Raw genomic sequence first — 137,617 nt, forward strand, 5'->3', positions numbered from 1 at the left:
GGCATTCTATTACCTTCTTGTATTTGAATGTTGATTTCTTTCAATAGGTTTGGGAAATTCTGTTATTTCTTTGAATAAACTTTCTACCTCTATCTCTTCTCTACCTCCTCTTTAAAGCCAATAACTCTTAGATTTGCCCTTTTGAGGCTGTTTTCTAGATCTTATAGGCATGCTTCATTGTTTTTTATTATTTTTTCTTTTGTCTCCTCTGACTCTGTATTTTCAAGTAGCCTGTCTTCAGGCTCACTAATTCTTCTGTTTCATTAATTCTACTATTCAGAGATTCCATCATTTCTGAAAGATTAAAATAAATAAAATTTTTAAAAGGCTGGGCACAGTGGCTCACACCTGAAATCCTAGCACTTTGAAAGGCCAAGGCAGGCGGATCAACTGAGATCAGAAGTTTGAAAGCAGCCTGGCCAACACGGCGAAACCCCATCTCTACTAAAAATACAAAACTTAGCCAGGCCTGGTGGCAGGCACTTGTAATCCCAGCTACTCGGTAGGCTGAGGGAGGAGAACTTCTTGAATCCAGGAGACGGAGGTTGCAGTGAACTGAAATTGTGCCACTGTACTCCAGCCTGGGTGACAGAGTAAGACTCTGTGCCCCCCCTCAAAAAAAAAAGAAAGAAAGAAAAGGAAAAAGAAAAAAGAAAACAAATTCCAAAAATTTCAAAACAGTTGTACATTCTTCAGCATGTCAATTGTATTTTTCAACTATAGAATTTCTGCCTGATTCTTTTTAATTTTTTCAATCTCCTCGTTAAATTTATCTGATAGAATTCTGAATTCTTTCTCTGTGCTATCTTGAATTTTTTTTTTTTTTTTTTTTGAGATGGAGTCACACTCTGTCACCCAGGCTGGAGTGCAGTGGTGCGATCTTGGCTCACTGCAACCTCTGCCTCCTGGGTTCAAGCAATTCTCCTGCCTCAGCCTCCTGAGTAGCTGGGACTACAGGCGCATGCCACCACGTCCAGCTAATTTTTTGTATTTTTAGTAGAAATGGGGTTTCACTGTGTTAGCCAGGATGGTCTTGATCCCCTGATCTCGTGATCCGCCCTTCTCGGCCTCCCAAAGTACTGGGATTTCAGGCGTGAGCCACTGCACCCCACCCTTGAATTTCTTTTAGTTCCCTCAAAACACCTCTTTTGAATTCTCTGTCGGAAAGATCATATATCTATTTTTCTCCGGAATTGGTCCCTGATAGTCTATCTTGTTCATTTGATGAGGTCATGATAGTATTGATGCTTATAGACATTTGTCGGTATCTGGGCATTGAAGGGTTAGGTATTTATTGTAGTCTTCACAGACCTGGGCTTGTTTGTGCCTGTCCTTCCTGGGAAACCCAATAATACTGTGGTTTTGCAGACTCTTAGAAGTACTGCCTTGGTGGTCTTGGATAAGAGCTGGAAGAATTTTCTGGATTATCAGGCATAGACTCTTGTTCTTTTTGCTTACTTTCTCCCAAACATACAGTCTCTCTCTCTCTGTGCTGAGCCACCTGGAGCTGGGGGTGTGGTGACACAAGCACCCCTGTGGCCAGCACCACTGGGACTGCACTGGGTCAGACTTGAAGTCAGCACAGCACTGGGTCTTGGCCAAGGGTCTTCTCTTCAGGGCAACAAGTTCCTCTAGGCCAAGAGCTTGTCCAGAGAGGCTGTCTGGGAGCCACGGATTGGAGTCAAAAACTTTGGTAATTTACCTGATGTTCTGTTCTACTCTACTGTGGCTAAGCGGGCACTCACACCACAATACAAAATCCCGGCCACTCATCCCTCCCCTTTCCTCAGGCAGAGGAGCCTTTCCCTATGGCGACCACCACCACCAGTCCACAGCAATTCTGCCAGGTCACCACCAATGTTCACTTAAAGCCCAAAGGCGGCCGGCCGTGGTGGCTCGCGCCCGTAATCCCAGCACTTTGGGAGACCGAGGCAGGTGGATCGCTTGAGGTCAGGAGGTCGAGACCAGCCTGACCAACATGGTGAAACCCCGTCTCTACTAAAAATACAAAAATTAGTCGGGTGTGGTGGTGGGTGCCTGTAATCCCAGCTACTTGGGAGGCTGAAGCAGGAGAACCTCTTGAACCCAGGAGACGGAGGTTGCAGTGAGCCTAGATGGCACCACTGCACTCCAGTGTGGGTGACAGCAAGACTCTGTCTCAAAAAAAATCAAAATTAAAATTAAAGCCCAAAGGCTCTTCCATGAGCTTGTGGTGAATGTTGCCAAGCCTGAGACTTACCTTTCAGGGCAGCAGGCTCCCCTCTGGACCTGCCCTGAGCCAGAGGGGCAGGTCCAGGACAAAGTCTACACCTAGACTTGGGGACTCCAAGAGACTGCTTGTTTCTTTACCCTACCATGGCTGAGCTGGTGCCTAAGGTACAAGACAAAGTCCCCTTTACTTTTCCCTCTGCTTTTCTGGAACCGCAGGAGCCTTTCACCATAGCCACCGTAGCTGGGAATGTGCTGGGTCACTCCTGAAGCCAGCACATCTCAGAGTCTCACCCAAGGCCCACAGTGTACTACCTGGTTATTGCTGCTAGTTATTCAGGGCCCAAGGGCTCTTTAGTCAGCAGGTGATGGATCCTGCAAGTAGTGGGCCCTTCTCTTCAAGGCAGCAGCTTCCCTTTTGGCCCAGGTGTGTCTAAAAATGTCATCTGAGAGCTAGGACCTAGAATGGGGGCCTCATGACTCTGCCCAGTGCCCTGTCCTACTGTGGCTAAGCTGGTATCCAAGATGCAAGACCAAGTCCTCTTTACCCGTTGCTCGCCTCTCCTTAAGCAGAGGGAAGGAGTCACTTTCGTTGCTAGGAGCTGCACTGCCTGGGATTGGAGAAGGGGTGGCACAAGCCCTCCCTTAGCCATACCGGCTGGTGTCTCCCTAGGTCAAGTGCAACCCTAGTCCATTCGCTGTAAGTCCAGCCCAGCACTGGGAATTGTCTAGGAATTCCAGTCCTTGTGTCCTAGACTGTCTTTCCTTTTTTGCCTTTTGTAGATATATGGCCTCCTTATGTTGCCCAGGCTGGTCTCAGACTCCTGGGCTCGTGTCCCTCCTGCCTCAGCTTCCCCAAGTGCTGGGATTACAGGTGTGAGCCACCGTGTCCAGCCTAGACTGCCTTTCAAGTTTACCTAGGACACTAGAGCACTTTGGCCCATGGTGGTGAGGCTTGCTGAGAAACTCAAATTCCAACCACTGGATAGGCGTTTCCCTCTGGCTAGGGCTGGTCCAGATGCTCCCTCCATGTGCAGGTGCTGGCCGAGCCCAGCATGGTTTGCTCTCTCCTATGACAGGGCAGCAGTGATTTCAATGTAAAGTACCACCACTCCCGTGCCCTCCTTCCCCAAAGTGCAAAGATTCTCTTTCCATGCTGCAGGGACACTGCCAGGGAGGACGGAAGGGGGCATCACAATTCAAGACTGTCTCTCCTGCCCTCCTCCATGTCTCTTAGTGATGTGAAGTTAAATCCAGTTACTGTGATTGCTCACCTGATTTTTGGTTCTTGTGATGATGCTTTTCTGTGTGCAGATAGTTGTTAAAAGTTAGTGTTCCAAGGCCGGGCACAGTGGCTCACGCCTGTAATCCTAGCACTTTGGGAGGCCGAGGCAGGCAGATCATGAGGTCAGGAGATCCAGACCATACTGGCCAACATGGTGAAACTCCATCTCTACTAAAAATACAAAAATTAGCTTGACATGGTGGTGCACACCTGCAATCCCATCTACTCAGGAGGCTGAGGCAGGGGAATCGCTTGAACCAGGCAGTCGGAGTTTGCGGTTAGCTGAGATCACGTCACTGCACTCCAGCCTGGCAACAGAGCGAGACTCCATCTCAAAAAAAAACAAAAACAAAAAAAACACCTGCTCCATCAGTCACAACTGCCATCCTGAGGCCAAGAAGAACTAAATGGTCTCAAAATTATTTCACAACTGGTTGCTACCACCTTTCCACAGTGGGGCTTGTCTAGCTGGAGATTATCTAGAATCAAACATTGATTCACTTTAGGCTGGTCATGGTGGCTCACGCCTGTAATCCCAGCACTTTGGAAGACCGAGGCAGGAGGATCACCTGAGGCCAGGAGTTCAAGACAACCTGGGCAACAAGCGAGACCCCCATCGAAAAAAAAAAAAAAAAAAAAGAGTAAGCACATCATAGAATTCTAAGAATTAAAGCAACCCTGTAACATTTAATTCATGGTAAATACATAAAGGAAGTTATTGTTATTATCATCACCCAACAGTGTGTGTGTACATGAAAAATGTATTTTTTTACTGACACATGGCTGAGTGAATGCAGTTTGTTTGCGGGATGAAATATTTAAATGAGAAGCCACTCAACTCTTCCTCTTGAACTTGGAGTCATTCTCTGGAGTGTAATTCCCAGTGCAAAGCATCACATCAACCTTATCAATCGACTGTGATATCAACTACAGCCACTGCACCAGACCAGCTCTCCTCTGCGGGATTAAGAACTATCGTGTGGACCGCCTCACTGGGACAATGCACTGCATTAGGATCTATCCCTTACGATGGCTCAGGGTTTTCAGTCTCTAAGGCACCTTATCATTATCTTACCTAAACTTCCTAACAACCCTGTGAGGAAGGCTGGACGTCTGCTTTCATCCCATGTTACAGATGAGAAAACAAAGGTCCACAGAGGTCAATGACTTGCCTAAGGTGACCTGGCACAGAAAGTTGTGTGGCAGAAGGGGAACCTCGGTTTCCTAACTTCTGGTTAAGTACCCTTCTAGGATAGGAGAAATGAACGACTCCTGCTACTCCAGCCACCACTTCCAAGAATTAACCACTAATAAAAATGTAAAAATCATTATGCCAGCAGTAGTCTCTGTTGCAAACATTAGGACCTTTCTTGTATCGCAGATTACTGAAAACATTCCCTCTCTTTTTGTTGTAGTTGTTGTTGTTTGGTTTTTGGGTTTTTGTTGTTGTTGTTGTTCTGAGATGGAGTTTCCCTCTTGTCACCCAGGCTGGAGTGCAATGGCGCGATCTCAGCTCACTGCAACCTCTGCCTTCCGGGTTCAAGCAATTCTCCTACCTTAGTCTCCTGAGTAGCTGGGATTACAGGCGCCCACCACCACACCTGGCTAATTTTTTATTTTTAGTAGAGACGGGGTTGCAACATGTTGGCCAGGCTGGTCTTGAACTCCTAACCTCAGGTGGTCCACCCTCCTCAGCCTCCCAAAGTGCTGTGATTACAGGTGTGAGCCGCCTTTCTTTCTTTTTTTTTTTTAGAGTCTTGCCCTGTCACCCAGGCTGGAGTGCGGTGGAATGATCATGGCTCACTGCAGCCTCGACCTCCCAGGCTCAAGGTGATCCTCCCACCTCAGCTTCCCAAGAGTAGCTGGGACCACAGGCACAACACCGTGCCAAGCTAATATTTTTTTTTTGCTCTTATGATGATGATTTTTTTTTTTTTTTTTTTTTGAGACAGAGTCTCACCCTGTTGCCCAGGCTGGAGTGCAGTGGCACAATCTTGGCTCACGGCAACCTCCATCTCCCAGGTTCAAGCAATTCTCATGCCTCAACCTCTCTAGCTGGAATTACAGGCATGCAGCACCGTGCCTGGCTAATTTTTGTATTTTTAGTAGAGATGGGGTTTCACCGCATTGACCAGGCTGGTCTCCGCCTGTCTTGGCCTCCCAAAGTACTGGGATTACAGGTGTGAGCCACCATACCTGGCCTACTCTTAATTTGTTTTTTTTAAGTACACAAGCTAATTTTTAAATTACTATTTGTAGAGATGAGGTCTCCCTATGTTGCCCAGGCTGCTCTAGAACTCCTGGGCTCAAGGAATCCTCCTGCCTCAGCCTCCCAAAGTGCTGAAATTACAGACGTGAGCCACCATGCCCAGTTCCACCACATTTTAAGCAACAACTAACCTTAAGCCAAAGACCACCCTGAGGGGACTGGCCACATCCCCCTGGGACCCTCCACTGTTGCAGCCCATCTTCCCTGAGCCACCAGCACCAAGCGTCAGATGGACTTCACTGCCCTGGTTCAGTGCTGCCTGTGTGTGAGCCTCGGCTCCCCATCCTCTCTGCGCCTCAGTGTCTTCCCTGCGCAGTGGGCCTAGCAGTGCCCACCCAATGGGGTGGTTGTGAGGATTTGCTGGAAGGGTGTGTGTGGAAGCGCCTTGTCCGGGACCTGGCCTATACGTAAATATAATAAAAGTTTGTTGTTATTTCCGTTAATTGCATATTGTACTTGAATACTCCCTGGACAGATAATGAGAAAAAATGAGGTTTGAATCACCGCCTCTGTCACTTGTAACCCTGTGTGAGTTGCTTAATCCCTCTAAATCTCAGTTCCTCCATCTGCAAAAATCTTTTTTTTTTTTTTTTTTTGAGACAGCCTCACTCTGTCACCCAGGCTGGAGTGCAGTGGCACGATCTCGGCTCACTACAACCTCCAACTCCTGGGTTCAAGCGATTCTCCTGCCTCAGCCTCCCAAATAGCTGGGACTACAGGCACCTGGCACCATGTCTGGCTAATTTTTGTATTTTTAGTAGAGATGAGGTTTTACCATGTTCCCTGTGTTGGACTAGGCTGGTCTCAAACTCCTCAGGTGATCTGCGTGCCTCGACCTCCCAAAGTGCTGGGATTACAGGCGTGAGCCACCATGCCCCGCCGCAAAAATCTTATAATACCTTCCTCACGGAGAGTAACGAAGGTTAAACGATGAAACACACAGAGCATTTTAATGCTGCGAAGGACTTCATGAGGTTGGTGAAAAATGTCAGTGAGGCTCTGGGAGGGCCACAGCAGGAGTGTAGATTAGACTCCGGGTGTAGCCGTGTGGCTCAGGAATTGAGTGGAAGTGGAGAGAGGGTAAGAGAGGGGCAGGGACAGAGAGAGAGGATCAAGCATTCCTTCAGTGCCTGCTGAGTGCCTGCCCTGGTCCAGACCCTGTTCTTGGTGCTGGGGGGTGCAGCAGTGAGTTAAAGAGACAAAGCCCCTGTCCTCGTGGTGCTTATGCTCTAGTGAGTCTGGGGAACAGACCAGGGGACTGTTGACACCAAATTTAAATGTGTGAATAGGAATGACTATGGAGAAGAGGCAACCAGGAGGAGGGACAGAGAGAAGTGAGACTCCAGGCTTGAGAGAATGACCTTGGGCTGGTGGAAGAGACAGGTGCCGAAAACAGGCATGGAATCCCTCACCCTAGGGCAGGGAGAAACCAAGAAAGTCCGAGATGGGAAAAGAATCAGGTGAAGAGGTTGAGGTGATGAAGAAGGGCGTGTGCTTGGTGATGCGGAAGGTGGGCTCTGCGGAAGGTGGGCTCTGCGGAAGGTGTTCCAGGGAGGACTTCTCAGTGTAGGATGGAGCCTTATGGCAGACGCTGGGACTGGGCATCTTCTCTGGAAACGCCCCTCTCCCACTCAGGCAGGCAGGCAGCTCCCTATCCCTTGAGTTCTGGTGTTTTTCCTACTCCTTTCTCCCCTCCCACAAGCTGCTCAATTCCCAGGGACCTGGCTGAATGGAGAGTACATACACCTGGACCACTGCAGGCGCGGCACAGGGGAGAGCGAATCCAGAACCAAATCACCTCCAACCGCACCTGCTAATTCTTCTGTGCTTTTGTAGCCTGACCCCTGGCTGCCCTCACTCCAACTCCTGTGTGAGGATGCTGAGCTCCTGGGAAAACCAAAGGGAGGGCAGGAGAGACAATACAGTGACCAAAGGCTGAGACTGCGTCATCGCTTGGGCATGAAAGCATCAAATGCCACCCCAGGTGGGGCTGTTGGCTCCAAGGTTTTTTCTCCCTTTCCTTTCTCCCTTTTCTCTTTTCCTTTATCGAGGTCTGCTATTTACTCAGCAAATGTTCAAAGTCTGTGGTTCTCTAGGACACAATGTGCCAAGTGATGCATGTAAGGGAGGAGATCAGTGTATCCTCCACTTCCAAGAAGCTTGACTTTCCGGGGAAGAAAAGACAAGTGAAGCATAGACTTTGTGACGTTTGGCTTCCTGTTTCTGTGAATTGTGAGGAATCCTGTCCACCTGGCCCTGGAGCCGCCTTCCCCCTGCTGCAGGTGCCGTCTCAATTAGTCCTGCTGTCCCTCCTCCCCCTTTCAGATTCCAGCACAATTCTGGAACAGCTCTCCCACCTGGCTGGGATGAGACTCTCCCACCTGGCCAGGGTGAGGCTCCACCCTCAAGCACTTGGGCGTTGATCCTTTGCAAAGGATGGGTATAGCAAGAGAGTGTCTGCAGGGGCCCCTAGAGGGCCGTGGAGATGGCTAGAAAACAGGAGTGAACAGACTCACTTCAGCTTATGCCCAGAAACAAAGACACCAAGAAGAAGCAAATTCCATAAGTGCTTTTATTTTATTGGAGATGAGCAAGGGAGGCATTGAAAAGTGGGGATAGGGCTGGAAACATGCTGACAGGGCCTGGATTGAGCCCATACAGCAAGGGGCGGGAGCAGGACTCTAACTCCCAATGTTGGGTTTCCCTCTATGTGCTCTAGCCCCACTGCAACCCAGGGCTTGGAGGATTAGGGAAGCCAGCTGGGATGTTCCAAGAAGAGCCAGGAGGGCGGAGAACTCCGGGAGGAAATGGGTTATTGATACCTGGGTATAGATGAATATTCCCCCAGCTGCCTCCTGGATACCGATTAATATTCCCCCAGCTGCCTCCTGGATACCGATTAATATTTCCCCAGCTGGTACCTGGGGGTTGATTATTGATACCCCAGATTCCCCCAGGGTGTGGCATGGGCCTCGTTCCCCAACCAGTCCCAGGGCCTCCACCTCCCCAGGACACACTGGGATTCAGGGTCCCCCAGGGGTGATCGGGCAGAACCCTGTGGATGAGAGACCACGGAGGGCGCTGGGAAAGGATTTTTCCCCCGGGCCCCAGTGGATTAGAACGGGGCAGTCGTCTGGACTCCGAGTCCTGGTGGAGGTGTGAAGCCTCGGGTGAGAGGTCTGTGGCGTCAGGAGAAGACTCCCCAGGCAAAGGGCCACTGCCTGGAGCGAGGGCCGCAGCACTGGAGAGGTAAGAGAGTTCTTCGGGCAGCGCTTCCCCCAGGCGGTCCGCAGCCGCAGCAGCCATCATCAGCCAAGGATCCTCAGGGGGCCAGGAGTACACGGCAGGCAGCCTCCCGGACGGAGGCCACCTCTGCACTGCAGAGCCTCCTGTGGGTGGGAAGCCGTCTGATGGGGGCACGCTGAGCTTCAGAGGAGCCCTTGCCAAATCGTTAGACCTCGGGTCCAGAGCGGGCTGAGGATGTTCAGAGTTAGGGGGGCCAGTCAGGGAAGGTTGTCCAAGCTGAGGCAAGTTGGTCCCCAGGTTTTGGGAAACTTTCTCCTCCACAGCACCAATGCTCCGGGCAAAGAGGCCTGAGGGAAAGGGAAGATAAAGCAGCCAATGGTTTCCCTTCCCCGATTCTGGTTCCCTTTGCTTCCCCTGTGCCTATTCTTCCTTTTCCCTCAGGGACCTAAATGTGTACCCTCCTGCCTTTACCCCTTTCCTTAATTCCTGTTTCCTGGGGGACCTCCAGTCTCTCCTGCCCAAGGGCATCACGGCCTCCGTACCTGGGAGATGAAGACAGACCAGAAGCAGGCCCAGGGGAGCGCAGCTCCCTGCCACGCGGCCCCGCATCCTGCTCAGCACCCGAACCTCCCTCAGCCCCAAGACAGCCAGCCCTTTATCCTGGTAGTGGGGTGGGGGACAGCAGAAACAGGCTGGGCTAGTGGTTGTGGAGACAATAAACCTCCACATTCCACCCTCATTCCTAATGCGGTCTGTGGCAACAGGTGCCACTTGAATGAGTGTCCCAGAGGAAGCTGGGTGTCCCCCGCCCTGGCTCCTTTCCTTGACCTCCCTGCCCCTCCTTGGCCTAGGTGTCCTGGCTCACAGCTCATCCCTGGTTGCCAACCTCCCCAGCCCTGCTTCCCTACACACAAGGACCTCCACCCTGGGGTCCCACTCTGTTAATTGCCTCTCAGCAACAGAAACACTGGTTTCTCTTTGGGATCTGGATTGTTCCCTCCCAGCACCCCTTTCTCATGCATCCTCATATCTCCTTCACCTTGGCCCCAACCTGCAGGAGGTTCTGGGGTGCGGAAGTGGCCCCATCTGAGGAGCTGCTCCTAGATGGGACCCTGTATCTAGCTAGGGAAATGGGCCTGGATGCCATCCTTATGAGAAGCTGGCTAATTCCTGCTGCTGCAGCGACAAATTACCATGAACCGAATGGCTTACAACAATATGGATGTATGACTTTACAGTTTTGGAGATCAGAAGTCCAAAACAGGTCTCAGTGGATTAAAATAAAGGTCTCAGCAGGGCTGTAATTCTTTCTGGGGGCTTTAGGGGAGAATCCCTTTCCCCCCTTTTTCACCTTCTAGAGGTCACTTGTGTTCTTTGGCTCATGGTCCCCTTCCTCCATCTCTAAAGCCAAAATCAGCCAGTTCTTACACTGTATCACTGAGACCTCCTCTTCTGCCTCCCATGTCCACAGTAAGGGACCTGGTGACTACACTGGACCCACCTGGATAATCCATGATAATCTCTTTAAGGTCAGCGGACTAGCAACCTTAATCCATCTGGAATCTTAATTTCCCTTTGCCATGTAACCTAATTCCCACATTCCAGGTATTAGGATGTGGACATCTTTGATGGTGTTGGGGTTTGAGACATCATTCTGCCTGCCACAGGTGGTCAGATGTGCCACATAGTGTAAGAAACACTGGGAGAAAGTGGCTATTTCCCAGTAACAGTAGAGCAGGGCCTTTAAATGCTGCTGTCGAATGGCCAGGACTTGATCCTTGTTGAAGCTGGGTGGGGAATGTAGAGACTCATTAACTGTTTGTTGACTTTTAAATATGTTTTATTTTTATTATAAAAATACAATGCCTTTGTTCTCTCCATGGCTTCCCAGAGGCCCCAGGAGTAGGCTTCCCTGGCTGTTCGAGGTCTAAACATGAGCTGTTGGCTGATTCTACTGCTGTGTCCTCCTCCCCAGCCCCTGCTGGCTTAACCACTGGAGGAGCGAAGAGCTCCTCTCCAGAACTGGCAGTGGGAGGAGCCCAGAGGCCTTTTTGGATGACATGCATGAGTTTTACACAAGCTTTTAATTTGGAGCACAGCAGAAGACTCGAGGAATCACCACATCCGAGGGCCTCCCTCCCTGCAATTCCCATCCATGAAGCATCTGGGACCTCCATTCCTGCCACTGGCTGCAGATCAGGGGCCAGATGCTGGACCAAGGGTGATTCCGCCCCTTTCTGGTCAATGTAATACATTTCTGCTGATTCCAGACTTGGACTTTCAACAGTTCTAAATTCAGGACCAGACAGCACCATCCTGATAGGAGGGAACGGGTTAAGTGCTAGGGTAGGGGTGAATTCCTTTGCAGCCAGCAGAGGCTCCAAGAGGTGGCCTGGGGTGGGGGTGGGGCTCCTACAGGGACAAGCACAACCCCCTCTGCCCTCCTTGGGATGCGGGAACTCCGTCTGCCTCAGCCGTTCCCTGCCTGTCTCAGGACTTAAGTCACATGGACCCCACCGCCACTCCACTTTCTCTCTCTTCTCCAGTGGAGGTGACTCCTCTTCCCCACTGGGGCACGCTGCCCTCTCAGCCCTCAACTGAGATCCATGTCGCTCACACTGTCACTCTGGACCCCAGCAGAGCAGCGAGTGTGAAGACGGAGAGACCACTGGCAGCTCTGTTCTGCCGCGGGCCGGGCCTCTTGATCTAGGCCAGTGAGTCACCCTGCTTGGCTGCACTCCCTGCCCCGCTCCCATCCTCTCAGTCCTTTACTCTCTCCACCCCCAGCTCCAGGAACAACGCCCACCTGGGCTCCTACTCAGCTGACAGGAATCTGGTCGGAGTTGTTGTGTCCCAGCCTTCCCAAGCTTCCAGGTGTCCCAGAAACCCAGGAAATGGAGACTCATGACTCCCAGAGAGGATGGCGTCTAGAAGGTGAGGCATGCTAATGGTGGAAGAAAAGGAGTTTGGGTGGGGAGGGGAGGGAGAGGAAACACTGAGGGCCCTAAATAAGGAGAAGGAGGACCCCACGGTGAATGAGGAATGGGAAGAGAATGGATTTCCTGGAGCAATGAGAGAGGACGGAGATGGAGGAAGGATCTGGGAGGCCAGGCAATCTCTGCTTTCAGTTCAACAAATATTTATTGTCTTCCTCCTCTGTGGGAGGAGCTGGAAGGTAGAAGAGAAATACAGGCCAGGTTTTGAAGGAAAATGAGAGACACAGAGACCTCTAGAGGCGTAGGAAGAGCACCAGCCAGGCTCTCAGAGGAGACCCAGGACTCCAAGAAGGCAAAAAGTCTGCACCTAGTCCCCACAGTTTACTGAGCATCTGTCCAGGATCCAGAGACAACAGGGAGCCTGCTCCAACCTCTGAGGGTGCCCCAGTGTCTCCCTCACCCAGGGAAGCATCTGAGCACTGAGGGAAGTGGCCGCAGGAAGGGGCTGAGATAAGGGCCTTGAGAGGCAATGGGTGTGTTGGGGACGGTGATCTAGGAGGGCGTGGTGAGCTCTGTAATGGAGGGTGGGCTGGAATTGGGAGCCAGAGCCCAGTGGCATATTGGGTGGGTTGACCAGAGGTCACTGAAAAGTGGCCACTGTTTCCAGATGATGGTTTGACTTTGCTTTATTTGGTAAAGGGGAAGAGGAAGGTATAACTTTTCCAGGCGTCAGAGGTGCTCTGGGAGCATTTCAGGGGTTTCCCAGTTGAGAAGCTGATGGGGGTGTTACTCAATGGACCATTTCAAAGACACAGCAGAGGGAATTGTAAGGGGTGGTGATCTGGCTGAGGAGCACTGCGGTGGAATGGGAATTTAAGCAGTAGGAGAGAATCAAGAGAGGAGCTTTGAATCGACCAGTTTGGGAACAGGAAGGAGTAAGGGGTGATAAGAGAGAGTCTGCAACCTTGGGGTAGTGAAGAAAGCAGAGCCACTCTTTTGGGAAGGAGGAGGGAAACTGAGCTGACCCTGTGCCTGGGCACTGGACTTCTCCCATATGGGATATAGTGTATGTGCTTGTTTGTGCCCAAGGCATGCACACACACGAAAGTTGACTTATGGACTGTCGAGTAACTCTCCCTGGGGTAGGAAAACCTCAGGGTCAGCTAGCTGGGGCCCCAGAGGCTTCACTTGGGCTAGGATATCCCGGATGGAGCGGCAGGGGATCTTTCCAGCACTGCCGGAGCCACAGGGCTTGGCACCAGCGGAGGGATCAGGATGGGGCGAGCCATCGGGGTCCCCAGTCAGTGTCAAGGAGGAGACAGACATGCAAGGGTGACCAGAAGAGCTGGACTTGCTGCCACAAGGCTGAAGGATGATTTTGCCACTGGATTGGGAACTGGAGCTGCTGCTGAAGGAGCCGGTGCCTGGCGGGGAGCAGGGGCTCTGGGAAGCACTGCCGCAGGGATGGTAGGGTGAACCGGAGCTGCTGGAAATGCTAGAACTGCTGTGGACTCGAGAACTGAAGGGAGAGCAGGGTCCCTTGGAGCCTGTGGAGCCGCCTCCACAGAGCTGGACCCCACCAGTCCCCACTGGCTGGAACGCAATGACTGAGGAAGCTCCCGACTGGCTGGGGATGATGGGGTTGCTGGAGAAGTATTTGCCCTCAGAGATGGGGGGCCCAGCTGCAAAGGAAGGGACCCCTGGAGAGCCTTTCACAGGGTTATCTTTGGTGAAGTAGCCCACAGGGTAGATTTTCCCTTTACTGTAGGTCATGCCTGGAACCAGATAACTGTCAGAGGAGCCACCCACCACCTCGTAGCCACCATAGGATTTGTCTACAGAGGTGATTGGGGGACAGGGCTTGCCTGGAAGGCCACCGTTGCTACAGGGGAGACCTTGAACCACTCCAGGGCCACCAGAACCGTGCTGCTCCACCACCACCACCACAGGCCTCTGACCCCCTGACACAGAGTGGGAGCTGGGGATGTAGGGGCCGGAGTGTGAGATGATGGGCCCTCCACTGCAGGGAGAGTCAGGGATGTCCGAACTACAGGGACGCTGGTTGGAGCTGACCCTTTGGCCACTGGTCTGGGAAAAGGAAGAGCTTTGTCCAAGCTGGGAAGGGTTTAGTATTCCGCGGTAAGCGTTGTCACTGGTTGGCAGAGCAGAGCCACTCCCTACTTGGGAGCTGCTGCTGCTGAACTGAAAGCTGCTGCTGCTTCCCGAGTGAGAGCTACTGCTTCCTGTATTAGAGCCGCTGCTTCCTGCGTGAGAGCCGCTGCTGCCGGGCTGGGAGCCGCTGCTGCCCAGCTGGGAGGAACTGGATGAACCTTGTAGACTAGAGCCAGATCCGGAGGAGTAGCTGACCTGAGAATACCCTGTTCCTGGCTTAAAAGATCCTGCAGAACCACCCTGGGCAACGCTGGATCCACTGGAGCCACCGCCAGAGCCACTGGCACTGGAAATGGAGCTGCCAGAAGCGCTGGAGCCACTGTAGCTACTGAAGCCACTGGAGCCACCCTTCCCAGTGAGGCAGGGGTCATTAGGAGAGGTGATCCGCGTGGGGTCCTTACAGGGGTCTGAGAAGGTGCCAATGCTCTTAGCCAAGGTCCCTGTGGAGGAAAGCAGTGGTTAGTAAGGGCCAGGGAGGCTTGGCTTCCTCCCTCACCTTTCAGCCCTATCTCAGTCATCGGCCTCTCGGGTTTCTCCCAAGCGGAGCCCAGGGAGAGTTTAGGGATGGAGAAAGGAGGAAGAACTGGCGGTTGTCTCTAAAGGATATCGAGGTGGCAGAATAAAAGCAGTTTCATTGTTTGGGAAGGGTGGGCAAACACCAACCAGAAAAATAGAAAATTAGGTGCCAAAGTGAGGGGCCTCAAAGGAATACATTGAAGATAAGGGGGGGCTGGGCACAGTGGCTCACGCTGGTAATCCCAGCACTTTGGGAGGCCGAGGTGGGAGGATTGCATGAGGCCCAGAGTTTAAGAGCAGCCTGAGCAACATAGTGAGACCCCATCTGTATTTTGTTTTTTAATTTAAAAAAATTTTTAAAAGAAAAGGGAATGGAAAAATGGCAGGAACAAGTAGGTCTAAAAGAAAGGACCCTAAAGAGACAGAGAACTGGGGAAACTGAGGCTCTCAGAAGTCCAGGCATAAATTCTTAAGGAGAAAAATCTTGGGCCAGACAGTGGGACCAAAGGGAAGGAGAAGACAAAAGGCAAAACAATGGAGGGCTGAGAAGCGGAGAAAAACATAGAAGGAGACACCGGAAAAAGATAAAGCTGGGGGCAGAGGGGCTGAAATAAAGGAAGGGGCACTCGAGGACTAAGATTTGGTCACCAGCTTCTTCGTGAGAGCCCAGGCTGTGGTCAGGAATGGAAACCCTATTTCCCATCCCAGCACTGGCCATGCCAGTAAGGCTGGGTGGGGGCCAGGATGTGGGGTCACTATCTGTTGCTTCAGAACCTGCTGGTACCAGTGTGGCAGGACACCGCACCCTGAGCCAGCCCTGCTCTCGCCGGCCCAGCCCAGGACGAAACCCCGAGAGCCTCAAAGACTCCTGGCCATGATTAGCTTCCCTCTCTGAGCACACCTGCCTCCATCCAGCCCTTCATCTGACTTCTGCTGCCTTGACTTCCCTTTGGGATGTGGGAACACATCTTTCCTTATCTTTCCTTTCCTTTGCTCAAAACCCCAGGCCCAACTTACCCCGTGGTTCCTCCATGAGTCTTTCACCTGCATTTCTTCTGCATTCCCTGGTCCCTCCAGGTCCCACGTGACACAAACAGAGCCACATAGCAAGTTACTGAACCTCTCTGAGCTTTAGTTTATACATTCAGTGGGGCCAAATTTGTCTTGCCTTCTCACAGCATTACTATGAAGAAGACTAAATGAGAGCATCCATCTGGAAGATTTTTTTTCTTTTTTTTTTTTTTTTTTTAGATGGAGTTTGGCTCTTGTTGCCTGGGCTGGAGTGCAATAACATGGTCTCAGCTCACTGTAACCTCTGCCTCCTGGGTGCAAGCAATTCTCCTGCCTCAGCCTCCCAAGTAGCTGGGACCACAGGCACCCGCCACCACACCCAGCTAATTTTTTGTATTTTTTGTAGAGATGGAGTTTCACCATATAGGCCAGGCTGGTCTCGAACTCCTGACCTCAGGTGATTCACCTGCCTTGGCCTCCTGAAGTGTTGGGATTACAGGTGCAAGCCATCGTGCCCGGCCAGAAGATGTTTTAGAAAGTGTAAAGCATTATATATTATGATTTATTACTGCCACTCATCCTGACCCCTCCACTAACAACCAGACTTCCATCCTCTGTGATGTCCCTGTTCTCTCCTCAGAAAGAAATTCTCTGCATGCACCTCCACACCAAACCCCTTCTGTGCCAATTCCCTTCAGTACTCTGCAAAATTCACCAAGCATTGCCTTTCTCTTTCTCTATTCCCTCAGACACCAACCACCTACCAGACCATGGGAAGGTCGCAGAAATTCCTTAAGCGCTGTAAGTACCCGGTGGTCAACAACACAGGTCCAGGGGTCACCTGGCCTGGGGTTGAAATCTTGGCTTTGCTGCTTTCTAATGCATGATCCTGAGCTAGTTTCCTAACCTCTTCATGCCTCAGTGTCCTCATCTGTAGAGTGGAAATGGCAAATCTCCTTTCATACCATTCTTGTAATGATCAAAAGTGCTAATGTAGGCTGGGTGTGGTGGTTCATGCCTGTAATCCCAGCACCTCGGGAGACCGAGGCGAGTGGATCACTTGAGTCAGGAGTTCTAGACCAGCTTGACCAACATGGTGAAACCCTGTTTCTACTAAAAATACAAAAAAAATTATCCAGGTGTGGTGATGGGCGCCTGTAGTCCCAGCTACTCGGGAGGCTGAGGCATGAGAGTTGCTTGAACGTGGGAGGTGGAAGTTGCAGTGAGCCGAGATTACGCTACTGCACTCCAGCCTGGGAGACACAGTGGGACTCCATCTCACCAAAAAAAAAAAAAAGGTTCTAATATATAATCCAAATGTGCTTAAAACAGAGTCTAGCATATTAAAAGGCTCTAAAATTGATATCACTATTAAATGTCCAATCATTATCGTGTAGTTCTCCCATAATAAAAATCACCACCACCACCATTTATATAAACCTCTAGAATTTCCAAAGCATGTGTCACATACATTATTTAATTTGAGACACACAGACTAGAGATAGGTGTCATTAACCCCACTTCAGAATTTCAGAAACGGAGGCTCAGGAAGTTTAAGAAACTTACCTGAGGTGACAAGGCAGTGAGGAGCAACCCCCAGACTCAAAAGGCAGATTCCAGAGCCCCTGCCCGTCCCCTTCACTGGGTCCTCTCCTGGACTCTCCCTCCCACCTTCCTCCAGTTCCCAGAGCCCCCAGCCTCCTACCTGGCAGAAGCAGACCAGCCAGCAGCAGTGCCATCATCCCGCGCCCGCCCACACGCCCCATCCAGGGTGCCCGAGACAAGCCCATCTCGGACTGCACAGCCTCCTGACTGACGGCAGCTCGAGGACACCCGGGTCCTTTATGCCAGAGCTGGACATTCCCTGGGCAGGAGTCACTGTGGGGAGGGGAGGAGAGGTGGAGGGGGTGGGTGCCCTGGGGGAAGTTGGTGTGGCCGGGAGGAGCGTGGTAATCAGCCCGGTGCATCTGCCTACTCAGCAGCAGCAGTGGCTGCAGTGTGGGGTACCCATGGCCACGGGGCCCTAACGATCCTGCCACCTGACAGGCCTGGCCCCGGCTCCTCATTGCCTAACCCGGAACCAGGCGCTCTGCCCCACGGCCACCCACTCTGGGGCGGCCACTCTTGCCACGGGACCCAGCTGCCTGGCTCCTTAACTCTCCTGCCTACCCTGGCTTGGCCTGTCTCCCCATCTGCCCTCCACTCGCAGACATGGGCGTTTCAGCTTTTTTTTCCACACTTGGGTGCCTGTTCCAGCCCCACCTGCCCAACCCCAGTGAGGTCCCATTCACAGCCCCCAATCTGCTCCTTCCTTGGGACCCCATCACTCCACCTCCACTTTCCTCCTTCAAATATGAGTTCTGCCCACATCCCCCAGGCTCTCCCTCCCACCACTCCCCAAGTGCTAGGCCAGCCATACACCTATTACATGTTCCATCACCTGGGGAACCTTCTCCTTCCCAGAAATGGGGCACCACATTCCCAAAACCAATCCCTGACCTGTTCCTTCTGGGGGCCTCTGGGGACGGCATGGTGATGGGGGCAGGGGGGGTGCTGGGAGCCAGGGCTCAGCCAGGGGAGGGGCCTGGGCTGATGACCTCTGTCATAGCTGGGCCTTGGTTACTCACAGGCCACTCACAGCCCCTCCCCATGGCTGGAAACTCAGACCTCAAGGGTGAGCAAGAAGCTAAGAAGGCTAATTGGGAAGGTGGTGGCCCCATAGCCCATCTGCTGGCCCTGGGCTGGATGAGCGAGCAGGAAGCAGCAGCCAACTCTGGGCAGGTCAAGGAGGGCCAGGCAGGCTCCCGGGTCCTCAAAGGATGAAAGGAGGCCAGGAGAACCAGAGCCCTGCCATCTGCTGAGAGGGTGGTGGCTTCTCCTCCATTGCACTGGCCTCCCTCCTGCTCTGGCCCCGGCCCTGCCCCAGCCAATTAATTGCTCCCTAGTATTGCCGGAGTATCAGTATCGGAGGGAGGTGCCTAGGAGTTCAGCAAGCTGCCCTCTCCCCCGCCAGGCCTCGGACACCCCTGCTCCCCTCACCCAAACTCACTTCCAAAACCTCATCTCCTCACAAAGGCAGGTCCATCCCTGGAGCCCTTGGGCTGGTCTCTCCCATTCCCTCTACCTCCTGACCGGCCTTTAAGTCCAGACCAGCAGGATGGAAATGTTCCTGTCTGTGCTGTCTGACACAGTAGCCACTAGCCACATGGGGCTAGTCTAACCACCAAAGATTTGGAGCTTTAATTTTAATTAATTGTAATGATGTGGTTGGCCACGTGCAGCTAGTGGCTACCATCTAGTCTTGCTCTTGACTTGTTGGTGACACTCAGAATGGGAGTGGGAGGAAAGAGGGGCTGAGGGAGCCGAGGAGAGAGGAAGGGATAGGACAGGGTCCCCTGAAGGGGGCTAATGCCTTGGGAAAAACAAAAAACACTGGCTTCAGAATGAAGATGACGTGGGTTCAGGTCCCAGCTAACCTCTTGGCTTTGGGCGACTCTTCAAACCTTTCTGAACTTCCATTTCCTCATCTGTAAAATGGGGATATTTTAAACAACACTTAGCTTGCAAGGGTTTTGTGAACGGCAAATGGGAAATTATCAGAAAGGTTAAATGGGACAAGGGGTGCAGTCCCCCTGTAGGAAGCCCAGCAAATGGAGCCCTGCAGGTGCTCCTGTCTTCATCCTTCCACTGGGGGAAACAAATAGGCCAGGTTCACCCCTACAGCCCCAGGCTCCCTTTCCTGAGTCTCCAGCCCAGCCAATGCTAGCAGAGTCTCTTCTGCTCCCTTCCTGCCTTGTGTAGAGCTGCAGGCACAAATGTGAGACAGAGATACCATTTAAAGTGATGCTGCTCGGCGGGCGCGGTGGCGCTTGTAATCCCAGCACTATGGGAGGCTGAGGCAGGCGGATCACTTGAGGCCAGGAGCTGGAGATCAGCCTGGCCGACATGACGAAACCCTGTCTCTATCAAAAATACAAAAAAAAATTAGCCAGGCTTGGTGGTAGGCACCTGTAATCCCGGCTACTCAGGAGGCTGAGGCAGGAGAATCACTTGAACCCAGGAGGCGGAGGTTGCAGTGAGCCAAGATCGCACCATTGCACTCCAGCCTGGGTGACAAAATGGAAACTCCGTCTCAAAAAATAAAAAGTAAATAAATTAAGTGATGCTGCTCTTTCCAAACATCATTTCCTCCTGTGGGCCTCCCTAGACTCTCAGGCTTGGCTCCCTGGAGGACCTGGGCAAGCAGGCAGGGGGCTCTGGGGCAGCAAGGGGAGTGACAGAGGTCAGGGAGGAATGGACTAGAAGGTGCTGGGCCATTCCCCAGGTTGGGAGGGGAGAAGGCAGTGGAACAGCAGAACCTGTGGCTTCTTTTCCAACACAAACTTCCCCTGACCAGCCAGAGGTAGCAAAGTTTTTCTTGTTTTCTTTCTCACATTCCTCCCAGCTGCCGTCAGAACTTGGCCAAGACAGCCAGGCTGGAGGAGGCACAGTCTCTCCCGGCCTCCTGCCAGGTTCCAGCCGCCCACGTGGGTTGGTGGTGCAGCCACATCCCTCCTCCTAGCTACTCTCTCCTGTCCACTCCATCCTGCCACCCTGGGCTGCCCAGTTCCTCTACTGTCCTGCCCACCTCTGGGCCCTCAAACTCCAATCTGCTGCGCTTTTGATTTTTTACTGAAACCCCGTCTTCAGTGCTGGATTTTACTCTGCTGCTCACCATTAATCTTCCTCTCAGCGCAGGCGGTGAAGACCTAAAGCTAATGGGGCTTAGGAGGGTAGAGAAGGGCATCAGCTGAGTGCCCGCACAGGCCAGGGTCACCTTCAGTGAAGCTGCCAGTTTGGTGATGTCCACAGTAGTGCAGGCAGTTCTGCTGTGTTCTACAGCGACAGAGTCTGCCCCTGCCCATGCCCGTGCATTGGACCAGGTGAGAAAGTGTGGGTGGCGTAGACACCCCGCACCTGAGAAAATCAAACTCAAAGCACGTGCCTTCCATAGGCAAAAGGTGGGGCTCCCAGTCATGTATTATGAAGCAGGCAGGTCACTCTCCCCTCCATCCCTCCAGCAGCCCTGTGCTACTGTGTTTTCTGTGCCAGGCTTGGCCCCCAGTGCACGCTCCTCTGCTGTGCTTTGGAAGTTGCACTGAGAAGGAAGAGGAATTGTTCCTTGCCCTGAGGAGCTGCCATCCTACTGGGGACACACAGCCTAGAGTGGAGAAGCGGATAGGCACTTGGCTTCAGGTAGGTGGCAGGACTTTCCCTAGGCCTTGAGGAATGATGAGAGAAGCACGGAGCAGGCAGCCAGACACCGGGCCTTGCGGTGCTTCAGGTGTGTTTAGAACCAGTGGATGGCGTGGGTTGGTGTGGGATATGCATGTGGAGGAACAGTGGTGTAGAAGGGACGGGCTGCTTGGATCGGGATTGTAGATGACCTACAACACCAGGTTAAAAGAATTTGGATTCTACAGGAATTGTAGTAAATGTTAGAGGGTGCAGGGAACCAAAGGGCTTTGAATGATCACAAAGGGGGCTGAAGCATGGCGTGGTGTAGTCCCAGCTACCCAGGAGGTGGAGGTGGGAGGAATCCGAGGCCAGCTGGGGCAACATGAGGGACTCCATAAAGAGGAGGCTTGGGGCACGAGATCCACCGTGTACTGACTGCCTGCTGCAGGCGGACACGGTGCCTGGGGATTTAACATGTGTTGTCTTGTTCAATCTTCACAACAGCCCTACAGGGTAAGTGCTTTTTCCCCCTGTTTCACAGATGAGAAAACTAAGTTCAAATTATTTGTCCAAACCAGCTGCTAACAAGCAAAAATGTTTGAAAAAGATTCAAACCCAGGCCTGTTGGACTTCCAGGCCCACATAGATCCTGTTACTCTGCAGCTGACACCATGCTATAAACGGGTGGCAGAGGTTCATGGACAGGCTTCAGAGGTTCCCTAAACCCTGTAAGGATGTGTGCAAAATTCCTTATGTATATGAATCTTTCTAGAGAGATTTCCACTCTCAAAGCTGGCCAGCTATGGTGACTCGCGCCTGTAATCCCAGCGCTCTGGGAGGCCGAGGCAGGTGGATCACTTGAGCTCAGGAGTTTGAGACCAGCCTGGCCAACATGGCAAAACCATCTCTACTAAAAATACAAGAATTAGTCAGGTGTGGTGGCGAGCACCTGTAATCCCAGCTACTCGGGAGGCTGAGGCACGAGAATCGCTTGAACCGGGGAGGCAGAGGCTGCAGTGAGCTGATTTCATGCCACCGCGCTCCAGCCTGGGTGACAGAGTGAGACTCTGTCTCAAAAAAAAAAAAAAAAAAAAAGAATTCCTAAGTAAGGGTTACTGGCTCAAGAGGTCCCTCCTTCACAGCTTTCCTCCTCTGGGGGCCTGAGAGTCAGGACAGAAGTTCTAGAACAAGTGTTTCCCATAGGGGTCCTTGGTAGACCAGGGCTTAGGCTTGGAAGAAGGAAAACGGAGTGAGAACAAGGAAGAGAAAAAGCCCTGAAGAGCAGCTTATTTTGTGCTGGGGATACAAGGAAGGGGGCCACCCGGAGCTGCTCTGGGGCTCCAGGGCCTGTGGGCTCCTCCCCTCCTTTGTTCCTCTCTGCTTGGCTCCAGCGAGAGGCCATTTCCTCTCCTCCTCTCTCTTTCTCCATGACACCCACGCTTCCCTGTGGACTCACCTCTGCAGCCACAACACCACCCTCCTCTCCCTGGGCGGAAGCCGACGCTCCTGGCCCACTCCCAGTAGGGGATGTCCTCTGAGTTGTTTTTCCTGTGCGGGGAGGGGTGGACTGAGTCATCCACACTCTTCACCTGGATCCTCTGGTAACCGAGAACATAGAAGGAGAGGGCACATCCCCAGTCGGGCGTTCCGAACATCTCTGTGGGGACAGACCCTCCTTAGTCCAGGTGCTCCCATGGGACTGGCTACACTTCTTGACTCAGTTTTAATCTCTACTTTTCTGCCTTCCTCTTGGGAATGCCCCCTCACTTCTGTGGCTTCTTTCCTGTAGTAGACGATCAAGGGTGGAATCCACGGTCCATGGCCCTGACTTCTTGCCTTCCTCTCAAATAGACTCTGCAGCCAGCCATCTATGCAGCGCCCCAGTGGCTTTGAAACGCAACAGAAACCATCACCCCCGGACCGTGGGCTCCATGCCAGTGGGCAAAGCACAGGCATGTTCACTGAGTTCCCAGCACATAGCTGTGGCAGGCACTTGTTATATTTTGAAATTAAGGAATAGATGAATGTGTCCAGGCTGTGATTCCCCTTTCTACCTTACTCAGGGACATGGTGCCCCCCTGTCTGGCTTCCTGCCCTGTGCCCCCGACTCCAGCACAGCTCCTGTGTACAAAGCCCCGGTAGGTGCTGGAGGGATTCACTGATGGCCTTGGCGGAGGTGGCAGTGGGCACGTGCACTTGGCTCTGACACAGCCACTCATGCGACACCCTGTGCAATCTCGGCCTGGACCCGTGTGTCCTGCCCTCATTCCTCACAGGTGACTGTCTCCCCTGAGCCACTCTTCTCTCTATTGGGTTAGCTCCTTTTTTTCCCCCAGGGATGTAACACATTTTTATGAACAAACAGCAGAGTTCACATGGCTGTGATGAGGACACACTGGGGTTTCCCCTGGACAGGACCGTGCTGTATACTTTAAAAAAAACCCTAGGGGGTTCTGTTAGGTGCCCCCATTGCAGCATAACGAGTTGCCCCTAGCTGAGAAGCCCTTTCCTGGGGCTTGTCCACAGCATCCTCTCCCTGAGATTATTCCAGGTATGGGCGGTGCTCGGCTCTACCCTTCCTTCCTTCTTCCCTGCTAGGCTCCTGGTCCATGGCTCTCTCCTCTACGGAATGGCCTCCTGGAGCTTGGCTGGGTCAGGCCCCACTTTCCACTCTTCCCATGCCTGTCCTCACCCTCCCAGCAGCCCTGCCAGCCTCCAAGGGGCCCAGGGCACTGCAGCCGGCACATGGGAGTAAGGACTGGGGCCAGAGCCAGGTGCACCTTCGGGCAATGAATCCTGAAAAAGGAAGAATTTGGCAAGTGGAGTTCTGCCCACCGAGCTATCTTCCCCCGAGTCTTTTCCCTTCACCCCCACTTCCCAAAAGCAGCAGGGAGTCAGCTGCAGGGCAGTCGGTCCCTGGGCCAGAAGCCTTCATGGCTGTTTCAGTCACAGCCTGAGGCCACCCCTCTTGTCTTGCGAGGAGGGAGACCACAGAGGCTGTGTCTAGCTCTCACAGTAACAAGACTGTTCCCCTGTCTGTTCTGCAGAGCGAGTGCGAGGGAAGAGAGCGCTCCTTGTCTGCTCATTATGTGCACCTATTAAATAGTCATTCTTTCCACTAGGGCTATTAGTGGTTTTTATTGTTACTGGTCACCCAGAATTAGAGTCCCAACTCCCTCAAGAGGGTGAAAGAGAGGGCCAAGGTGCAGTCTGAACGTGCTCTCAGGAGAGGAGAGGCCGGAAAGACTTGTACCAGCAGGGACTTCTAGGGTGAGCTGGCCCTTGGAGCGCCTGGGAATGGGACTGTCGCGGCCCATCTTCCCTCCTGTGTTCTGGGCTGTCTGAGTGCCTCTGGGTGAGAGCTCCTCACAGGAGGGAGCTTCTCCTACTGCCCAGTGTCTCCCTGGCACCTGGGCATCACCCAGCACACAGAGGTGACCAGCAAACACAGACTCCTGTTGGAGAGGCATCTCGTGTCCCACTCTGTTCTCTTGGGCCCTGAGACTAGAACATCTTCACCAGAGACCAGCACCGACTCCTTGGCAGTCTGTAACATTCAGCTCGGTGCCGACGTCTGCCCGTGCAGGACTGATCTCCATTCTCTCAATGACCCTAGGAGACAGGAATTATTAGTAGTAGCAGTATTAGTATTTTGAGATGGAGTTTCGCTCGTAGCCCAGCCTGACCAACATGACGAAACCCCATCTGTGCTAAAAATATAAAAATTAGCCGGGCGTGGTGGTGAATGCCTGTAATTCCAGCTACCTGGGAGGCTGAGGCAGGAGAATCACTTGAACCCGGGAGGTGAAGGTTGCAGTGAGCCGAGATCACACCACTGCACTCTAGCCTGGGCAACAAGAGCGAAACTCCGTCTCAAAAAAAAAAAAAAAAAAAAACAAACATATACACATGTTTGGACCATCCCTATTTCCTTGCTATGCCTAAGCTGCATCACACCATTCATCACTAGGTGACATCCTACTACAGATACCTTGTAAGCATCTGTGTATCTCTCTCCTTCCCCACTGGAAAGCAGCTCCCTGAGGGCATGGCCCTGATCCTTTGACTGGCTGTGGTATCCTCTCCTGTAGACCACCGGCTCATGAAATAATCACGGAGAGAATGTGTAAATGATGATCGTGAGGTCCACTTGGACAAGCAGCCTGCGCCTGAATTTTCCTGAGGACTCCAGACCCTGTCTAGCCTCATCTCACATGCCTGGCTCACCTTAGAATGGTTGCCTTGGCAGCTAAGGGGACACCTGTGTGCCTTGATGATGGCCCCAGGGAGGGGATGACATTAGTGAGGGAAAGAGCTCTGGAGGAAAACACCTGAGAGGAGTCTCTAGGCTGCCCTCTGGTGGCAGTTCTTGGAACAAGACCTGAGAGCCGCTACCTTGGCTCTCAGCATTGCCTGCGAGTTTAGAGGTTATTAAAGAAATCCCCCTAAAGTCCTATCCCAGGGTCACACAGAGAACGAACGGCAAAGTAGGGACAAGAACCCAAGTCATAGTCTGTTGATCTTAGTACCATGCTATCCTGCCTGCCCCCATCACAGGAGTTGAATTACGCTGCAAAAGGAAAGGTGGGGATGGGGTGGGGACTGGGGATTTCCCGGAGGGAGTTGATTAATGCCCCTGAGGATATTAGGGGGAAAAACCCACAGGAGGTGCATTTGGTTTAATTCAGCAAGTTTTTTGAGTCAGTGCCAGGCACCTGGTGGGCACTTAATTAAAGATTAGCAGGAGAAAAAAAAAAGTACAGTAAGAAAGCTTAAGTTTATACCAAAGCGAGTCTCAGGTCAAATGATTTTGAAACATGAAATTGGCAGAGAAGTTAGGAGTCCCTCCTGGGCTTCTACGTCAGGGTGTGCCCCTCTCTAATTTAACTTTTCATCAAATTTTATTGCCATAATGTGTATGTTTGTCCTTCCTAAACACAGAGCCCCTTGAGGGCAGGGAGGACTGAAACTGCTTCCTGGGACTGTCACCATCACCTAGCACCCCACACAGCAGATGCTCAATAAATGTTGATTGTGTGGGCAAATGGATGAACAAATGAATGGTTTGGAGTTTCCCTGGCCAGAGAGCTTCAAAGCAGAGCAGACAACCATCTCTTCTGTCTAGTCCAAAGACATCATTCGCTGCCCAAAGGCTGAGGGCTGTGCCTGGTGCTTTCTCAAGGTAACTCAGATTGTATAATTAGATTTTACTATGATACTAGTTCTAGGTTCTTTCTTTTTCTCTTGGCCAAGCATTTAATAACTATCTGTCATGTCCAAGGTTCTGGGCTATTGTTCTGTAAATCTGTGATCCTATTCTGTTATTTAATTCCATGACTGTGTTGACATAGATGTGACGGTGTCCCTGCTGCATTTACTCCTAGGTGAGCTTAGCCGAGGCAGGTAGAGAGGAACCAGCATTGTCTAATCTGAATGGAGAAGCCAGCACAATGGGTTTCCCTGTGCAAATACCTCCATACCATCCAGGCCCACTCAGTCTCCTCCCCAGCTAATGAAGACAACCTGTCTGAGTGCCAAGATCCACTGCCTATTAATAGGTACTAAAATCTCCAGTTGCCTCATGCCTCCCCCTTCTCTTTCCCACTCACCTACCTGCCACGTCAGCCTGGGAAGAATTGGTTTGCAGCCAGGCAGTCCTGCATCCAGTCTTGACTTTGGCACTTGTGATATGACTTGCACAGCTGAGTTACCTCTCTCAGTGTTGGTTCCTCATCTGTGAAATGGGGCTAATCATTTGTTTTATTGAGTGCCTTCTAGGCCAGGTGCTAGGAGAGAAGTAAGGGATACAAAGAAAGACAAGGCACCATTGCTGTCTTCAAGAAGCTCATACTTTCCAAGGAAGTAAAGGCATGGAAACCCACACAGTGCTGTGGAATTAAAGGCGGCGGCATGCTGTAAAGAGCCCCAGCTTTTCCCCTAGGCAACATCAGGGGCTCAGTTCCTTTCCCTCACTTTCTCTCGTCTTTAAGAATTTCTCTTAAATGGATGTGGTGGCACATGCCTGTGGTCCCAGCTACTCAGAATGCTGAGGCAGGAGGATCCCTTGAGTCCAGGAGGTCAAGGTTGCAGTGAGCCGTAATTGCACCACTGCACTCCAGCCTGGGCAACAGAGCAAGACCCTGTCTCAAAAAATTTAAAAATTAATTAATTAATTAACTTTTTCCTCCTAACTAACTCCACCTTATTGGCTTGAGGGTCAGTTTGAGGGGTCCGGACTTCCTTCTTCCTGTCTAGCCACAGCTCCCTGACACAGTATACCCAGAGATGTATGTGTTTCTCCCCACCCTGGGCACAATTTTTTTTTTTTTTTTTCCTGAGACAGGGTCTCATTCTGTCATCCAAGCTCGAGTGCAGTGGTACAATCATGGCTTACTCCAGCTTCGACCTCTCATGGTCAGGTGATCTTCCTGGCCAACATGGCGAAACCCTGTCTCTACTAAAAAAACTACAAAAATTAGCCGGGACTCCAGGCATGCACTACCATGACCTGGCTAATTGTTAAACATTTCTTTTTGCAGAGGTGAGGTCACACTATGTTGCCCACACTGGTATCAAACTCCTGAGCTCAAGTGATCCTCCTGCCTTGGCCTCCCCAAATGCTAGGATTACAAGTGTGAGCCACTGTGCCCGGCCCTTTTTTAATTTTTATTTTTTTTAGAGATGGGGTCTTGCTGTGTTTCCCAGGCTGGTTTTGACCTCCTGAGCTCAAGCTATCTTCCACCTCAGCCTCTGGAATAGCTGGGATTACAGGTGCACCCTACCATGTTCAGCTAACTAATTTTGTTTGTTCAGAGACAGGATCTCACTATGTTGTCCGGGCCCAGGCACAATTCTAATAGAGGAGAGAGACTTTCAGATATGAGCTCCCACACCTGGCACCAAGATCTTCCCTAATTTTCCCCGGACTTTTCTCTCCAACATGTCTCTCTCTTCTCCGGGTTACTTTACTCCAATCATTCTGATCTACTCTTTGTTAACTGGGCCCTTCATTAAATAATTTAGCCTTTCACAAAACACACATTAAGTGTGCATGACGGCCCAGGCACTGTATTCTGTGTCAGGGTTACACAGATTAATAAAGAGCTGGGATGGGCCGGGCGTGGTGGCTCACACCCGTAATCCCAGCACTTTGGGAGGCCAAAGCTGGTGGATCATGAGGTCAGGAGTTCAAGACCAGTCTGGCCAACATGGCGAAACCCTGTCTCTACTAAAAAACTACAAAAATTAGCCGGGCATCGTGGTGGGCGCCTGTAATCCCAGCCACTTGGGAGACTGAGGCAGGAGAATTGCTTGAACCCAGGAGATGGAGGTTGCAGTGAGCCAAGATGGTGCCATTACACTCCAGCCTGGGTGACAAGAGCAAGACTCCGTTTCAAAAAAAAAAAAAAAGGGCTGGGATGATGTAGTGGTTAAAATCAGTGTTGTTAGCATAGCACAGACCTGAATTCAAATCCTGATTCTGCCATTTGTCCCCTGTGTGACGTTGCATGGGTCACTGTACCTCTCTAGGCCTGTTTCTGTCTTCTTTGAAGTGACCAGCCTGGCCAACATGATGAAACCCCCGTCTCTACTAAAAATACAAAAATTAGCCGGGTGTAGTGGTGCATGCCTATAATCCCAGCTACTCAGGAGGCTGAGGCAGGAGAATCACTTGAACCCAGGAGGCGGAGATTGCAGTGAGCTGAGATCACACCACTGCATTCCAGTCTGGGCAACGAGAGGGAGACTCTGTCTCAAAAATTGAATAAATAAATAAATACATAAATAGAAGTAATGATGGGACCGGGCATGATGGCTCACACCTGTAATCCCAGCGCTTTGGGAGGCCAAGGCAGGAGGATTGCTTGAGTGCAAGAGTTCCAGACCAGCCTGGGCAACATAGCAAGACATCATTTCTACAAGAAATTTAAAAATTAGCCCAGTGAGTGGAGTGCATCTGTAGTACCAGCTACTCAGAAGGCTGAGAAGGCTGAGGCAGGAGGACCACTCGAGCCCAGGAGGTCGACACTGCAATGCGTTATGATCGTGCCACTGCACTTTAGCCTGCGTGACACAGTGAGACCCTGTCCTAAAGAAAAAAGTAATGAGGGTGGGGAGGAGTGGAAAGGGAGTGGGAAAGTGGACCCAAGCACATGAGTGGAACCAAGCTAAGACACATGGAGGGCTGGGGTATTGACACCTTCATATTTGTGCACCATTGGTTAAGGCCTGGGAGTGGCCTGGGGGAGTGGGAGGATGGTGGCATGTGAGGATGTGGGAGAGAAAAATTTCCAAGTGCTTCCAGCCTTCTGTCCCTGGAAAAGGTCCCAGCGGAGGCATAGGCGGGGCTGTTGTGGGTAATTTGGCTGTCGGGGGTGATTTAGCACTCTGGGAGTCCGTAGGCACAAAAATGGTAAAGGGGTTCAAGAAGAAATGCATAGAACACAGTCCCTGCTCCACGAGGTTCATGACCTGGGAAGGGAAGACAGACATGAATAAATCATTGCCATAGTGTGACTGGGGTGAAGGGTGTCGGGGGTCGGGCGGGGTGCGGGAGGGAGTGGTGTAGGCAGAGGCGTTCCTGAGGAGAAATACAGCTGGTTTGGGAGAGGAAGGACATTCCAGACATAGGGAACAGCACACAAGAAAGCTAATGCACATAGGCGCAAGGGCTGGTCCCCACAGCTGGTGGGTCTGGCCATGAGAGCGCATCATCCAGGGCAGCTTCTGCACCTGCGCCCTGCATGAGGCTCCAGGTCCACCCTTCCTGGACCATCCTCCAGACACATCGCCTGCTCTTCTCTCAGGTCCGGCTCCAGGCCCTCCTCCCGGAAGCCTCCCCTGACTAGTACAGCTCACCGTAACTCTTCTGAACTCACAGCATTTACTGCCAAGGCTATTATGTTGGCACTTACTCATGTCATTATTAGGACATATGCATTTTTACTGTCTTTGATGTTATTTAAACTTAACTGTAAATCCTGCCTCTCTCAATTTTAAGTTTCCGAGTAGAAACTGCATATTTTTACTCTTTATGTTTTGTTTTGTTTTTTTTTTGAGACGGAGTCTCGCGCTGTCGCCCGGGCTGGAGTGCAGTGGCCGGATCTCAGCTCACTGCAAGCTCCGCCTCCCGGGTTTGCGCCATTCTCCTGCCTCAGCCTCCCGAGTAGCTGGGACTACAGGCGCCCGCCACCTCGCCCGGCTAGTTTTTTGTATTTTTTAGTAGAGACGGGGTTTCACTATGTTAGCCAAGATGGTCTCGATCTCCTGACCTCATGATCCGCCCGTCTCGGCCTCCCAAAGTGCTGGGATTACAGGCTTGAGCCACCGCGCCCGGCCCTCTTTATGTTCTTATATTCTCCCATGGCACCCGGCATTCGTGGACACACTGAGGAAGTAAGAGAATGAATGAATGAGGCAGGGCGCAGTGGTTCACGCCTGTAATCCCAGCACCTTGGGAGGCCGAGGCGGGTGGATCATCTGAGGTCAGGAGTTCAAGACCAGCCTGACCAACATGGTGAAACCCTGTCTCTACTAAAAATAAAAAATAAAAAAATTAGCCGGACGTGGTGGCAGGCACCTGTAGTCCCAGCTACTCGGGAGGCTGAGACAGGAGAATTGCTTGAACCTAGGAGCCGGAGGTTGCAGTGAGTCAAGATCGGGCCACTGCACTCAAACCTGGGCGACAGAGTGAGAATACGTCTCAAAAAAAAAGAAAGAAAATGCATCTCTTAATGAGATGGGAAGGGGGGAAGGGTTGATTTGTTTCCCACTGACTTTTGGCAGCTCTGGGAAGGGCACTCTGGTCAGGCCCAGGACAGGCAGGAGATTCTTTCTAGGGAGGGGCACATATTCATCTGGAAAATGATTCCCTTAAAGTTGGTCCTGCCGACACACCCCGGGAAGGTTTGCATATGCCACAAGGGGTATCCAAGCCATAGGCCATCAAACAGAGATGAAACTTGCCTTCCCATTCTTCAATATAGTGTTCCCAGAAAGGGAGAAATGTTGGCCTGAATGTGACTGTGCCTTGCATAGTGATATTTCCAACCCTCCTCCTGCTGAGCCCTATAGCCTTACGTACTGGATATGGGCAAGATAGGAACTCAGATTACTTCCAGGTCTCTGTAAATTTAGGACTGTGAAGAGGGCATCCAAATAGTCAAAAACGTAAGTGTTGGCCGGGTGCGGTGGCTCATGCCTGCAATCCCAGCACTTTGGGAGGCCGAGGCTGGTGGATCATGATGTCAGGAGTTCGAGACCAGCCTGGCCAACATGGTGAAACCCCGTCTCTACTAAAATACAAAAATTAGCCACGCATGGTGGTGCACACCTGTAATCCCAGCTACTCAGAAGGCTGAGGCAGGAGAATGGCTTGAACCTGGGAGGCGGAGGTTGCAGTGAGCCAAGATCGCGCCATTGCACTCCAACCTGGGCAATAGAGTGAGACTCTGTCTAAAAAAAAAAAAAAGGCCAGGCTCTGTGGCTCATGCCTGTAATCCCAGCACTTTGGAAGGCCGAGGCGGGCGGATCACAAGGTCAGGAGATCGAGATCATTCTGGCTAACACAGTGAAACCCTGCCTCTACTAAAAACACAAAAAATTAGCCAGGCTTGGTGGCGGGCGCCTGTAGTCCCAGCTACTCGGAAGGCTGAGGCAGGAGAATGGCGTGAACACGGGAGGCGGAGCTTGCAGTAAACCGAAATCGCGCCACTGTACTCCAGCCTGGGCGACAGATAGAGACTCCATCTCAAACAAAAACAACAACAACAACAACAACAACAACAACAACAACAACAAAACCCACTAAATGTTAGTTAAAGCAGCAGCCTAGATTCAGAATTAAGAAAACGTGATTTTTATTTTTCCGTTTCATGGAAGCAACAGCTGTCTACTGGTAATTCCTGCCGCCGGCCACCAGGTGGCAGAAGGGAACACAGTACCGCAGCCCTGCCGCAGCGATCGCGCGGGCAGGAAGACGGGGAGGGAGGCAGGTGGGGCCGAGGCCTGGAGGTGAGGTAGGAGAGTAGGCTTAGGCTGTCCGAGGAAAAAACGGGCAATGTGAGTGCTAAGTACGGATCTCAGGAGGGGACAGGAAATATTGAGAACACCACCTTCTGGGTTCAGAATAAAACCGAGGGAATGAGGAAGAGGTTTAAGGAGAGGGGCTAAATTGGGAAGAATTCACGGGGAATCAGAGTGGAGAGGGCGTGGGTGTCTGGAGATGCCTGGGAGCAGAACGGCTGGGGGAACCCCATTATCTGTACTCTTCCCGGGGTGGGTCCAGGTCTGGCTCCTCCTGAGGTCGGTGGTCCACCTCAGGGGCAGGAGGCCAGGGGTATTCTGGGGGCTGGGGTCCTGCTGGCCAAGGGTCATCAGGCCGGGGAGGTTGAGGAGGATCTGTTCTAGGCGGTTCAGGGGGCCAGACTCCAGTTTCAGGCAGGTCTCTCCAGGGACGACTGGGGCGGGGAGGCGGAGGGTCTTCAAAGAGAGGGGGTGCCCCTGGCCAAGGGTCACCGGGGACTGGGGGGCCCTGAGGCAATGTTGGGGAGCCTGCCTCCTCTCGGTCCTCTGCGGGTGGGTGAGAGGGGTCGTCCTCGCTGCCTGAGATGCCTGTAAAGGAGGAAGGAGAAAGGTAAGAGGTGATGAGGGCTTCTCTCCGCCACCCCAGCCCCAGCCCCAGGAGGAGGAGCCTCTCTGGATGGACGCAGCCTGAACCGACCCACAAACAGACCAAAAAAGTCCCTCTCAAAGAGTTCTCTATACATTTTTAAATACTTAACTGATGCTAAAATGTGATGAACCCCTACCCCCGATGGATCTGAACCATTCACTTGACCCACTTTAAACTGACCAGACTTCTCCAAATAAGCTCCATCCACCCCTGGTTGGGGTACCCCACTGGCTTTGTCCTCAGGCCAATCTACAACCCAAAGTGGGCTACACCTTGGCCCCCGGACACACAGACCCTAGCTCCTTAACACAAATCACAGCTCCGAGGAAACTCGTCCCGCACGCATTAATCCTGACCGACTTTGCCACATGGAGCCAGCAAACCATTTCTGGTGAGAGCCAAACGCACCTTCTGCACCCCTGAACTCCTGTCCCCAACCCACTGTGTACAGAAAGCCGTTTCTGGTGAGCCAGACGCATCTTCTGCATCCCCTGAATTCCTGTCCGCAACCCCATGCGTCCAGTTCACCTCCCCCATCCTGACCATCCCTCATCTGTCCCCAAACTGCACTCCCTGCCTCTGTTTCCACCTCACCGCTGGCGTGCAGGCAAAGGACCAGGATCCCAAGGAGCTTCCAGTTGAGCATCATGGCTGTGTACTGGCCCCCAAAGCTGGGGTGGGCTGAGTCTGGGTGCCTGGGAACCCCAAGAGGCTTTATAGGGGATGAGGGGAGGAGGGGCCAGCCCAGTGGCACAGGAATACCATCAGAACAGAACTGGTCAAACCCGTTGGGAAGGCCCGGGCTAATGTGTCACCTCTGAAGGTGGCGTCCCTTATTTTAGTCCCCCTGTCCAGGACCGAGCTGCCGCTCTCCCTATCATGACCCTGACCCTGCATCACCCCACCCTGGTTTTCACAACCCTCCATCCACACCCTGGAGCAGTCAATACTCACTTGGCATCTCCGTAATCACAGAGATGTCCACCTTCATCCCTTGCAACTATTGGAAGCCAAAGAATGGGAGCAAACCACGCGTTGGGAAGCACCATAATTACAGGGTTGGGAGGCAGGATGCCTGCGCTGGGGGAGGAGGTGCCTTTCAAACCTGGGATGCAGCTGGGACAGTGTCAGCTACTACCCCAGCCTCCCCACTCACCCACACACTAAAAGCTCCCCCTGGGACTTCGTTCTTTCCTGGGCACTTCCCTTCACGCATGGGATCCAGGCATCCTGCTCTCCAGCATGTCCTTCTTCAGGCATGCAGGGGACCTCCAAGCAATGACATCCAAGAAATTCCATCTGGGAGTCATCCAGGATGACTGCAGAAGAGGAAGGACACAGGAGGATATCCTGGTTCCCTCTTCCCACCCAGAGCTGTTTGCATAAGTCCTGTCAATGGCTCCAGAAGAAGCTGCCAGGCTCCAGCAACCTCAGCCCCTTCCTCCTCCCTCAGGAATCCACCTATCCACCTCTAAGGGCCTCGGCTCCAACTCTATTGTATCGTCTCCTCCCTCCCATTCTCCTTTTGGTCTCAGCTCCTTGATCTAAGCCTCCCAGAGAGACCCCTAGAATGTTTCCTTCAAGGGCCTTTCTGCCTGGAAGTCTGTTAGCCCTTCAGAAGTAACGTGTCCAAAATAAAATTTGATTCCTCTCAGGTTGTTCCCTGCCTGGTTCGCTACCCCACAGTAAGGGATACTTTACTATGCAATGGTGTGATCTCGTCTGTTCCCTCCAGGGCTCATGAAGGACAGAAACCTTCCTTACTCTCCTCCACCATCCACACCCCATCCACCTGCAAGCCCCTCCATGCCCTGTCCAAACCCAGCCCATCATCCTGAGCCACCATCTCCCCCAAGCCTCTCCAACACCCTTCTCAGTGGCCCCCTTGCTCCCACTCTTTATCCCTCCCCTTCACACAAAATCTGTCCTCCACCAGCAAAGGAGGTCTTAAAATATACATCAGGTGGGCCTGGCATGGCGGCTCATGCCTGTAATTCCAGCACTTTGGGAGGCAGAGGCGGGTGGATCACCTGAGGTTGGGAGTTCAAGACCAGCCTGACCAACATGGAGAAACCCCGTCTCTACTAAAAATACAAAAATATTAGCCAGGCATGGTGGCAAATACCCGTAATCCCAGCTACCCAAGAGGCTGAGGCAGGAGAATCACTTGAACCCAGGAGGCAGAGGTTGCAGTGAGCTGAGATCACGCCATTGCACTCTAGCCTGAGCAACAAAAGTGAAACTCCGTATCAAAAAAAAAAAAAAAAATGTATTATATCAGGCCAGGCGTGGTGGCTCATGCCAGCACTTTGGGAGGCTGACACAGAAGGACTACTTGAGCTCAGGAGTTGTGTGCGCTGCTTCACCTGCAGCAAGACTGTGGGCAACACATGGGAGGCCTACCTGGGGCTGCTGCAGGCCAAGTACACTGATAGGGACGCCCTGGGCCTGAAGCACTACAGCCGATGCTGCATGCTGCTGGCCCACGTGGACCTGATCCAGAAGCTGCTCAATTATGCCCTCCTGGGGAAGTGACCTCGCTGGACCCACCCACCTGCCGTGCTGACCATGGGCAGTCACTGTCTTGCCCTGAGTTCACTAAACTGAGATGTCGGGGTCCCGGGAGCAATTGCTGACCATAGTGCGTGGATGTGTGTACCTCACTCTGGAAGGGACCATCCAGTAAGTCTTTCAGGAAAAAAAATGTACACCAAATCATGTTGCATCTTCCCTTTGGGGAGTGAGGACAGGTTCTCGCTCTCAGGCTGGGGTGCAGTGGTGCGATCACAGCTCATTGCAACCTTAACCTCTTGGGCTCAAACAATCCTCCCAACTCAGCCTCTGGAGTAACTAGGACCACGGGTGCATGCCACTATGCCCTCCAGTGTTTTTTTTTTTTCCAGAGTCTCCTCTGTCGCCCAGGCTAGAGTGCAGTGGTGCAATCTCAGCTCACTGCAACTTCCGCCTCCCAGTTCAAGCAATTCTCCTGCCTCAGCTTTCCGAGTAGCTAGGACTACAGGTGCCTGCCACCACACCTGGCTAATTTTTTGTATTTTTAGTGAAGGCTGGGTTTCACCGTGTTAGCCAGGATGGTCTCGATACCCTGACCTTGTGATCCGCCCGCCTCAGTCTCCCAAAGTGTTAGGATTACAGGCGTGAGCCACCACGCCTGGCCTTCTTCCCCATTTTTAAAGAAGTACTCCAATGGCTTTCTATTGACTTAGAGTAAAATCCAAACTTGGGCACATCTTGGCCTCGAAGCAGCGTCCTTGACCATTCTCTACAGAGCCCTCCTGGCCTCCACAGGAGCCCACTTCAGGCAGTCCTCAGCACAAGGTCCCTTGCTCAGAGGCCTCTCCCCAGAGTCAGTTTCTATCACATAATTGTACTATACTTTCTCTTCAAGCACTTGTTTGAAATGATCTTGTTCATCTGTTTAGGTCATCTGCCCTCTCTCTCCCACTAGGATGTAGGCTCTCAGGGCCCAGGTGGCCCCCAGGCTAATACAGTGCCTGGCTCTGACATTCCTGTTGAATGAGTGAATGTTTCGTCTTCCCCACTCCTAGCATTTATCATCTTCCAGAAGAAAAGAGTTTTAAAAGTTGAGAATAAAGAAAAGCAGAAGCTTCCCAAACATTTCCAAAGCTGCCTAGAAAAAGGATTTGAAAAGGTATCACCCAGAGAGAGCTATGGGTGGGCCCACTTCTCCCATCTCCAAGAGAGATGGCTGCAGGGAGAATTCCCAGATTCCCAGAGATTACATTTCCAAACAATGGCTCCTACTGTAGTCGTCTTTATTTAGAGCAGAATTTAGACTCAGCCGGTGTTCCCCAGGGTGACCCCGGGAGGGGGAAGGGCTCGTCTGTCCCCACCCACTTCTCCAGGATCCTCCCAGCCCCCAGGCTGGCTTTCCCTGGGCTCTCAGCTGCTTAGCTGCTCATCTGGGGATTGGAGCTGGAGCATCTGTCAAGGTTGTCTCCTTGACAAACAGCTTCCTCTTTGGAAATGGCTTCACTCAAGCCCTGCAGGTCATCGAGCAGGACAGAGAGGGACCCTGGGAAGGAAGATAGCAGGAGATGAGCACCAGACAAGGGGAGGTTACAGAGGAAACAGGGCTGACACAGGAAATGAGGACTGGGAGAGAGGAGGCTCTTTGGTCCAAGCTGGGCATCGCTAAAAGAGGCTAAGGGCCTTGCAGGATCACAGAGAACACCACTTATCATGCAAGAGTCTGGAGGGGAGATTGCTGAAGTGCGCCCATTTGTCCCTTGTCCCTTTGTGCTTGGCCCAAGACCTTTTATGGATTCCCTGGTGGGTACTGCTGCTGCTACAGGTACGGATGCTGAACACTCTGGAGGCCTGGGGCTGGACACCACAGATTTCTTCTTATCCAGTAGGGAAGGAAGAACTGCCAACAGTCGCTGCTGCTTGTAACGGGAGAGGAGACCCTCCTGCTGCAAGGTGGCCTGGGAAGGAGAGGGTTAAACGCCACCTAGCCCGGGTAGAACCTCCCTCACCATCCTCTTTCCACACCTCTAGCCCAGGAACCAGCCCAGGATGGGCCCTAGTGTCTGCCTGTCTGCCGTCCCGTCTCCTACCAGCATGAGGTTCTTATCCCTCTCCAGCTCCTGCAAGCGCCGGGCCAGTCGCTGCCCCTCCTCCTTCCGGGCCTCCTCCTGCAGACGCCTGAGTTCCTGGCTCCGCTCCTTTTCCTGGGCGGCTCTGCGCTGAATCTGGCGCAAGGAGACCACTACAGAGAGGCCAAGGCACAGGGGAGGCAGGTGTGGGTCAGGCCAGAGGCAGCCAGGCACCATGAAGACAGGAACAAACGCTGGGTCACCAACCCTGTGGCTTGTGGGGGCTGTTCTGCTCTGTGGATCTGTCTCTTCTGTACAGTTGGAGGGGGGAGCTGATGCTCTAGGAGCCTGGGAATCTGAACCTAAGTATCTTCCTCATCCCTGAACCATCCTGGAGTTCCGCAGGGGAAATCTGAATATGAACTGAGTTAGATTTTGTGCAATTAGTGTTCCTTGTCTTAAAGTGTGACGATTGCAGCTATATAGGAGAATTTACTGGCTTTGGGAGATGCAGCTGAACAACTTATGTTTACAACTTACTTAAAACATTAAATGGTCAGGTGCAGTGGCTCACGCCTATAATCCCAGCACCTTGGGAGGCCGAGGCAGGTAGATCACAGGTCAAGAGATCGAGACCATCCTGGCCAACATGGTGAAACCGTGTCTCTACTAAAAATACAAAAATTAGCTGGGCATGGTGGTGGGCACCTGTAATCCCAGCTACTCAGGAGGCTGAGCCAGGAGAACGACTTGAACCCGAGAAGTGGAGGTTACAGTGAGCCAAGATCATGACACTGCACTCCAGCTGGTGACAGAGGGAGACTGTCTCAAAAAAAAAAAACAAAAACAAAACATTAAATGATTACAACTTAAAGTGATTCAAAAGATGCACAAATATGCGTGCATATAGATAAGAGACCAAATGTGGCAAACGTTAACTGCTATATTTAGAGAAGATATATTCATTACACAATTCTTTTTTAGACACACGGTCTTTTCTCTATTGCCCAGGCTGGAGTGCAGTGGCACAATCTCGGCTCACTGCAGCCTCCACCTCCCAGGTTCATGTGATCTTCCCACACCAGCCTCCCAAGTAAGCTCAGGCTACAGGTGCCCACCGCCATGCTTGGCTAATTTTTGTAATTTTTTTTTTTTTTTTTTTTTTTAAAGAGATGGGAGTCTGTGTTGCCCAGGCTGATCTTGAACTCCTGGGCTCAAGCAATTCTCCTGCCTTGGTCTCCCAAAGTGTTGGGATTACACGTGTGAGCCACCGCGCCGGCCACAATTCTTTTAACTTGTTTAGGTGTGTGAAATTTTTGCTAGGGGGTAATTGCTGGTGTTAGACATCTGGAAGGTGGTAGCCTCTGTGAAGGGGTATGACTGGAAGGGGTACAGGAGGGTCCTGAGCTGGTCATATGCTCTTTATTTATTTATTTTTTGAGACTGAGTTTTGCTCTCCAGGCTGGAGTGCAATGGTGTGATCTCAGCTCACTGCAACCTCCGCCGCCCGAGTTCAAGCCATTTTCCTGCCTCAGTCTCCCAAGTAGCTGGGATTACAGGCACCCACTAACACACCCAGCTAATTTTTGTATTTTTAGTAGAGATGGGGTTTCACTATGTTGGCCAGGCTGGTCTCAAACTTCTGACCTCAAGTGATACACCTGCCTTGGCCTCTCAAAGTGCTGGGATTACAGGCGTGAGCCACCATGCCCGGTCATATGCTGTTTCTTAATCTGGTGCTGGCTACATGGGTGTGTTCATGAAGTGAGAAATCATCTGTGCTATTCATGGATACCTTCATTACTTCCTGTAATGAAGCTTTGAAAAAACTTTGAGGGGAAAATAATAACCTATGTCTTAACACTTCCTTCTTCCTGGAAGGCCCCATCCACCCTGGCAAGGCTCACCGGCCTTGGCATGCTCCCTCCGAGCCTCGTTCAGCCTCCTCTCTGTGTCTGACAGTTGCTCCCGCAGCCGAGTTTCCACTTCAGCCACCTTCTCTTGCAGGGCTGGGGTGAAAGTGCAGATGGGGCGTATCAGCAGGAGCTTTGATTTGCAATTCCCACGCCACCGTCCAAGGGAAGCACCCCTTTCCCTCTCGACACCTTGCCTGTAGAGGTCCTGCTGCTGGGTCAGCTCCTGCCGCAGACTGGCAGCCTCCTCTGTGCTCTCCTGCTGGCCCTGGCGTGCCACCTCCAGCTGCAGCCCCAAGCTAGCCAGGGACTCCTGGGTCTGCTGCAGCTCCTGCTCCAGCTGCTGGGCCACCTTGCTCAGCTGCTGCCGCTCTGCCTCCCCTAAAAGGAGGGGGTGCTGGGTCAGGCCTCTCCTAGCACCCTAGACACCGGGTCTTTCCTCATCCTCGCCAACCCCTGGCAACCAGGTGTACCTTGTTCCCGAGCCCGGCCCACCTCCTGCTGAATGAGGCGGGCACTCAGCTGCAGTTCTGCATCCAGGCGGTTCCGTTCTTCCCGCAGCTGCTGCAACTCAAGGCTTACGTCTGTGACTGGTGGTGGTAGGGGACAGCTGGGACAGGGAAGAGAGAGTCAGGAGAAATCACCCAGCTGCCTGACCCCAAAGCACCCATCCTGCCTCAGTTCTCATGGTTTTGGGGGTCCCAGTAGCCAATGCTCTAAAGCCCCATCCACCTCAAAGTGCCCAAACTTCACCTCTCCTGGCGCAGCTGAGCAAGGGCAAGCTTTCGAGCAGTCAGGCCTGGGAGGGAAAAGGCAGGGAGAAAAAGAGATGAAGTTTGCATGGGAGAAAGTGGGGGACAGGGAGTAAGGGAAAAAGAGATGCAAGGGCTGGTGAAAGGAGGAAGGTGAATGGATGTGGGATCACAGAGCTGGGTCAGGAAGAAGAAAGTCCGAGTTGGTGGGGCGGGGGCGGGACATGGCTCCCAGTTGCCCTACGCACCCCGAATGGTGTGGACCTTGCGGACAGCATAGCTGAGTCGGTTGTTGAGGCTGGGAAGCCGGGCGGCAGCCTCTTCCACCTTAGCCATGGTGCTCTCGAGCCAGATCTGAGAGCTGGAGAGGGCACAGGTCATTGACCCTCCATGCCTCCCCTCATTCCCAAAGGACTTGCTGTGCCTAGTAGAGACAACTCCCTCAATCCTGTCCTGTTTTACAAGTGAAGAACGCACAGCTTCCGTCAATTATCTAAAGGGACCTTGCCCCAAGAATGCATTAAATGACTATCTTTTAAAGCAACCTGTTAAGCTTATTTCTCACAACCTGTGTTTCGCTCACTATTGTGCATCAAAGAGTAAAGTTATCCTCTCTGGCCAGAGGCTTCTGCCTGTAATCCCAGCACTTTGGGAGGCCGAGGCGGGTGGATCACCTGAAGTCAGGAATTGGAGACTAGCCTGGCCAACATGGTGAAACTCTGTCTCCACTAAAAACATAAAAATGAGCCGGGCATGGTGGCTTATGCCTGTAATCCCAGCTACTCCGGAGGCTGAGGTACGAGAATCACTTGAACCTAGGAGGTGAAGGTTGCAGTGAGCCAAGATTGCGCCCCTGCCCTCAAGCCTGGGCAACAGAGTGAGACTCCATCTCAAAAAACCAAACCAAAACAAAGTCATCCTCTCCAAGCCCAGGAGTGTTGATTTAGCACCAATGACGGGCAGACCCACGTGCTTTACCAGCTGGCTGTGCCAAAAGTAGGACCAACCTGGCTCATGAAAACTGAGCAGCTTAAACAGGCCCCTGGAGGAGGCCAAGGAGTGTCTAGGGCCCGCTTGGGGTTTCCTCAGGAGAGTCCGGGTCTGCACCCACAGAAAAACACACGATGAAGGCTTGCAGCTGCATCCCCAGCAGCACGGCAAAGTTCACTTTGATCTGGAAATTGTTCAAGTAGATGCTTCCAACACCTACCGCAGCTCATAGTAAAGTCTCCAAGTACCTAGAGACAATCTAATAAACCCAGCAACAATCCAAGTTTGGACTGCTTTAAGCCTGGAGGACTTTTGGCAATGCATCATCACACAGACCATTTCTGTGATCGCCTGGTACCAAAGTCAAACCCTGTCCGCAGCACATCCTTCTGTTCTCCTGGAGGTAGGGGGCACACGCAATGGATTGAACCTGGGTGGTAGGTCATCATAACTAGTTTAATTCCATGCAAGTGTGAAATGTTTCATAATTTTTTAAGCTGAATTAGTGCCCAAGGTACAAATCCAAGAGAAGGAAGTGGTGGGCAAGGACTCATCCTGCATCTTAATTTCGCTAAACCAAAAATTATCTTTGTCTAAATTAACCCATCAAGAAGAGCCTCATGATAACGATAAACATTTACAAGCCAGACACTGTGCTAAGAACTACCTGCCTTGGGTATCTCAATGTCCAAGGCTGAGGGGAAGTCATCACCAGCACAAAGAAGCTTTGCTGTTTCCTTAGAAGTTTTTCCGAAGGTCGTAGAACAATTGTTGGTAATGAAACAACTAGGAAGTTGGTATGAGACATAAAGGCTGGCAAGTGATTTAGAAGGAAACTAACTGGCTTACATTTTAGATGGAATAGTAAGCAAGTAAGTATATAGCTTTAAATAAATAGACTAGGCCGGGCGCGGTGGCTCACACCCGTAATTCCAGCACTTTGGGAGGGTGAGGTGGGTGGCTCACCTGAGGTCAGGAGTTCAAGACTAGCCTGGCCAACATGGTGAAATTCTGTCTCTACTAGAAATACAAAAACTAGCTGGGCGTGGTGGTGGATGCCTGTAATCCCAGCTACTCAGGAGGCTGAGGCAGGAGAATCACTTGAACCAGGGAAGTGAGGTTGCAGTGAGCCAAGACTGTGCCACTGCACTCCAGCCTGGGTGACACAGACTCTGTCTCAAAATAAATAAATAAATAAAAAGACTAAATTTTTCTCCAGTGAAACAGAGAATGCCTGTAAAATTTTAGACAAGGAAAGGACGATGAAGTGTCTACACTCTCCATCCTTGAACAATGCTGCAAGTGAAGATCCTCCCCGGTGCTCTATTTAGCTCAAGCCATTACTAGACTGAACTGCAGGAGGAAGCAAGGCCTCACCTCCAGCCCAACATGCAGTGGGGAGTTCATGACAAGCAATCAGGTGTGAATGCAGAGGAGGCTGCCCCAGAAGAGAAATGAACACAGGAACATTGATAGGGCTAAATTTGCCCAGCCCTGTAGCCTCCAGTGGCCAGTTTTCCAGCCCCTCTTGCCCGAGGCTCCTCAGCAACAAGGTGCCCAGGAAGCTAAGGTGGCAGAAACACTACTCCACCAGCCCCTCCATCCCTGATACCTGCTGACGGCATTGACCACAAGCCTCAGCTGCTCCTCGGCGGAGGTTGTCTGCTGCTGCCACCGGCGCCTGGCCTCCTGAGCACGGCTCAGCTCCAACTGCAGGCCCTGGGGAGGATGCAGCAAAGGACAGGGTCCCTCCCTAAGTCCTGGCTGCAGCCCTGGACCAGGGCTCCCTTGCCCTCCCCGAGTCTCTACTAGGCTGACACCAACCCTGGAACCCATCCGCTCCACCTCCACCTCTGCGGCTTTGTCCTGCAGGGATCGCTGCAGAATGGCCTGCTCCTGGCTCTGGGCTGTTACTTGTTCCTGGAGTGAGGTCACCTGGGGGAGGAGATGAAGCTGGGCAGGGGCCTCTAGAGCTAAAAGCTGAGGGAGGCATTAGAAGCAAAGTGGCAGGTGCAGAGAATGTCATGCAGCGGCCAGGCGTGGTGGCTCACACCTGGAATCCCAACACTTTGGGAGGCCGAGGCAGATCGCTTGAAGTCAGGGGCTCAAGACCAGCCTGGCCAACATGGTGAAACCCTGTCTGTACTAAAAATACAAAAATCAGCTAAGCATGGTGGCATGTGCCTGTAATCCCAGTTACTTGGGAGGCAAAAATCAGCTAAGCATGGTGGCATGTGCCTGTAATCCCAGTTACTTGGGAGGCAAAAATCAGCTAAGCATGGTGGCATGTGCCTGTAATCCCAGTTACTTGGGAGGCTGAGACAGGAGAATCACTTGAACCCGGGAGACAGAGGTTGCAGTGAGCCGAGATCACGCCACTGCACTCCAGCCTGGGTGACAGAGCAAGACTCCTTCTCAAAAAGAGAAAGAAAAAGAACCAATGCCATGCAGGGTGACAGAAGCTTAGGTTCCTGAGAATAGAATCTGAGTTCAGTGTTCCTTCCATGTTCCACATTCCATATGCCCACTTGAACATGGGAATAGCCCTTGACCCACCCCACAGGACCCACCAACTGACCATGCCACCCTCCTCAGATGCTGTCACCTCCTCAGAGAGGCTGTTCCTGACCATCCTACCTGAGGCTGACCCACCCCCAAGTCTCTCTGTCACATTATCTTTTCAATCTTTCTTGCTACTTTCTTTTTTTTTTTGAGACAGGATCTCGCTTTGTCACCCAGGCTAGAGTGCAGTGGTGGGATCACGGCTCACTGGGGCCTCGACCTCCCAGGCTCAGGTGATCCTCCCACCTCAGCTTCCAGAGTAGCTGGGACTACAGGAATGAGCCACCACGCCTGGCTAATTTTTTGTATTTTTAGTAGAGACGGGATTGCGCATGTTGCCCAGGCTGGTATCAAACTCCTGACCTCAAGTGATCCACTTGCATCAGTCTCCTAGACTGCTGGCATTTTACTTGGCTGGGCACGGTGGCTCATACCAGTAATCTCATCACTTTGGGAGGCTGAGGCAGGCGAATCATCTGAGGTCAGGAGTTTGAGACCAGTGTTGGCACTATAGGCGTGAGCCACTGCACCCAGCTTGAATCTTTCTATACAGCACATATAATTACTGAACATTATCTGTTTACTTGCGTGTTCTGTGTCTCTGCTCTAGAATGCAAGCTCCACATTTCGGTTTTGTTCAGGGCTGTGTGCCCAGCATGTGGCAACCACTCAATAAACTCTGGTTGAATGGATGCCACTCTTATGAAGGAGCAAGGTGCTGGGAGGGAATACCGGGAGAAAAGAGAGTGCAGTGACCTGTCCCTTCAGCTGCTTAACAGAGTCGCTGTGTTCCAGCTCCTGGGCCTTTAGCTGCACCATGAGGGCAAACACCTTCTCCCGCCAGCGGTTCAGCAGGGACTGGCACTTCCTGGTAAACTCAGGCTCCAGCGAATCTGAAGGTTGAACCTGAGGGAGAAGGAGCGGGAGGAAAGTGTGGGCTCCTGCGGGAGGAGAGGAAGGAGGTGGCATCTTTGTTTCTCCTCTGTCCTGCCCGGACAACATGAGCTACAGCAAGAGGAGTTCACAGGAAGAAAGAGATCCAAGCAGGTTCTGGGGCACATCGAACCCTCCCGCCCACAGGGAGGAGGGTGGGGGACAGTAGGTATAAGATGCGGCTGAGGGTGAGGGATCTGGGGGTCGGGCCATACCTTCCTGGTCAGCTCCTCCTCCTGCAGGGCGAGGATGTGCGTAAGGCTCTGCACCCTCACCTGCAGCAGCTCCACGGTGGCGTGCAGGCCATCCCGGTCCTCCTGCAAGTGCTGCGGGTGGAGAGAAGCAGCCCCTCTGTAGGGCCTCCATGCCGCCTCGGGTACCACCTGCTCTCCTGAGGGCTGTGCTCTATACAGGGCTGTGCTCTACACGCTCCTCCAAGGGCCACACTTGCCCCCCAACCTGATCCCCAAGTCCCCACACAGATGCACTCCTGCACACTCACCTGCATGTTTTCCAGAAACTTCTGTCGCTCCAGTTCCCATGTCTGGCTGTGGACCTCAGGAGGGACTTGTTCCCCAACATATTTTCTTAGATTCTCAACCAGGGTCACCTGAGCCTCCAAGTCTTCCTGGGTCTTGCTAGGGTTGGGGTGGGAATGGGACAGCCATCAGTGGGGCATCCTGCAGACCCACCACATCACCAACTGCCGGGCCCCCGTCGGCATCCGCCCACCTACCTCAGCTGCTTCCGAAGCAGCTCGGCCTCCCTCTGAGCCTCGGCCAGCTCCTTGGCTTCCCCTGCTCTCCTGGTTTCCAGACTACTCAAAGACTGCTCCAAGCCCTCGGCCTTGCTGGTCAAACTGGAAAGAGCCTCCTGGTGAGCCTGCGTCAAAGAGGACAGCTGCGGAAAGAAGAGGGGGCTCAGCAGGGGCTCGACCCCACATGGAGGCCTTCCTTGTTCCCTTCACTCCCACTTTCTGTGACCTTAGACAATGACCAAACCAATCACCCAACTGCGCATAGCAAATGGAGAGCTGGTAACTCATTCTCTGCAGTTGCCCCACAACCCATCGGGAGTTCTTGTCCAATCTCCCCCGAAACATTATCTTCACCTCTCTCCGTCTCCGTCTCCACTGCCACCAACCCAAGGTAAGCTACCCTCATCTTTTGCCTGGGCAACAGTGACCATCTCCTAACTAGTCTTTACAAACCCTCGGTGGCTTCTCACAGCATTCACAGCAAAACCCAGGCATCTCTCCACACCTGCAGGCCGGGGGACCCAGCCTCTGCCTGCCTCCTGAGTTCACCCTGGAGGCTCTCCTAATGCTCCCCGCTCCAGCCACAGGGAGTCCGCTGAGAACCAGACAGCGGCCCCCCCTTGCTCCACAGACCCCAGGTGATAGCCCCTCCTCAGGGTGGCTTCGCTGGGCCCTCTAATAACCCTCACCACCCTCCTGTGCCCCATCAACTGCTCACGTCCTCCCGAGCACTTAGCACTGACCATATCTTGCTTATGTGTATGTGTTACTATCTGTCAGACCACATCAGAAGGAAAGCTCCAGGAAAGGAGGAATTTTGTGTCTTTTGCTCATGGCACCTCAAAGGGTTGCAGGGGTGTCAGAGCCACCAACAGTCATGGGATGGACTGGGAAGGAGGGCAAAGTGGCCACCCTGCTTCCTGGTCTGCCTCCTCTCGCCCCGTCTCCATACAACAATAAAGTTAATTTTGGGGATATAAATGACAAAACTTTTTAGACATAAAATACAAATCTAATCATGTTATTTTCCTGCCTAAAACCTTTCAACAGTTGCTTATCACTTAAAAAAACAATTTTGTTTTCTTTTTGTTATTTTGGAGATGGAGTTTCACTTTGTTGCTCAGACTAAGTGCAATGGCACAATCTCAGCTCACTGCAAACGCTGCCTCCCAGGTTCAAGCGATTCTCCTGCCTCACCCTCCCAAGTAGCTGAGATTACAGGCATGAGCCACCACACCCAGCTAATTTTTGTACTTTTAGTAGAGATGAGGTTTCACCATGTTGGCAGGGCTGGTCTCGAACTCCTGACCTCAAGTGATCCACCCACCTCAGCTTCCCAAAGTGCTGGGATTACACATGTGAGCAACTATGCCCAGTTCTAGTTTATTTAATAAAATAGAGATGGGGGCTCACTTTGTTGCCCAGGCTGGTCTCAAACTCCTGGGCTCAAGTGATCCTTCTGCCTCAGCCTCCCAAAGTGCTAGGATTACAAGTATGAGCCACCGTGCCCAGCCTGCTCATTGCTCTTAAGGGAAAGTAGCAAGTTCTGAAGTGGCCAAGGCCTTGTGCCCTGGGTCCCATGCTCTGTAGCACACTCAGCGCCCCGATCTCTATGCTCCAGCCTTCTGGCCTCCGCCTGTCCCCACCTCCACCAGTTGTCCTGCCGAGTGTCCTCCAGCGACCATTGGACCTCACACGCCTATTCACTGGCCAACTCCTATTCAGCACAAATGGTAGCTTGCTGTTTTTTTTTAGTCTCGCTCTGCTGCCCAGGCTGGAGTGTGGTGATCTCAGCTCACTGTAACCTCTGTCTCTCAGGTTCAAGCAATTCTCCTGCCTCAGCCTCCCAAGAAGCTGGGGCATTACAGGCGCCCATCACCATACCTGGCTAATTTCTGTATTTTTTGTAGAGACTGGGTTTCTTCATGTTGGCCAGACTGGTCTTGAACTCCTGGCCTCAAGTGATCCTGGCCCACCTCAGCCTCCCAAAGTGCTGGGATTACAGGTGTGAGCCACTGTGCCCGGCCTAGCTTCTTGTTTCTAAGTTTCTTTCATGAATCTCCTTTGTCCACTTTCTGACTGGATTGCTGGTCTTTCCCTTACCAATTTCTAGGCACACATTTTATATTAGGGATATTACCCTTTTCTTGTGATCTGAGCTATAAATAGAGCTTTTTTTTTTTTTTTTCCTGCCATTCCTAATGTTCATGTTATAAAGTCAATGGATCAATCTTTTCCTTTACAGCTTCTAGATTTTGGATTTTGACTCACAGGTAGAAAGGCCTTGCCCACTACAAGGTTACAAAGAATTTCTCCCTTGTTTTCTCCCAGTTCCTTTTTTATTTTATTTTCTGAGACAGAGTCTTGCTCTGTTGCCCAGGCTGGAGTGCAATGGCACAATTTCGGCTCACTGCAACCTCCACCTCCCAGGCTCAAGTGATTCTCCTGCCTCGGCCTCCTGAGTAGCTGGGATTACAGGTGTGCACCACCATGCCTGGTGAATTTTTGTATTTTTAGTAGAGACGGGGTTTCACCATGTTGGCCAGGCTGGTCTTGAACTCCTGACCTTGTGATCCACCTGCTTCGGCCTCCCAAAATGCTGGGATTACAGGCGTGAGCCACTGCGCCCGGCCTTATGGTTTCTTTCCTTGACATGTCCAATTGGTTACAGTGGCCTTCCCTGAACCCCAGACTAAGTTAGTGCTCTCTAGTCCTTCGCCTTCAAGGCACTCCTCCTGATTGCAATTAATTATGATTAAATTAAAAGTGGATGTGTGTATCCTCCATGAGGCTGTCAGTTCCATCCATGAAGGCAGGATTCAGGCTAATTTGGTCACTGAGTCTGAGATGGCAAAGAGTAAGCACTGAGTTTGCGGACTGAATAATCTCTCTCTCCCAGTCCACCATAGCCCCCTTATATCCACCTTCCTCACTGCCCTCCACAATACCCCCGATGAATTGGTACCCAGAGTAAAGCAGGGAGGCAAACTACTTCCTACTAGAAAAGGAAGCAGGGCTTCAAGTTGTGGAAGGCCACCTGAGTCTTGGGGAAAAAGTGCAACCTGAATTAAGATCAAAATACCCAAATTCTCCATCTTTCTAGGCCATGTGTGTTTCTTTTCACCAAAGGTCTCATCACTCCACTACTCACTACTCATGGAGAGTCTTTTCTGCAATACCTGTTCTTTGCTTGGAAGCTACTGCCCAGCTCTCCGTTATGAATTTATTTATTTATTTATTTATTTTTTTGAGACGGAGTCTCGCTCTGTCGCCCAGGCTGGAGTGCAGTGGCACGATCTCGGCTCGCTGCAAGCTCCGCTTCTCGGGTTCACGCCATTCTCCTGCCTCAGCCTCCTGAGTAGCTGGGACTACAGGCACCCGCCACCGTGCCCAGCTAATTTTTTGTATTTTTTTAATAGAGACGGGGTTCCACTGTGGTCTCGATCTCCTGACCTTGTGATCCGCCCGCCTCGGCCTCCCAAAGTGCTGGGATTACAGGCGTGAGCCACCGCGCCCGGCTACGTTATGAATTTAAATCCTTCCCACCCCTGCATTCACCTGCTCTTGGTGCAGCCTCTGAACCTCTTCCAGCTCGCGCTGGCTCCCCTCTTCCAAGTTCTTCCGGACGACCTCAGCCCCAGCCAAAGCAGCACGCAGGCCCTCAGCCTCAGCTCGGCCGGCCTTCTCTGCCTGTGCCAGGGCCTCCAGCTCCATGGCCTGGGCCTCTAGCCTCATCTTCTGCTGCAGTGAGGTCTCCCGCAGGAGCCGGACCTCCTCCTCCAGCCGCCGCAGTTCTTGCAACTGCCGAGCGATCACCTCAGCCTGCTGGCTCAGGGCCTGTGACCCCTCCAGCTCCCAGGACCTTCAAAGACAGGTTAGTGCAGGTGAGACTTGTCTCCAGTGCTGGAAGGATAGTTGAGGGTGTAAACATAGCCAGAAGGAAAAGAGGACCTCTCTGCCCCCGTGTGAGGAGGTGAAGGGGGTGCTGAAGCTGGGATATGGGGATGTCTGCATTGACATCATCATCATTCATCAAAGCCCTATTGAGCATGTTAAGTCCAGTGCCTGGACTCACAGGACCTAAAGTCTGGCTGAGATCATGGAACATGATCTCCCTAGAGAGAGCTACATACAGACAGATTCAACATCAAATGTGTATATCATTAGGCCACACATTCTTTTTGTTTTTTGGTGTTTTTTTGTCTTATTTATTTTTTATTTTTAGGCCACACATTTTAAGTGGAAAGGTTGGAAGAACAGAGACTTCTCAATTCTGATTTAAGGGCAAGAAGTTTGAGGGAGGAATGGGCATACAGAGAGCTGAGCTTCCAGTATCAATATGGTGAGGCCAGGTGCTAGTTAAAATGCATTTATTGAGTGTTAGGTATACTTTATGAGGAGTCTGAGAGAACAGTACATAAATAACATAGTGCCAGCCTTTGGAGAAATTGTCTACCAATATCACGTGAAGTTTAATCTAGCTTGGAACATGGCTCCTGAGGCAGCTGTCTCTCTGACACCCAGGACCACAGGAGATTGTTGTTGTTTTTAGAGACAGGGTATCGCTGTGTCACCCAGGCCTCAATGCAGTGGCTGGATCATAGGTCACTGCAGCCTTGAACTCCTGAGCTCAAGCGATCCTACCACCTTAGCCTCCCGAGTAGCTGGGACTACAAATGCATGTCACCACAGCCAGCTAATTATTTTCTGTGGAGATGAAGTCTCGCTTTGTTGCCCAGGCTGGTCTTGAACTCCTGGGCTCAAGTGATCCTCCTGCCTCAGCTCCCAAAGTGCTAGGAGTATAGGTGTGAGCCACCATACCTGGCCTTTTCTTTATTTTCTTTATTTATTTTTAAGTATCAGGGATCTGTAGGCTAGGGAAATTGACTTGCCAAATGTCCTCTAGTTGGTAGCCAAACTAGAAATAGAGTCTCTGTCTCCTGACACCCAGTCTAGTACTCCTTCTTCTTCATCGTGCTGCTGCTTCTAATGTAATCCTACTCTGGAGCAAAATGGCAGAATGATATCCCAGTACATCTGGGAAGACACATGAAACAACAAGAAAAAGAATGTTGGCCGGGCGCGGTGGCTCAAGCCTGTAATCCCAGCACTTTGGGAGGCCGAGACGGGTGGATCACGAGGTCAGGAGATCGAGACCATCCTGGCTAACACGGTGAAACCCCGTCTCTACTAAAAAATACAAAAAAAAAAAACTAGCTGGGCGAGGTGGCGGGCGCCTGTAGTCCCAGCTACTTGGGAGGCTGAGGCAGGAGAATGGCGTGAACCCGGGAGGCGGAGCTTGCAGTGAGCTGAGATCCGGCCACTGCACTCTAGCCAGGGCGACAGAGCTAGACTCCTTCTCAAAAAAAAAAAAAAAAAAATTAAAAAAAAGAAAAAGAATGTTCACAGACAATACGACAGCATGGCCAGCTCCCATAGCATGTCCTCTGTAAAGGCTTTCTTCCATCAGAATGAACCCACACTGCCACAGGGCTGGGTCTCTACTTCTAGTTTGCACTTCTTCATCCTGCCTCATACTATGCTTTACCATCAGTTGATGGTCAATCTATCTCCCCTCTTAGGATTTTAGATTCCTTATTAATTACAAATTTAAGTCAGGATTTGTCTTATTCATTATTGTTATCCTCATCCCTAGCACCTAGCACACTGCTTTATTATCTAAGCACTGTAGGAACTAATAATTGCTTGCATAAAAATGAGTAGGTTCTGGAAACTAGGGCCGAAATAGGGTAAGGAGTTTATTCCAGTGAAGAAGGGTCACTAGCAAGCCAGCCTGAGAAAACAGCGAGGATGGATCCCTACCTGCCTCTCCGCCCTGGCTCCTGCCTGTCACTGGAAACATCCTGTTTCCACATGGTCACTTGAGGTCTCTGGGTGTCTAGTCGCCTCTCTGAGACATCTTGATGGCCTGGGGGTTGGACCAGGGGAATGTCTGAGAGCCAGGTGGGAGCCATTCTCGGCAGAGTTGAAAGGGGCCGAGCTTGAAAATGGGAGGGAGGAATCAGCCCAGTGGAACCTGAAGAATTACAAAATCAAAGATGGTCAGTTTCCCAGGCAGAGACAACCACCACTCCCCTTGTCTGGTCCCACTGACCTGAAGGTGGAAACATCTCCACATTATTTGAAGGCTCTAGATTCTGTCTCCAGCCATCTATGTTCCCCTGGACAATAGGAGAAACAAAGACACTCCAATTCAATTTTCAGGCCACCTTCCAAAGAGAAAGCCCCTACAATAACAAAGTCATAATCCTTGAATTACAGCCAGGTCCACCCGATGCTCAGCTCTTTTCCTACTTCCCCAAAGAAGTAGGAGATACCCAGATACCCCAAATTCACTTGCTTGTCTCAACCTGGTTCCTCAGGGAACCCAGGCAACTAACTATCAAGTGGAGAGAATTTACTGAAAAAGACAGACCGAGAGGGGCTCTGAGGCTTTACTCATACTTTCAGGATTCTGGGCAGTGCCTTTACCCTCCTCCTTAAGTTTCTATGGTCCCTGCTGCCCCTGGCCAGAGGTGAGAAAGGAGGTACACAGTGCAGGGGTCTTGAGCGCCATCTCCAGAGTTCTCTCCATGGCTCAGCAAGGCCTGGGGGAATCCCATCCAGACACCACCAGGCCATGACTCTTGGGTCCTTCCCTATTAAAGTGCTGGCCCAAGGCCTGGCCCCAGCTGAATGTGGCCACATGCAGGGCTAGACCCTTCCCAAGACCTTGGGAATCCAAGCAGCCTAGATCCCCAGGCAGAAAAGCCAGCGTCCTGACATCTCATCCAAATCTTTCCTGCGGCTGTCCTCTCAGCTTCTCTCTACTATCCCCTCAGCTTCCATGCCTGCCGCCCGCCTCCTCTTTCGCGAGTCCTAACACATAGTGGGCACTTTAAGACCTTCCCCCTACCCTCCCACCCTCATTAATCTATTTTTTACCCGAATCTGGGATCCCTACTCCGGTCCCTTTTTACATCCTAATCTACTTTTTTCTGAAGGAATTGTTCTGGTCCTCACCCTCACCCCCATCTCTCAATAGTCTGCTCTCGCCCCCTGTACGCTAGCCGGCTCTGCTCTCCCCTCACTGCTCCCCTAGATACCGAAGGCTGTTCACCCAGTTGGCCCCTGAGCTCTAAGGCTGTTCTGATCTCCTCATCTACCCCTTCACCTGGCCCCTGTTCCCCCTTCCCCTTTGGACCCCTTGAACCCTCCCAGCACCCCCGCTCAGCCCCTTCCCGCCCACAACCGACTCTTTCCGAACGTCCCTTACCCACCGCGAGAACCCCTACTGCGCCTTGACCACACCCCCTACGCCTCGCTCCGGGCCCCGCCTCTGCCTCGGCCTCTGACCGCGCCTGCGCAAGGCGGGCGCCCTAAGGTCCTATCTCACTGTAGGGAGGAGGAAAGGTGTACGCAGGCGCAGTGGCGTCTAAATCTGGGCCCACAGAATGTGTCGACGCATCTCCGCGCCCAGGCGGCTCCTCCCCACTGCGGGAACCCGGGAAAACTTGTGAACTAATCAGAAAAAGCGGAAGGCGGGAGATCTTAGGGAGCCGTCCAATGGCGCGGAAGAGAGCAAATGAGCTGGCCAATCAGAAACGGCACGGGGGCGGGCTCGCTCGGCGCGAAGTTCGGGCCCGGGAATTCCGAAGGAGGGGTAGGCGCTGCCCGCGCGCCGAGGCCGCGCCCCTCCTGGCCCCGGCTTCCTGGCTGTCAAACAGCTGCAGCAGTATCGGCTCCAGCCGAGGAGCCCAGGGGGTCCCGGGACCCGCGGCACAGGCTGGCACTGCTTGAAGAGGAGGCTACTCGGAGACTGCACCGCGCTGGTAGATCCGAAACGGGGCTGGGGCCGAGAGGGAAAAGGCCGGGTATGCCTTGCATGATCGCGGGGAGCCCCTTCCTGTTTTTATCCCACCTAGAGAAGCCGGGAAGTAGGGGTTTAGGTCCAATTTGTTGGAGTACTTAAGAACTCGTTTGCACTTCCTTTTGGGGGATGACAGTAGATTCATTGCCCTCGGAGGTTCAAACTAGTTATGAGTGAGGGATTGGCCAGAAGATCGGGGCGCAGGCAAGCGGGAGTGCTCTATTAGGATAAGCAGGTTTGACAGGAAGAAGCTGCTCTTCTCCGAATTACACAGAGGTGATATGTTCGTACTGCACGTAGGCGTGTGTATAACAGGACCTCCCCACCGCGCCCCGCCACACCGACACACACAGGAGCTGCCTAAAGTATCCTTGCCTTGCAGATTGGAGGCTCCCCAGATATTTTGCGACCTGAAGATCCAGCTCAAGTGAGGTGCCATAGGACGTGTTCCTGAGTTTGCATTGCACGGAGACCTTCCTGGAATTTTTCATTTGCAAGTCGGCTTAACAACCGATTTTGCATTGAGTCCTAGGCTGCTTGCACTCTGAATTTGGACTATTCAGGTAGTGTGCTCAAAGTTGAAACTGCACACAGCACAACTCAAGTTTACATCAGACTGGGAAGCGAACTTAAGCCAGCGGTGCGTGGCCCAGGAGTGGGAAAGGAAATGGATCCCTAAAGTGGAAGAGGTGGTGCAAAGGGGGCACCGCCCATGCTGCCCTGCTTCCAACTGCTGCGCATAGGGGGCGGCAGGGGCGGTGATCTCTACACCTTCCACCCCCCCGCCGGGGCTGGCTGCACCTATCGCTTGGGCCACAGGGCCGACCTGTGTGATGTGGCTCTGCGGCCCCAGCAGGAGCCTGGCCTCATCTCTGGGATCCACGCCGAACTGCACGCCGAGCCCCGGGGTGATGATTGGAGGGTCAGCCTGGAAGACCACAGCAGCCAAGGTGAGCAGTAAGCAGGGCAGCTTTGCCCCTGGGTGGTTGAAGTTCCAGGCTGGAATGAGTAAGGTCTCCACAAGACCCTGCTGCCTGCCTCCCATACTCCCATCAGATTGGATGGATGGTAATTGTCCAGACCTTCATCTTCCCACCAGAAGTATGCACAGTCAGAAGCTCTCTGCCAGACCGACCCTTGTTGGTCCCGTTTAGCTCATACAGGACCTGGGGTATCATCAGAAAGATGTCACAGAGGGGATGTTTAGAGGCCAAGTTTAGACTTGATTCAGTTTCCAGCTTTGCTGAGGCACTCTGTTCCTGGGTTAGGGCAGTTCTATGTTGAATAATGTTTTTAGTAATCTGGGTATGTGTCTTTCTCCCTGACTTGAGGGAGTTAGCCTCAGAAAGCCTAGATTCACATTTGAGTTCTGCCACTGGCCCCTGGCAAAACCTCTTCCTCTTGGTAAAGTCAGTTGTAGGAGTGTTGTGGTTATTAGACTATGGTAGCCAACATTCATCTAGTGCTTCCCGTTATGAACCAGGCACTATTTTAAGTGTATTGAATGTAAGTGGCACTAATATTGTCCTCATTTACAGTAAAGGAAAATGAGGCACAAAGAGATTAAGGAACTTGTCCAGGGCTGGGCATGGTGGCTCACACCGGTAATCCACCACTTTGGGAGGCTAAAGCAGGTGGATCACTTGAGCTCAGGAGTTCGAGACCAGCCTGGGCAACATGGTGAAAACCTGTCTCTACCAAAAAATTAATTAATTTTTAAAAAAAGGCCAGGTGCGGTGGCTCATGCCTGTAATCCCAGCACTTTGGGATCCCGAGGTGGGAGGATCATAAGGTCAGGAGTTTGAGACCAGCCTGACCAACATGGTAAAACCCCGTCTCTACTGAAAAAAAAAATACAAAAATTAGCCAGGTGTGGTGGAATGCGCCTGTAACCCCAGCTACTCAGGAGGCTGAGGCAGGAGAATCACTTGAACCCGGGAGGCGGAGGTTGCAGTGAGCTGAGATCGTGCTACGGCACTCCAGCTTGGCAACAGAGTGAGACTCCGTCTCAAAAAAACAAAAAAAAACAAAAAAAAACAAACAAAAAGCTTGCTCAGGGTCACATAGCTGGTAAGTGGTAGAGCTAGAATCTGAACGAGCTGGAGCTGGGGAAGAGTGAGCATGTTTGAAAATTGGACCTTAGGGCGGAGCATGGTGGCTCACGCCTGTAATCCCAGCATTTTGGGAGGCTGAGGCGGGCAGATCATGAGGTCAGGAGTATGAGACCAGCCTAACCAACATGGTAAAACCATGTCTCTGCTAAAAATAAAAAAATTAACCAGATGTGGTGGCACGTGCCTGTAATCCCAGCTACTCAGGAGGCTGAGGCAGGAGAATCGCTTGAACCTGGGAGGCGGAGTGCAGTGAGTTGAGATTGCGCTACTGCACTCCAGCGTGGGCAATAGAGCAAGACTCCACCTCAAAAAAAAAAAAAAAAAAAAGGAAGAAAATTGGACCTTAGGAGAGTGAGGGCAGGGATCCTTTGTAGGAAAGCACAAGTAACACAGACTTGTTCCCAGCTGACAAGGAGCGTACTGCCTGGTACCTGTCACCTGCTGAGGGGCTTAGGATGTGAGGGAGAATCTGATAGCAGTTTCATGTTCTTCCCCAGAAACCAGACAGAGCCAGATTTCTGCACTCCTGACTCTGGTCATTTCTGTTCTTGTCCTCCGTATTTGCCTGGTGCCCCACCATCAACAGGTACTTTGGTCAATAATGTCCGACTCCCAAGAGGTCACAGGCTGGAATTGAGTGATGGAGACCTCCTGACCTTTGGCCCTGAAGGGCCGCCAGGAACCAGCCCCTCGGAGTTCTACTTCATGTTCCAACAAGTACGAGTCAAGCCTCAGGACTTTGCTGCCATTACCATCCCACGATCTAGGGGAGAAACCCGGGCTGGGGCTGGTTTCCGGCCTATGCTGCCCTCCCAGGGGGCTCCACAGCGGCCTCTCAGCACCCTCTCCCCTGCCCCCAAGGCCACACTGATCCTGAACTCCATCGGCAGCCTCAGCAAGCTCCGGCCCCAGCCCCTCACCTTCTCCCCTAGTTGGGGTGGACCAAGGAGCCTGCCTGTTCCCGCCCCACCTGGGGAAGTGGGGACCACCCCTTCTGCTCCACCCCCACGCAATCGGAGGAAATCTGTTCACCGAGTGTTGGCGGAACTGGATGATGAGAGTCAGCCTTCTGAGAGCCCGCCACCGGTCCTTACGGAGCCCAGGAAGAAACTCCGTGTAGACAAATCCCCACTGACTCCCACTGGGTAAGTAGAGTCCTCACTTGGCCCTCTCAGTGTTTTACTGCCTTTTGATTCCTTGTATCCCTAGGCTGTGAGGAGGTTCCCCTGCTTGGGGGACGGGCATGGGAGGTGGAATAGATGGAATGGCAAGACCTGGGTTAGCTCTGATAGGAAAAGAAAAATATGTGCAGGAGAAAATGAGAGGTGGGGTGGGGTAGTGCTTATAAAACAACCGGAGTGGGCATGTCCTACTTTACATTCATATGGCTTTAACCCCATTCTTCCAGTGCCTAAGGATGGGGAACTTCCAGGCTCACACTAGAGGTTTTTAGGCCCACCCTATGTGTTTTTAAGGACGGAGTCCAGGCTCACCTTAGTCCTCAGACCACTGTGCCTCTGTGGCCTCACCCTATGACCAGCCATAGGGTGGCAAGGTCTAGGCCTTCTCCTACAGGTTTCCAGTGACCCTTGTGTCTGTGTCACTTCCTTCAGAAATCGACGTGGCCGTCCTCGGAAGTACCCAGTGAGCGCCCCCATGGCTCCCCCTGCAGTTGGGGGTGGGGAGCCCTGTGCAGCTCCTTGTTGCTGCCTGCCCCAGGAAGAGACAGTGGCCTGGGTTCAGTGTGATGGCTGTGACGTCTGGTTCCATGTGGCCTGTGTTGGCTGCAGCATCCAGGCTGCAAGGGAGGCCGACTTCCGATGCCCAGGGTGCCGGGCTGGCATCCAGACCTAAGGTCCACCACCAAGGCACCATCGGACACACCTGCCCATGAGTAGACACAGCAGCGAGCAAATGGGTCTGCTAAATGCCCCCCTTCCCTTCCCTCCCCAGGAGGGAATGACTACAGGGAAGAAGGGCGGATTGATGTGGACTCATTCAGGGCCTGGAGCAGACCCTGGTGGCCAAGCTGACAGAAGAGATGGTTTCCTGCCAAAGATATTGCCACCTCCAGGAAATTGCCAGTGAGCTGGAAGTTCCCACTATTACAAGCTATAAGGCCATGTTGCCATGGACACCAGAATATCTGTGGTCAGAGCACCTATCAGTTGCAAAAGCCATGCCTGCAACTGATGGAAAATGTAAGAAGGAGTTCTTAAGGTTCTTGGTGGCATCACCCAAGGCATTCTGGGAAAACCTAGGGCCTGTCCCCAAAACTTCCCTACTCTGTGGCTAGTCCTGCTTCCGACCAAATCGTAGTGACCTGGCTTTTCAGAGCTTTGCTTTTATTTCTAAGTCAAGGACAAGCAGCTTTATTCACTCCTGGGTATTTACTCTTGTAGGTCTGTGATATATTCCTTGCTTTCCAGGGAGAATGTACTTGGCAAGGTCTGGAGAACTAATTCAGAATCTTAGGGAAAGGGGAGGAGAGATGGAAATACAATCTGCTTACTGGAAACGTGCAAATATATGGGTTGAGCTGGAGGTAGGAATACAGGTAATTAAGGTTTCTAGTTTAAGGGAAAACATCTATTTCCACTTAAATAAGGTAACCGGGATTTGGTTAAGTTCACAAAGATAGCAGAAGATTTATTTACAGGCTTCACCCGTACCATCAGGGGAAGAGAAAGCCTGGTAAACCAGCTATAGCAGTTTACCAGTGTGATGGCTGCGACACAGCTCCGCTCCACAGGTGGACACAGCAGAGGGCAACTGGGCTGGCCTGGTCCAGTGTGAATCAAACTGCTTAACCCACACATGGTACATGTGATTTTCTTTTGTGAGCCTTACACCAAGCCAAGCTATTGTCAAAGCATCATTTCAGTAGAAATAAAGCCTTATCTTGACCTGTTCTATTACAACCTGCCACATCCACCCTTTCCTACCTAAATTTAATGAGCCCAAGTTTTTTTACATGGAGGAAATGACTCTGGGGCAAAGACCCCTAATGAACTAGTGGCAGAGCCAGGAATAAAACTTTAGTATCTAATGAGTTACTTATGGGCGGAGTATGCAAAAACCTTAAGTGGAAACCAAAGTTATCAAGAAAGCACAAAGTATTAATAGAAGTTTCTGGTTGGGGTGATTTAGGTACAACAGAAATAAGACGGTTTCTAAGTATAAAGCCATTTAAGAATTCCTGAGTAGGGTGGGGAAAGCAAAAAGCCAGCTCTGAACAGGTAACAGCCACATGGTGACTGATTCTATGGGCAAAAGCTCTTGTGTCACAGGCTTTTGGGAACTAGCCTATAAGAGGACCCTGTACAAATAAACTTGGCTGCAATCCCACCTCTCCCTCTGACATTGCGTGACCTTAAGGAGTTTCAATGGCACCTTGATTTCAGGTTCACTTGGGTATGAATGAGCATTGGATATTCCCATCCCCACCTCCGTAACTGAAGGAGGACAAACCAAGATAAGTGTGTCTATCTACTGTGTCCCAGGCTTCTTTATTTAAGAAAAAAGTGATACATGATGTGGGATTAAAATCAAGAGCATCATTGAACTTCACCTTCCCTCCAACCAGTTGCCCCAAACTCCCCTGCCCCCACCCTTTGTGTTCCCAATTCCTTAGTGAATGAAGAACTTAATCCCAAAAGCCCTGGCACGAACTCTAGGTTCTCTTTCCCTAGCTCCTCCCCTCCCCCTGTCCCTCATTCCTAGAAGGGCAGGCGCCTCAGTTTGAATGCATGGGAGAGCCCAGAGTGGTGACGGAGACAGGGGGAAAGGCTTCCCCCTCAGGGAAAGGGACTGAGGAGTACAGTGCAGTGAAGTGAGGGCTCCCATAGCCTGGGGTACCAAAATGGGGCCCTGGGGCCAGAGGAAAGGACACTGGTCCCCCTGAGAAAGGAGACCCAGCAGCCTCAAAATCCTCTCGTTGTGCATAGTCACTGCTTGATCGCTTGCCCTTCTGGCGCCGGTTACAGAACCACACTCGGACCACCTGCAGGTGGATGACAGAAAGGAGAGTGACATTAGACAATGAGCTGAGATGGGCCTGACTCTGCTTGCACATTCTGTCCAAAGCCAACAGCCCCTAGAGCAGTCGGAGGAGGAGCCAGAGCTAGGGAGAGCGAGGTGGTGACAGGGGAGAGAGATGGAGCCTGCAGAGAGACATGGCACTCACATCCTTCTCGAGCCCAAGCTGCTGGGCGATGTGGCTGATCTGCTGCAGTGTGGGTTTCGGGCACTGCAGGAACAGATTCTCCAGGCTGCCTCTCACTCGGTTCTCGATACTGGTTCGCTTTCTCTTTCGGGCCTGCACCAGGGTTTCTGCTTTGCATATCTGTGCAGGTGGGAAGGGGGTGACAAGGGCAAGCTTTGGACTTGCTGAGTAACAGCATCACGGGGGTCTGTGACTAGATGTGTCAGCAAAGCCAGGTGGTGTGAAAAGGCAGGATCCTGGAAGGGTTGGCTCTGGACCTTATCCCAGCAGAACTGAGGAATTTTACTCCATCCCACTGAGAACCACTGCACCAAAGACGGAGAGCTACAAGCTAGGGATGGAAGCAATGGAAATTAGGCCAAGAAAGGGAAGGTCCCCATGTATCCCCCTCCCACCCTCACCTCCTGAAGATTTTCATTGTTGTCAGCTTCCTCCACCCACTTCTGCAGCAAGGGCCGCAGCTTACACATGTTCTTGAAGCTAAGCTGCAGAGCCTCAAAGCGGCAGATGGTCGTTTGGCTGAACACCTTCCCTGGGGGAGGCCAGTCAAAGGAGAAGCAAAGTGAGGGAGCATGCAGGGCCCTTGTGACCCTGAGATCCAAGCTTCCCACCTCTTCCCAGAGGGAGCTCAAAGCCCAAGCATCTTCTCCCTCTCCCCACTCCTCTTCATGGGTGAGGGTGGAGTCTGCCCCTGTGCCTCCCGCACTCCCTTGATGGGGAGGAAAAGGCCTAGATTCAGGAATGTTCCTTAGAAGGGAGATGTGGTCAGAACATGCTGAGGGGAACCCACCAAATAGAACCCCCAGGGTGAGCCCCACATCGGCCTGTGTATATCCCAGGGTGATCCTCTTCTGCTTCAGGAGCTTGGCAAATTGCTCGAGTTCTTTCTGCAGAGCTTTGATGTCCTGGGACTGGATTTTAAAAGGCAGAAGACTTGTAAGAACATAAACACACCAGTTATCAATCTCCCCTTTCCATTCGGGATTCAAGAACCTACGTGTGGCCCCAAGGAATAGTCTGTAGAAGTACCTCTACCTTCCAAGCTGCCCACCTAACTTCTAGAAATAACTTTTCCACAAATGTCATTCACCCACTCCCTGTTCACTGACTCATGCATGTAACAAGGGACTGCTCTTCCCCCAGAAACTGGCACATCCAGGGGATGTAGAGCACCGTGAAAGGACAGAGAGACCCTGGACTCGAGGAGAACACCTATCAGGTTATGAAGGTTAGAAGCTCTTTGCTGGGCGTGGTGGCTCACGCCTACAATTCCAGCACTTTGGGAGGCCAAGGTGGGCAGACACGAGGTCAGGAGTTCAAGACCAGCATGGCCAACATGGTGAAAGCCCATCTCTACTGAAAATGCAAAAATTAGCCGGGTGTGGTAGCATACACCTGTAATCCCAGCTACTCAGGAGGCTGAGTCAGGAGAATCGCTTGAACCCGGGAGGCAGAGGTTGCAGTGAACTGAGATCGCACCACTGCACTCCATCCTGGGTGACAGAGCAAGACTCTGTCTCAAAGAAAAACAACAAAAAAAGAAGCTAGCTCATTTAATACTTGCAAAATTCTCTTTCACTGAAGTATCACCCCCAGTCTAAGGACGTTTTGGCATTAGAGAAATAGGTAAGCTGCTAAGTTCTGGGTTAATTAAAAAGGAAGAGCATCATGTCTCAGAAGCTAAATTCAGTATACTCTCCCCAGCTTGCTTTGAGGGCCCCACAAACTATGACATGGCATGCGTATACCCAAACACAGCAAAAAAGCAACAGGTGTCATAAGAATGAATAAAGTGCTTTGTGTGTACTTACTGCTCATTTTTAAAATTGATTATCCCTCATCTTTACTGTATCTTTTTCACTACAGAGGCATCCTAATTGATTTTTGAATTCAAGAGATTTATCGAGCACCTTCTATAAGCCAGCGGCTATACAAAGTGGACAGGGCCCTGACGCCCAGAGTGACAGAAGTGCTGTGTGGCACTTGTTCTCCAAGTCACCCACTTGGATCTCTTCCAAGTGCACTTTCCTTTTTTTCCTGCTCTATCACTTTTTAATAATAAACTTCCACTCCTGCTCTGAAAAATAAAAAAGGAAATAAAATAAAAAATGGCCAGGCACAGTGGCTCATGTCTGTAATCCTAGCACTTTGGGAGGCCAAGGCGGGCAGATTGCATGAGCCCAGGAGTTGGAAAGCAGCCGGGGTAACATAGTGAGACCCATGCCGCCCCTTTTCCTACCACCGCTGCCTCTGTTTAAAAAGAAGTTATGGAAGAAAGTAAAGCAGTCTGGGAGCGGTGGCTCAAGCCTGTAATCCCTTCACTTTGGGAGGCCAAGGTGGGTAGATCACTTGAGGTCAGAAGTTCAAGACTAGCCTGGTCAACGTGGCGAAACCCCATCTCTACTAAAAATACAAAAATTAGCCAGGCATCGTGGCACTCCTCTATAATCCCAGCTACTCAGGAGGCTAAGGCAGGAGAATTGCTTGAACCCAGGAGGTGGAGGTTGCAGTGAGCCAAGATCGCAACACTGCACTGCAGCCTGAGGGACAGAGTGAGATCCGTCTCAAAAAAAAATAACAATAAATAAATAAAGCAGTCTACAGGAGTAGAGTAAAGGAAGGAAAGAGATTATGGAGGACGGTGACACTTTTAAAGACAGAGAAGGTGATTATCTGAGCAAAGGACAAGAATGGCAAGGCCCTGAAGTGGGCCTGCCAGAGCCCAAAGCTGGTCTGGTGGCTAGGTGGATCCTGTTGCGGACGTAGTGACTTTGTTTTAGTCCGAGTGAAATGATCTCTCACTTTTTTTTTTCCCCGAAGATGGAATCTCATTCTGTCACCCAGGCTGGAGTGCGGTGGCCTGATCTCGGCTCACTGCAATCTCTGCCTTCTGGGTTCAAGCTATTCTGCCTCAGCTGCCTGAGTAGCTGGGACTACAGGCACCCACCACCATACCCGCCACACTTTGTATTTTTAGTAGATATGGAGCTCTCACTCATGCTGGCTGGTGACTGGTCTCAAACTCCTGACCTCAAGTGATCTGCCCCACCTTGGACTCCCAAAGTGCTGGGATTGCAGGGTGAACCACTCCACTGGTCTCATCTTTTTCTTTTTCTTTCTTTCTTTCTTTTTTTTTTTTTTTTGAGAGTTTCGGCCTTTGTTGCCCAGGCTGAAGTAACAGAGATCTTCGGCTCACCACAACTCCACCTCCCAGGTTTAAGCGATTCTCCTGCCTCAGCTTCCCAAGTAACTGGGATTACAGGCATGTGCCACCGCGCCCAGCTAATTTTGTATTTTTAGTAGAGCTAGGGTTTCTCCATGTTGGTCAGGCTGGTGACCATGTTGGTCAGACCTTACGTTATTTGCCCGCCTCGGCCTCCCAAAGTGCTGGGATTACAAGCGTGAGCCACTGTGCCCAGCCTCTAGTTGACATGTTGGCCACAGACAGTAGGGAGGAAGCAGTAGAATTCGAGAAGCTACTGCGGTAATCCCAGCAGAAATGATAGTGGCTGAGGGCAGGGGGTTAGGCTGTGATTGATTCAGGATATTTCCTAAGGATAGGATGTAGGATGTGAAAGAAACTGAGGATGACTGGGCTTGGCCTTGAGCAACTGGGTGATCGGGGTGGAGCAGTTCAGGGAGCCATCACAGGAGACAGAAAACGCGGTAGTCATCTAGTGTCTAAATGGCATTTAAGCCTCGAGGGTGGGTGAGAGGAAGGAAGGGTAGATTGAGCAGAGGTTGAAGGACTGAGCCCTGGGGCACGCCAGTGAGGCTGCCGGGGGACAGAGGAACACAGCTAGTGAGGAAAAAAACAAGGCCTTTTTGTAGTCCTGAAGCCTCAAAGGGTGCTTGATCCTATCAATTTCAAATAGGCTGTTTTCATTCCCAACTTCTGCTCAGCCAATAACTCAAACTGGTAAATGCCCTCTGCTATCTTAGATTTTCCAAATTCTATTTTGGAGACTTGGAATAAAGTAAACACCGGTCCAAATCCTTGCTTCATCATTTAGCAGTTAAAACCCGTTAAATAGGATAATAATACCTCCCCCTAGGAGATTTTGTGCTGGTTAATGAGGTAATGATGTATAAACGGAGCACACAGCCAGGCACTTAGGAAGTGGACCACAATTGCCAGCCATTATCATTCAAGGCTCAGCAGTGACCTCCTGCAAAGAGGCTGGGGCTTCTCGGTCACTCCAGAAACCAGTCACACCTTTTTGTGAGGTCTCAAGGCTTAGTACTTAATCTCTAATTGCTTACACTTGTCGCCTTGAAGGACTGGAAGATACATCTTTAATAGTCCTCAGCAGGGCTGGATGCCTTCAATCCCTCAGCAGCTCTACATTTGGGGAATGGCCTGGAGAAATCTCTCACCATTTTTCTTGTTTACAACTTTGGAACCGAGGCTGAAGTCAATCAAAATCCAGCTCTCTACAAGGGGTGCCAGGGTGTGCACCTTAACACAGTGGCAAGTCACTGGCCTGAGGCACAGGTCAAGGGAAGACAAGCCCTATACTTGACTGCAAACCCAGCTCCACACGTGCACACACACAGCCCAAACAGGAGCCCCTATCAGAAACGAGCCACACCCTAGACTTTCAGGAACAATAATCCTGGGATAAGCACTGTTTTTACCCCCAGGCTCTGCTTAACCCTAAGGCCAAGATCTGGGTCTGATAAGGGTCAAGCAGGACTAAGGGTGGGGATAGGAGCTCAAACCAACCCCAAGCTGAGTCTGGTGCTGGGCCGGTAATGAATGACCTGACCCTGGGCAGGCCTAGGAAATGTGAGAGACCCTGGACAAGGGTCACAGGGGCCAGCCTGGGCCACCCACCTCCCAGGCTCCTCTCTGCCCTCACCTGCAGTTGTCTCTTCGAATTCCAGCTTCCAGTTCCCACCCGGCCCCTGCCTGCCAAGGCTGCCTGCAGTCGATACACACCCCTCCCAGGCCAGGACAGCTGCCCCTGCCTGCTCCTCTCCTGGGTGCCAGGTCTGGGCAGCTGCAGGTGACCACTTCCCCATCAGGCTGCCCTGTCATGACCACCTCCCCACACCCCAACCCCGTTGAAGCTCACTTGCCTCCTCCGGGTTTTGCTCCAGCTTCTCCTTCTCCAGCTTCACGGCACCAGTGGGGACGGTGCAGGGCTCTGGGGAGGCCCCATCGAGCGTTTCTCCACTCTGCCTGCTTCGGGCCTCAGGCTGAGAGGTTCTGCTTCTAGCACTAGCCCCACTCCAACCTGAGGCCCACAGTACGCCATCCCCATTAACTCATATGGCGGGGCACGGGGGAATCACACCCTCGAGTCACACCCAACCCCCCGGCCCGATTCCTGGCCCTCCAGGAGGGCCTTGGAAGCTCAGCCAGGTCCGAGGATCAACCCAGCCTCGGCCTGGCCCCTGGCTCATCAGTCACCTCCACCACCGGAGGGGCTTAGAAGGCTGCAACCAGCCAGGTGTCCCGCCATGGGGAAGGAAGGCACCCCAAGCCGGGGGCCTGGTGAAATGAGGGCTTGCTAAGGGACTACTCAACCCCTCTCTCCCTCCCCAGTCCCACCCACTAGCCTTGACCTCTGGCCCCGCCCCCTGGATGGGTGGAGGAGAGGGAGGTGGGGGGGAGAAACTGAGGCGAAGGATGTTTGCCTAACGGTGGTGGCAGTGGTGTCTGTGGAAGCAACCGAGACACACCACTTCCTCCAGGACTCCTCGGGCACAGGTCCCCCAATCAAAACCTTAAGACAGGGTCTCATTTTGTTGCCCAGACTGGAGTGCAGTGGGGTACAATGCTGGCTCATTGCAGCCTCGATCTACTGGGCCGAAGCAATCCTTCTGCCCCAGCCTCCTGAGTGGCTGGGACTACAGGCTTGGACAACCTCGACCTGTTGATTTTTTTATTTTTAGTAGAGATGGGGTCTTGCTATGTTACCCAGGCTGGTCTTGAATTCCTGTCTCCTCAAGCCGACCTCCTCGGCCTGCCTCCCAGTATCAGATTAAAGGCGGAGCCACCACACCCAACTTTCAACTCCCAGCCTGCACCCTGGCACTCTCTGGGGCTCTGCATGTCCCAGCTGTCTGGAATCACTCCTACACCACCATGTTCTTCAGGAACCCAAGTGCTTGACCCCCTCTCCAAAGACCTCTGGCACTGTGCCTTCACGGGGAGCCAGTCACCCCTCAGCTCCTCAAATTTATTGAATGTGTGTGTGGAGCTATCCCTCAATGCATCAACAGCCATAAGCACACTGGCCAGCTGCTCCCTGATGCCCTCCCCCTGACCCATCCAGAACCCTAGGCATTCCCACCCAGATACTGGCCAAATCCAGCCACCCCACAGCCTGGGTGCCTGGCACCATCTGCCCAGCCTGCCAAGTTTCACCCCATCTTCAAGAGTAGACTGCCAGACTGGGCCTCCGTGTGTATCCCTCCCACCCCTTTCCAGAATCATACTCTGAAGTCTCCTCATCTAACAGACTGAGGAGTTGGCCCCTACTTCCCCTCAAGGGACCAGGCTTTGGACTGACTGGGCCTCAGTTTCCCAACCTTTGCCCAAACAGAGGGATCTGACACCCGCTTGGAGCCCCCTCCACTATAGAACCTGCACATCAGGTTCCTTGCTCCCCTCTCAACCAAAAACTCACACCGTCACAGTAGTCCCAGCCCTTTCACCTCCTGGCCAGGCCTCCAGCCCTAGGCCCTGGGTGGGGAAAACCAAGGGGTAGGGAGAAAAAATATCTGACTTCAGGTTCAAAGAAGCCTGGGAGGGACTGGAGGAAGGGGGCATGACAATGGCCTTGGCTGGACAATCCCGGTCCCCAGAGGGGGCAGCTCTAACCCTAAACAAGTGCTCAACCCTTGAATGGGCCTTGGATTTGGGATCATTTCTCCTGCTCCCCAACCCCCAGTCCCAATCCCCTCACACAGAATCCCCTTCAGAGACGCTAAAAGGAGCTCCAGCAACCCCCCTCTACAATCCCCTCAAAGACTGAGCCTCAGACGGGCACCAAGGGCCCCCCACAGGGACCTAGGTATCTAGTTCCTCCGTCCTCTGGGGGACTCAGGCATCCAGCTTCATTGTGCATCCCTCCCCCAGCCCCCAGATTGAGGGATGTGCTTTGTTTAGGGCCATTTCGGCAGAAAGATGGAGAGGAGGCGGGAGAGTACTCTGTAAGTGGGTGCAGGAAGGCTGAGCTTGGCCTGGCCTCCGGAGCTCTTGAGGCTCATGCTGCTGGCCTAGTGCTTGATTCTGTTTGCAAGAGAATAGCCAACGGAATGCCTGTCTGTGAGAGATGATGATTGTCTGTCTGCTCCCAAAACTTGATCGCAGTGGAGGGCCTGGGTAAGTTCAACAGGGGCCGGGCCAGGGATCCCCAGCCGGAAGGCCAGAAGGCCAGGTCTGGACTGGGGCATGCCCCTCTCTGTCGATTTTAAGTAAGGCTTGTGCCTCCAGGCTCAGCCCTGCCTGGGCTTGTCTGCTGGGGTCATTGGCTCTGCCTTCTGAGGGGATGGGTGTCCTGTGGCCAGCTGTCTAATCTTGGTAGCATCCGTGAGTCTTTTAAGCCTTTTCCCCGACTCTGTCATGTTGCCTTTGTTCATGTGCCCATCTCCTGTCTGTGTAGACTTTCTGAGCCTAATTGTATGCGTGCATTTCAATACCTGCCACAGATCTGCCTGAAGGTCTACAAGGCAGTGGGGTTGGAGCTGTGTTCACTTCTCAGCCTTTAACTGCCCAAAAGGTAGATTACGGGGCCTGGTGGGGGTGGGAGGAACAAGCTTCGGAACAGGAGGAGGCCCCTCCCCAGCCATCTCAGTCCCCAGGACAGAACCATCACGGCACCTTTGTCATGCATCTCTGCTGTCTGCCAAGAAGACGGCCTCCCAGAGGAGGGGGAGGGGCAGGCCTGGGATTTGGCTGGAATCTCCACACCAGTGTTTCTCAGCTTGCCATCCTACAGGTTCCCCAAAAGCGCTCTCCCAGCCAGTCCAGAGAGTCCCTGCTGCCCATTTTCCTAGTGGTTCCTAAAACACCTTCCACAATTTCCCCACTCAACACCACCCTCTTGTTTTAGATTACAGTTTGTACTGTGGGTGGTGTATTTCTGGCTTGGGCAAGAGGCCCATTCCCGAGAGGGATGCAGACAAGGGGTTGGTGCCTGGGTCCCTGGCTGCCTTGTGGCTGGATATGAGCCAGGTCAGGGCCTCCTGCATGCCTAGAGTTCTAGCCAGCCCCCTCCTGGGGTGCTCAGGGTTGATGGGAGGTTGAGGCATGCTTTCCTTCCGTCTCACCGTCCTGTTATGCCTGAAGGGTAGGTGGCTTCACTTCAGCCAAGGTCAGCTCTCCCAGGCCCGGACCAGTGCTGGGGACCACCGTAGGGCTCTGGAGGAGACTGGAAACCAGGCTGAGTCATCAGAACTGGTCCCATGATTCCCTGGGTCTTAGAAAGTCACCATAAAAAGATAACTTCACATACACCTTTATTATGACAGTACAATGTCAAGACTCTTCACAGAGCACTGCCAGGGGACCCAGGTGAGGCCCACCTCTCCCCACCAGGTGTGGCGGCTGGCATGGCTGGATGGGGAGAGGAGACATAGCCTTTACAAGCGTCAGCCCAGCTCCTCCTCCTCACTTTGGAAGATGGGGTGCTGTTTGGTTGAAAAAACAGCTGAAAAACTCAGTTGGGACCAATGGAGACTTGCTCTCGACCAGGTCTAGGAAACTACTTATTTTGACTTCTTAGGCCTGTCAATCTGAAGGCAAAAGAAAGGGAAGAAATGGAGGGCTGAGGGTTCAGGCCTGGCCCACCGTGGGAGATGATCTCTCTTAATAGTAATTTAGACAGATTCCTTTGCTCACTGTGGACCAAGTCCCCTCTTCTCAACAATGGAACCTCTGATCTCCACCATGAGACCTGCAAACTGAGGTCACCTTATCCCAAATCCAGACACTCTTACCTCAAATAGAGGAGTCAACTCTAGTTGTAGCCTATAGGGAGTCAGAGGTGAGAGCAAGAGGAGTGGGGAGGATTGGTTAGGAACAAACTAGGAGGTGGACCAGGTTCTAAGTTCTGGCTCTGACTCCCCTGGCTAATGGCACCTCCCCCCCCTCCTGTGGTTTCCTCACCTAGTAAAGAGGATTTGGACTAAATGAACTCTAAATTTCCTTCCAACTCAGACATAAAATTGCTGCCCCACTCTCATATGCCCTCCCATCTACCCACCCCACTTACTTGACATGGGAATGTAGACTTCTCTCAGCACACCTGTGAAGAGAAATGGGGGTAGGAAAGCTGGAAGTGGTGTTCAATGAGAAGTTGGCACAGGCCTCCCCGTACCCCGCCACCTACCTCCAAGCAGCCTTCCTGGGGAATTCTGGAAGGTTTGAAGTTTGATCAAGAGATATAGGAGGAAGCCAGGAGCAGTGGCTCATGCCTATAATCCTAGCACTTTGGGAGGCTGAGGTGGGCGGATCACTTCAGGTCAGCAAGCCCGAGACTGTCTTAGCCAACATGGTGAAAACCCTGTCTCTACTAAGCAAGAAAAAAAATGGTGGCTTTGTTTGTTTGTTTGTTTTGCATGTGGTGGTGCATGACTGTAATCCCGCTACTCAGGAGGCTGAGATACAAGAATCGCTTTAACCTGGGCAGCAGAGGTTATAGTGAGCTGAGATCGAGCCACTGCACTCAGCAACTGCACTGCCTGGGCAATAGGATGAGACTCTATCTCAAAAAAAAAAAAAAGAAAAGTAAAAAAAAGAGAGAGAGATAGGAGGAGTTTGAGAGCCCAGTTTTGATTTGGTTTTCATTGCTTGGGTGTTTATGAGAAACATACCTGGGCACGGTGGCTCATGCCTGTAATCCCAGCACTTTGGGAGGCCGAGGCGGGCGGATCACAAGGTCAGGAAGCCCGAGACCAGGCTGGCCAACATGCTGAAACCCCATCTCTACTAAAAATACAAAAATTAGCCTGGTGTGATGGTGGGCACCTGTAATCCCAGCTACTTGGAAGGTTGAGGCAGAAGAATTGCTTGAACCGGGAGGCGGAGGTTGCAGTGAGCCGAAATCGCATCATTGCACTCCAGCCTGGGCAACAACAGCGAAACTCCATCTCAAAAAAAAAAAAAAAAGAAGAAAGAAACATACTTCAGGAGGTAAAACTTCTCACGGGTAAGATCGGGGAGGAAGGAGAGGGAGAGAGAGAGACAAAGAGAGAGATGGAGAGAATGTATACGTATATTGGGAGAAGGCAACATAAGTCAGCTAGAGAGGAAACAGGAACCCTAACCCACTCGCCTCTCTTCATATTCCCTAGGCTGCTCTTCTTGAAATTTCTTTTCTCAAGCCCCAGCCTCCCAGAGAGACTGATGTCCAGTGATGCTTAAGGTTGCTTCCAGCTCTGATAGTCTGAGCATACCTGCTGTCCTGCCCTTTCTCCACTTCTTCCAGAGGAAGGCACCTGCAGCTCTCACAACAACCACTGCGAAAGCCAGAAGCCCACAGAAGATCCAGACTGGGGGGTGCTTCATGTGGGGAGGCTCTGAAAGGCAAGAAAGTATGTGGGTCTCTGTGAGACCAGCCGGGCTCCCTACCTTTGCTACATGCCTCCAAACCCCAGTTGCTCATCTGAGGTTACACAAAGACTCAGCATCAGCCCGGTGCGTCACCAGACAGGAGAACCCATGCTCACGTCAAAGGGATCACAGCGGACTGCTGACTCTGAGCAGTGCCATGCCCCAGGGGGTAAGTGGCTTAGGGTTCCAGGGACTCGGGGGCTGGGGCAGCCCATCCCTCAGCTAAGTTAGCTGGATACTGGAGGATAGAAGTCAAGGGCCTAGCATGTTGGGATGGCTCCTCTCCAGGGGCTTTGCAGAGAGTCCCATGCACCAAGGGGAGTAGTGGGACAGGGAAAAGTGGTGGCAAAGACCTCCTAGACAAACTGGCTGCCTCTGGTCTTATCAAGCTGCCACACATCCTCCACACCAGGACTTCAGGCACCATTCCACTGTGTTCCATGGTGACTGTAGGTGATGCCCTACCCTGAGAGCCCTTGGGTGCTCAGTCGTGGGTCAGAACTTGAACACCAAGTGGGAAAAGGGCTGACCAAGCACGGGAGAGGAAAGGCAAGCAGAGTGGCTAGGACGGTCAGCAACAGAGCTGTGTTCATTTAGGACATGGGTATTGGAGTTTTGAAGGCTGGCTGAGGGGCCTGCACTCCATCCCTCCCACAGTGCCCTCAGCTCCTCCACCTTCCCCGCACTGACCAGTCCACAACTATCAACTACCTACGGTGGGCTGAGGTCCCACCCCAGCTTTCAGGTATTTCCAGAGAGGGTAGATGCAGCTCTAGGTCAGGAAGGATTGTTTCCCTCCCTTCTCCCCTTCTGCAGCTCTGCTTGGTTCTGGCTGGCCTTTGCTGGAGTTGAAAGACTCAAGTGTGCTAAGAAGGAAGTCCTGGCCGTCATAGTTGTAGTGCCAGTGTCCCCAGCTGCTCTGGTTCCTCAACAACTCACAGGCCACTGTGGTCTGGAGGGTGTGTGACTCTGAAAAGTCAAAACCCCAGAACTCCAAAGTTACAAGAGGGCAAAACGGTGGCTCTCTCCACCTCCACTCCTACCTCCTCCCAAAATGCCTGAAATTCCCTTCTCTGATAAACCCTCACTCATTCCCCAAGACATATCTTCTCTGTCATCCACATGCCCACTGAAGTCACGCTGCATCCACCCTCCCTCCCCTGCAGCAAGCGGCTCCCTCCCATGTACCCAGCATGCCCTGTTCAGCCACACATACCCACCCGCCCTCCTGAAGGCCCAGCACAGACAGCACTGTGTTTAAATCCCTGATCTACATGCCAGCTACTGGCCATATGCCCATGGCAAATGTAACAGAATCTCTCCAGGCCTTGCTTTCTTCATTTGGCAACTGGACATAAGCATAGTCTCTACCACACAAGTAAGAATTTCATGAGATAATCCTTGCCAGTGTTAATGTAGGACCTAACAATAAGAAATCAAGAACTAGTAGCTGCTATTGTAAGGTGTATTATTGTTAACAGCAAAATGAACAGCACTTACTAGGCTTAAATGTTTGCTCGATGAAAAAAAAATGATATTGGTTAGAAATATATTTTGCTCACCGGGCGCAGTGGCTCACGCCTGTAATCCCAGCACTTTGGGAGGCCGAGGTGGGTGGATCACCTGAGGTCGGGAGTTCGAGACCAGCCTGACCAACATGGAGAAACCCCGTCTCTATTAAAGATACAAAATTAGCCGGGCGTGGTGGCACATGCCTATAATCCCAGCTACTACGGAGGCTGAGGCAGGAGAATTGCTTGAACCTGGGAGGCAGAGGTTGCGGTGAGCCGAGATCGTGCCATTGCACTCCAGCTTGGGCAACGAGAGTGAAACTCCGTCTCAAAAAAAAAAAAAAAAAAAGAAATATATTTTGCTCAGGTCACCAGGGTTCTTATTAACTACTGGTGGTGGCAGGAGGTGAATGTCAGAAAAAGGCCAGTTTTTCCCATTTCCTGGATTTGAGAAAGATGGATAAGATTTTTTCACCTGGCCAGGTGCGGTGGCTCACACCTGTAATCCCAGCACTTTGGGAGGCCCAGGCGGGCAGATCACGAGGTCAGGAGTTTGAGGCCAGCCTGGCCAACATGGTGAAACCCCATCTTTACTAAAAATACAAAAATTAGCCAGGCATGTTGGTGTGCACCTGTAATCCCAGCTACTTGGGAGGCTGAGGCAGGGGAATCGCTTGAACCTGGGAGGTGAAGTTTGCAGTGGGCCGAGATCATGCCATTGCACTCCAGCCTGGGCAATAAGACAAAAAAAAAAAAAAAAAGACTATTTTCACCTGAAGGGAAGGCTTGAGAGCTTAAAGACAGTGGTTTATTTATTTATTTGAGACAGAGTCTTGCTCTGTCGCTCAGCCTGGAGTGCAGTGGTGCTATCTCGGCTCACTGCAAGCTCTGACTCTGGGTTCATGCCATTATCCTGTCTCAGCCTCCCCAACAGCTGGGACTATAGGTGCACACCGCCACACCCAGCTAATTTTTTGTATTTTTAGTAGAATGGGGTTCCACTGTGTTAGCCAGGATGGTCTCGATCTCCTGACCTTGTGATCTGCCAGCCTCAGCCTCCCAAAGTGCTGGGATTACAGGTGTGAACTACCGTGCCCAGTGCCTGTGGGTTATTTCTTGTAGAGTGGCTCACCTCGGTCGTGGCAAGACCTCATATCAACCTACTCTCGGCGATGACCTGCACCAGTCCCTTTGGCACCACTGGGTACATAAAACAAGGTCTGCCGGGATACCCCCAGGCGGAGGAGATAGCATCAGGATCTCAGTGAAGCAGGGTGGTATCTGAGTGCCTAGCACAGTGCCCTAATGCAGAGCTAATGCATCTTTAGCTAAACAATAATGAATGCAGCTGGGCGATCTTCAGACCTATATTGAGCTCTTCTCTCTTTCCTGCCTCCTCCTGAGTCCCCATGCCTAATCACCTTGGCTCTGGTTGTTGTGTGCCATGATACTCCTCAGGATGGTGACAAGGTGCTGGGCTCTGGCCTTCAGTCTGAGAACTAGCTTCTCCCAAGCTCTTAGGTCCCTGGCCTGAGCCCAGGATGTGCGGGGCTCTGCCCCCTGCCCTCCTTGCAGCACCATAAGAAAGGGTGGTCATCCAGATGGCCTGAGACTTCATAAGGGGCTTGCCCAGGGCAGGACTGGGAAAGAGCAATGAAGTTGTAGTGCAGAGAGTGGGTTGCTGAGGAAAAGAGAATAATGGGAAAGGGTTATTTTCCAACAGGAGTCTGGCCTGGGAGACACTGCACAGGGTGCCTATGTGGTGAGGCTGTGTGACTATTTTTTAGAGCACCAAAGGAGTGGGTAAGGGGAATGTGGACTGAACAATGGGAAGGGAACCTCTTGTCTCCCTGCAGGGCCTCATCTAGACTCATTGTTTTAAATAGTAATGACTCCCAAATCTCTACATCCCTGCTCTTCACATCGGTATATCCAACTAACTAACTACCTGTTGGTCATCTGCACCTAAGGTTCCATATGGCCTCAAATCTGACACATCCAAAACTGAGTATTTCCTCTTGGCCCTGGCCATGGAACAACCTGCCTCTCATCCTATACCCCTGCTGGGTGGCATCATCCTCTCACCTGCCTGCTTACTCAAGCCAGAACTGGGTTGAGGTGTGGGCAACTACCTCAATGTAGCCTCCTGGTACAACAGCATGTAGCAATCTGAGAGGTCATGGAACAAAAAGGCTCATGGACCAAATTTAAATACTCAAATAACATGGTTTATTCAATAAATGTAAACACATTCTGAGAAGCAGGAGCCAAGTGCTGGGTTGGGTCAACACACGGGAGAGGGTGCAAGTTGGGTGGAATGATCACACCAGCTGAACTGTGGGTCATGCAGTGTGCATACCCATCACATTGAGACTTCATGAATCCTGAGTGCCTCACGTCTCACGTATTTAGGGTACTGTGAATATTTAGTGCCTACTCAGTCCTTCTGTCCCTTTCAATCTCTGTACACACGAATATGTTGTACTATCTACAGATGACTAATTTAGTTATCTATGTGCAACACTTCTTTTGAGTCCCCTCCAGCCTGTTTGTTTTCCTGTCTTCTACAACAGAATTGGATATTCCCAAACAGTCGGCATATCTGGTGTTTATCCTAGACTGCTGACTCCCTTCACACCCCCTACTTCAAACAGTCACCAAGCCCTGCTGATTTTTAACTTCCTGTTTCTTGAATCTGGACATTCCTCTACCTCCACCAAACCAGCCCATAGTATAGTTTGCTTGGATTATAGCCAGAGTCTTTCTAACTGGTCTCTCTCCCTCCAGTCTTAAGCATCTAAAATCTGTCCTCCTTGATATAATCAGAATGATCTATCCAGAAATACATATCAGACCGCATACCTCTCTGCTCCTCCTCTAAGGATTCCCCTTTTGTCCTCAGGATAGTTTCCAAGCTCCTTAGCAAGCTAAACAAGGACGCTTGAAAGCTGCTGTCTCCACCCTCATCACACCCTGCCTTCACCTGACCCACTTGGAACAGGAAGGTTGGAGCACTTCTGTACTCCTCCTGCAGTTCCACCTCCCAGTGCCTTCCTGAGATGGTCCACTGGAGGGAAGACCCATCCTTCCCTTCTCCAAACACCACTTAATCCCTTTCATTAAACCCTTACCCTGGCCTCAAACCATCTACCACGCTGCTCTACTCCTTTATTTCAGAGATGGCTCTGACTTTCACTCAGAGGTGGTGGGCTAACCCTGACACTCACCCTACCACTTGTCTATGGCTGTGCTTCCCTCTTGGGGGCCATCTCTTTTCCTGTTCAGAGCTGATTCCTCTAACTCCCTTGATCCCTTGGTTATTCCCTCTATTCAGCAGGAAAGTCCTGAAAACCAGCTCCTCACAGAGGTAAAAGGGTACAGTGCAGTGCTCTCCAAGCTCCCAGGAGCCTGAGAATCACCTGGGTTGTTTCTCAGGCCTTTTCCCTTAAGAGCCTGACTCAGAAGGGTTGGGTCCAAAATTATTTATGTATGTATGTATGTATGTATGTATTTAGACAGAGTCTTGGTCTGTCACTCAGGCTGGAGTAATTTTGTATTTTTAGTAGAGGCAGGTTTCACCATGTTGGCCAGGCTGGTCTCGAACTCCTGACTCCTGACCTCAGGTGATCTGCCTGCCTAATTTTTTTTTTTGAGACAGAGTTTTGCTCTCGTTGCCCAGGCTGGAGTGCAATGGCGTAATCTTGGCTCACCAAAACCTCTGTCCCCTGGTTCAAGCCGGCTCTCCTGCCTCAGCGCTCCTTCCTGCAAAGTAGCTGGGATTACAGGCATGCGCCACCACACCCAGCTAATTTTGTATTTTTAGTAGAGAGGGGGTTTCTCCATGTTGGTCAGACTGGTCTCGAACTCCTGACCTCAGGTGATCCACCCACCTCAGTAGGCATGTGCTACCACACCCAATTAATTTTTATATTTTTTGTAGAGTGGGGTTTTGCCATATTGTCCAGGCTGGTCTCAAACTCCTGGGTTCAGGCAATCCACCCACTTCAGCCTCCCAAAAGTGCTGGAATTACAGGTGTGAGCCACTGTGCCCAGCCTTTTTTTTTTTTTTTTTTGAGACAGAGTCTCGTTCTGTCGCCAGGTTGGAGTGCAATGGCATGATCTCAGCTCACTGCAACCTCCACTTCCCAGGTTCAAGTGATTCTCCTGCCTCAGCCTCCCGAGTAGCTGGGATTACAGGCACGTGCCACCACACCTGGCTACTTGTTGTATTTTTAGTAGAGATGGGGTTTCGCAATGTTGGCCAGGCTGGTCTTGAACTCTTGACCTCAGGTGATCCACCCTCCTCGGCCTCCCAAAGTGCTGGAATTAACAGGCATGGTTTTTCAACGCGGACCAGTCCTATATTTGTTTTTCGTGGGGTCAGTCTTGGTCAATAGTGGTCACACCTATAATCTCAGCACTTTGGGAGGCCAAGGCGAGTGGATCACGAGGTCGAGTTCCAGACCAGTCTGGACAACACAGTAAATCTCGTCTCTACTAAGGATACAAAATTTAGCCAGGCGTGATGGCATCGCACTTAATCCCAGCTACTCAGGAGGCTGATGCAGGAGAATCACTTAAACTTGAGAGGAGGAGGTGGCAGGAGCCGAGATCAGGATACTGAACTCCAGCCTGGGCAACAGAGTGAGATTCCGTCTTGAAGAAAAAAAACAAAAAAACACAAAAATTAACTGGATTGAACCCGGGAGGCGAGGTGGTAGTGAGCTGAGATTGCGCCATTGCACTCCAACCTGGGAGACAAGACTGAAACTCCGTCTCAAAAAAATAAATAAATAAAATACAAACATTAGCTGGGCGTGGTGGTGTGTGCCTGTAATCTCAGCTATTTGGGAGGCTGAGGCAGGAGAATCACTTGAACCTGGCAGGCAGAGGTTGCTGTGACTCTAGCCTGGGAGACAGAGTGAAATTCCATTTCAAAAACAGAACAAAACAAAAGATGGGGTCTTGCTTGCTATGTTGCCCATGCTGGAATGCAGAGGCACAATCATAGCTCACTGCAGCCTGGAACTCCTGGGATCAAGTGATCTTCCCACCTCAGCCTCTTGAGTAGCTGGAACTGCAGGGACGTTCTACCATACCCAGCTCAAGAGACGGAGTCTGGCTCTGTCACCAGGCTGGAGTGCAGTGGGGTAATCTCGGCTCACTGCAACCTCTGCCTCCTAGGTTCAAGCGATTCCCCTGCCTCAGCCTCCCAAGTAGCTAGGATTACAGACATGCACTACTACCCCCAGCTAATATTTGTATATTTGGTAGAGATGGGGTTTCACCATGTTGGCCAGGATGCCTTTGATCTCTTGAGCTCATGATTTGCCTCGGGCCGGGCCTGCCACAAAGTGCTGGGATTATGCATGGAGCCACTATACTGGTCTTTTTTTTTTTTGAGACAGAGTCTTGCTCTATTGCCCAGACTGGAGTGCAGTGGTGCCATCTCGGCTCACTGCAACTTCCTTCTCCTGGGTTCAAGCCATTCTCATGCCTTAGCCTCCTAAGTACTTGAGATTACAGGCACCGGCCACCGCACCCAGATAATTGTTTCGATTTTTAGTAGAGATGGGAGATGGGGTTTCACCATGTTGGCCACGCTGGTTTCAAACTCCTGACTTCAAGTGTTCTGCCCGCCTCGGCCTCCCAAAGTGCTAGGATTACAGGCGTGAGCCACCTCGTCCATTCAAGAATCTGTATTTTTTTTTTTTTTGAGACAGAGTCACGCTCTGTCACCCAGGCTGAGTACGGGGTGGGATCTCGCTCACTGCAACCTCTGCCTCCAGGGTTCAAGCGATTCTCCTACCTTAGCCTCCCGAAGGCACCAGAGGCGCAGACATTACGGCCTGGCAAATTTTTTGTATTTTTAGTACAGACAGGGTTTCACAGTGTTAGCCAGGATGGTCTGGATCTCCTGACCTGGTGATCTGCCCGCCTCGGCCCCTGAAAGTGCTGGGATTACAGGTGCGCACCACCACATCCGGCTGATTTTTGTATTTTTAGTAGAGTCAGGGTTTCACCATGTTGGCCAGGCTGGTCTGGAATTCCTGACCTCAGGTGATCCGCCTGCTTCAGCCTCCCAAAGTGCTGGGATTACAGGCGTGAGCGACCAGGCCCGGCCAAGAATCTGATTTTTTGTTTGTTTGTTTGGTTTGGTTTGGTTTTTTTGAGAGGGAGTTTCGGTCTTGTTACCCAGGCTGTAGTGCAATGGCACGATCTCAGCTCACTGCAACCTCTGCCTCCCGGGTTCAAGTGATTCTCCTGCCTCAGCCTCCTGAGTAGCTGGTATTACAGGCATGTATCACCACGCCCAGCTAATTTTTTTGTATTTTTAGTAGAGACGGGGTTTCTCCACATTGGTCAGGCTGGTCTCGAATACCCCACCTCAGGTAATCTGCCCTCCTCGGCCTCCTAAAAGTGTTGGGATTATAGGCGTGAGTGACCATGCCTGGCCAATAATCTACTTTTAACAAGCACCTCAGATGATTCTTTTAAGACATACTACCTTGGACAAGGTTTTCACTCTTTGGGCCTCACGATCTTCATATATGAGAAAGTTACCAATCTCAGAGGATTAGAGGTCATACCAAAAAACACACCTGGTAGTTACGTTAAAATACATATATATATTTTGTTGTTTGTCTGTTTTGAGACGGAGTCTCACTCTGCTGCCCAGGCTACAGTGCAGTGGTGCAATCTTGGCTCACTGCAAGCTCCGCCTGCCGGGTTCACACCGTTCTCCTACCGCAGCCTCCCGAGTAGCTGGGACTACAGGCGCCTGCCACCACGCCCGGCTAATTTTTTGTATTTTTAGTAGAGACCGGGTTTCACCGTGTTAGCCAGGATGGTCTCGATCTTCTAACCTCATGATCCTCCAGCTTCGGCCTCCCAAAGTCTAGTACAGGCGTGAGCCACCACGCCCGGCCACGTTAAAATGTATTTTTAAGTCCAGGTTAAAAACCGCGACGAGGCGAAACCCCATCTCTACTAAAAAAATACAAAACTTAGCTGGGCGTGGTGGTGCATGCCTGTAATCCCAGCCACCTGGTGGTAGTTTTCGAGACAGGAGAATCAAGTAGAACCCGGAGGCTGAGGCTGTGTGACAGATTGTGCCACAGAACGCCCAGCCTGGCGACAGAATTGACTCGCCTCCAATATATATATATATACACACACACACACGATGTGTATATATGTATATTTTTAACAAACACAGCTGCTATCATTGGCTCCTTTTCTCTTTTCTCTTCTTTTTTTGAGACAGGGTCTCACTCTGTCACCCACGTTGAAGTGCAGTGGCACAATCATGAGGCCCACTGCAACCTCTGCCTCCCAGGCTCAAATGATCCTCCCACCTCAGCCTCCAGAGTAACTGGGACTACAGGCGTGCACCACCACGCCTGGCTAATTTTTTTTGTATTTTCTTAGGTTGATATTATGTTCCCAGGCTGGTCTCCAACTCCTGCACTCTGGGCAATCCTCACCGGGCCTCCAAAGTCCTAGGGATTATGGGCATAAGGGACTTCCTACAGCCAAGTGTTTAATCTTCCGCTTTTTAGCATATGACAATTACTTACCACAGACAACCAGTTTCAGAGGAAGCCCTACCTACCCGCTAAGCCTGACTTTACAAAGCCCATCTTCCCAGACCCTCCCCTGGCCCAAAAGCTGCCCCAAGGGCCTCCCATAAAGGCCACAGTTTGGGGAAGGTTATGGCTCTGGGGAAGGGGAGAGGTGCTACATAATTGTCCCTCCTAATGCACTCAACACTACAAGGTAGAAGGCACTGGCCAGGCCTCCAGTGGTGGTGGTGGCACCCGGCCTCAGTCTCCCCGGAGGGCTGGACTCTCGCTGCCAGGCTGCAGGGGTCAGACGTTATCAGGGAGGGGAACACTTAGCAGGTATGGAGGGCGGAGCAGAGTCCCGCACTCACTGGCTTGACTTCCGGAATGAACCGTCACCAGCAAGGACAGCAGTAGGACGAGGGGTGCAAGAGGGCGGGCGGCCGGGGTTGGTACTTCTCGCTCAGGTCCAGGTCCCCTGCCACTAGTCCCGTGGATATCACGAGGCGATGCTCCCAGCCTGTACTCCCAGCCAGCGTAGTCCGGCCCAGCTCCCAGCTGAACATACCGAGGCTCCCATTGGACCGGAGCTAAAGGAGGTATGGACTTTACCTTTTTCTGAATCCCATTGCTAAATCCAAGTTCAACTAAAGCCGCCTCTCCTCAGCAGTGGGAGGAGTGATTGGGCTCACCTATACTTAAGAATTTGGGGTTTGATCAATCCTGCGGCTCACGCTTCTGTAATCCCAGCACTCCCAGCGGCCGGCTGGCTGGATCACCTGAGGTCAGGAGTAGGAGACCAGCCTGGACAACATGGCGAAACCCCGGCGCCCACCTGTAATCCCAGCTACTCGAGAGGCTGAGGCAGGAGAATCTCTTGAACCCGGGAGGCGGAACTTGCAGTGAGCAGATATAGCCAGAGCCACTGCACTCCAGCCTGGCGACAGAGTGAGACTCCGACTCAAAAAAAAAAAGGAGAATTTGAGGTTTAAGGTGTCTCTCCTTGGTCAGCTGTATTAAGTGCTTTGTAAGTGTTCAGACATCTTCCTGCCCATTTTTAAAATTTATTTTATTTATTTATTTATTTATTTATTTTATTTTATTTTATTTTATTTTATTTTATTTTATTTTATTTCTCTGTCGCCCAGGCTGGAATGCAGGAAAGGGATTCTGTATTACCGCAACCTCCACTTCCCACTAAGCTGATTCTCCTGCCTCAGCCTCCCAAGTAACTGGTATTACAGGTGACAGAGCAAGACAATGTCTAAAAAAAAGCAAAAAGGTTTTAAAAGAAAATACTGGAAAGGTAGAGACCCTAGAAGAGGGAGAAGGCCTTAAGGCAATCTCTTCTTCCTCTCTTCCCCACCATTCTTTCAGCCTGTGGGGAGAAGGAGAGTATGGGGTGCAAGGTAGATGAGAGTAGACAATTGTGAATATTTGAGGAGGGTTTTTGGGTTAGGGAGTGAGCTTCTTACTGATGTTATTTATTTTTTTTTGAGACCGAGTCTCACTGTGTCACCTAGGCTGGAGTGAGATCTCGGCTCACTGCAACCTCTGCCTGCCGGGTTCAAGTGATTCTCCTGCCTCAGCCTCACAAGTTGCTGGGACTGCAGGCAGGCATCACCATGCCTGGCTAATTTTTTGTATTTTTAGTAGAGATGGGGATTTCACCATGTTGGCGCGGCTGATCTCAAACTTCTTTTCTCTTATTTTTTTTTTTTTTTTTGTTTGAGACTTGAGTCTCACCTGTCACAGGCTGGAGGTGCAGTGGTGGTGGGATATCGGCTCACTGCAAGCTCCGCCCCCGGTTCATGCCATTCTTTGCCTCAGCCTCTCCCAAGTAGCTGGGACTACAGGCGCCCACCACAACGCCTCGCTAATTATTACTATTATTTTGAGACGGGAGTCTCTGTCACCCAGGGCTGGAGTGCAGTGGCCAGATCTCAGCTCACTGCAAGCTCTGCCTCCCAGGTTCACGCCTATTCTCCTGCCTCAGCGAGTATTGGGACTACAGAACAGCTTCTGGCTTTTTAGTAGAGACGGGTTTCACTGCAGGTTCGCCAGGATGGTCTTGATCTCCTGACCTGCGGATCCCACTCGGCCCCGGGCCCCAAAGTGCTGATTACAGGCTTGGCCACCGCCAGCCTCGCCTCTAATTATTATATTTTAGTAGATAGGTTTCCACTGTATTAGCCAGGATGGTTTCAATCTCCTGACCTCTTGTGATCCACCCGCCTTGGCCTTCCAAAGTGCTGGGATTACAGGCATGAGCCACTGCTCCCAGCCTGCTGATCTCAAATCTCAGACCTCAGGTGATCCCCTCGGCCTCCCAGAGTGCTGGGATTACAGGCGTGAGCCCCTCGGCCTCTGGCCAAAAACTTTTATATTAAGTTCAGGGGTATACAGGCAGAGGTAAATTGCCTGTCACGGGGTTTAGTGTACAGATTTGTTAATCACCTTGTAATTCTTTCCACCATTTATTTACCTTTCTCCACAGCAGCTCTTATTCACTTAACAATAAACTGAGTGCCCCTTATGTGCCAAAAACTGGAGATAAGGATATGAGTAAGGAATCTTACTTATCTCTAGTTTTTGTAGCATATACTCATTCTGTTTCTCTTTCCTTTGTCCTAGTTTGAGTGCCCAGCAGGTGTTTCAAGTCACTGATTATGTATCCACTCTGCGAAAGTTGTTTGTGCAGCCTGCTTACCCTCCTTTGGAACTTCGGGTTTTTTTTTTTTTTTTTTTTGAGACAGAGTCTTGCTCTGTTGCCCAGGCTAGAGTTCAGTGGTGTGATTTCGGCTCACTGCAACCTCCGCCTCCTGCAATTCTTCTGCCTCAGCCTCCCGAGCATCTGGGATTACAGGCGCCTGCCACCATGCCTGGCTAATTTTTGTATTTTCAGTAGAAACGGGGTTTCACCATCTTGGCCAGGCTAGTCTCGAACTCCTGACCTCATGATCCACCCACCTTGGCCTCCCAAAGTGTTGGGATTACAGGCGTGAGCCACCACGCCTGGCCATGAACTTCAGTATTCTATAGATAGTATTTGATAGATTGAAAGGGAGTAGATTAGGGGTCCAGAGAGTGTCCTGAAGCTTAAAAGAAAAATGATTTGGCTGGGTGTGGTGGCAGGCACCAGGCGTGGTGGTGCGTGCCTGTAGTCCCAGCTACTGGGGAGGCTGAGTCGGGAGAATCCCTTGAGCAGTGAGCTATGATCGTGCCACTGCACTCCAGTCTGGGCAAGAGACCGAGGCCCTGTCTCTATCAAAAAAAAAAAAAAAAAAAAAAAGAAAAGAAAGTAAAGAAGATACATAAACTGAGAAATCCATTGTGTTCTAATTTACTTAACCAGCCCCTTATTAATGAATTTGAATGTTTGCTTGTTTCATTTTTGCCTTTACAATGTTGTGACAGATGTCTTCATACATTATCTTGCCTCTAATTATTGCTCTCTCTCTTTTTTTTTCCTGAGACAGAATCTCACTCGGTTGCCCAGGCTTGACTTGGCTCACTGCACCCTTCACCTCCTGAGTTCAAGTGATTCTCCTGCCTCAGCTTCCTGTGTAGGTGCGATTACAGGGGTGCGCCACCATGCCCTGCTAATTTTTTTTTTTTGAGACAGTTTTGCTCTGTCGCCCAGGCTAGACTGCAGTGGTGCGATTTCGGCTCACTGCAACCTCCACCTCTAAGGTTCAAGTGATTCTCCTGCCTCAGACTCCCCAGGAGCTGGGACTACAGGCACATGCCACTACGCCTGGCTAATTTTTTATATTTTTAGTAGAGATGGAGTTTTACTCGTAGTCTAGCCAGGATCGGTCTCCCAAAATACTGGCAATACAGGCGTGAGTCACCACACCCGGCCAATTTTTTGTATTTTTAGTAAAGATGAGGTTGCACCATGTTGGCCAGGCTGGTCTTGAACTCCTGACCTCAGGTGATCCTCCCACCTTGGCTTCCTAAAGTGCTGAGATTACAGGTGTGAGCCACTACGCCTGGCCCAATTATCTTACTTATTATTATTATTATTATTTTTGGGATGGAATTTTGCTCTTGTTGCCCAGGCTGAAGTGCAATGGTGCAATCTCGGCTCACTGCAACCTCCGCCTCCCTGGTTCAAGTGATTCTCCTGCCTCAGCCTCCTGAGTAGCTGGGATTACAAGCCCCCACCACCACCCTTGGCTAATTTTGTGTTTTTAGCAGAGACAGGGTTTCTCCATGTGGGCCAGGCTGGTCTCAAACTCCTGACCTCAGGTAATCTGCCCATCTCAGTCTCCCAAAGTGCTGGGATTACAGGTGTGAGCAACCGCACCTGGCTACTTTTTATGATTAATATTAAAATATTTTTATTTAATTATTTATTTTCTTTATTATTGTTATTTTTACTTTAAGTCCCAGGATACATGTGCAGAATGTGCAGGTTTGTTACATAGGTATACATGTGCCATGGTGATTTGCTACACCTATCAACCTGCCATCTAGGTTTTAAGCCCCACATGCATTAGGTATTTGTCCTAATGCTCTCCCTCCCTTTTTCCCCGACCCTATTTTATTTTTTTGAGACAGAGTCTCTCTCTATTGCCCAGGCTGGAGCGCAATGGTGCGATCTCAGCTCACTGCAACTTCCACCTCCCAGGGTCAAGCGATTCTCCTCCCTCAGCCTCTGGCGTAGCTGGGATTATAGGTGCCTGCCACCATGCCTGGCTAATTTTTGTATTCGTTGGCCAGGCTGGTCTCGAACTCCTGACCTTGTAATCCACATGCCTCGGCCTCCCAAAGTGCTGGGATTACAGGCCTAAGCCACCACACCTGACCAAGACAGAGACTTTTAACCTTTTGAACCTTTGAATTTTGAACCAAGTGAAAACATAAAATAAAAAGTAATTCCAAGGAGAAAAAAACAAAACAAAAAAACCTCATAGTGAAAACTTAAGGAAAAAAACCTCACCCTCATAGAATTCTCTTACCTTCATTAAGAGAAAACAAAAGTTGTCTAAAAATTATATCAATCTTTTTTTTTTTTTTTGAGATGCAGTCTTGCTCTGTTGCCCAGGCTGGAGTGCAGTGGTGCGATCTCAGCTCACCTGCAACCTCTGCCTTAAGGGCTTAAGCGATTATCCTGCCTCAGCTTCCTGAGTAGCTGGGACTACAGTTGCTTGCCACGATGCCCAGCTAATTTTTGTATTTCTAGTAGATATGGGGTTGCACCATGTTGACCAGGCTGGTCTTGAACTGACCTCAAGTGATCCACCTTGGTCCACCCTGGACCTCCCAAATTTCTGGCATTACAGGCGTGAGCCACTGCTCCCAGCCAAAGCCCAACCTTTACAAGGGATTCTTTTTTTTTTTTTTCCCAGATGGAGTTTTGCTCTTGTTGCCCAGGCTGGAGTGCAATGATGCAATCTCTGCTCACTGCAGCCTCTGCCTCCCAGGTTCAAGGGATTCTCCTGCCTCAGCCTCCCCAGTAGCTGAGATTATTGGCACATGCCACCACACCCAGCTAATTTTTAGTAGAGATGGGGTTTCACCATGTTGGCCAGGCTGGTCTCAAACTCCTGACCTCAGATGATCCACCCTCCTCGGCCTCCCAAAGTGCTGTGATTGCAGGTGTCAGCCACCACGCCTGACCTTTACATGGGATTCTAATGGTCTAATACGACAGTTGTGGCTTTAGTGAGCTCAGGATGCCCTCTGGCTCAAGGATGTGATATTTTGAAAAACACTTGTAATTCGGGGGGACACGTAATTGAAGCCATTTGCCAACTTTTCAAGATTCTCATTCGTTTTTATTTTGTTTTGTTTTGTTTTGTTTTTGGAGACAGAGTCTCACTCTGTTGCCCTGGCTGGAGTGCAGTGGTGCGATCTTGACTCACCTCCGCCTCTGCACTAAGCGATTGCCCCAGAGTAGCTGGGACTGTGCCTGCCACCGTGCCTCCACTCAGTTTTTAGATTGTGATGGGTTTTACCATGTTGGCCAAGGTGGTCTGGAACTCCTGGCCTCAAGTGATTCATCAGCCTTCGTCTCCCAAAGTGCTGGGATTACAGGCATGAGCCACCACGCCCGGCCTTTTTATTTTATTTTTTTGAAACAGAGTGTCACTCTTTTGCCCAGGCTGGAGTGTTGGTGGCCTGATTTCTGCTCACTGTAACCTCCACCACCCTGCTGGCCTGCCATTCTCCCACCTCAGCCTCCTGAAGTGGCTGGGATTAAGGCTTGAGCCACCAAAAGATTCTCATTCTTAGCCCATTCCATCCTGTGAGCTGCTAATAGTTGTCATACCAGGCTCACCTTGTATTTGGATCTAATGCCAAGGAGATCCTGAGGGTCCTCTGCCTCATAGTGCCTCCCAGTCCTCTTCTGGTATTAGAGATCAAACCAGGTTGCCTTAGGTCAGTGGGAGTTCTCAAAATGTAGTTCTGGGACAAAAACAGCACTGGCATCACCTGGAAACTTGTTAGAAATGCAGTTCTCAGCCAGGCCAGTGGCTCATGCCTGTAATCCCAGCACTTTGGGAGCCCGAGGCGGGCGGATCACCTGAGGTCAGGAATTTGAGACCAGCCTGGCCAACATGGTGAAACAATCACTCTACTAAAAATACACAAAAGTTACATGCGGGTGGCAAGCCTGTAATCCCAGCTACTTGGGAGGCTGAGGCAGGAGCACGCTGAACCCAGGAGGTGGAGGTTGCAGTGAGCCGAGATTGCGTTATTGCACTCCAGCCTGGGGGACAACAGCGAGACTTAATCTCAAAAACAAAACCAAAAACAAACAAAAAAAGAAATGCTACTCCCTGGCCTTGCCCACACATACTATATCATCAGAAACTGCAGCTCTGACCTCCCCCTACCCCCTTCTGAATTCTGCTTTTCAACCGTGGCCTTCCTCTTTTTCTGTCTCTGTCTTAAGTCTCAACATTGAGTGCAGAAGCCAGATTTTGAATAGTCAGATGTGGGACACCCTTTCTTGCCAGGAAGTTAACTGCCCCTGTAGTCAGCTGAGTCTGATTCTGGCCTGGCCCAGGGAAAGAAATTCACATCCTGGATTCTCACAGCAATGTTTCCTTTGTCCCACCTGCCTGCTGGGCTCCTACTATACCTCAAAACATAGCTTGAAATATTGTCTCTGAACGTTCTGTGGATCGAAATGAGATATGTCTTCACGGTAGAGTTTGCAAAGTATGTGTATTAATGCCCCAAGCAACCATCAGTAAGAAAACAGTTTTACTGATCTCTGCCTGAGCAAGACTGGGACAAACCCTTGAGGCAAGGGGGTTTGGTCTTCCCACCTCAGCCCCAGCTCCTTCAACACAATGCCTGGAATTTCAGTAGGTATTTGATTACACTAACGAGAACCCATCCTGCAATGGCCTACAGGACAGGAAAGTGGAATGAAAGCAGGCCAAAAGTGGCTGGAAAAAGATTTTCTAAATCCTGGTGCTGGGCACAGACAGGGCACCCTGAACTTTGCTTTTGGAACCTTCCTATCTGTCTTGTTCTCCTCTCACCAGGCACATCCCTGCCCTCCAGAGCCCACCTAGTCACACACTACCTTTCAGGACTACCATCCACATCGGCCAGATGCAAACCCACGATGACTTCCTGCCATGGCTCCCAGTGCTCAGCTGCAACTCTGAGGCCCATTTCAGTGGGAGTCAGGAGCTTATCCAATGGAGGTGTCACTAGGAGTGACAATGGCTGGCTTTAAGGTTAGGGAAGTAGTGTTTACATTTCAAAAGAGAAGACTGCTCCACAAGAAATGTACAGTTTTGATATGCAGGGCCTTGTGGTCTTCAGAGAGGATAAATAAGGCTGGATACCCAGGAGTACTAGGACCCAGCCATTGGCTGACTCTTCCCCACCTGTCACCCACAGCCTAGGTAGTGAATGGGCTCTCACCGGCTCCTTCTCTGCACTCTGGATGTGGATGACCTGGAGGTGAACTCTCTGCCTCTGGCTCTGCTTGACCCTGGGTGCTCTTCCTGATGTTGTAGAGCCTCTGTGGGTGTGACGCATGCATAGGGGAGCTTCACAGGAGGCTGTGTGCTCCCTTTAAGCTCCAAAGACCTACATTTGCAATCTATGGCAGGTGTTCATATCTCTGAATGAGATGCCCAAACTGTGAAAATGAGACAATCCATCCCATTTCTCAGGTGTGGTGAGATTAATTTTATATGACAATCAGTAATCTGTACATTGATCGTATTCTCAGTGTTGCCTTTAGATTACTCGCCAATGCCTAAAACCCAAGGATGGATAGGGCCTTGTGGAGGAAGAGCTCCTTTCCTCCTTCTTCTAAAGGCCATCAACAGGAATTTCTTCAGGATAAGTTGAAAAGCATTAGCTTTTAATTAACATTTTAAATGCTTTTAAAATCTCACAATAGATATTTTACCCTAAAATAAAGTAAACTTGCCACTACAGAAATGCAGTGCAAGTATAAACGCAGGGTCTCTGTTGCCCAAACTGGAGTGCAGTGGTGTGATGGCTCACTGCAACATCAAAAATGCTAGTCTTTTATTACTAAATCCTCCCAGTCTGGGTTTTACAGGTATGAACCATAGCGCGCCGGCTCTTTCTGCCTTTCTTCAACAATGTCCTCCCAGCCTTCCCCTCCTTTCTCTCCACTCTGCATTTGATGCCCAGTGTATTCCAACCTCGAGGCCAACACAGGTGACTGCGTCCGCCTGGGTATAGGAGGAAGGACGCGAGGTGGCACGTCACCGCACTCTGAAAGCCGCAGCGCTCTGGGGCCCCGTTGATCTTGTATCATTTCAGTGAACGCTCACCCAGATTTTTTTTTGAGACGGAATCTCGCTGTTGGCCAGGCTGGAGTGTAGTGGCGAGACCACTGCAACCTCCGGCCTCCCGGGTTCAAGCGATTCTCGCGCCCACGGCAGAGTATTGGGAATACAGTTGCCTACCACCACGCCAGGCTGGCTTTTTGTATTTTGGAGGCGGTTCACCGGTGTTGGCTGCCAAGCTTGTCTCGAACTCCTGACCTCAATCGATCCGCCCGCCATGGCATCCCAAAGGATTGAGCAGGTGTGACCCATCAAGCGCCGGCTGTCAGCCATTCCATGTAACGGCTACCGGGTTATAAATTAGATCCTCACTGAAAGGGTAGGACCATGGGGGCTTTTTCGGCCTCGGTTGTGTTTCTTTTCTAAGCGGCGGAGCCCGTCACCAGAAATCGCCTGAGGCGGCCTCACAAAACGGCGCAAAGCTCTCTGGGGTGACGCAGCAGCGGAAGCTTTTGCGGATCCTAATCCGTAGCGGCCTGTGGAGGGCCGAGGCATTTCCTACTCACCGGCCCTTAAACCGTACCGCGGTGCTGTCGCAAGCTTGTCAGATTCCAGATCGCGCCCGCCTGGTCTCCAAATTTCTGCCCCGCGGGTCTGTATTTCACGTCAGCGGCAGGTGAGCACCCGCAGACCAGAAGTCAGCAGCTCCGCCCTCCCAGCCCGCAAGGCAGCGCCGTTATTCCGTTTCTGTATCAGCAAAACACTTCTTCCTTACCCGGGCATCGCGATCCCAGTTCCGCGAAAGTGAACTCCTGCCGCAATTCAAACACTTGCGGGCGCCGAGAGCGCAGCCCGCCCTGGTTTGCGTAAATGACCGCACTGCCGTTTCTTCGGACCCAGCAGTGGCGGCTAAAGTCTGCAAGGAGGAAGTCACTCTGTGCTCGTGAGTCCAGGAATCTGCCATGAGTGCTGAGGAAGAAACGTAGTTGATGGGCGGAGCAGAAAGGGTGGAGGGAGGGGAGGGCTTGGGCAAGACCTCGGGAGGCTTGAGGGGAGGCACCAGGCTTGGACCACGGGAAGCACCTCACCCAGAGCCGAAGACGATCTCGGCTTCCCCTAAACCCAGAAAAGGGTGGGGTTGGCTTTATTTGTGCCTACACCTCAAAGTGCCCACCAAACTTACGTGGCCATTTCGGAGACAGCCTCGCCTCTTCAACAGACTGGGAGTGCCGTGGCGCCATCTGGGCTCACTGCAACCTTCGCCTCTCGGGTTCAAGCAGTTCTCCCTGCCTCAGCCTCCTGAGGTTGGTGATTTCAGCCCACGCCCGGCTAACTTTTATATTTTTAGCAGAGATGGTGTTTCGCCATGTTGTTCAGGCTGGTCTGGAACTTCTGATGTCAGGTCATCCGCCCACCTCGGGCTCCCAAAGTGCTGGGATTACAGGCGTGAGGCACTGGGCTCTGCCAATTTATTTACTTATTTAGAGACGGAGTCTTGCTCTGTCTCCCAGACTGGAGTGCAGTGGCGCAAATCTTGCCTCACTCACTGCAACCTCCACCTCCCAAGTTCAAGCGATTCTCTTGCCTCAGCCTCTTGAGTAGCTGGGACTACAGGCGCGTGCCACCACGCCTGGCTAATTTTTTTGTATTTTTAGTAGCAACGGGGTTTCACCATGTTGGCCAGGCTGGTCTCGAACTCCCGACCTTGTGATCTGCCTGCCTCGGCCTCCCAAAGTGTTGGGATTACAGGTGTGAGCCACCACACCCGGCCCCAGTTTATTTATTTTTAAATAGAGATGGAGATCTCCTTATGTTGACCAGACTGGTCTTGAACTTCTGACCTCAAGCAATCCTTCCATCTCAGCCTCCTAAAGTGCTGGGATTACAGGTCTGAGCCACTGTGCCTGGCCTGTTATTTGCTATTATTATCGTTATTTTGAAGTATTAAAAGTTTTTGGGGGGTAAGCTGAATGAGAGTTCACTGGAGATGGCACCCAGAGGAAGTCCTGCAGGTGGGGGTAGACACTGTGGAGGGAAGGGTTTGGGAACTGGTGTCAGGAGAGCTGGGTCCATCTCCTTCTGCCTGTCACTACCTTTGTGACCGGGTCCATCTCCCACTGCCTCTCACTACCTTTGTGACCGGGTCCATCTCCCACTGCCTCTCACTACCTTTGTGACCTTTATTTATTTATTATTATTATTATTATTTATTATTATTATTTTGAGACCGAGTCTCGCTCTGCTACCCAGGCTGGAGTGCAGTGGCGCAATCTTGGCTCACTGCAACCTCCGCCTCCCTGGTTCAAGGGATTCTCCTGCCTCAGCCTCCTGAGTAACTGGGATTACAGGTGCACACCACCATGCTCAGTTAATTTTTGTATTTTTAGTAGGGACAGGGTTTCACCATGTTGGCCAGGCTGGTCTCAAGCTCCTGACTTCAGGTGATCCACCCGCCTCGGCCTCCCAAAGTCCTGGGATTACAGGTGTGAGCCACCGCTCCCGGCCGGGAAATATCTCTTACAGAAATAAAGGCAGTTGGCCGGGTGTGGTGACTCACCTGTAATCTTAGAACTTTGGGAGGGTGAGGCAGGCATATCATTTGAGCCCAGGAGTTCAAGACCAGCCTGGGCAAAATGGTGAAGCCCTTTCTCCACCAGAAATACAAAAAATTAGCCAGGTGGGGTGGCTCATGCCTGTAGTCCCAGCTCCTCCGGAGGCTGAAGTGGGAGGATCATCTGAGCCTGGGGAGGTCAAGGCTGCAATGAGCCATGATTGATCTACAACTGCCCTCCAGCCTGGGCCACAAAGTGAGACCCTGTGTCAAAAAAAAAAAAAAAAAAAAGAGATTTTTCACCTTGGATTCCTGGGTCAGGGGATGATGGGTATTTTCATTCATAGTCTCAGATGACTTTCACAAACAATGGAAACAGTTTCCAGGCTCCTCTGCTTCTCACCTCCAAAATGCCTTTTTTCCTGTATCATTATCAGTCCTAAATGTTCTGGCTAATCAATTGAGCCACTGTTTATAGATTTGCAGGCCATTGGGATTTACCATTACTCTTTTTAATGAGGCTGAAATGTGAAGTTTATCTCAACCGCAAGTTTATTCAGCAAGGGTCAGTGGTTTCACTTAACAGTCTGGCTCTGAGGCTGGCTGTGGCCCTGTTATCCACGGTGAGCACCGCGGGAATGCAGGCAAGGGCTGTGAGAGGCTTGGACGAAGGCTCCACCCAGGAGAGATCTGGGTGGGCATTGGTGACCAGTAGAACCTAGGTGTCCTGGGCCAGTGCCCTTGGGGACTAGTCTTCTTCACCCCAGGCATCTTCTTTGTTCTGGAATGAGCCTGCCCATCCCTCAGGAAGACTGAAAGGAATTTAGTCAGAATAATATTACTGATTTTTGTCCAGACTTGAATTTATCCATAGAGTTCTGAGACCTGTCATATCCTCTGAGTGAGCTCTATCCAGGTCCCCTTCCCTGAATTACTCCTGTCCTCTCCTCACTGACTGGGATGACACCTAATTTTACAACCTGCTCTAGCATCTTTGCTCCCACCGTGACAGTAAACTCCTTGAGACTGCTGGCATCTTGGGAGGTGATTAGATTCAGAAGAGGTTGAGAGATTGGGGCCCCTATGATGGGATTAGTGTGTCCTTTTAAGAAGAGGAAGAGACTGGAGCTCCCAATCTCTTCACCACCTAAGGATATGGCAAGAAGGCAGCTGACTGCCAGGCGGGAAGAGGGCCCTCACCAGGAACTGAAACTGCTGGTTCCCTAACCTCAGACTTCCAGGGTCCAGAATTGTGAGAAACAAATGTCTGTTGTTTAACCAATCCATCGGTGGTATTTTGTTATGGCAGCACAAGCTGACTAAACAAGCACCAAAACCAAACCAGTAACTGCCCCTTTCCAGTCTTGGACCCAGTATTAAGGAATTCTGGTCACAGCGTTTATTCATCCATTTAACAAATATTTAGTAAGTGCTTCTGTGCCAGGCATTTTTCTAGGCCTGGTGATCATTTAATGAAAAGAGACTAACACCTACTCCCTGATGCTTACAATCTGAAAGACAGACAATAAAGAAAAATATAATAACAGTAGTGGATTATATGGATGTGTTTCAGCAATTTATTGCTGGGTAACAAATGATCTTAAGACATAAAAATGCCAGGCATGGTGGCTTATGCCTGTAATCCCAGTACTTTGGGAGGCCGAGGTGGGCAGATCACGAGGTCAGGAGTTCGAGACCAGCCTGGCCAGCATGGTGAAACCCCGTTTCTACTAAAAATACAAAAATTAGCCAGGCGTGGTGGTGGGCTCCTGTAATCCCAGCTCCTTGGGAGGCTGAGGCAGGAGAATCACTTGAAACCAGAATGCAGAGGTTGCAGTGAGCCAAGATCATGCCATTGTACTGCAGCCTGGGTGACAGAATGAGACTCCATCTCAAAAAAAAAAAAAAAAATTGTTTGTATATATATATAAATATATAAACAACCTTTATATTATCTCTCATTCTGTGGGCTGATTGGGCTCAGCTGGGCAGCTCTTCTGCTCCATGTAACAGAGGCTGGGGCTGCCATCATCTGGAGCCCAGCTGGTCCAACACATTCAAGAGGCTCCTGCACAGGGCTGCAGTTGGTGCTGGCTGTTGACTGGGAACTCACTGAGGCTGTGAACCGGGTGACTTGGGTTCTCATCCACCTATTCCTTCATGTGCCCTGGCTGCTTCTGGCTCCACATCTGGGATCTGGGTATTTCAAGTGGCCAAGTTAGAACCACAAGGCATCTTATGCTGGAACCTCAGAAGTCAGGCAACATCACGTTCCTCATGTTCTAGTCACCAAAGCAAGTCCCAAATCCAAAAAGAAGGGGATTAGGATCAGCTCTTGATAGGGGATGGCAGGGTCACATTGCTAAAGAGCATGTGGGATGGGAGATATTGTTGAGGCCATCTTTGGAAAAGGACTTTTATAGTTACAAAGTGATATGTGATAAAAAGAAAAAATAGGCCAGGCGCGGTGGCTCATACCTGTAACCCCAGCACTTTGGGAGACCGAGGCAGGTGGATCATGAGGTCAAGAGATCAAGACCATCCTGGCCAACATGGTGAAACTCCGTCTCTACTAAAAATAGAAAAATTAGCTGGGCGTCGACCAGGTGCAGTGGCTTACACCTGTAATCCCAGAACTGTGGGAGGCCAAGGCGGGCGGATCATGAGGTCAGCAGATCGAGACCATCCTCACTAACACAGTGAAACCCTGCCTCTACTAAAAATACAAAAAATTAGCTGGGCGTGGTGGCGGGCACTTGTAGTCCCAGCTACTCGAGAGGCTGAGGCAGGAGAATGGCGTGAACCCGGGAGGCGGAGCTTGCAGTGAGCCAAGATCACGCCACTGCACTCCAGTCTGGGCGACAGAACAAGACTCCGTCTCAAAAAAAAAAAAAAAAATTAACTGGGCGTGGCGGCGGGCACTTGTAGTCCCAGCTACTCGGGAGGCTGAGGCAGGAGAATCGCTTGAACCCAGGAGGCAGAGGTTGCAGTGAGCCGAGATAGTGCCACTGCACTCCAGCCTGGCGACCGAGCAAGACTTGGTCTCAAAAAAAAAACAAAGAAAATACAAAGTTGAAAGTTGATAATCAATGCAAGGTAATACAGGTGGCATTTTAAGTAGGGTGGTCATGGTGGGCCTCATGAAGGTGCCATTTGAACAGACTTGAAGAGGAGAGAAACTGAGCCATGCAGATATGTGCAAAGGAAGAACCTTCCAGAATCACTCTCACGTACCCCTATGCTCTGTACATACCCAGCGCTCTGCACTGAGGCAGACCCTAAAGCTGCAGTGGGAATGGAGGTGGATACACTTATGGAAAGAAAGACTTCTTCAAAGAATGGTGGCGACCCAGGTCTCCCCTTCTGCTGTGGCTCTTAGAGGACCTGGAGTTGGAGAGGGGAAGTCACTGGCATGTGGAGGAAGACTAGGAGAGGAGGGGGAGGCCAAAGTGTGTCCCACCTTCACTCCACCTCTCTGCTCTCTCTCTCCTATATTGAATGCCTCCCTCCCCAGAGTTGTGGTCACTGATAAGGAGGACCCTGAGGGCAACCACACCTTGCCATGCAGAGCACCTGGCTTCTCACCTGCCAACCTCACTCTGACCTGGCTGCAGGAAGGGAAGGAGCCAACTCTGGACTCAAGATTCAAGGGGACCAGACCCAGAGAGATGAGACATACCAGGGCTGGGCAGCTGTGGGGGTCCTTCCAGAGAGGAGCTGAGATACACCTACCTGGAGGGGCCCCAGGGCCTGGAGGGGCTCCTCAGTGTGACTGGGTGAGGTGTTTTCAGAGGACCAGGGTTGAGGGTGGGGGCATCTCATCCAGACCCTGCCCCCGTCTCTGCCCCAGGACCCAAGGCCCCCTTCCTCCCTCCTCAATGGAGATGCTGGGGATGTCCTTAGTCACCCTCTGAGTACTCACACATCACCCCTTATTTGGAAGTTTTTCTTGTTCTAACCTCCTTCCTTCCTGCTGCACCTTCTGCCTCAGCCCCAGGCTCTGGCCTCTGTCTCTCCTCTTCTACCCTCTAGCCGGTAATGACTGATTTCCCACTGAGGAGCCAGCTCTAGGTGAGAGTCTGGGCTCTCGGTGAGGTTGGGAGAAGGAAAAGGCTTATGGGCCAGGGGATGGGAGGGAGAATGGGCACAGCCAGAGCAGAAGTGAAAGGGTTGGAGGAGGCGATGAAGACAGATGTTTCCATATCACCATTTTTCTTTCATGGTCCAAGGGAGCTGTCCTTCCTCCAGGCCCAGGGAAGTGAAAAAAGAAGCAGGAACAGTGAAATATGCCACAGGAAAGAAAAATCTTAGTGATCCCTCCTGCTGTCTCTCTCCTTTTGTCTATTCTGGCAAATTTTGTAAGTGAAATTTGTTACCAAGATGTGAAAATCTTATTATAAGAAAGTCTCTAAATATTTGAGAATAAAATGATCAATGTCTCAGCTCTGCAGACTGAAAAAACAGAATCTTTACAAAATAAAATCATGTTTGGAAAACTTCTCCTCTGAGGGATATCAAAGCCTGCACTGAATAAGCTCTAAGGAGGTGCTGAAATGACAGCCATTTATTTGCCTGTGTAAGCTCAGGCAGGTGTTGGAATTGAGGAAGGATAGGTAATGAAAAAAGTAACCATGTGCTTGGGGCACAGTGACGGTGATGACCACAGAATCAACACAGTAAGCTCTAGCATTTGCATCGTAGTCCAGTTCATTCAAGCAAAGCTATCTCCAATAGGGAATTTACCCTGTACAGAACATGTGCATTTTGATTTCACCTTTTCTAACTGACCCTTTGCTCATGACAATAGTGAAAAAATACAGCCCTGGGTGGAGATTTAAGATACTAATGAGTCATGAGATGTATGAACATGCATGTACAGCTACTGCACATGTGCACTCAGAAGACCACCCAGAACATGCTCACTAGTAACCCCTCTTCCCACCCACCTCTACGAATCATCATGTAAGACTCCCATAAAGGGAGTTTCTCCAGCAGTAATCAATGCTGTCTCATCCATAGGAGCCGCCCGCCCTGAATCCTCTCTCTCAGGGTATACAGTTTATTTTGCACTTAACTTTCAAAATAGTATTTTTCCTTTGTAATAAATTGCTTTGTACTTCTCCTTTGCTGCATGTTTCTTATTTAAATTCTTTTAAATGAAGAAGTCAAGAACCACAGTATTACAACAGCCATCAACATTTCTGGTGCCATGACTCAGACAGAGGTTTGTCTGCTTCATTGGTTTCAGTTCCCCTTCACTCCTGGTGAGTCCTGTGGCAGCCCCAGACCCCTGATTGACTATCACTGCTTTCCCCAGATCTATTCTATGAAGGTTTTGGGGGAGGACCTTTTAAATCACTCACATTATTTGAGCAACTGATTGTGATTGCTTTCCATTTGGCTGCTGTTTTTGCAATGTTTACAATTAATTTGGATGGAACACCCTGATTATTGAGCCTTTGAACTCTTGCTGCTTCTGTTTCACCTTTTGTTTTACTGTCCCTCCCAGGACTGGGCCTGATCAATACTTATTGGCTACTGTAACTTTTTTTTTTTTTTTTTTTTTGGGACAGAGTCTCACTCTGTTGCCCAGGCTGGAGTGCAGTGGCTCAATCTTGGCTCACTGCAACCTCCGCCTCACGGGCTCAAGCAATTCTCCTGCCTCAGCCTCCCAAGTAGCTGGGATTACAGGCATGCACCACCATGCCCAGCTAATTTTTGTATTTTTAGTAGAGACAAGGTTTCACCATGTTGGCCCGGCTGGTCTCGAACTCCTGACCTCGTGATCTGCCTGCCTCAGCCTCCCAAAGTGCTGGGATTACAGGCGTGAGCCACTGCGCCCAGCACTTGTTTGTTAATCAACTAATCTCTTCAAAGATTTTTGTTCACCTTGAGGGACACATTAGATCTACTTTTGCCAGCAGTGCCCATCCCTCCAGCTGTGTGTGTTCCGAGCCTCCTTCAGGAGATGTTCCAAGAGGCCATCCATGTTGAGTGCACGATGTGTGGCCACATGGATGTGTCGTCATGGGGACTACAACTAGGCATTCCAAGCATGATGACTGGACATTAAAAATGGCAGATCAGTGAAATAAGGAAGGGCTTGTTGGCGAGACATCCAGGCCCTCTGGCTGGCAGCAAGAACCACTTCAGTTCAGCTTGGAGATGTCCAGCACCAGTGAGACCTAGAATGGTGCATGGCAAATGCCATGACCTCCTAGGGCCTCAGTTTCATGGGGATTCAAGGGAACACCCTGGACTCCATCGTTGTCCAGCTCAGCTCACGGGGATGCATATGACCTCCTGGATTTTGGTACATGTTTCTGTGGTTGCAGGATTCTCTTGGTACCTAGAGAGCCACCTCCTCTACTCTCACTGAAACACCTCTAGGGTATATACTAAAAATTGGAATATTTTGAAACAGTATAAGTTAAAAGATAATAGGCCGGGTACAGTGGCTAACACCTGTAATCTCAGCACTTTGGGAGGCCGGGGTGGGCAGATCACCTGAGGTTGGGATTTCGAGACCAGCCTGACCAAGATTTCGAGACCAGCCTGACCCCGACTCTATTAAGAATACAAAATTAACCGGGCATGGTGGCGCATTCCCGTAATCCCAGCTACTCGGGAGGCTGAGGCAGGAGAATCGCTTGAACCCAGGAGGTGGAGGTTGCAGTAAGCCGAGATTATACCATTGCACTCCAGCCTGGGCAAAAAGAGCGAAACTTCGTCTCAAAAAAAATAAAAATAAAAGATAATAAACAATGGCCAAAGAATAAAACTCTTGATACGATCCTCACCATTTTAAGGCTTAAGGTTTTCTTTTCCATCACCGAGTCTCTCCCTTTCCTCTCATTCTTCCACTTATAAATCTCCATAACAATTCTCATCACCCACTGTGACTTTGCTCCCTTCGGCTGATTTATCGGTTCATCCTGATGGCCTGATGGGTGACAAGCAGAGGTGAGGACTTCAAAGTCCACACCAAGTAGATCTAGTTCACTGTGGCCCTCCCTGACAGGAGGCTTGTGAAGTTGGCAGGGCTTCGGTCCAGGCTGTGCAGTATGGGAATCCTCATTTGCAATGTCTGGAGATCTTCATTTTTCTAACTAGTAATAACCATCTTGTTATGTTTGCACTTCTTTGCATTTCACCCCCTTTGAATTCTGTCCTCCCATGAAAATTTATTGTCCTTTTTGATCCGTCTGTATTCATAGACTTGCATTTGCTTTCCTTTTGTCTCTAACCCGTAAGACTGATACAAATTATCCTAAAGGTTCTTTCTTTCTGCTGTGTATGTCAGGGCTCCTCTGCCTTTGGTGAGAGCAAAGCGAGTTTTGTCTTTATCCAGAAGAAAACTTTTTTTTTTTTTTGAGATGAAATCTTGATCTGTCACCCAGGCTGGAGTGCAGTGGCCCGATCTCGGCTCATTGCAACCTCCACCTCACTGATTCAAGCAATTCCCTGCCTCAGCCTCCCTAGTAGCTTGGATTACAGGTGTGCACCACCACGCCTGGCTAATTTTTTTGTATTTTTAATAGAGATGGGGTTTCACCACATTGGCCAGACTGGTCTCGAACTCCTGACCTCAGGCAGTCTGCCCGCCTCAGCCTCCCAAAGTGCTGGATTACAGGTGTGAGCCACCGCTCCTGGTCCTGGAAGAAAACTTTAATTGCTGGGTGAAATATATTTTCTACCAAATTCCCCTTATGAGACCTAGAAAGCCTAATGGACATAGCTACTTACATGTCCTAAGCTGTTATTTTAAGGCCAAAATTAAAACATTAAAGGCACATATAAGGTTGGCTGTTACTGTTTTAATTTAAATTAATTTGGCACTAACTGTTTTGATTTAATTTAATGTAACTTAATTTAGGAGAGCTAAGTAATTAAACATGAGGCCAAAGTACATAAGAAAGTGGCAGTCTTTTATTGCAAATATGCATACACTCTCGGACGAGGTTCTCTGGTCCTCAGGTGTAGGGGGCCAGGGAAGTCGCGCCGGCGCTCTCGGGTGATGTTCTCCGGTCCACAAATGCGGGGGCCGAAGAAGTCACGCTGGCTCCTGCCAGTGGCAGACTTTTATGCATTGGTACTGGAAGGGGGAGGGCAGTGGGCAGGATAAGGGCATGATAGGGGCGTCTCCATAGGCGTGGCCGGGTAAGTTTTGATCTCTTCGGATTGACATCACCTGGAGCATGCTCGGTTGATCTGCATCTTCCCGCGCGCGGGAAAGTTGGTGAGGAAGAACCCGGAAGCAACAAGGACTGCTCCATCTTGTTCACCTTCCTCCATCTTGTCCCTTTTCCTTCACCCAAACAGTTACTAACCTGAAAAAAAAGATAAATGAATGTTCCATGATTAGGTCTTTTCAACAGTGCATGGTCCCAAACAATACTGTTTTACAATGAGAGGTTTCTTTGTTTGTTTGTTTTTTAATAGAAAGAAAGGAAGGCTGGGTGCGGTGGCTCATGCCTGTAATCCCAGCACTTTGGGAGGCCAAGGCGGGCAGATCACGAGATCAGGAGTTTGAGACCAGCCTGGCCAATATGGTGAAACCCCATATCTACTACAAATACAAAAATTAGCTGGGCATGGTGGCACGCTCCTGTAGTCCCAGCTACTTAGGAGGCTGAGGCAGGAGAATCACTTGAACCTGGGAGGCAGAGGTTGCAGTGAGCTGAGATCGAGCCACTGCACTCTAGGCTGGATGAGAGAGAGAGACTCCATCTCAAAAAAAAAAAAAAAAGGAGGATGATCAGGGATTCCCCCAAGGGCCCAGGGGTAACCTGACGTTATTCCCATTACTAACCAGACACCTCTATACTAAGACAAGTCTCTTAAAGATTGATACCAAATATATTATGCTCATGTTATTCAAAATAATTTGGGAGGCCGGGCGCAGTGGCTCACGCCTGTAATCCCAGCACCTCGGGAGCCTGAGGCAGGTGGATCATGAAGTGAGGAGTTTGAGACCATCCTGACCAACACGGTGAAACCCCATCTCTACTAAAAATACAAAAATTGACTGGGCATGGTGGCTTGGACCTGTAATCCCAGCTACTCAGGAGGCTGAAGCAAAAGAATCACTTGAACCCGGGAGGCAGAGGTTATAGTGAGCCAAGATTGCATCACTGCACTCCAGCCTGGGCGACACAGCAAGACTCTGTCTCAAAAAAAAAACTAACATAATTAATGACTCTATAATAAGAAATATACCAGCTGGGTGCAGCAGTGGCCCTTTGGGAGGCCAAGGTGGGTGGATCACTTGAGGTCAGGAGTTTGAGACCAGCCTGGCCAACATGGCGAAACCCTGTCTCTACTAAAATTACAAAAATTAGTGGGAGTTGTGGTGGCCGCGGGTCCTGTAATCCCAGCTACTTAGGAGGCTGAGGCAGGAAAATTGCTTGAGTCCAGGAGGCAGGAGTTTGCAGTGAGCTGAGATCACACCACTGCACTCCTACCTGGGTGATGAGTGAGACTCTGTCTGAAAAAAAAAAAAGAAAAGTACCTCCTACCAACAACTTTCCTCCTTTGCAATCTAGTCGAGGATTACTCTTCTACCAAACCTCTCAAGCTTGTACTCCTGTAGTCTTTCCTCACTTGACACACAGTCTTCTGCACCCCATCCATATCAGTTTGTTCACCAAACACTCCCTGAAGAGTCCAGTCCTGCTGGAACAACTCATAGCAGGGTATCCTAGTGCCCACCTAAAACAAAAAGCAACCTACGCTCACTGTCTGTATCTCCCTGTCTCAGGTAACATAGAGAAACAACCAAATCCTCTTAGAGACACTACTTCAGTAGTCTGTTCCAGATACCAGGAAAAAGTCACAAAACTAGTCATAAATCCCCAAGTCCCAATAAATTAACTGCTAAACATAACTTTTGGTGTCTTTAGTTACCAAGACAGAGTGGAAAAGGCACATAGAGATCAAAGGGAAGAAAAGAGAGACAAAAGACAGGCCCAATTGTTGGCCTTCACTCACTATGCAAAAACTCCCACCTCCAGGTTAACCTGGGTGGAACCCAAAGGCTATTGCTGCATTTATGTATTTATTTATTTATTTATTTTATTTATTTATTTAGAGGCAGTCATCTCTATCTCACCAGGCTGGAATTACGGTGGCCCAATCTCAGCTCACTGCAAACTCCCACCTCCCGGGGATTACAGCCATTCTCCTGCCTCAGCCTCCCGGTAGCTGGGACTACAGGTGCCCACCACCTTGCCGGTATTTTTTTGTATTTTTTAGTAGAGACGGGGTTTCACCGTGTAGCCAGGATGGTCTCGATCTCCTGACCTCGTGATCTGCCCGTCTCGGCCTCCCAAAGTGCTGAGATTACAGGCTTGAGCCACTGCGCCCGGCCCTATTGCTGCATTTATAAAAAGCATGGACACTGGAGCTAAATAAGTAACAAAGGCCTTCAGGCTTGCAAACCCTCTGGAGCCTGTCATCAATGTGACAAAGAAGGGCAATGGAAGGACTGTCTCCAACTCTGAAGGGAGGAGGGACTCCTAATTCCTTATTGTCCCTGGCTAAAGACTAAAGAGGCCAAAGGCAAACAACAGCTCCTATGTGGCCATGAGTCCCAGTCACAGCAACGGAGCCTCGGGTGACCCTGGACATGACAGGCAAAAATATCAATATCCCTTTAAAGACAGAGGCTGGCCTGTCAGTTCTCACTTTCTGCCCTGGGCCTCTGTCTACCAAACACGTCACTGTCATTGGTGTTAATAACAAAGTCCAAACTAGGATTTTCACTCTACCACGCAGCTGACCAACTTCTGCTGCAGTAAAACTTAGGGGTGTAGGCCTTTGGTGTGTTTATCAAAAATAAAAAATGATTCCTTTTAAGTCATCACAGAAACTTGAAACAAAGACTCCAAGCTATTCCTATGAAGCACTGGAGGATCTAAGGCTCTGTCCAAAAGCAGCCAAGACCCAAAACATTAGGCAATTAATGTCGCCTCAGCATAAGCTTCTGTTCAAGAAAACAACTCGCAGTGACATGTGATGTTTTCATTTTTTTCTTATTTGCTTACTGCATTTTAGGCGCTCTTAGTAAAACGACCTTATCTGCTAAAGAAATAATAAACCATACTACTAGCTTATAAAAATCAACTCAGCTTTGCTGGCTTAGCATGACTACCAAAAGTTAAAAATACGCAGAACCTGTGTCTCAGGAAGAATGGGCCAACATTTCCATACACCTCCTGGAACAAACTTTGGACCATAATATGGGAATATCTGGCTAAACAAACAATACAAAGAGAGTTCCTTGGACCTGGCTACTGCCAGTTCAAACTTCCATTTTTATCTGTGAATAGCAGCTTCACTCTGCCACGGGGAAAATTGCTTTCTTACCTTGCTTTTAACCCAGAGCAATTCCCCTTCTGCCTTTACAGCAACCATGCCAGTTTCACTCCTTTTATAGAAAAACTCCACAAGAGAGTCAGTATATCTAAACCTTTCTCACAGAATCATTTATACACCTCATGATATAACCCTAAAAGGGGAACCTTATTTCAAAAAACTTATTAACACCACACAACTCTACCATCCTCTAATTAGTCCAGTGACTACCAAATTTCCATTACTTTTACCACCTCAATGCAAAATGCTTTTGCAGCACAAATTTCACCATCACATAGAATTTGTTTGTGTTGGCCAGGCACAGTGGCTCACGCCTGTAATCCCAGCACTTTGAGAGGCTGAGGCGGGTGGATCATGAGGTGAGGAGATTGCGACAATCCTGGCCAACATGGTGAAATCCCGTCTCTACTAAAAATACAAAAATTAGCTGGACATGGTGGCATGTGCCTGTAGTCCCAGCTACTTGGGAGGCTGAGGCAGGAGAATCGCTTGAACCAGGGAGTCGGAGGTTGCAGTGAGCTGAGATCGCACCACTGTGCTCCAGCCTGGCGACAGAGTGAGACTCTGTCTCAAAAAAAAAAAAAGAATTTGTTTGTATTTGTGGATCTTCAGCACATCTACAACTCCCTCCACAATGAAGGGACGATGTCCCATCGTTTACATTTCCCCTTATCTACCTTTTGCATTGGCTAACACTTCTCTCCCTTTCCCCATGTACCAACATCACAAGAGCCACCTCTGAGCAGGATTCCTTGTTCCCTTGGGGTTAGTGCTATCCTCTCTATTGGGACTAGCAGAGCCAGTCACAGAGACAGAGCCTTGGGAATCCAGCATAAACTGTCTCAGGAGACCACAGTGGCCCTCTGACAAACAGCAGAGAGCCTCACCAGACTTCAGCAACAGCTGGACTTCCTGGCAGTCCTACAAAACCGAAGAGCCTTAGACCTTCTCACAGCCGGACAATGAGGAACATGTTTGTATCTAAAAGAAGAATGTTATTTTTGCATCAATCAAATTACAAATACATATTTAATAGCATTTTCTTGGAACAAGAAAATCATTACCCAGGCAGACAAAATTGAATATTTAGGAGCGTCCGTGGGAACTTGGAAGCAATGGCTGTTTTCTGCCTTGCTCCCTTTAACAATGCCAGTCATTACCGTATGTTTAGCTCTAACTTTTGGTCCAACTTTGTTTAAAGTGCTGATTTCCCAGTCTGGCCAACATGTCGAAACCCTGTCTCTATTTAAAATACAAAAAATTAGCCGGGGGTGGTGGCAGGCGTTTGTAATCCCAGCTACTTGGGAGGCTGAGGCAGGAGAATTGCTTGAACCTGGGAGGCGTAGGTTGCAGTGAGCTGAGAGCTGAGAGCTGAGATCATGCCATTGCACTCCAGCCTGGGTGTCAGAGCCGGACTGTCTCAAAAAAAAAAAAAAAAAAAAAATGCTGATTTCTTGCTCTGTCACCTATAGCAAATCCCGGTTCATGTGACGGTTTTGCAAGGCTTCCAACCTTTGGCTGCTAATGAGCTATCTCACATCTTGCCCACCAGTCCCCTGAAAGACATGGCTTACACACTGTTAGATTAGGCAGGAAAAGACTTCAGGGCCCAGGTTAGGCAAGGAACAATGCCGCACTCAGCAGGAAGCAGCTCTGGAAGAAATGACCTAGCCTCTCATCCTCCCATGTGACTATGGGTCCTAAGATCTTTTAGGGAGGAATTGAGGCAGGATAGGGAGTCAAGGAAGTAACTATGTCCTTGGGATGCAGCAACAGTGATAACCATACAGTCAACACAATAAGCTCCAGCATTCACATTGTAGACCAGCTCATTCAAGCAAAGCTATCTCCAGTAGGGAATTTACCCTGTAAAGAGAGCATGCGCATTTTGATTTTACCTGTCATCAGACTGACCCTTTGCTCATTACAATAGTAAGAAACACACCCCTGGGTAGAGATTTAAGATGCTTATGAGACATGAGATGCATGAACAAGCGTGTATAGCTACTGCACATGTGCATCCAGAGGACCACCCACCCAGAGGACCATGCAGAACATGCTTACTGATAACACCTCTTCCCACCTCTTTATGAATAATCATGTAAGAACCCCATAAAGGGAGTTTCTGCAGCAATTATCAACGCTGTCTCATCCTTAGGAGCAGCCCACCCTGAATCCTCTCTCTCAGGGTATACTGTCTACTCTGCACTTAACTTTCAAAATATCATTTTTCCTTTGCAATAAATTGCTCTGTACTGCATCTCCTTTGCTGTGTGTCTCTTGTTGCATCTTTTAAATAGAAGAGAGAGAACAAAGACAGAGGTATCACAGTGTCATCAACAGAACCTCTATGTCCTCCTTAGGAAAGTGAAATGAGCACCCCCAATGCCCAGATTTTGGTTATGATACATGTTCTCCAATAAAAGGAATACCAGGACTCCTTAGAAAATAGCTGGTTCTGGGTAAAATAGGGAAAACAGATGGTAGAACATCTTGAAATGTTACTAAAGAGCTGGGCAGGGTGGCTCACATATAATCAGCACTTTGGGAAGCTGAGGCAGGCTGATCTAAGTCAGGAGTTTGGACAGCTATAGCCAACATGGTGTGACTTCTCTCTACTAAAAATACAAAAATTGGCAGACTGAGTGATGGTGGTGCCTGTAATCTCAGCTAACACACTTTGGGAGGCTGAGGTGGGAGAATAAGCAGACCTGGATGCGGAGGTTACAGTGAGCGGGAATCACTCCAGTTTTTCAGCCTGAGCAACAGAGCAGACTCCATCTCAAAAAGAAAAGAAAAGAAAAAGAAAATGCTGGAAAGAAAAGAAAACTCCACCTCCACAACCCACACCACCAAAAATGAGGGCAGGTCAGAGGGACACAGGAGTCAACCTGCAAGAGCTCCCTGGACAAAGCTGCAATAATTTGAGCAACAAAGTAACAATAGTATTGGATTTTAACCCAAAATATAAAATAAATATCCTATTCCATACTAAAATTCATAAATGATTGAGTAAATAAATAAGTAGGGAAGAAGGGACAAATCTTCCTTACAGAAAAGAATTCAAAAATATTGAAACCCCTTCAGAGTGTAAACTTTATTTCTCTCAACGATGGGTTGGACTTGCCAACTTGCTTCCAAAGACTTGCGTATGAAAAGGGAAAAATAGTACTTACAGTAGAGAAATGTGGCAGATGCCACCTTAACTAAGCAGTCAACGTCCTGTTAACATCTTGCCCCCCAGAAATGATGTGATGAAGACACTCCCCACTATGGTATTCTTCCCTTAAACCTATAACCCCAATCTAATCATGAGGATGCATCAGACCAAACCCAAAGTGAGGGACAGTCTGCAAATTATCTGTCCAGTATTCTTCAAAACTTTCAATTAAATAGACTGAAGAAACTCACAGATCAGAAGGCTGGAGGCCTAAAAACTAAATGCATTATTGTGCCTAGTTGGATCCTTGAACAGAAAAAGGACATTAGTGGAAAAACTGGTAAAATTCAAATAAAGTCCATGGTTTAAATAATAGTATTATACCAATGTTAAGTTCTTAGTTTGTTAGTCTTGACACGGTTTTGCTGGATAATTAACTTTTTGAGACATAGTTTTTATGCTCTTGCATTTGGTAGAAGTGCGATGGTGCGATCTCGGTTCACGTAACCTGTGTCTCTCCCGAGTTCAAAGCGATTCTCCTGCCTCAGCCTCCCAAGTAACTAGGATTACAGGCATACTGAAACCACCCTGACTTTAATTTTGTATTTTAGTAGAGACAGGGTTTCTCCATATTTAGTCAGGCTGGTCTTGAATTTAACCTCCGCCCACATGGCCTCCCAAAAAGTGCTGGGATTACAGGCGTGAGCCACTGCTTCTGGCCTAGATGTTAACATTAAGAGAAGCTGGGGTATTTGAAAACTCTATGTTCTAACTTTGTAACTTTTCTCTAAATCTCATATTAATCTGAGATTAATTGATTTAAAAAGTAAGATGAAATATGCATATTTAAGATAAACGGAATCAGTAAATTAATAACATTTCAAAACAGAAAGCATTGGCCTATATGGTTTCACTAATGAATTCTACCAAACATTTAAGGAAAAACATACCAATTTTCCAAAAGATAGGCACAGAGGAAATACTTTCTTTTTTTTTTTTTTGAGACAGAGTCTCGCTCTGTCACCCAGGCTGGAGTGCACAGTGGTGTGATCTCAGCTCACTGCAACCTCACCTCCTGGGTTCAAGGATTCTCCTGCCTTAGCCTCCCAGTAGCTGGGACTACAGGCATGTGCCACACATGCCCTGGCTTCTGTGTACTTTTGTATTTTAGTAGAAGCGAGGTTTCACCATGTTAGCCAGGATGGTGTGATCTCCTGACCTTGTGATCTGCCGCCTTGGCACAGTGCTGGAATTACAGCTGCAGCCTGCATGAGCCTATATTTTCGCTCATTTCATGAGGTCAGCACGTACTAAAATTCCCAAGACTTTACATGAAAAGAGAACCACAGACCCATATCTTTCAAGAACATGAAAAATTCTCAACAACATATGAATAAGCAAGATTCACAATATATAAAAGCAACTATACATCCTAGGTATACAAAGTTGGGTCAGCATTTGAAACTCAATTGATGTCATCCATTACATCAACAGGCTAGAAAAGAAAAATCACATAATCACATCAATAGATGCAGAGACTAAGGTCAGGACGAGGCAGTGATGACTTTCTCATCACTGCTTTCCAACGGCGTATCATACTGGAAGTCTAGCTAATGCAATAAGACAAGAAAATAAAATAAAAAGGGGTATACATAATGGGAAGGAAAATAAAACATCTCTGTTCACAGATGACGCAATTTTTCTATATTAAATAAAAAGAAATTCTAAAAATCTCTGGAACTAACAAGCAATTATAGTAAGATTGCAGGATAGAAAATTAATATGTAAGCTGGGCGTGGTGGGTACACACCTGTAATCCCAGAGATTAACTGGGAGGAAGAGGAGCTGAGATGGGTGGATCACCCAAGGTCAAAGAGTTTGAGACCAGCCTGACCAACGGAGAAAACTCCAAATCTCTACTAAATACAAAAATTAGCTGGGCATGGTGGCACATGCCTGTAATCCCAACTACTCCCAAGGAGGCTGAGTGAGAAATTGCTTGAACCTGGGAGGGGGCAGAAGTTGCAGTGAGCCAAGATGCTTTTCATTGCACTCCAGCCTGGGCAACAAACTGAAACTCTGTCTCAAAAAGAAAAGAAAGAAAACAAAACAAAAGAAAATTAATATGTAAAAATCAGTCACTGTCCTATGCACCAGCCAGCAATAAATACATAGAATTTGAAATTTAAAACACAATACAATGTACATTAGCACCCCTCAAAAGTGAAATACTTGGGTACAAATTTAACCAGTTTTGTGCAAGATCTATATAGATAAAATATTAAACTTTGATGGAAAATGAAAAGAAGAACTAAATAAAGAAATGGAAGGTAGGCCAGGTCGCGATTGGCTTATGCCTGTAATCCCAGCACTTTGGGAGGCCAGTGGGTCGATCATGAGGTCAGGAGTTTGGGAAGCCAGCCTAGCCAGCATGGCGAGAAGCCTGTCTCTAAAAATACAACACTTATCTAGGCGTGGTGGTAGGTGCCTGTAATCCCAGCTACTCAGGAGGCTGAGGCAGGACAATCACTTGAACCCAGAGGAAGCCAGGTTTGCAGTGATGATCTGAATCCGCCACTACACTCCAGCCTGGGTAGCAGAAGAGAGACTCTGTCTCAAAATAAAATAAAATAAAAATAAATAAATACATACATACATAAATGGAGAGATATGCTAGATTCAAGAGCAGGAAGAGCCAATATTGTTAATATGTCAGTTCTTCCCAACCCTATCTATAGAATCAGTGCAATCCTAGTCAAAACCCCAGAACGTTGTTTTGTGTATACTCACAAGCTGATTTAAAAATTTATATGAAGCGGGCGTGCGGTGGCTCAGGCCTGTAATCCCAGCACTTTTGGGAGGGCTGGTGGGTGGATCACCTGAGGTCAGAGTTCAACACCAGCCTGGCCAACATGGTGAAAACCCCATCTCTGCAAATACAAAAAGTAGCTGGGTGTGTTGATGGGCACCTGAAATCCCAGCTACTTGGGAGGCTGAGGCAGGGAATTGCTTGAACCCAGGAGGTGGAGGTTGCAGTGAGCTGAGATCATGTCTTTGTACTCCAGCCTGGGCAACAGGAATGAAACTCTGTCCCCCACAACCCCCCCAAAAGAAAAGGTTTATATGGAGAGGCAAAAGGCTAGTCAGCACAATATAGAAGGAAAACAAAGTCAAAGTACTGCCACACCTGACTTCAAGACTTTCTATAAAGCTGCAGTAATCCAGACAGATAATTGGTATAGTCATTGTTGGAAGCAGTATGAAGGTTCCTCAAAAAATTAAAATATAAAACTACCATATGATCCAGCAATCCTACCACTGAATATATATTCAAAGAGAATAAAATCTGTGTGTCAAAGAGATATCTGCACTTCCACGTTCATTGCAGCATTATTCTTTCTTCTTTCTTTAGAGGTGGGGTGTCACTGCATTGCCCAGCTTGGTCTCAAAATCCTGGCCTTAAGTGATCTTCTTGCCTCAGCCTCCTGAGTAGCTGGATTACATGTGCGAGCCACCACACCTGGCTGCAGTGTTATTCTCAAGAGCCAAGATATGGAATCAACCTAAGTATCCATCAATGGATTAGTGGATAAAGAAAATGTGGTATATATACACAATGGGATACTAGTCAGTCAACAACATGAATGAATCCAGAAGACATTACGTTAAGTGAAATAAGCCAGGCACAGAAAAACAAACATGATCTCACATATATGTGGAGTGCAAAAAAAGCCAAACTCATATACATGGAGAGTAAACCGGTAGTTATCAGAGGCTGGGAGGTGGGAAGAGTGGGGAGGGGTAAGCAAATGACACAAAATTTCTTTTCTTTTCTTTTCTTTTTTAAGACAGAGTCTTATTAGTGCAGTGGTTTATCTTTATCCCAGCATCTTTGGGAGGCCGAGGCAGGCAAACTGCCTGAGTTCAGGAGTTCGAGACCAGCCTGGGTAACACAGTGAAACCTCATCTCTACTAAAGTACAAAATAAATTAGCCAGGCATGGTGGCATGCGCCTGTAGTCCGAGTTACTTGGGAGGCTGAGGCAGGAGACTTGCTCAAACCCAGGAGGTGGAGGTTGCAGTGAGCTGAGATCATGCCACTGCTCTCCAGCCTGGGAAACAGAGTGAGACTCTACAAAAAGATAGAATGTCTCTTTGTCACCCAATCTGGAGTGCAGTAGCGTGATCTTGGCTCATTTGCAGTCTCTGCCTCTTGGGTTCAAGTGGACTTGGTGCCTCAACCTCCCTGTGTTGCCAGCAGTGACACCACACCCAGCTACTTTTTGTATTTTTAGTTTCACCATGTTGACCAGTCTGGTCTTGAACTCCCGACCTCAAGTGATCCACCCGCCTTGGCCTCCCAAAGTACTGGGATTACAGGCATGAGCCACCACGACTGACCAACACAAAAGTTCAATTAGACAGGAAGAATAAGTTTAAGAGATCTATTGTACTTTATGGTGACTAAACTTAGTGACCACATGTTGTATATATTTAAAATTATAAGAGAAATTATTTGAAGCATTATTACCACAAAAAGTATGTGAGGTAATGTATATATTAATGACTTGCTTTAGCCATATTTCACAATGTATACATATATGAAAACAAGATGCTGCACACCCAAATATAACTTTTATCTGTCAACCAAAATAATTTAATTTTGAAAAGACAGTGTGGTATTGGCAAAAGAATAGACAAATAGATCAATGAAACAGAATAGAGAGCCAAGAAATAGACCCACGTAAATACAGACAAAGGAGCAAAGACCATACAATGGAGAAAAGACAGTCTTTTCCATAAATGGCACTGGAAAAACTGGACATCCACATGCAGGAAAAGTGAAATGAAAAGAGCTCTCTCGAAAAGTTGTTGTGAAAGTCATCTGTGACAGGAACAAAAAGTGCCCAGCAGGGTCTCTGACAGTTAGCAAACTCCCATATTACTCTAATGGCTGGACTGCAATATCCCTTAGCCCCATCTCCATAAAGTCCCTTCCTATGAAGGCTGCTGGCAATGATTCCTGTCAGCCGCAACCCTACCAACCTGCTGGTAGATACACATCGAAGGGCCAGTATCAGTCTCTCTCAGGGGCTCTGTGGCCTCTTGACCTTGTGGATGATGCTGACCATATGTTCTGCTTGTCCCTGGCTGAAGACAGGCCCCTCCTGCAGAGGTCAGGCATGAATGCACATCTGAGTAAGACTCTATTGTAACTCAAGAATAACAAACATAAATAAATACTTCTGTTACGATAAATACAAACCGGTTTCATTTTCTGCTGCTATAATGGAATACCACAAATGGGCAATTTATTAAAAAAGGTATTTCTTATAGTTCTGGAGGCTGGGAAGTCCAAGAGCATGGTATCAGCATCTCATGGGGGCCTTCCTGCAGCATCATCCCATGGTGAAAGGTAGTAGGGCAAAGGGGCCAAACATACTTTCTATCAGGAGCCCACTCCCACAATAATGACACTAATCTATTCAACCTAATCAACTCTTAAAGGTGTCCCCTTAGTACTACCAGAATAGCAATTAAATGTCAACATGAGTTTTGGTGGGTCACTCAAACTGTCAGAAGCATGTGAACCAGAGCAACTCAATCTTGAATAGGAGCTGCAAACAAGTGCTGAACCCTACTGGGCCATTACTCCCAGATGGTTAAGGCATTCTTTAAGTCACAGGATGAGACAGAAGGTCAGCAATAAGATACAAGTCATAAAGACCTTTGCCGAAAATGTCAGTAGTAAAGAAGTTGGTCAAACCCACCAAAACCAAGATGTTGATGTGAGAGTAAGTCCCTGGTTGTCCTCCCTGCTACACTTCCCACCAGCACCATGACAGTTTACAAATGCCATGGCAATGACACAGGAAGTAACCCCATGGTCTAAAAGTGGGAGGCATAAATAACCCATCCCTTTGTTTAGCATTTCATCAAGAAATAAACTTACAAGATATAATCAGCAGCCCTCAGGGCTGCTCTGTCGATGGAGTCCATTCTTTTGTTCTTTCACTTTCCTAATAAACTTACTTCACTTTTACTCTGTGGATCACTCTGTCCCACCTTTCAGCAAGCATCCAAGAGCCTCTTGGGGTCTTAAATCTGACCTCTTTCCTGTAACAAAATCATTAGGTAATTGTGGTTTATGGTTTTCTTTGTTTGTTTTGTTTGTTTGTTTTGCACAGAGTTTTGCCTTGTTGCCCAGGCTAGAGTACAATGGCACGATCTTGGCTCACTGCAACCTCTGCCTCCCGGGTTCAAGCAATTCTCCAACCTTTTAGCTTCCTGAGTAACTGGTCATGCGTATGTGCCACCACACCTACCATCTCTTGTATTTTTGTAGAGATGGGGTTTCTCCATGTTGGTCAGGGCTGGTCTTGGGTCTCTACCTCAGGTGATTCTCCCACCTTGACCTCCCAAAGCTGGGATTACAGGTGTCAGCCATCAGCCCAGCCTCGTTTAGTGCAGCATTTAGGACTACCCCACATTTCCCGGCTGCTGGCAGATTCACAGCTCATCCAATAGACTTGAACTGACCCAATGCACAACACTTTCTTAAGTTCTTACAGATGAACAAAGCCAAAATTCATGTTCTATTTATTTATATTTAGGGCTACCTGTTGTAAATTACTGGGGCCAGCCCGTTTGGAGTTCATAACCTGCCAGCTCAGGTAGCTAATATGTTACTTTCATGAAGGACTGTTTTAAGTGTATCATTTCAATTGTCTTGCAGAAGCCTCATTTGGTCTGTTAGATACAGTAAGTTCCCCTTCAAAGGTTCAGCTTCTTCAGCTTCCTTGTTCTTTGTTCTCTATTCCTGAAATCCAACTTCCTTGTACTCTCTTGTTCCTAGTTACCCACTCTGTAAACAACTTCTCCTGCCAGTCCCAATCTGTTACTTGCAGAGGGCCCTTTTCCTGACTTTGGCCGCACCCCACACCCCACATGGCCTGCACAGTAAAGGATTTGCCTCCCTTTCTCACTGGAAAACAGCCTTCCTGCCTCTGCTCTCTCTATTTCACACCCCTGTTCACTGGAAATAGCCAGTCGGGGTCAGCTTTACTGTAAAGTGGTCTGACTCTATGAATGGGGGGACATGAGTAGCAGGGGGACATTTGGGACAGGGATAAACCCCTTCCCCCATTGTTCAGTGTGTGCTCTTGCAGCGACCAGAAGTACAAGCAGCACCCTTCTGCGTATAAACACTTCCTGCTGGAGAAACTTTCGGAGTGCTCATCTCTTTGTGACTCCGGAAGCTCTTTGTTTCCAATAGTTCTTTTTTTTTTTTTTCTAAATAGCTGCTATCTTTATTTTTTATTTTTATTTTTATTTTTGAGATGGGAGTTCCTTGTTCTGGTCACCCAGGCTGGAGTGCAGTGGTGTGATCTTGGTTCATTGCAACCTCGGCTTCCTGGGTTCAAGTGATTCTCCTGCCTCAGTCTCCCAAGTAGCTGGGATTACAGGTGCACCACCATGCCTGGCTAATTTTTGCATCTTTAGTAGAGATGGGTTTCACCATGTTACCAGGCTGGTCTCGAACTCTGACTTTATGATCTGCCTGCCTTGGCCTCCCAAAGTGCTGGGATTACAGGTGTCAGCCACTGAGTCCAGCCTCGTTTATGTATATTTATCTTTATTCCTACATTTCCATGCTTATGAGATTCACGGCTCATCCAATAGACTTGAACTGACCCAATGCACAACACTTTCTTAAGTTCTTACAGATGAACAAAGCCAAAATTCACAGATTCTATTTATTTATGGCTTAGGGCTACCTGTTGTAAATTATTGGGGGCCAGTCTATTTTGGAGTTCATAACCTAAAGCAGAAGCTCAGGTAGCTAATATGTTACTTTCATGAAGGACTGATTTTAAGTGTATCATTTCAATTGTCTTGCAGAAGCCTCATTTGTTCTGTTAGATACAGTAAGTTCCCCTTCAAAGGTTCAGCTTCTTCAGCTTCCTTGTTCTTAGTTCTCTATTCCTAAAACCCAACTTCCTTGTACTCTCTTGTTCCTAGTTACCCGCTCTGAAAACAACTTTTCCTGCCAGTCCCAATCTGTAACTTGTAGAGGGCCCTTCCTGACTTTGCTGCACCCTGACACACCCTGACATGTCTTGCACAGTAAAGGACGGCCTCTCCCTTCTCACTGAAACAGTTCTTCCTGCTCCTCTACTACTCACACCCCTTGCTCCATTTTAGCCAGCTAGTCAATAAATAGGATTAAAGGTAATGTCCTACCTAGTGAATGGGGACAGGACACAGTAGCAGGGGCTGATTGCATTAGGGATAAAACCCCCTCCCCTCCATTGTTCAGTGTGCTCTTGCAGCGGCCAGAAATGCAAGCAGCACCCTTCTGCAGAAGTAAATTTTCCTTGCTGAGAAATCCTTTTGTTTGGAGTGCTCATCTTTGTGACTCCGAGCCTTGTTTCCAACAGTTCTTTTTTTTTTTCTAAATAGCTGCTATCTTTATTTTTTATTTTTTATTTATTTATTTTTGAGATGGAGTCTTGTCCTGTCACCCAGGCTGGAGTGCAGTGGTGTGATCTTGGTTCATTGCAACCTCGGCTTCCTGGGTTCAAGTGATTCTCCTGCCTCAGTCTCCCAAGTAGCTGGGATTACAGGTGTGCACCACCATGCCGGGCTAATTTTTTGTATCTTTAGTAGAGATGGGGTTTCACCATGTTGGTCAGGCTGGTCTCGAACTCTTGACTTTATGATCTGCCTGCCTTGGCCTCCCAAAGTGCCAGATTATATGCATGAGCCAATGCACTGGCCTTTTTGTTTTGTTTGTTTTGAGATGGATTTTCACCTGTTTTGCTGAGTGCAGTGGTGTGATCTTGGCTCACTGCAACCACCACCTCCTGGGTTCAAGTGATTCTCCTGCCTCATTCTCTCAAGTAGCTTGGATGACAGGTGCCTGCCACCATGCCCTGACTAATTTTTATATTTTTAGTAGAGACAGGGTTTTGCCATGTTGGCCAGGCCAATCTCCTGACCTCGTAAGTGACCACCTGCTTTGGCCTCCCAAAGTGCTGGGGATTACAGGTGTAAAGGTGATGAGCCACAGACAAAACCTCAGACACCTGGGTTAAAGAAGGAAAGAGCTTATTCAGCTGGAAGCTTGCACTTGCATCTCAAAAAGCTGAGCTCCTGAGAGAGAAATTCCTGCCTCCTTTTAAGGGGGCTTACAACCCTAAGGGGGTCCATGGAAAGTGGTCATGACAGATTGATTGAGGAGGACCAATAATTTAAGGGAGAAGAAAGAAGGAACATGAATTATTGAGACATCCTCACTACCTATAGGTCCTCCTCCAAGATAGATCAAAGTGGTTTTTGTAATACCCTTGTGCTGAAGCATTTTGGTGGACCACGATAGCAACAAAGTTTCTTAATATTTGAAGGAGTTACCATGCCTGGCCGTCATACAAAACTAACACGAGGGTTTTAAATTTTTTTATAGTTGGAAACTATTTTTTAAATAAAGACCTAGGATTAAACCTGTGCTAAACCTGCACAGACACATGTGCTAACTTTGTCATGTCTTTAACTATATTTTCAGCCACTTGTTCTTGATCATTTGTTTGCAGACAGCAATTGATTAAGTTGAATTTTTCAGACTCTTTCTTCAGCTGCCAGCAAATAGTTTAAGGCCAGTTTATTTTGATAGATGGCATTTTTCACTTGGATTTCCTGCCGGGCTAAAACAGTTAAAGCTCTGCCAGTTTTATTATAATATTGCTGTCCTAAGCGGGTTAGTTCTTTTACCGTGTTTGTTAAAAACCTTTTTCTAGTGAGCAACACAGTATCTCTTAATAATAGAAGTTTTTAAGAGCCAGACACTTGAACCAGGGTGTCTGTTTGGGGAAAGAGTCAGTTAAAGTTATTTTGAGGCATTAATTTTTTTGCTTTTTAAGGCCATTGGTCTCCTATGTTACTTATTCCGCAAACATAATATGAGGAAATGCCTAGGTTGCTGGCAATGTTGTCAGCCAGCTGAGCAAATAGGTTTTTGGCTAAACGAGGAGGCTTTGGTAACTTCTGGGATATATGCTTAAAGAATGACTTAAAGAATGACTTAAAGACTCGAAATTGCTGCTGGCCGACTGTTTGGTTCGGAGTCCTTTAGAATATGTTATTTTAGCTTTTGCCATAGCTTTGTAATGCCATGTATAACCTATAGTTTTACATGTTGATCTTCGCTCTTTAAGTGAGATAGTAAGATTTCTATAGGACTGCAAGTGCTTGTTTTACAATTTGGTTTTGCTGGTACTTTGATACAAGGACTGACTTTGGCCCCTCGTGATGATCGATCAGTGAATTATGCTTGTGCAAAGTTCCAGCAAGCTATTGCTAGGGCCTTGGAAGGATAAACAGCGGGTGCATACACAATTTTATACTGATAGTTTGTATAGTACTTGCAAGTCAAGAGATTGTGAGATAGGTTGGGTTTATGGATGTTAACTGACAAATATTAAAGCATATGTATATAACTCCCTCCACTGCGAAGAGAGGCTTGGGTTTGACTTATAAGACTTCTTCCCTTTGACTCAGTATGAATCTTAAACCAAGTCCTAGGTAAAGACTTAGGGTCATAGCATATATAAAGCTGGCCATTTCCTGGGTCACAGATTGAATATGTGGTTTGATTATAAGTACAAGTTCCTAAGTGAGTCCCTGTACACTTATAATAAGTGAGAAAATAGGTTTTGAAGAGTGCCTGTTTTTGATCAAGTAGTATGTGTACAGTGGGGACACCCTTCTATAGGTGTTTTTTTCTAGCATGGTTAAGGGAGGTAAAAACAACAAAACAATGTACAGCATATTTATATCCAGCAAGGACAAAGAGGTCCTGACCTGGGAAAGGAGGTTGAGCACAGTGACAGAACAATAGGAAAACAGTTAGTATACAGGAAAACCACTGGTCTTAAGATTTGTAACTACATTTCTACTCTGTTTAATGAAATTCTCAAGCTTCCACTAAAAGGACTAGTCAGCTTCTGGTGTGTGGACTGGAGCAGGTCATGTTGCTTCCTCTCAAACTCTCAGCCATACGTAGACTGGTCAGCTCAGAGTGACCAGGAGCAGGCTGCTGTCCTCAGCAGCAGCTTGGTCTCGTCTAGAATCAGTTGTTACGATCTGGGTCCTGCTGGCTGGTTTCAGTCCCACGCCGCTTCCAGCCACTGCAAGTGTGGTGGGATCCAAGACACAACACCCAGAACAGCATGGGGAGCACGTGATTACACACAGGGCCCATCCTATAAGGGATCTTTAGAGAAGTTAGATCTACTTTTTAACCTAAACAGAAAGTTACTATATTTAGTTAAAGTCAGGCTTACAGCCATTTTTTCTATGTGCCTTAATTATGGAACACTTCAAAGGCACATTCCTAAAGCTTCGCATTTGCTTTTTGTTTTTTGTTTTGGTTTTTTTTTGAGACTGAGTCTTTGTTCTTGTTGCCAGGTTGGAGTGCACTGCAGCCCCAGCCCCCACACAACCCCACCTCCCAGGTTCAAGCAATTCTCCTGCCTCCCCAGCTTCCCAGTAGCTGGGATGGCAGGCACACACTACCACGCCCCAGCAATTTTGTATTTTAGTAGAGACAGGGCTCCCATGTTGAGGCTGGTCTCGAACTCCTGACCTCAGGTGACCTTGCCCACCAGCTCTCCCAGCTGGGATTATAGGCGGAGCCACCACACCCAGCCTGCATTCTGCTGCCCTATTAATTCCTTAGTTCCCTGAGGTCACCTGTAATTTGACCTATGATTTGGGGTGGTCGCATATAATTTAAAATCTATAGGCAGATACCCAGTTTGTTTGGTGGGGGTGCACCTGACTTGGAGGAGGACCATAGGCAAAAACCTGATTTTATCTCAGATGAATTTCTTGGCAATATCTCTTCAGTAACTGCTTGAGTGTCCGGGTTCATTACATTTTTAATTTTTTTTCCAGAACTTTGCAAAATGATGAGGGCTGTACGTGAATCCTCCATTTTATTTTTAACAGTCTTGTTAAATCTTGCACTATTTCAGTTATAAATTGCCGGCCCATTGTTTGACTTTAAAGTCAGAGGCAGTCCAAACCTGGGGATAACGGATTTTAGCAATACTTTAGTCACTTCTCATGCTTTTTTGTCCTGGTGGGGAAAGCCTTAAGTCACCCTGAAAAGGTGCAAACAAGCACTAGCATGTACTGATAGCCTCTGGAACAGGGCAGTTCTGTAAAGTTTTAAAAAAGGTTTCCACAAGGCATGTCTCTTCTTCTGTTTACTTTCCTAGAGGAGGGTTTTTCTTTTTCCCCCTTTGTAACTTCAACTAGTGGTTTAGCCATTATAGTGAGAAATTGGACTCCAGATACAGAATTTTGCTGCCTTTAACTTTTAGTGTGACAATGGGTTCCTGGAAGCCTAATGAGAAGGTGCCTGGTCTGTCCTAGTTCTTATAGCTTTCAGCTGCCGCTGTTCAATCAGATTTTAGTATTTGCCTTCCCATAGCAGCCCCTGCTTGATGGCCTCTTTGTCTTGCGGCCGTGGCCATTTTCCTCATTGCCTTTTGAACATTTATTCTTTTCCTTTGCTCTTCTCCCAGCACCGGTCCTTGGCCCCCTTTTTTTCTAGATAGAGCTGGGCTGGGGAGAGGGACTTAACCCTTGGTGTGCCTAGCTGCCACGCTTGTTGCTTTTGTTCTTTCCTGTTTTGTTCCCTGGTTACAGTTAACATACACCTGGGTGGCCACTTTTATAGACTGGGTGGTATTCATGCCTACAGCTTCCGCTTGATGTTATCCTGGGCTTGCCTTACAAATAAGTATTCACCATATGCTTATTTTCAGCAGCCTCAGAGTTAAATGGGGTGTAAAGCCAGAACGCTTCACAGAGTCTCTTGTAAAACTGACTTAAGCTCTCATCAGCTCCCTGAAGCACTTCTGAAATCTTCCTTATGTTAGTTGCTTTCTTTCTACCAGTGCTTAGCCTCTCAGAAGTGCCTCTTGGTACCTCTGCAAGTGCTGAAGCTGGGTTACATCTTCCGGGTCCCAGTTGGGATCTTGGTCTGGGAACTGACCCTGAGTGGATGCCTGAGCATTTACTGTTTGGGTGAGGGAGAAAGGACAAGATGGAGGAAGGTGAACAAGAAGGCACAATCCATGTTGCTTCCGGGTTCTTCCTCACCAACTTTCCCAGGGCGCTGGAAAATGCAGCCCGCGCCCGGGAAGATGCAGATCAACCGAGCATGCGCCAGGTGACGTCAATCGGAAGAGATGGAAACTTACGTGGCCACGCCTATGGAGACGCCCCTATCACGCCCTTATCCCACCCACTGCCCTCCCCCTTCCAGTACCAATGCATAAAAGTCTGCTGCCGGCAGGAGCCGGCGTGATTTCTTCGGCCCCTCCTACTTGGGGACCGGAGAACCTCACCCGAGAGCCCCGGCGCAACTTCCGTGGCCCCATACCTGAGGACCGGAGAACCTCGCCCGAGAGTGTGTGCATATTTGCAATAAAAGACTGCCGCTTTCTTATGTACTTTGGCCTCATGTTTAATTATTTAGCTCCTAATTAAGTATTAAATTAAGAGTATTATTAAATTAAATTAAGACATTTACTACACATGCTAGTGCATGGGCTTCTAGCCAGTGGAGAGCTGCCTGTGTTATCCTCTGGCACTCCTCAGTGTTAAACAACATTAGGAAAAGCTGCCTGCAATCTGGCCAGGTTGGATCATGTGTCAGAAAGATGGATGGCATCAGATCTATAAGAGCTTGGGGCTTCTCTGTGTAGGAGGGTGTGTGGTGTTTCCAGTTTAGTAGATCAGGGGTTGAAAAGGGCTGATAGATGAAAGTCCGTAGCCCACCCTGGATGTGGCCCTGGCCATGATAATAGATAGGTCCTTGCATCTCCCTGAGAGGCATTTGCATAGCCTGAGCACAACCAGATCTGAGACTGCCTGCTTGATTATCTTGGCTTGCTTCCCTGGCCTCTCGAGGCTCCAATCCTCACCTTCGAGGTGAGACCTGGGGTGTGTTATCTCTTGAATCTGGTTCCTGGGGGACTGTTTGCCTCAGTAAAGGGGGTAGGCTGGGACATATGAAGGAAGAATTTCTATTACCTCTGGCAGCTCCTGCAAAACTGGCTTCTCTTGCTCTCTTTGGGATTTGTTTTTTTAAACTCTGTACTTGCTGGCGAAGCTGCTCTTACTTTCACTTTTGGATTTTTGCAATAAGTCATTAAACAGGCTGGATTTACACCAGTCTTGTTTGTGCTATGTTTAACTATGAGTTAATATAAAGGAATTTGATCTGGGTACACTGGCTGTCCTCCAACCTTGTCACCACCTTAAATACATGGCCAATTTTTCCCTGTCTATAGTTCCTTTGGTGAGCCATCCAACACCAAAAGAGGGCCATTCTAATTCACAGAGAGTTTTTACCTTCTGGGGCGGGTGGGCAGGGGGAGGGGGGCGGTTAACTTAACTTTATAATCCTTTGCAAAACTTTTCTTAAGTTTCTGTAACATGCACTCCAATAGAGTCAGTTGTGTTGTTTTGATGACTTTTCTCCTATTCCTCCCTTTACAACGCAGCATATTTACTCTTGTACACTCATTTTTCCTCTAGTTTCGGCCAACTACAACACCTCCTATTACGGGAGTTTTCAGACCTGCTTGGCTTTGGAGAGGTCCTTATTCCCCCCCTGCTGTAGGGCAACTCCTGTTAGCCATATGCAGATCGCCACTAGTCTTATCCCCACACTTTCTCGGAGCACACAGTCCACGCTAAGAGATCTGTAACTCCCCACTTCCCAGCTGATAAGCCTAATTAGACCCCTCCATTCACACACTTTCACACTCTTTCGGTTTCTGTGTTGGTAATTGGGATGGTGAGGCACTCTCGCCACAAGAAGGGAAAGAAAAAGGGCAAAGGGTAAAAGGTCACTCACTCATCAAGCAATTCATATCACACCAGAATCAAAACCAAAACCAACGTGCCGATAAAGGCACGCTCGTTTGTCAAGCAATTTAAACCAAGTCAAAATCAAAACCAAAACCAAAGTGCCAATAAAGGCACGCCATGGGTGATCACGCCACGCTTCCACTCAAATGGAGTGGGAAAGTTCCCAAGACTGGTCTTACCGTGTCCCAGATGTCCGGACTCCAAGTTCCAGTTCCTTCCCGGTGTTCAGCCACTGCGTTGATCCTCCGTGGGGGCCTGCCATGCACTGCTCTGGTGAGGGGTTTCACCCAGGCAATTGCCTACCCTGGAGCACTCTCAGTATCCACGTCGCTAAAGCTGGCCGGAATTCCCCGCAGGGATGCTCCACAGGGCAGGCCTAAGCCGCCTAAGGGACTACCTTGACCGCTCACTAATCACCTTGCTTTCCTAATCACCTGCTTCCTGGTCAGGAAATCAAGAAATGTAGCAGGACGAGCTGCAGACAATACTCCTCAGACACCGGGTTAAAGAAGGAAAGAGCTTTATTCAGCCGGGAGCTTTGGCAGACTTACATCTCAAAAGCTGAGCTTTCCTTTTTCTTTTTTTTTTTTTTGAGATGGAGTCTTGCTGTGTGGCCCAGGCTGGAGTGCAATGGCCCGATCTCAGCTCACTGCAAGCTCCACCTCCCGGGTTCACGCCATTCTCCAGCCTCAGCCTCTGAGTAGCTGGGACTACAGGCGCCCGCCACCACGCCTGGCTAGTTTTTTGTATTTTTAGTAGAGACGGGGTTTCACCGTGTTAGCCAGGATGGTCTCGATCTCCTGACCTCGTGATCCACCCACCTCGGCCTCCCAAAGTGCTGGGATTACAGGCTTGAGCCACCGCGCCCGGCCTTGAGCTTTCCAAGAGAGAAATTCCTGCCCCTTTTAAGGGCTTACAACCCTGGTGGTGGGGGGGGGTCCACGTGAAAGGGTCATGATTGATTGATTTAGCAAGCATGTGGATATGTAACTGGGGCTGCATGCATCGGTAATCAGGACAGAACAGAACAGTAAGTTTTACAATGCTTTCTTATACAATGTGTGGAATCTATAGATAATACAAGCGGTTAGGTAAGGGGTTGATTTTTAACTACCAGGCCTGGAGTGTGGCACTGGGCTGTTTGACTATTGATTTCATTTCTGCCTTTTCTTTAACTTCTACTTCCTGTTTCTTTTCTTGAGGCAGAAGACAATAAGAGAGGTGGTCTCCTTCCTTACAGGCATTAGCCACCACACCTGGCCCCTTGTTTTTAATTTACAAATGTAGTTAATTTAGCTTTGTAAACCAAAAAGTAACTGAGGCAGATCTCAATCAATTCGGTGTTCATTTTGCCAAGGTTGAAAATATGCTGGGGGAAAAGAAACATAAGCTGCAGTAGGACCTGTGACCTGTGCTTTTTCCAAGGAGGATTTTGGGACCTTCAATATTGAAAGGAGAGAGGGCAAGCAGGAGAGGAAAGGGAAAAAAAGGAAGGACAGGTAGGCAATGATACAAATGGTTCCATACTTGTGAGGCTGTGATTGGTCCTCAGCAAATCTACATTTTACATGTGAAAAGAAGGGAGGGGAGGAAGAAGTCAGTTATGTATTCACATCATGTTCAGTAAATCTATATTTTACATAAGCTAAAGTAAGCATGTAAAATTACAGTTACATGTTTGGGAACAAAAGGAAGGCAAATTTTGCATGACTCAGTTTCCAAGCTTAATTTTCTTGCATAGCAGTTTGGGGTCCTGAGATTCTATTTTCTTTCACATTTCTCCCTTGTTATTCACAATCTTTCAGAGAAAGCATGGTAGAAGAAAATGGGTGTCTGCTCATGGGTTTAGTCTAACCTATTCTGCTAGAATGATTTATTCCTAGAAGATGAGATCCCACATTGCTAGGAAGGCTCGTTCTTAGGGGCTTGTAAAATCTCTTGTCCCATGGAGAAAAATGGAGGCAGGGAGAAAGAAAAAAGGGAAAAAGAGAAACAAAAGGAAGTGACCAAGGCCAGATTATAGAAACAAAAGGAATGCAATCCTGGAAAAGTAATTTAGGATATACTACTGAGAAGTCCATACTTCAGTAGGCAGGCACAAAGGTGGGGTGTGTGAGGCTCTGATTAGTGCTCAGTGAATCTACATTTTATAGGTGAAAAGAAGGGAGTAGAGAAAAAGTCTATTATGCATTTTGTGCACTTTCGGTAAATCTACATTGTGTAGATAAATGCAGCCCAATGAAATGCAGTTATCTGTGCCACTAATTTTCTGCTATTAGACTGCACAGTTTAAGTTTTCTAAGCTGGATTTAGGGCTGCTTAGGAAAAGCACAATTTTAATTTTAATTTCTTTCTTTCTTTTTTTTTTGAGGCCAGTCTTACTCTGTGCCAGGCTAGAGTGCAGTGAGGTGCAATCTCAGCTCACTACAGAAGCTCTGCCTCCCAGGTTCATGCTATTCTCCTGCATAAACTCGGTAGCTGAGACTACGGCACTTCCCCACCACCACACATTAATTTTTGCATTTAGTAGGATGGGGTTTCCCGTGTGCTTCCAGGATTGTCTCAATCTCCTGACGTCAGTCCATCTGCGCCTTGGTCTCCCAAAGTGCAGGATTACAAAGATTGGCAGAGCCATCACACCCAACCAGAAAAAAGCTGTAAATGTTCAAAGAAAAGTTTCTGACTCTGAAAAACAAACAAAAGAATCAGCAATGTTTCCCTTAAAAAGTTATACAAAGATTATTTAGGCGAGCGTGGTGGCTCACCTATAATTCCAGCACTTTGGGAGGCAGGGGTGGGTGGATCCCTGAGTCAGAGGTCCCGAGGCCAGATTTGTACTGTGGATTTAAACCCCATTTCCACTAAAATACAAAAAATTAGGTGGGTGTGGTGATGCGTGTCTGTAATCCCCAGCTACTCAGGAGAGGCTGAGGCAGGAGAATTGTGAGGCCTGGGAGAAGTTACCAATCAGGCAGACCTCCGCACTCAGCCTAAACAAACGAGACTCTGTCTCAGAAAAAAAAAGAAAAGAGTTATTTCAGTTTCTGTTACTTCAGTTCCATGCAGTTAACTTGTTTCCTTTGATACTAGGATTAGCAACCCTCATGAACACATCAACTCTCCAATGAGAGTCCTGGAAGTTTTCTCTCTAGTCCAATGACACAATCGTCAAAGTTATCAGAAACCCGTATTCTAGAGCACCCATCAGAATCCGTCTCATGAACTTCTCTAGGGAAGCAAGTTTTGGATTGTAACTCATTATATACAGCTTTTTGAGAAGAATAAAAATAAAACAATCATTGTGGATGACAAAAGTCTTATAGTACCATCACTGGTTAAAGACACAATTGACAATGAAATTTGGTCATTTCTGTGGCATACAACAATTTAACATAATAATATTAATTAGTATTACTGGTTGCATATACTAAGACATGAGAATTACAGGAATCTCACACAATTATGGAATATATACATAGTAATACATTTATATAAATGCTCTTAGAGAAAAGATAAACATTTTATTTGCTTAGTAGCTTCCTGTTTGATTTTAACATACCAAGTAGGCTGAATATGCCTCTCCTTGGACTTCTAAAAAAGTTATTTTGAGATCCAAAAACTGTATTTAGAACTAGAAATTTTTATTTTAGAAAGTTGGTCAAGTATCAATGGTTTAAAACACTTGATATCACAAAATAAGATCTGGGCACTTATAAAACAAGTCATTCCATTTGAGTCAAAGGATGATTCAAAGCTTCAAAAGCAAAAATCTTTCTACTCTAATTAGAGGAGACTCAGTTTTCTCAAACAATAAGACCCTAATACAAGATGACACGGGGCTAATGGAATCTTTGTCTCTCTCTCCCTTCTTTCTTTTTGTAGTTTTACTCAAAGGTAAACAAAAATCTATTATCATCTCACAAGTATTATACAAAATCTTGCTCCAAGAAAATCAAATATTATATTTGAGAGTCAATTATTAATGTAAAAGCTAATTTTAATAAAATCTTACAAACAAATCCATCTAATCTCAGTTTGAACATAAGGTAAGATTTCCATAAACCTTTTATAATCTTTTGTAATTTTTTTCTACTTTCTTTATCCATTTAGTCTTACGTATCATTCTTTTCATGTTTTTTTTTTTTTTTTTGGAGACAGGGTCTCGCTGACTTACCCAGGCTCGAGTACAGTGGCACAAGCTCAGCTCAAAGCAACCTCCACCTCGTGGGTTCAAGTGAGTCTTCTGCCTCAGCCTCCTAAGTAGCTGTGATTACAGGTGTGGGCCACCACACCTGGCTAATTTTTGTATTTTTTGGTAGAGACAGAGTTTTACCATGTTGACCAGGCTGGTCTTGAACTCTTGACCTCAAGTGATCCACTCACCTCAGCCTCCCAAAGTGAGGGGATTAGAGGCATGAGCCACCATGCCTGGTCTTTAATTTAAAAAAAAACTCCTTGGCTGGGCGCGGTGGCTCATGCCTGTAATCCCAGCACTTTGGGAGGCCAAGTCAGGCAGATTACGAGGTCAGAAGTTTGAGATCAGCCTGGCCAACAGAGTTAAACCCTGTCTGTACTAAAAATACAAAAATCAGCTGGGCATGGTGATGTGAACCTGTAGTTCCAGTTACTTGGGAGGCTGAGGCAGGAGAATCGCTTGAACCCGGCAGGTGGAGGTTAATGGTGAGCTGAGATGGTGCCACTGCACTCCAGCCTGGGTAACAGAGCGAGACTCTGTCCCCCACCTCAAAAAATAAAATAAAATAAAATCAACCCCTTTAACTAGGCAGAATTGCTTTTCCTTTAACAAAAGCCCTATTTCCATATCTTCTTACGTTTTTACCAAAAACATATTCTACTTTTCTTTGCATGTTGCATGTAGAATTATTTATCTTATATCTAGTAATTTAAATTACATATATGAATTGTAATGTTAATTCTTAGTAACTCTTATTTTTAGTGAAAAACCTAGGAGGTAAACAATTTTAGTTATTACCTCCTGCAGAATGCAGGACAAAGAAAAATACCTGAATCTAGGCCTTTTCATGGTCCCTAAAAAGCTGAAATCTAAAAATAGAAATTTATAGACAAGTTAAACAAGTATCAAAAGTCTTACAGAAGCAAAGTTTTATACCTTAAAATATCTAGGCTGGGCGTGGTGGCTCACGCCTGTAATCCCAGCCCTTTGGGAGGGCAAGGAGGATGGATCACTTGAGGTCAGGAGTTTGAGACCAGCCTGACCAACATGATGAAACCCCATCTCTACTACAAAAATACAAAATTAGTGGGTGTGATGGTGCACACCTGTAATCCCAGCTACTCGGGAGGCTGAGGCAGGAGAATCGCTTGAATCCGGGAGGCAGATGTTGCAGTGAGCCGGCATCGCACCATTGCACCCCAGCCTGGGCAACAAGAGAGAAACTCTTGTTTGTCCAGCAGGGGACAGTGGGGGGGTACCTGGCAGAGACAATATCTGACCTAATTCAGACCAAATGTCTAAATTTTGAAGTCATTTCTATTGTATTTCACCAATAATTTTAAAATTATCTTTATATACTGAAGACTACTAAAGTCACATGAACTAAAAGGCATTTGAGTTAAAGTTTCTATTTTTCTGATAAAATATTTGATTTAAGCACTTTCATTTTCTTTTCTTTTCTTTTCTTTTTTTTTTTTTTGAGACAGAGTTTCGCTCTTGTTGCCCAGGTTGGAGTGCAATGGCACAAACTCAACTCACTGCAACCTCCACCTGGGTTCAAGCAATTCTCCTGCTTCAGCCTCCAGAGTAGCTAGGATTACAGGCACCCGCCACCACGCCCAGCTAATTGTTTGGACTTTTAGTAGAGACAGGTTTCATCATGTCGGCCAGGCTGGTCTCGAACTCCTGACCTCAGGTGATCCACCTGCCTCAGTCTCCCAAAGTGCTGGGATTACAGGTATGAGCCACTGTGCCTGGCCTGCTTTTTCTTTAAGCCAATTTATTAGAGCTGTTCTGTATATTTCCGTAGTGGAACCATCACATATACAAATGACACATACAAATACTTAAACATACAGGCACACAGATAGAAGTAGATCTTATATAAGACTCTTCATTTGCCGGTTTTATTGTTATTTTTATTCTTATTTTTCTCAAGACAGGGTCATGCTCTGTCACTCATACTGGAGTACAGTGGCACGATCCTAGCTCACTGTAACCTTGAACTCCTGGGCTCAAGCGATTTTCCTTCCTCAGCCTCCTGAGTAGCCAGTGTTGCAGAATTCTGTCCTTAGTTCAACTAAAACTGGGTTCTTGTCACATGACCAGGAAAGATAGGCTCATGGACACATTGAGGGGTGAGTAGAGTAGGATTTATTGGGTGAAAAGGAAAAAAGAAAGAAAAAAAAAACTCTCAGAAAATTGAGAGGGAGTCCTGCTAACAGGCCCCCACCTCACAGATTGAATTCCAGGCCACCACACACAAGCTGAAGAGACCAGGCTCCTCCCCGCCTGCCGAAGGTGTGAATTTCTGGAGGCTCCACCCTATTCTCCCAGTGTGCAGGCGGGTTGGCGATTCTCTGGCGACCTTTTTTATCTGCATAGATATTTGGCTGTCTCACTAGGACTACAGGTGCACAATGCCATACCCAGCTAATGTTTTTATTTTTTCTTTTTCTTTTTTTTTTTGAGACAGAGTCTCGCTGTCTCCCAGGCTGGAGTGCAGTGGCGCGATCTTGGCTCACTGCAAACTCCGCCTCCTGGGTTCACGCCATTCTCCTGCCTCAGCCTCCCGAGTAGCTGGGACTACGGGCGCCCGCCACCATACCCGGCTTATTTTTTGTATTTTTTAGTAGAGACGGGGTTTCACCGTGTTAGCCAGGATGGTCTCGATTTCCTGACCTCGTGATCCAACCACCTCAGCCTCCGAAAGTGCTGGGATTGCAGGCGTGAGCCACCGCGCCCGGCTGTTTTTATTTTTTCTATGTTACCCAGGCTGGTCTCCAATTACTGAAGCCAAGCGATCATCTCACCTTAGCTTCTCAAAGTGCTGAAATTACAGGCATGAGCCACCATGCCTGGCCTCATTTGCCAATTTTAAATAGTTTTTCTTCTTCTTTTCTTTCCTTTTTTTTTTTTTTTTTGAGACAGAGTCTTGCTCTGTCACCCAGGCTGGAGCGCAGTGATGCAATCTCGGCTCATTGCAACCTCCACCTCCCAGGTTCAAGCGATTCTCCTGCCTCAGCCTCCTGAGTAGCTGGCACTACAGGCGTCTGCCACTACGCCCGGCTAATTTTTTTAATTTTTAGCAGAGACGGAGTTTCACTGTGTTATCCAGGACGATCTCAATCTCTTGACCTTGTGATCCACCTGCCTTGGCCTCCGAAAGTGCTGGGATTACAGGCGTGAGCCACCGCGCCTGGTCTATCATAGGATCTGATAAGGAGATCAATTGCATTTAGATGGGAGTTTTTAATTTGGTCTGTTTCTTTTAACTGGACCATTTAACTCAGGGTGGAGCCCACACTGATTTTTGGGTCCCCAAAAAGAGAGCAATGACATGGGAACCTGGCCATGCAATATGTTCAGTGTGTTTTGCTACAAAAACATGCTCTCAAGGCTGGTGGGCAACCCAGTGCCAATCAGCCCACTCTCTGTGATCAGCCGTTTCCCAGCCATTATATACGCCAAAGTCAAGTTTTCTCACAATACGAAGTGATTTCTGATCCCCTTCAAAGCCAAAATCAGGTCAGGCAATGCAAAGGAACAGAGTTTTAGATCTGAGAGGATTTTGTTTTCTCTTGGATTCCCTCTTGGGATTCCCTGAGGAAAAAACAGCAGTTTTTCACAAAAATGAGTCCGTGGTGCCTTTTGTATTTTTCTTAAGGGATCCTAGGCTATTAGAATTTTATTTTATTTTGTTTTTTCCTTGTGCAGCACCAAAGTTGGCAAAAGGAAGGAGAGGCTGATAGAAATAAACAGGGGAGGCCGGGCGCGGTGGCTCATGCCTGTAATCCCAGTACTTTGGGAGGCTGAGGTGGGTGGATCACTAGGTCAGGAGTTCGAGACCATCCTCGCCAACGTAGTGAAACCCCCGTCTCTACTAAAAATACAAAAATTAGCTAGGTGTGGTGGCAGGCGCCTGTAGTCCCAGCAACTTGGGAGGCTGAGGCGGGAGAATCGCTTGAACCTGGGAGGTGGAGGTTGCAGTGAGCTGAGACCACACCATTCTACTCCAACCTGGGTGACAGAGTGAGATTCTCTCAAAAACAACAAAAACAACAACAACAAACCAGAAAGAAATAGGGAAACAGAGGGAGTGCATGTGGCTAGCAGGGCTAGCAGGGGGTTGAAAAAGAGACATTCAGTTGACTGAGAAATGTTTACACAGGGAGAAAAGAGACCTTAAAGCAGTATGTACACACTGAAGTCTAAAATATCGGTTTTAATTAGTCAAATTTTGACTATAGAGCTCTAAAAAATCCTTTCAAATCTCTTATTAACAGATTTTAGCCAGGAGGAACAGTTGATATTCCTGGCTTTTCACCTTCTTTACCAAAAGGTATCCTCCCAAGTGCCTTAACCAAAGTTATGACTATTAGGCCACAAGGTGGATGGCCCTTAGTTGTTCCCTGATAAGGTGGCAAACCTGAGCTATGGCAGAAATGTTTAATTTTTTTTTTTTTTTTTTTTAGTCTTGCTCTGTTGCCCAGGCTGGGCTGCTTGTGGTATGATCTGGCTCCTGCAGCCTCACCTCCCAGGTGCAAAGGGATTCTCCTCAGCCTCCTGAGTAGCTGGGACTACAGGTGCCCACCACCACCCTGGCTAATTTTGTATTTTTGGTAGAGACAGGATTTCACCATGTTGGCCGTTGGTCTCAGTCTCTTGATCGTGATCCACGGTCCTGCGACCCCAAAGTGGAACCAACCAGTGGAAGCCATCGCACCTAGCACAGGGGGTGACTTTAATTTTAACTTCACGAGGAAGTGTTTGAAGTCAGATTTTTTTGCTCTTAATTTAGTCGAGGGAATTTTGGAAGGCTAGCCGTGACACTACTATGTGTCCTTTTAAGACTTGCTGTTTTCATTAATTGTTTAGATTAAGAGATCTCTGAAATCTTTAAATGAATAGCACAGAGAGGCTGGGAAGGTGAGCTTATTATATAAATGAAACCTCTCAGGTAGTCAAATTTTATCTTTTTTAACCAGCTGGGGGTTTTACAGGTTGCAGCCATTTTCTACTGCAGCTGGGCTTTTGAGTATAGCTCCTGGGCCAGGGATCTCTATCTGCTCCCCAGAGGCTTGTACCTAGACACGGAGCTCCCTGGGCTTCTCAGTGGAGTGGGATTAAACTAATGGCTAGAAATGGAGAAAGGGAGGTGGACTTTCCCACTTACAGCCAGACCCACACAGCACAGCTCCAGGGGCCTCAGCCCCCTGCTGACAGTGCTCTCCCTCCCTGATTCCCCTCACCAGGGCCCTGGCCCCACCACACAGCTGAGCTGGCCCAAGCCAAAGAGTTGCTGGAGCAGCAGCTGGAGTGGATCAGGCCCTGCTGGAGGGGTTGGGAGGCCCAGGCCCTGGTGGTCAAGATTCAGAAGCTGAAGGAACAGATGAGGAGCAAAGAGCCTGGAAGGAGACACCCAAGCACAGGGTGCCCCTTGGCACCCCTCATCATGGAAATGCACACCACCCTGGGAACCTGGGATCAGAAACATCCCAGCTGCTCCCAGGCCACAGGGAAAATGGAAGAGACCACAAAAGGCCAGAAGTTGGCAGTGTGATGGTTAATACTGAGGGTCAACTTGGTTGGATTGAAGGATGCAAAGTGTGATTCTGGGTGGCCATCTGTGAGGGTGTGTGTTGCCAAAAGTTAACATTTGGAGTCAGTGGACTGGGAAGGCAGACTCACCCTCAATCTGGGTGGGGAGCGTAATCAGCAGCTGCTAGTATGGCCAAGAATGTAAACGGGGAGAAAGAAAATGTAGAAAGGCTAGGGCCAGCCTCCCAGCCTACATCTTTCTCCCCATGATGGATCTTCCCACTGCCCTCAGACATCAAGCTCCAGTTCTTCAGCTTTGGGACTCAGACTGGCTTCCCTGCTCCTCAGCTTGCAGCAACCTATTGTGGGACCATGTGATCATGTGAGTTAACACTACTTAATAAATCCCCCTTTATATATATGTTTATTCTGTCTAGTTCAGAGCCACAATTTAATACAGGCCAGGTGGTGGGGAATGAGGCTCTGCAGTCTCAGTTCCATCCCTCATACTGACCTCACAGTGCTTTCAGCCTTACAGGAATTTACCCTGGATGGAGTGTCCTGTAACCTCTCTAAAACACAGTAAGAAGATGTAGCATGCAGATACCACAGACACACATGTGTTCCATTTTTATTTAGGATTTTTTTTTTTTTTTTTTTTTTTGTGAGATGGAATTTTGCTCTTGTTGCCCAGGCGGAGTGCAATGGCACAATCTTAGCTCACTGCAACTTCTACCTCCGAGGTTCCAAGCGTTCATCCAGGCCTCAGCCTCCCAAGTAGCTGGGATTACAGGCGCCCGTCATCACGCTGGTTATTTTTGTATTTGTAGTAGACACGGGGTTTCTCCATATTGGTCAGGCTGGTCTTGAACTCCCAACTTCAGGTGATCCACCCGCCTCAGCCTCCCAAAATGCAGGGATTATAGGCGTGGCCCCATTCATGCCAACCCAGTTAAGTTTTAAAATTCCGACCAATCAGGAATGGGGTTCAGGGTGGGTACTTCCAGTGCAGAAAAGGGAAGTCATAACCAAATTACCAGGGACTGTCAGGGGTAGAGGCAGTAGCATCTCCTACACCCCCACCCTGCTGTCTTCTCCTGAAAGACAGATGATCACATCCCTAGAACACAGTAGGTCCTCTACTGTGTGTCTGTTCAGCTGAAGAAAATATGGCACAGTCAGAATACAAAGGCGTAAAGGGAAGTGAGGCAGGAGGTGCCTGCAAGGCACACATGCAGATGCTGGTGTACTGCCTGGGTTCAGAGGATGGACTTGGGGGTGGGAAGGCGGTGTATGATGAGGTGAAGAGAGAGACCCCACATAGAGAGGGTCAGGAAAACATCAACACAGTATCAAGACAGAGGGGCATGGAACCCGTCAGTGTCCATTGTATGCATCAGGTGCCCATGACCTGTGTGGTGGGATTTAGGACAAACACACTAAGGAACAGGGAGGACCTAAAGGGTTTCATGAGATCAGCACTCACAGTGGAGGAGACGTCTGTCTCATTAGGCAGCTCCTAACACTGACCTCAAAGTGATGCTGCCCATCACAGTGGATCCTTGCATCATTCTCATCTGACACAAATGTGATGGCCAAGCCCTGTTCTAAACCAGCCTGCTCTGGCCACCTGAAAGGAGACAGAGGGTAGAAACAGAAGACCCCAAAAAAGGAAGACACCCAGAGGGAGGGAAGAGGATGTAAGGTGTGAAAAGATACAAAAAATAAGGAATGGGAGAGTGGGCATCCTTCTGGGTGTGGAGCTCACCTGTCACTGATAAAGGCAATGTTAATCCACTGGATGTCTATGATGTGGCCCAATAGGTTGATAACCATAGAACTGGTCATTGAAAATCTTTTGGGGTCATTCTTGGACATGTGCAGAACAGCAAACAATTTTAGTCACCTGATGTGGTTCCTTGGCTTCCCATTCAGTTTTCCTTATGCCTCAACTGCTGCTATGACTGCCGGCTGCCCTCCACATTCCCCTAAATTCCAGATGGGTGTGAGGAGGTAAGAGCGGGAAGAAATAGTGGATTGTGGATTGAGGTGCAATGTCCCACCACTGGAGGTGGCAAGCGGACAGATTCATACGCTGGCACTGAAGAGGCTCCTGCCCTTTGCACAGTGTGTTTGGTCACCCCAGTGCTCAGGCTGAACCCTGAGAAGAACAAGGAACTTGGACTGTCTGAAGGCCCTTGGGTGGTGTTTAAGTCGCCTGGCCACTGTGTCCTGGCTGAATGTATACATGCAGATGGAATCTTTTTTTTTTTTTTTTTGAGACGGAGTCTGACTCTGTCGCCCAGGCTAGAGTGCAGTGGCCGCGATCTCAGCTCACTGCAAGCTCCGCCTCCCAGGTTCACAACATTCTCCTGCCTCAGCCTTCCGAGTAGCTGGGACTACAGGCACCCGCCACCACGCCCGGCTAAGTTTTTGTACTTTTAGTAGAGATGGGGTTTCATCGCGTTAGCCAGGATGGTCTTGATCTCCTGACCTCGTGATTTGCCTGCCTTGGCCTCCCAAAGTGCTGGGATTACAGGCGTGAGCCACTGCGCCCGGCCTGCAGATGGCATCTCTAAATGACTTATACAAAGTGCTACTGCCACAGCATCCCCAGCAATTTTTTACAGATTGTGGAGCTTTCAGATCTCCATGTGCTGGATACTGACTGTTCAGAATTTTCTTAGGATGTACTCACTGCTTCTGCCTTGTATTTCTCTTCACCTGAATAACACAAAAGGTTTAAGAGTCTCAGTGGTGTGACAGAGAGAACTGTGTCAAGTGGATGATTCCATTTGCCATGGTTACAAGGGAGGCTGGGAGCTCAGAACTGAAGCCCTTCACAGAGGTTCCTCCTGAAGGTGCACACAGAGTACAGACCCACAGAAACGGCTTGGATTTGCTGGACCAAGCCCAAAGAGAGACATATTATCTGAACAAAACAGGATTTCTTTCCCTGCTGAGATCCACACCCCTCGCCACAGAGCAGTAAAATGCACAGCAGAGGACAGGAACACTGACCACACCAGATTCTCCACCAAAGACCATAGGTGGAAGGGCTGTCGGCTCTCTTCTGTCTACCGAGTAGCTGGGACTTTTTATGAATGTTTGTTTTGTAAGTGGTGCTATGTCCATCCCGCTTTTAATAAAGAATGCATCTTTGAGACAGCTGGTTTTATGAGCTATGTCCAGTAGCGCTTTGTTGGAAGTCAGCCAGCGTGGCCATATCAAGGTCTCTCTTTTGACTTATTCCTTTAGTTCAAAGCCTTCAAGTCAATACATTTAAAAGAAGACTTTTGACATGAGCTTCAGGTGCAGCCTTGTCTGCCTCCTGAGGCCCCCTGAGCTGGAAGTGAGGATTCCACTTGGCATTTCTCCCATCGGGTGCACATGTGTCTGCTCAATGAGGGGCCACTGGCCATCTGCAGGAGGCTGAAGTCATTTCCACATTTAAGAGGATTCTTAGGTATAATTTCTTTTTCTTTTTATTCTTTCTTTCTTTTCTTTCTTTCTTTATTATTATTATTTTTTTGAGACAGAGTTCTGTCTCTGTCACCAGGTTCTGAGTGCAGTGGCATGGTCTGCCTCACTGCAATCTCCACTCCCAGGTTCAAGTGATTTCTCCTGCCTCAGTCTCCCAAGTAGCTGGGCTACAGGTGTGTGTCCCCACACCCAGCCAATTTTTGTATTTTTTGTAAAGAATGGGTTTCACCATGTTGGACCAGGATGGTCTCGACCTGATTTCATGATCTTCGCCCGCCTTTGGTCTCCCAAAGTGTTGGGATTACAGGCGCGGACCCATCGACCCAGCCTCGTGGAGCACTTTCTTAGGCCTGGCTAAAAGTCATAAATAATCTGTAATCAGTGTTATTTAATACTCTTTTCACCCTCACCCAAATCTTGTCATAAAGAACAAATGAATTTTTGTTTGGAGAACCTGTTAATGTAGTAGGCTAAAGCTGTGATTTTAAGAAGAAAACACATAGTAAAGTTCTATGTAGCTGAAAGGCGTGGTGTCAATATGTGGTCTGTTCCCTGGCCATTGATGGTGCCACTGACTGCCTTACTAATGGTCACTGTCCACTTGAAGGCCTAATGTGTACAGCTCGCATTATTATTATTATTATTATTATTATTTTGAGATGGTGTCTCGCTCTGTTACTCAGGGTGGAGTGCAGTGGTGCAATCTTGGCTCACTGCAACCTCCGCCTCCTGAGTTCAAGCGATTCTCCTGCCTTAGCTTCGGAGTAGCTGGGATTACAAGCATTGCATCATATTTCTTTGGTATTGTTGAGGCGGTATCTTTAGTGAGCCTGTAAGCCATTCTAACAATGCTTCAGCACGTGTATTGCCAGCTACAAGGAGGTTGAATTGTTGCAAACTGAGGAATGGAGAGACTAATATGCAGTACAGGAGGATTGTTTATTTTAGGTACACACTGGCTCAGTGGATTTGTATCTAAAAAGTTGAGCATTGAACAAAGACAGAGGGTTTTTTTTTTAATTCTCCAATTTAAAACTTTTAATTAAAAAATAAACTTTAATGTCAAAAATGCAAACTTGGGGAAGACAGAATGATCACACACAAGGCTGTCACTTCACACTTGGAAGAAGCTGCAGCGCCGGCAGAGGCACTCCTCACTTCCCAGACAGGGCGGGGGCAGGCAGAGTTCCTCACTTCCCCAGACAGGGCGGCCGGGCAGAGGTGCTCCTCACTTCCCAGACAGGGCAGGGGCCGGGCAGAGGTGCTCCTCACATCCCAGACAATGTGGGGGCTGGGAAGAGGTGCTCACTTCCCAGAGGGTGGGCAGCCGGGCAGAGGCTCTACTCACTTCCAGACAGTGGGGCGGCCGGGCAGAGTTGCATCTCATTTCCCAGATGGGCAGCTGCCGGGCAGGTAAGGCTCCTGACTTCCCAGACGGTGGGGCTGTCGGGTGAGCCTCACTTCCCAGATGGGATGTCGGCCAGGCAGAGGCACTCCTACTTCCCAGACAGGGCAGCTGCCAGGCAGAGGTGCCCCACATCCCAGTCAGTTGGGCGCCTGGGCAGAGGTGCTCCTCACTTTCCAGATGGGGCGGCGGCCAGTCAGAGGCGCTCCTCACATCCCAGACGGGGTGGCTGTGGGGCAGAGGCGCTCCTCACATCCCAGACAGAGTGGCAGCCGGGCAGAGGGGCTCCTCACTTTCCAGATGGTGAGCAGTTGGGCAGAGGCACTCATCACTTCCCAGACAAGGCGGCGGCCAGGCAGAGGCACTCCTCACTTCCCAGATGGGGCAGCCAGGCAGACGGGCTCCTGACATCCCAGACGGCGGGCATCCAGGCAGAGGCGCTCCTCACATCCCAGACAGGGTGATGGCCGGGCAGAGGCGCTTCTCACTTCCCAGATGGTGGGGCAGCAGCTAGTCAGAGGCGCTCCTCACCTGCCAGATGGTGGGCAGCTGGGCAGACGCACTCCTCACCTGCCAGACGGTGAGCAGCTGGGCAGAGGCGCTCCTCAGTTGATCATACAGTGACAGGTCATGTAATCTATAGCATAACGTAACTTGTGACCTTGCATAGCTGGTTGCCTTGTAGCTGCATTGAAAGAAAAATAAGAACTGGCTAAATACAGACATTTGTAAAACACAATAATGCTTAAGAAACCTGGGAAAAGAGTAACAGTAAAATAATCTGTTTTTCTTTTTTTTTTTCCTTCAACTTTGCTCTGGAAGTGGGGGGTGTCTGGAGCCTATTCTTTTGGCCTTGGCTCTTCGGACAGTGTTATCTTGTAACTGTCCTTGAAGTGAGCTTGCTAGGCAGAGGAAAACTTGTTCTTTTCTTTTTCTTTTTAACTTTGGCCTTGCCACATTCTGGGCCTTAACTTTTACTTTTCTTGGAGTGAATAAATGCAGTGCTTATTATTATTATTTTAAATTTCTGCCTCAGTTTCTTTTCTTTGATGCCTTTTATGAAAGAAGTTTTAGAATAGAAGGCATCACTATTACTGCTTGAAGTAATAGTGCCCCCACATCGTCTGGGATGTGAGGAGCACCTCTGCCCGGCCGCCCCCTGGTCTTGGGATGTGGAGAAGCACCTCTGCCCGGGTGGCTGTGTGCCTTCCAAGTGTGGGCATACTTCCCAGCTGGCGCACCATCCGCAGTGAGGAGCCTCTGCCCGCCACTGCCCTGTCTGGCAAGTTCTGCTTGAAGAGACAAAGCTTCTTTAGGCAAAGGTTGATATTTACTATATTTCACTAGCTGAGTGGTAGTTTGCCCGGCTACTGTTGCTTCTACAGTTGATTGAATGCTTCTAACAAGGAGAGGTAAGACACAAGGGAGTATTAGGCAACTTTTTAGTATGGCCAAAACTACTTCTATTAAAGTCTTGAACTTTCTAAAAAATGAAAACTAGCTTCTAAAGAGAGAATCTGGAGACTGCTTTTTCTAAGTTTGATCTTGGAACATGGGCTAATTTTCATATTCTTGCAGTTATTTTCTATAATGGCCTTCTGTTGTCATTGATTGCGCAACAGTTAGATTGAACTTTCTACATACTTTTGGGCTAAGAGGTAGTCTAAAGCCGATCTGTTCTTGGATAGACAGTAGCATTTCTATTTTTGCGGTTTGCTGGGCCAGTAAATCTAATGCATTTGCTGTTTCATTAGTGATTATTTCAAGCACTGACCACGACTGTATGATGCGGTTAAGCATGTAAACAGGAATGCTGCATTTGCATGACCTATCTTATGCCTAGGGAGCTGGCCCTATAGTATTGAATTATTCTTTCAGGGGGCTAATCTGTGTCTTTCTCATCTTCTATTTTTTATATCTTTTTTTATGTCTGCATCTCTTTTGTTTCTTCTTTTAACTTAATCATAGACAGGATTCTACATTGTTGCTGCAGTGGGAGTAGGAAGAAAGACAGTCTAATTGTTCTAAGCACACAGGCCTCTGTCTATTTAGCTGGCAACTGTTTCTATGCCTGTGGCCTACAGATCTAATAAAGACCAGGGGGTGCTTGCTAAGTATTTGGAGCTTTGAGCTGTTACTAAGTGTGGTTTAGAGAAGAGAAACGGGACAACGGATTTGGATGAAGTGCTTTGTAGTCATCTTTACCTTGCCACAAAGTTTTCTTTAATGTTTCATTATAATATTGCTGTCTGAAGCAGGTTAGTTCTCATACTGGGTCTGTAAAAACTTTTCTTCAACAAGCAACAGTGTTTTTTGTTTTTTGTTTTTTTGGTTTTTTTAGACGGAGTCTCTCTCTGTCGCCTAGGCTAGAGTGCAGTGGTGCAATCTCAGCTCACTGCAAGCTCCGCCTCCCGGGTTCATGCCATTCTCCTGCCTCCGCCTCCAGAGTAGCTGGGACAACAGGTGCCCGCCACCATGCCTGGCTAATTTTTTGTGTTTTTAGTAGAGACGGGGTTTCACTGTGTTGGCCAGGATGGTCCTGATCTCCTGACCTCATGATCCGCCCACCTTGGCCTCCCAAAGTGCTGGGATTACAGGTGTGAGCCACCATGCCCGGCCTTGATAATAGAAGTTTTTAAGAGCCAGACGCTTGAACTTGTGGGCATCAGTTTGGGGAAAGAGTCAGTTGGAGTAATGTTGTCTTGAGGCATTAACTTTTTTGCTTCTTAAGGCCGTTGATCTTTTATGTTAGTCTTTCTACAAACATAACATGAGAAAATGCCTAAGCTGCCAGCAATGTTTTCAGTCAGCTGAGCAAATAGGTTTTTGGCTACAGGAGGAGGTTCTGGTAACTTCTGGTTTATATGCTCAAAGAATGACTTAAAGCCTCAGAATTGCTCCTTGGCTGACTGCTTGGTTCGAGTCTTCTTTATAATATATGAAGTTACTTTAGCTTTTTGATCGTAGCTTTGTAATGCCATGGAGTAGCCTGTAGTCCACACAGGTAGATTTGGCCTTAAGATAGTAAGATTTACAGGATTGCAAGTGCTTGTCTTACAATCTGGTTTTGCTGGTGCTTTGATGAGCAAGATTGACTTTGGCCTCGGTGATGGTGGGTCAGTGAACGGCATTGTGCAGTTTCAGCAAGTTATTGCTAGGGCCTTGGAGGGACAAACAGGGGGTGCACATACGATTTTATACTGGCAGTGTGTATAGTACTTTGTAGGACTAGAGATTGTGAGATAGGTTGGGTTTATAGATGTTAACTGACAAATATCAAAGTATATGGATATGGCCCCGCCCTAGGGAAAAGAGGCTTGGGTTTGACTTATAAGACTTGTTTTTTT

General features: G+C 49.3%; 10 protein-coding genes and 1 long non-coding RNA gene across 33 annotated transcripts; 4 read left to right on the top strand and 7 right to left on the bottom strand.

The window, feature by feature from the left end:
- Positions 1-8,320: 8,320 nt before the first annotated feature.
- On the bottom strand, positions 8,321-10,860 carry C6H6orf15 (chromosome 6 C6orf15 homolog). Its single transcript, XM_003897324.5, has 2 exons — positions 9,551-10,860; positions 8,321-9,355 (listed from the first exon to the last, which is right to left on the bottom strand). The coding sequence occupies exons 1-2, from the start codon at positions 9,735-9,737 to the stop codon at positions 8,478-8,480; spliced, it is 1,065 nt and encodes a 354-aa protein (XP_003897373.3). The 5' UTR covers positions 9,738-10,860; the 3' UTR covers positions 8,321-8,477.
- LOC116275442 lies at positions 10,806-34,188 on the top strand. Of its 4 annotated transcripts, none has more exons than XR_004184539.1 (5): positions 10,806-11,942; positions 16,393-16,444; positions 20,735-20,878; positions 25,802-26,042; positions 33,791-34,188. XR_004184539.1 is itself a non-coding variant. In XM_031667648.1 (5 exons), the coding sequence occupies exons 1-5, from the start codon at positions 11,929-11,931 to the stop codon at positions 33,814-33,816; spliced, it is 384 nt and encodes a 127-aa protein (XP_031523508.1). In that variant the 5' UTR covers positions 10,806-11,928; the 3' UTR covers positions 33,817-34,188. The 4 variants fall into 4 exon arrangements, 2 of the variants coding, with proteins under 2 accessions (XP_031523508.1, XP_031523507.1); XM_031667648.1 differs by lacking the exon at positions 25,802-26,042 and adding an exon at positions 32,778-32,925; XM_031667647.1 differs by lacking the exon at positions 25,802-26,042 and having other exon boundaries at positions 32,778-34,188.
- Positions 12,605-17,765, bottom strand: CDSN (corneodesmosin). Its single transcript, XM_009204755.4, has 2 exons — positions 17,349-17,765; positions 12,605-14,556 (listed from the first exon to the last, which is right to left on the bottom strand). Exons 1-2 carry the CDS (start codon positions 17,707-17,709, stop codon positions 13,058-13,060), a joined length of 1,860 nt encoding a protein of 619 aa, XP_009203019.3. The 5' UTR covers positions 17,710-17,765; the 3' UTR covers positions 12,605-13,057.
- PSORS1C2 (psoriasis susceptibility 1 candidate 2) lies at positions 31,723-33,578 on the bottom strand. 2 transcript variants are annotated; one of them, XM_009204754.4, is made up of 2 exons: positions 33,489-33,578; positions 31,723-32,473 (listed from the first exon to the last, which is right to left on the bottom strand). In XM_009204754.4, the coding sequence occupies exons 1-2, from the start codon at positions 33,523-33,525 to the stop codon at positions 32,118-32,120; spliced, it is 393 nt and encodes a 130-aa protein (XP_009203018.1). In that variant the 5' UTR covers positions 33,526-33,578; the 3' UTR covers positions 31,723-32,117. The 2 variants fall into 2 exon arrangements, with proteins under 2 accessions (XP_009203018.1, XP_003897372.2); XM_003897323.5 differs by lacking the exon at positions 33,489-33,578 and adding an exon at positions 33,129-33,183.
- A 622-nt stretch (positions 34,189-34,810) lies between the features above and the next one.
- On the top strand, positions 34,811-35,385 carry LOC110743057 (DNA-directed RNA polymerases I, II, and III subunit RPABC5-like). The gene has a single exon (XM_021937106.1). The coding sequence runs from the start codon at positions 34,833-34,835 to the stop codon at positions 35,067-35,069; it is 237 nt and encodes a 78-aa protein (XP_021792798.1). The 5' UTR covers positions 34,811-34,832; the 3' UTR covers positions 35,070-35,385.
- Positions 35,386-36,311: 926 nt separating this feature from the next.
- On the bottom strand, positions 36,312-52,357 carry CCHCR1 (coiled-coil alpha-helical rod protein 1). Of its 13 annotated transcripts, none has more exons than XM_003897315.3 (18): positions 52,295-52,357; positions 51,134-51,200; positions 50,842-51,055; positions 48,577-48,880; positions 44,998-45,161; positions 44,764-44,899; positions 44,477-44,587; positions 44,085-44,234; positions 42,591-42,701; positions 42,379-42,485; positions 40,025-40,137; positions 39,778-39,823; positions 39,498-39,634; positions 39,217-39,405; positions 39,019-39,120; positions 37,133-37,284; positions 36,829-37,000; positions 36,312-36,588 (listed from the first exon to the last, which is right to left on the bottom strand). In XM_003897315.3, the coding sequence occupies exons 2-18, from the start codon at positions 51,147-51,149 to the stop codon at positions 36,464-36,466; spliced, it is 2,349 nt and encodes a 782-aa protein (XP_003897364.2). In that variant the 5' UTR covers positions 51,150-51,200; positions 52,295-52,357; the 3' UTR covers positions 36,312-36,463. The 13 variants fall into 13 exon arrangements, with proteins under 13 accessions (XP_003897364.2, XP_009203028.2, XP_009203030.2 ...); XM_009204764.4 differs by having other exon boundaries at positions 52,299-52,355; XM_009204766.4 differs by having other exon boundaries at positions 50,842-50,947; positions 52,299-52,351.
- Positions 52,358-52,471: 114 nt separating this feature from the next.
- On the top strand, positions 52,472-58,350 carry TCF19 (transcription factor 19). Its single transcript, XM_003897320.5, has 4 exons — positions 52,472-52,850; positions 53,271-53,838; positions 55,589-56,147; positions 56,616-58,350. Exons 2-4 carry the CDS (start codon positions 53,601-53,603, stop codon positions 56,854-56,856), a joined length of 1,038 nt encoding a protein of 345 aa, XP_003897369.1. The 5' UTR covers positions 52,472-52,850; positions 53,271-53,600; the 3' UTR covers positions 56,857-58,350.
- Positions 58,351-58,478: 128 nt separating this feature from the next.
- Positions 58,479-64,901, bottom strand: POU5F1 (POU class 5 homeobox 1). The gene is given in 8 exon segments (XM_003897319.5): positions 58,479-59,005; positions 59,189-59,347; positions 59,629-59,759; positions 60,018-60,138; positions 64,310-64,440; positions 64,443-64,510; positions 64,512-64,636; positions 64,639-64,901. Coding segments are annotated over 8 exon segments (1,059 nt in total). The 5' UTR covers positions 64,696-64,901; the 3' UTR covers positions 58,479-58,738.
- A 2,783-nt stretch (positions 64,902-67,684) lies between these two features.
- Positions 67,685-79,456, bottom strand: LOC108585414. 7 transcript variants are annotated; one of them, XM_031667651.1, is made up of 5 exons: positions 72,727-74,878; positions 69,638-69,760; positions 68,455-68,487; positions 68,180-68,210; positions 67,685-67,975 (listed from the first exon to the last, which is right to left on the bottom strand). In XM_031667651.1, the coding sequence occupies exons 1-5, from the start codon at positions 72,921-72,923 to the stop codon at positions 67,949-67,951; spliced, it is 411 nt and encodes a 136-aa protein (XP_031523511.1). In that variant the 5' UTR covers positions 72,924-74,878; the 3' UTR covers positions 67,685-67,948. The 7 variants fall into 7 exon arrangements, 2 of the variants coding, with proteins under 2 accessions (XP_031523511.1, XP_031523512.1); XR_004184543.1 differs by lacking the exon at positions 72,727-74,878 and adding an exon at positions 79,242-79,456 and having other exon boundaries at positions 67,685-68,210; XR_004184541.1 differs by having other exon boundaries at positions 67,685-68,210; positions 69,638-70,763.
- A 13,614-nt stretch (positions 79,457-93,070) lies between these two features.
- On the top strand, positions 93,071-95,282 carry LOC101008715. The gene is made up of 2 exons (XR_002521502.2): positions 93,071-93,938; positions 94,154-95,282. It is a non-coding gene; the product is annotated as an uncharacterized LOC101008715 (long non-coding RNA).
- Positions 95,283-130,788: 35,506 nt separating this feature from the next.
- On the bottom strand, positions 130,789-131,687 carry LOC116275443 (spliceosome RNA helicase DDX39B-like). The gene is made up of 2 exons (XM_031667653.1): positions 131,151-131,687; positions 130,789-131,012 (listed from the first exon to the last, which is right to left on the bottom strand). The coding sequence occupies exons 1-2, from the start codon at positions 131,258-131,260 to the stop codon at positions 130,865-130,867; spliced, it is 258 nt and encodes an 85-aa protein (XP_031523513.1). The 5' UTR covers positions 131,261-131,687; the 3' UTR covers positions 130,789-130,864.
- Between the last annotated feature and the right edge of the window lie 5,930 nt (positions 131,688-137,617).

Source organism: Papio anubis, chromosome 6 (assembly GCF_008728515.1).
Source record: "Papio anubis isolate 15944 chromosome 6, Panubis1.0, whole genome shotgun sequence".
NCBI lineage: Eukaryota > Metazoa > Chordata > Mammalia > Primates > Cercopithecidae > Papio > Papio anubis.

What these genes read in the sequence shown, in the direction of transcription:
- LOC108585414 (XM_031667651.1), bottom strand. Translation starts at nt 72,923, where the DNA reads ATGAAGTCTCAGGCCATCTGGATGACCACCCTTTCTTATGGTGCTGCA. An exon ending in ACACAACAACCAGAGCCAAG is followed by an intron (nt 69,761 to 72,726) that starts GTGATTAGGCAT and finishes CTTGCCTTTCAG; the next exon opens with AGCCTCCCCACATGAAGCAC. An exon ending in AGTCTACATTCCCATGTCAA is followed by an intron (nt 68,211 to 68,454) that starts GTAAGTGGGGTG and finishes GACTCCCTATAG; the next exon opens with GCTACAACTAGAGTTGACTC.
- CCHCR1 (XM_009204757.3), bottom strand. Translation starts at nt 51,726, where the DNA reads ATGTGGCCACATTCAGCTGGGGCCAGGCCTTGGGCCAGCACTTTAATA. An exon ending in CACTGCCCAGAATCCTGAAA is followed by an intron (nt 51,201 to 51,483) that starts GTATGAGTAAAG and finishes CCTATTGTCCAG; the next exon opens with GGGAACATAGATGGCTGGAG. An exon ending in TGGAGCGGATGGGTTCCAGG is followed by an intron (nt 42,486 to 42,590) that starts GTTGGTGTCAGC and finishes CATCCTCCCCAG; the next exon opens with GGCCTGCAGTTGGAGCTGAG.
- LOC110743057 (XM_021937106.1), top strand. Translation starts at nt 34,833, where the DNA reads ATGCCAGCACTTTGGGAGGCTGACACAGAAGGACTACTTGAGCTCAGG.
- C6H6orf15 (XM_003897324.5), bottom strand. Translation starts at nt 9,737, where the DNA reads ATGTGGAGGTTTATTGTCTCCACAACCACTAGCCCAGCCTGTTTCTGC. An exon ending in GGTCTGTCTTCATCTCCCAG is followed by an intron (nt 9,356 to 9,550) that starts GTACGGAGGCCG and finishes CCTTTCCCTCAG; the next exon opens with GCCTCTTTGCCCGGAGCATT.
- LOC116275443 (XM_031667653.1), bottom strand. Translation starts at nt 131,260, where the DNA reads ATGTCCAAGAATGACCCCAAAAGATTTTCAATGACCAGTTCTATGGTT. An exon ending in ATTGCCTTTATCAGTGACAG is followed by an intron (nt 131,013 to 131,150) that starts GTGAGCTCCACA and finishes GTCTCCTTTCAG; the next exon opens with GTGGCCAGAGCAGGCTGGTT.
- CDSN (XM_009204755.4), bottom strand. Translation starts at nt 17,709, where the DNA reads ATGAGGAGCCGGGGCCAGGCCTGTCAGGTGGCAGGATCGTTAGGGCCC. An exon ending in GGCTGGTCTGCTTCTGCCAG is followed by an intron (nt 14,557 to 17,348) that starts GTAGGAGGCTGG and finishes TTTCCTCCACAG; the next exon opens with GGACCTTGGCTAAGAGCATT.
- TCF19 (XM_003897320.5), top strand. Translation starts at nt 53,601, where the DNA reads ATGCTGCCCTGCTTCCAACTGCTGCGCATAGGGGGCGGCAGGGGCGGT. An exon ending in GGAAGACCACAGCAGCCAAG is followed by an intron (nt 53,839 to 55,588) that starts GTGAGCAGTAAG and finishes CACCATCAACAG; the next exon opens with GTACTTTGGTCAATAATGTC. An exon ending in TCCCCACTGACTCCCACTGG is followed by an intron (nt 56,148 to 56,615) that starts GTAAGTAGAGTC and finishes CACTTCCTTCAG; the next exon opens with AAATCGACGTGGCCGTCCTC.
- PSORS1C2 (XM_003897323.5), bottom strand. Translation starts at nt 33,183, where the DNA reads ATGATGCTCAACTGGAAGCTCCTTGGGATCCTGGTCCTTTGCCTGCAC. An exon ending in CCTTTGCCTGCACGCCAGCG is followed by an intron (nt 32,474 to 33,128) that starts GTGAGGTGGAAA and finishes CCTCCTTTACAG; the next exon opens with GCATCTCAGGCAGCGAGGAC.
- LOC116275442 (XM_031667647.1), top strand. An exon ending in GCAGAAATTCCTTAAGCGCT is followed by an intron (nt 16,445 to 20,734) that starts GTAAGTACCCGG and finishes TTTCTGTGCCAG; the next exon opens with GCTTGGCCCCCAGTGCACGC. An exon ending in GGATAGGCACTTGGCTTCAG is followed by an intron (nt 20,879 to 32,777) that starts GTAGGTGGCAGG and finishes CTTTGTCCTCAG; the next exon opens with GCCAATCTACAACCCAAAGT.